Source organism: Schistocerca cancellata, chromosome 5 (assembly GCF_023864275.1).
Source record: "Schistocerca cancellata isolate TAMUIC-IGC-003103 chromosome 5, iqSchCanc2.1, whole genome shotgun sequence".
In the NCBI taxonomy this organism is placed as follows: Eukaryota; Metazoa; Arthropoda; class Insecta; order Orthoptera; family Acrididae; genus Schistocerca; species Schistocerca cancellata.
In genome coordinates, this window is record NC_064630.1 from 649,078,044 (window position 1) to 649,222,222 (window position 144,179).

At 42.9% G+C, this 144,179-nt stretch overlaps 1 protein-coding gene across 1 annotated transcript; it reads right to left on the minus strand.

The window, feature by feature from the left end:
* Positions 1-9,734: 9,734 nt before the first annotated feature.
* LOC126188740 (trypsin-7-like) lies at positions 9,735-110,124 on the minus strand. Its single transcript, XM_049930348.1, has 7 exons — positions 109,925-110,124; positions 94,474-94,666; positions 80,953-80,957; positions 78,553-78,758; positions 41,875-42,071; positions 10,020-10,077; positions 9,735-9,856 (listed from the first exon to the last, which is right to left on the minus strand). The coding sequence occupies exons 1-7, from the start codon at positions 110,122-110,124 to the stop codon at positions 9,735-9,737; spliced, it is 981 nt and encodes a 326-aa protein (XP_049786305.1).
* Between the last annotated feature and the right edge of the window lie 34,055 nt (positions 110,125-144,179).

Here is a 144,179-nt window from a genome sequence, read left to right on the forward strand (position 1 = left end):
TGAACAATATTATTCTACAGGTCTGAGGAAAAAGAACCAATGTATGAAATGGACTTAAACCATTCACTATTAATGAAAGTAGTCTTTTGAGTGCAATTAACATGTTACATGTATGAAAAAGAAAACTAGAAATGGAAGAGAGAACAAAGACTGCAGTACATGGCAAAACGACTTCCATAATAAAACTGCTACTGGAGAAAGAACAGCCCATTGTGGATGTGTAAGCGGAGCTTACACATCCTTAAAACACTGTGTATGGAAAAATCTGGATACAGGTAGGGAATACAAGATACGGGCATTTACTGTAAACAACAATGAAACATGGCCAAATGTTGGAGTACTCACAGAAATCAATGGATTTGTGGACATTTTTATAATCATCCATTCACATTTGAATTCTCTTAAAACAGATGGTTTACATTGTATCTAAATGTGGTGAACAAGAGGTGGTGCATCTAAATGTTGAGATCTCCATGAGGCTGGTCACAGATGATACAGTTGTCCATTAGAAGATAATAATGCTTTACCAAATTGCAGAGGATGATTGATTGGTACAGGGACTGTGACACAGATAAATGTAGCTATTGCACATAAATAGGCAAAAAGATCCATTGTGATGTCGGTGTAAACAATACCAGCCATATAATGCCTGGAAGTAACTGTCCTAAAGTAGCATGACTACACAATGAAATGTAATTCATCCAAGAAAGAAGAAGTGGTCTACAGAACATTGTTAGACTGATTTTTGAAGTATTGCTTGTCAGTCTGGAGCCCTTATCAGGTTGGATTAATAGAAGAAGTAGGGAAGATCCATTGTACAGTCAGTGTGAGGAGCTAAACAGACACCAGTGACAGTCACTGTAAGAAAGGCATGGTACATCACAGAGGGGTTGTACTGTTAAAAAAATCTGAACGAGTAAGTTTTGCTTGATGTACTACTTTTTCCTACACATCTTATGAAATGATTACAATGAAGACTTACTGATAATCATTCATGCCTCACAGATGAAGTAGTGATAATGGTTATATGCTGGATGTATTTCCATTACACATCATAAGGTGGCAAGCAGGTGTTATGCATCTAATTTTTAGTACAGGCACTATTAAATGATTGCCAAATTGTGATGTAACAATTACAAAAATAGAAGTGATGAAGCCAACAACAAACAAACTGAATTTCAAAATCAGGAAGATGGGAGAAGGGGATGCATATGTGGTATATCATAAAAGCAGAGCTGCTGAGTCGCAGATAGGTGTGCACGCGTGCGCGCACACATACACACATTCACACACACACGCACACACACACACACACACACACACACACACATCATTACGCAAATGCAACTCATGCCCACATGACCCATATGACCACAGCCTCTGGCAGCTGAAGCCACACTTCAGCTGCCAGAGACTGTTGTCGTGTGTGTGTGTGTGATCTATTTTTAAATTTTTAACAAAGGCCTTGTTGGCTGAAAACTTTTTCTGTGACACTCTTTTTGTTGTGCCTATCTGTGACTCAGCATCTCCGCTATATGGTGAGTACCAGCAATCCCATTCATAACGTTGTCACATTTCATCCTGGATTTTCCATTGTTTGATGTCACAAAAGCTGTAGTTTTAATGGAACATTTGTTAAAAGAAAGAATACAAGGCGAGGCCATACCATGTAACAGTACTCTAACTTAAGTTCCTATACAATCTAAAAATGACTAGAGGGTGTAGTCCTAATGCAGTGGATGATGTGTGTTATTACACATCTGACTTCATTTGCTACTTAGCTGACATGGATGGATTTGTGGTGTGAGGTGCTTGTGTCCTGCACTTTGCTCTGCAGGAGTACTGTCTGCTCCTCATGTTTTAATGTCCTTGTTAATACATATGGATTAAATGTATGTTGCACTAGACTGTCGAATGATTATGTAAAATTCCACTTTAAAATAATTTTGCCCATAATAGGAACAAATCAATGCTTTCCATTGACACTAGTCACTACATTTAAGATGTGACGAGCTGTATTTGTTTCAGCTAACGACAGCTATGAAATGCTTAAACAAAATTACTAATATGTACCAAAACACCTTAGCAAATGCATCAGATAACTGTAAGGACGGACAGTATGTATCTCTGACTGCTATGATAGTGGATCTTAAATGAAGAAAGCCATTGCCATAACTGGACTGTCAGTTCCTGCAATCAAGTGCAACTGTTTAACTAATTTAAGTGGGTCTGATGTCCAAGTTTGTCTCTGTGAAATACAGAACAAAGGAAAAAAGACCATTTCTCCTACATGAGAAGGAGAATGTGACAGTTAGTGGAATACTGGGAAGCATTTTGAGAAGATATAAAGAGCTTGTTATGCCAAAATCATCTGTATTTTCCTGTGCATTCAAAATCAAGGCAGGAGTGCTTGTTGTAATATCTAAGCTTGTGCGTCAAGTGCCTTGGACCCTACTACATTTAAAAAATGTATAGATTTCCTATTTTTGTACACAATAAAATGTGATGGTATACATGGGTTGGTGCATGGTCACCTGCGATTGGTCTGCCATCACAGAACAATGAGTTTCATATATAGTACAGTCACCACAAGAATGGTTACTGTACAGGTCTTGCTAAGGAAAAATATGTCAGGGTAATGGAATGTTAGTAATACTCATTCCTGGAAATAGTACAGTTATATAATTATTAGAGAGTGTTTAAGACTATCTACATATGGTGTCCACTGCTGTCCATGGCAGTTGCCCCTGCAGATGCTTTCACCTGTTGCCACATAGACAAGTAGAAGCCTGTCAAACAACGAATCTTGCGTCTATATGCACACAGAGGTCTGCTGCTGCCATGCATGGAAGGGGTGGGTCTTTAATTTTGTTATTTCAGGTGTGACCAATGCTGCTGAGGCATGCAAGCACCTGTTGGCCAAGGCACTGTCTTATCCTCAGAAATGAAATAGTGGTCTTCTTGAGACCACTGGAATATGGTGCAGCAGTGGCAGTGGTAGTGGCACAGTGGTTGTCAATCCTGCAGCAGCTGGCAGGAGAGGCATACACAATTCAGAGATGATGACATCTGGGACTCCTCCTCACATTTTTTGTTTGTTTTAAATAAGATGCGTACCTCTCCTGTGCATATCTCAGTGGTGGTAGTGGAGGGTGGTGGCAGCACAAGTGTCAGAAATTGTTTAAATATGACATATTAGTGGAATGAATATAATAGAGGGAAACATTCTGCATGGGAAAAAATATATCTAAAAACAAAGATGATGTGACTTATCAAACGAAAGCGCTGGCACGTCGATAGACACACAAACAAACACAAACATACACACAAAATTCTAGCTTTCGCAACCAACGGTTGCCTCATCAGGAAAGAGGGAAGGAGAGGGAAAGACGAAAGGATTTGGGTTTTAAGGGAGAGGGTAAGGAGTCATTCCAATCCCGGGAGCGGAAATACTTACCTTAGGGGGAAAAAGGACGGGTATACACTCGCACACACACACATATCCATCCACACATATACAAACACAAGTAGGCATATACAGAGGCAAAGAGTTTGCCTCTGTATATGTCTGCTTGTGTCTGTATATGTGTGGATGGATATGTGTGTGTGTGTGAGTGTATTCCCGTCCTTTTTTCCCCCTAAGGTAAGTCTTTCCACTCCCGGGATTGGAATGACTCCTTACCCTCTCCCTTAAAACCCAAATCCTTTCGTCTTTCCCTCTCCTTCCCTCTTTCCTGATGAGGCAACCGTTGGTTGCGAAAGCTAGAATTTTGTGTGTATGTTTGTGTTTGTTTGTGTGTCTATCGACATACATATTAGTGTAATTTAGAAATATGGTTTTTAATATAAATACTTGTCTGCAGAGCTGCTCCTACTTGGATTTTTTTGCTTTACCATGGTTATTCACAAGTCTACAATAATCTTATAACATCAAAAGCCTCTAAGGTAGCCAGATAGTGACACCATAGTGCATAGGCCATTATTTTTAACACACTAATAATGAAGGGACAAGTTCCTTACAGTGAAGCATTCCTATATGTGGCAAGATTGAGTTTGTTTAAATAATGCACTGTGGTAATCGTTAAAACATGAAACCATGGGAAATCCCTGTCATTTGTTCATAACAGGAGTGTATTATTTTAAATAATGCAGTATGTTAAATGTAAAACATGAAACTGTGGGATGTCAGTGTAATTTGTTTAAATGTTACACTGCAGTGATTCTTAAACATTAAAAGTCTCATATTTCTGATAATCTACATGTGTCTTTACATAACAATTGTTTCCACATAAATTGTAACAAATTGCCCAAAAACAACAAATAGCAACAAAAGGTGCTCACACACTGGGGTGACAATGTCAAAGTGCCTGGGCAGCCATGATGACATTTTTCAGCCAGAAATTATAGTAATTAAATTCAGCCAGTTGGCCTAGAGGAGTGGAGGAGTGGGAGGAGAGAGTGAAGGGGGAAGGGAGCCATTGTGGATCATAAATTATAGTAATTTGGTCATAAACTAGACTTACATAAACATAAGAGCAAAACTGTGGGGTTCATTTACAAAAGGCTAAAAGCTTCTGGCAGCCATACATATGGGCCACAGCCAAGTGAGCAGTTTGTTTACGTAAAGGTCAGTAATCATCCTGGACCCTGAAGTTGCAGACATAGACCACCTCTGGTCCACTACTAACATTTAGTGTGGAGCTAAAACACTATTTTAGACAGAACGTACTCACTTGCCTGGTGTGTTATCATGTTTGCTTTCAATCATTGCAACCTGTACTGTCAAAGATATGTTGTCTCCACCTTCAAGTGGGTGTACCTCTATTGGAATGCATTCCTTGCCATGTATCCATAAGACTTCTTTTGCTCCTTATACTCTCAAGGATTATTTCCTGTAGTTTTTACCCATTTAACAAAGTCACCCTGTATAGGATTCTGCAACTGACAAGATTAGACAAAATAACAAAAAAAGTTCTGGTTCACCAGCATATATATGATTGTGTCTGTATTTAAATTCAAGGGGAGAAATGTATGAAAGAATAAGCCTTATGAAGTTAAAAATGTAACTTTACTACAAATTAAAACAAAACATTAACCAAAATAAAGGCAGTCTGTTTGAAAGCTCACAGCTTTGCACATTTATGATATGTGTGAAAATCTGTTGCTGGATAATATTCAACACCATTTTACACCGTGTATTTTAACGTGCTCCACACAGTGTATGAGATGCTGCTGCTAAATTCCATCCTACTCTTCAACAATAGCCCACCTGCAAGGGCAGTATTTGACTATGGGTTTGAGGTTAATACTCCAGTACTATGCAGTCTTCAAATTACCCTCAATAGCAATCAGAGGCATCCACCATCTCTACAAGATACCAACCCAAAACACGACTGACCCACTTCCCTGCTGACACTGTGGGTCTGCATGCAAGAACTGTGGGTTGGTACTTAGCAATCTTCACACTCTTCTCCCTTGATTACAAGATTGGTTGCACTGATGATGCTCTGCACGTTTCAACTGATCTCTAGATCACTCAACTGAGCTCATATTATTAGGCACTGTGAGTCACTCTTATTGCATTGATTTTTGAGTCTCAGAGGATGGCATGATGTGTTTGTGCATTATTGTGTTGAAAGAGAAACACATTGTCATAACGTTGACTGCAGTGTTTGACAACGGGTTAGAGGATGATGTCCCGATACTATACAGTCCTCAAATTAATCTCAGTGCTTGAGAGGTGTCTAACAGCTGTACATGACTGCTAAACCCATCAGTCTGCACGGCTGAAATGAGGATTGGTACTTGACCAGTTCACACATCTACAATGATTATCAGATGTCACTCTTTAGAGAAGATAGTTTGACATTATTGATCCAGGTTTCACTCCAGGTGTTTACTGTCACCTTCTAGGTGAACCACACTGCTAGGGGATGAGTACTGTTTTGTAATAGTTGCTTATAAGCCAAATTGATTCTGTTGAGACAGTTATGTACTATCAAGGTTGACACAGGTCTCACAGCTGCTCCAAAAAAGGTGTGCAGTTCTTTTGCTTCTCCTTAGGTTACTTATGAGCCATGATTTGTTGATGGGAAAGGATGAGCAGTTCAAGGTGGATACTCTAAAGTTTTGTGTCTCATGACAGTGGCTGAATGTTCGAATAACACTGCAGTGATGTACATCAATTTGTTGGGCAACCATTTTGTAATAACTTCTCCTTTTGTCACATACTGATAATGTGTGACCGTCTAAGCTTGAAATAACTCTTTGAGGCTTGCTAAAAGACTGAAAAGTGCACACAAACCATCATAAATTGCATTCAGAAATGGAAACACAGTGCATTCTATTGAACTGCTTTGAGACCAAACGTTTATTTTTATCTTCATTATGATGGTGGGCAAAAGTGTGTTGAGAAAGAGGTTTCTCTTTGAGAAGCAAAAACTGTGCAATTCATGAGGCTGATGCAAAATGTTTTGTTGAGATTTTATGACTGACCTTCACTGAGGCATCAGGGAGGCTTTTCTCAGTGCAAGGCCAAATGAAAGGGGCAAAACACACCCTCCCAAAAGAGATTAGTTTGTAATAAGAAGAGTATATGGACATCAGAGGTGCAAGAATAACAATCAGAAAAAACAAGATATAGAAGAAGATCACAGAAAGTCTATATGGAATAAATTAAGAATTCCAACAACAACAAAACTGAATCACCCCAGCACATCATCAGTTTTTCTAAGGTGCCAAAGGGTCTTATACATTCTGTATGCATGCATGCCCTCCTCTCTCAAAGTGGGCAAGGAAGAACAAAAAAAGAAACTACTGTTAACTTTTGAGTCCTCCTCAACATCACCTGAATTAACTGTCACTAGTGTGATTCTGGCCTGGGGTTTCAAAGGAATTCTATTTGGACTGACCTTTGTACTGCTGGTGATGACTTAAGGATATGAGATGTCATACTACAGATATAACATCCATCAAACTGCATCATTGTGCTTATCTTCATATTATAGAAAATATTATGAGGAAAAATTAAACATGATTACAGCCATCAGTCATGTGATGCTAGTGTGCCAGTGATGTGAAAGGCAGTGGTGCAGGCTTTACAGGCCTATCATGAGAGCAGTGTTTCCTTCAAGTGACTGAATTTGAACACTACTTTGGTAGTTGGGCATAGTACACTAATATTAGTCGATATTGCTTGGTTTTATAATGAATCAGTTATACATGTAAAAAGTTTTTGAATGAACTGGTCATTCATCTGAAAGGCAGGTGCAGGGATGTACACAAGATCAGACCAAAGAATTCTAAATCCATGAAAATGACATTCTCAAATCTTTAGCTCCACCATTTCCAGAAAAGAATGATGACAACTAAGCATAGACATTATCATCAGAATAGCAACATGTAGAACTTGATTGTGGGTGGAGTAATGGCCAAGTTCCAAATTAAAGAAACAATAAGGCAAAATACTGCTTGGCTGTCCAATATTTTGAAACCAGAGGAAAATTTTAAAAAACTGATTAAACCGAGTTTTCAGTGAACAAGAGCGAGAATCTTATTGTGTACTTTTTATGTCACTGGATATTCATCTGTTGTAAGCATGGTCTCAAGATTGGTTTTTTGTGTAAATAAGATGGCCACATAAAATAAATCACAAATGGAGAACTATCCCAAATTTAAAAGTGTAACGTTTTCTGAACAACAAAAATATATCACTGTGGCTACTTTTCATCTTCATTCCTTGACTGTTAGAAACATGAAGTTTAATTGTATTAAATTTCCTTTCAGGTACATCCAGAGAAATTGTTAATCTCTGAGTTCAAATAAATTATTTTCTTCTTTGACCTAACCCTACACAAGCGTTAAGTGGCATCATGTAGTAAGCCCCTTGATGACCTGCCTCAATGAAGATCTGTTTGGGCATGTTGACTTTCTTACTGCAAGCCCATTCTGATAAGGATCATAAACTGTCCTATTCACCACAATGGTGTATGTCCTCTAGGTCTTCAGCTGTTGACTTTTTCCTCTATGACTGTTATTTCAATTTTCACTTGCCTCCTGGGTATGTGATCAAAATACAACAACTGATTTTGGTTGATAAGTGTCAAAAGTCTTGTTCTGATGCTGAGCTGCTTCAGGATCAGTTCATTAGTTTGTTGTGCTGTCCATGGGGTTCGAAGTTACCTACTATAGCATCATATTTCCAGATCATCAGTCCTGCGACAATCCACCATCTTCACAGTCCAAGTTTCTGCTGCATAGGTAATGATAGAGAAGATGAGTTTGTATGAGGATGAGCTTTGTCTTGGCAATGATGGAGGGGCCTTCCAGATGTGAGCAAGTTTTTGTGTAGAATTTCTCACAATTGAAATATGCCTCAGGATCTGAGGCTCACAATCTCCTGTATTAGTGACACCAGATCCTCAGTAACTGAAACCTAAAATCAGTCCTTAAAAAGTGGTAGGCCTTCATAACAAATTTGTGGCTGTGTTTCTGTTTTCTAAATTATTTTTAAAATGTATCATACAGTACTGTCAACAGTTGAAGTTACCAAGGCATTCAAACAGTGTAAACCAGAGGGACAATGTGGATGTGAATTGTGTTTTGCACTGTGACAATTTGCTATGTAGTGTCAAGCCTGACAATCAATGCATCTGGAAGGAATAGAGAGTGGGAAATAACCCCTATTTTTAGTGTGAAACACCCAAGTGTGTGATGACTGAATGAAGGTGAGGGCAGAAATACATATAGATGTGTGTGTGTGTGCAGACCTCCACTTCATCAGGAGTGGTTGCTTGACAGTTTGTAAATAACAGAATGAGGTAATTCACCCTTTTCTTCTCCAATATGATAGTGTCTTTGGAGCCAATTATCTTCAAATGTACAATAGTCTTCATCCCCCAACAACTCTGTTGGTGTATGGTATGCTGTAAGGTGATGGCACTACTTGGGTGTTGTGGGCAGAGTGCTTCCCGAACATGTCTGGTACCAATTAGGGAGACATAGGCCTAGTGCAAATATGCTAACACTATCAGAACTGATCCAAGGTTGGAGAGTTTTTATCTTGAGCAACGCCAAAATTGTGCCTTTTGAACACATTGTCAGTGCTGTAGAATCCTTGTTATCCAGATGTACCACAGCACTGGCACTTCACAGTGACCCTATACATTGTAATTGAAGAAAGCTGATGTGACAACACTGTCTTGTGGCATGCAGACGATAATAAGATTGCACCTAAAAGTACAGTGTCTGCCTTGCAAGGTATCCACTTTTTAACCTTTCAGTGCAAAACAGTAAGCAAAATATATGCAAACAAAATATTTTTATTTTCAAGTACAGACACTTCCCATATGCATACCATTTGTGCCACTAAATGTTTCAATTCTCTTTTCAGTTTCCTGTCATTTTAAAAATATGTTTTCCAGGATAACTATTATCACTGTAGATGCAATCCTTCATGCAACATACCCTTCCTTCCCCTCCACCCCAAAAATTCCAACAGGGTAATGTACAGAGAACGGGACTATCATGTGCAATCCATAATGGACAGATTTTCATTCAGGAACTCACGAACAGTTTTGCTACAGTGAAGGTGAGTATCATTGTCCTGAAAGAGAATGTGAATTTCAAATTCTCTATTCAAGGGTAAGTAAAATGCTTTAGCAAATTGTGATAATTCACAATGTTTCTAATTTCTTTATATTTATTATTAATTTTTGAGAAAGATAAAAAAATTACTAGTAATCTGATGGAATTTTAGAATTTTTTGCTGCACCCCAGTTGTATTTTGGTAAGTCACATACTTTGTGAACAAAATAAGTAATAGTGTTGGAGCACACATGCTGTTGGACTGTAGGTGCTGCAGCACAGAAACTCAGCTTAATACATGTTAAATCAATTAAAATGTAGACTTTTTATCGCGACAGTCTGAAACGACGTTATCACTGTTGCAACAGAAAGGTTTTACATTTACTGATGATGTAATAGGTCACACTTATATACCAGTAGTGTGTTTTACTCACCAATCTGTTCGAAGTGACCATCATTTGACGAAACTACTAATGGACCGCCACTGTCACCCTGTAATGATAGAAGATCTGCATGTAAAGATTTCATGTGCAATATTTGGTGGTTCACAGTGTAATTAAAAGCGGCGATGCCCACTTCATGGAAGATCAGACAGCTTACGCATCAGTATAATAGAGCACAATGGACAAAATATCTTTTAAGTTTTTCAGGGTAACAAATCAGAGTGGAAGGCTGCAGCTCTCCTAAACATTTCTAACTCAACTGTTTCCTATTTCATTGGGAAGTAGAAATTGTATGACAGTCTGTAAATGAACAAGCTGACTGCAAATATTTACACACTGGTTGCCAGAAAAGTCATTCTGATATATCGACAGTCTTTAGTTATCACTTTCAAAAGAGCAAATTTCAGTGTATCACATAAAAACCTACAATTTTGACTGTTCGGCTTGGCAGCTGACTATGAGCCATATGTCATACTGACAACACTAGACAGTTCATCACAACAACCAAACAGCGGCAGTAATGAAAAATAGTGGAAAGACATTCTTTTTTGGCTTATGCTATCCCTCCCCATTTTTAAAGGCAAACAGCTCAAATTATTATCTTCCTACAGCATACTCTACCCATAAATCAAACTCTGCTAGAAACAAGGTGAACAGGAACTCACTGGCTCATGTTAATCCTTTCGAATCACTGTTCATCCATCTTTTCAGCATGGTTCCTGCTGTGGTAAAGTGTATTTGGCAACTATAAGATATTTGCTACCTAGGCATGGATGTTGTTCATGATTATGATTTTAGAAATATGGTGATTGTTCTTTTCTGATATTCTTTGTATTGCATACCCTTTACATATCTTATTTATAAGCCCTTTTCACTGTTCTTCACTCTGAAAAATTGAAGAATATTATTTCCATCATTACTCTGCTACAATTATACATATTAGAGGCTTTCATAACTTCACTTTTGACACTTATTACTCACGTGCAGTCTTAGAAATTACTTTATTTTTTAATGTTCCATGTTGGATTATCAGTCTTCTGACTGGTGTGAAATGGTCAGCCATGATTTCCTGTCCTGTGCCAATCTCTTTATCTCAGAGTAGCACTTACACATGTCATCCTCAATTATATCTTGGATATTTCTCTATATTCATCTTCCCTTTTAGTTTTTGCCCTCTAGCAATATGAAAGATATTAGCTGGTGGCTTAACACATATCCCATCATCCTGTCTCTTCTTCTTGTCAGTGTTTTCCACATATTCCTTTCCTTGACAATTCTGTTGAGAAATTCCTCATTTTTTATTAGTCCACTCAATTTTCAATATCCTTCTGTAGCAGCACACTTCAAACACTTTGATTGTCATCTTTTCTTGTTTTCCCACAATCCATAGTTCACTTCCATGCAATACTATGGTCCAAATGTATATTTTCAGAAATTTCTTCCTCAATTTGTAGTCAATGTTTGATACTGACAGTCTTCTTTTGTTGAGGAATGCCCTCTTTGCCTGTGGTAGTTTGCTTTCTCTGCCATGTGTATTTTTGTTTCTAAGGTAACAGAATTCCTTAACTCTGCCCGCTTTCTGGACCCAAATTTCAATGTTAAGCTTATTGCTAATGTCATTTCTGCTGCTCCTCATTACTTTCAACTTATTTTGTTTTACTCTCAATCCGTATTCTGTAGTCATTAGATTGTTCCTTCCATGTAAAAGACCCTGTGAAAATATTATCATTGATATCTTTTCACCCTGAATTTTAATCCCACTCCAGAACATGTCTTTTATTTCTGCCATCATCCTTGTCTTACATCCACTTTAATCTGAGAACTTCATTTTTGGTCTCCCATTCACACCATTTCCTTCTGGTTCCCATACACATAGTACACTAAGGTGACAAAAGTCATTGGATAGTGATAAGCAGATATACAGATGGTGGTAGTACTGTGTACACAAGGTGTAAAAGGGCAGTGCACTGGCAGTGTCATTTGTACTCAGGTGTTTCATGTGGAAAGGTGTCTCAAGTGGTCATGGCTGCATGATCGGAACTAACAGACTTTGAATGCGGGACAGTGGTTGGAGCTCAATGCATGGGACATTCCATTTTGGAAATCGTTAGGGAATTTAATATTCCAACATCCACAGTGTCAAGAGTGTGTCAAGAATACCAAATTTCAGGTGTTACTTCTCACCACAGACAACACAGTGGCCAGTGGCCTTCACTTAAAGACTGAGAGCAGTGACATTTGTCTAGAGTTGTCAGTGCTAACAGACAAGCAACACTGCATGAAATAACCATAGAAATCAATGTGGAATGTAAGACAAGAGTATCTGTTACGGCAGTGCAGCAAAATTCGGTGTGAATGGGCTATGGCACTAGATGACTGATGCTAGTGCATTTGCTAACAGCACATCACCTGCAGTGTCTCTCCTCGGCTCATGAATATATCAATTGGACCATGCATGACTGGAAAAGCATGGCCTGGTCAGATGAGTCCCAATTTCTGTTAGTAAGAGCTGATGGTAGGGTTTGAGTGAGGTGCAGACTCCACAAAGCCCTGGACCCAAGTTGTCAACGAGGCACTGTGTGACGTGGTGGTGGTTCCATGATGTTGTGGGTTGTGTCTACATGGAATGGACTGGGTCCTCTGGTTCAACTGAACCAATCATTGACTGGAAATGGTTATGTTTGGCTATTTGGAGACCATTTTCAGCAATTCATGGACTTCATGTCCCCAAACGACGGAATTTTTATGGATATTGCTGGGCCACAATTGTTCACAACTGGTTTGAAGAACATTCTGGACAGTTCAAGCATATGATTTGGCCACTCAGATCACCTGACATGAATCCCATTGAACAATTATGGGACATTATCAAGAAGTTAGTTCATGCACAAAATCCTGCACTGGCAACATTGTAACAGTTATGGGTGGTAGAGGCAGCATGACTCAGTTTTTCTGCAGTGGACTTATAATACTTGTTGAGTCCATGCCATGTTGAGTTGCTGCGCTATGCTGGGTGGATGGAGGTCCAACATGATATCAGAAGGTATCTCATCACTTTTGTCACCCCAATGTATATTACCTGTCTTTCTTCACTGCTTTTTCATATTTTTCTCAGAATTTTGAACACCTTGCTCCATTTTACATTATCAAACAGTTTTTTCAGGTCACAAATCCTATTAACATGTCTTGATTTACTTCAGTCTTGCTTCAATTATCAACCACAGTGTTGGACTTTTATCTCTAGTGCCTTTGCCTTTCCAAAAGCCAAACTCATCGTCATATCGTCATGTAACAGAACCTCAATTTTCTTTTCCATTCTTCTGTATAATGTTCTTGACAGAACTTGGATGCATAACTTTTAAGCTGGTAGTGTGAATGATTTTGCACTAGTCTGTCCTTAGTGTCTTTGGGATTGTATGAATGATATTTTCCTAAAAGTCTAATGATATGTTTCGTCTCATAGATTCTATTTGTCATTTACATCAATTTTTTAGAAATTTCTAAGGAATATTATAGGTGCCTCACACTTTATTATATATTTTATGTGATATTTTTCTGAAAGTCTGATAGTATGTCTGCAGGCTCATAGATTCTATGGACCAAGTTGAATAATCATTTGCTTACCACTTCTCCCAGTGATTTTAGAATTTTCTAATTAATGTTACTTGTGCCTGCCATCTTATTTTCACACATGTTTGTCAAATTTCTGTTTAACTCCACTTCCAATGTAGGATCCCATATTTCATGCATATTGACTCCCATTTCTTCTTCTATCACATCATCAGACAGTTCCTTGACCTATCCTCTCTCTCCTTTTCAAATAACATTGGAATTTGTCTTGTACTGTTAATGTTGATGCTTGTGCTTCTAATTTCACTGAAGGTTACTTGGACTTTCTATATACTGAATCTATCATTTTAACTACCATTTGTTTTACAATTTTTTCACTTTTTTCCAACAGTCATTTTACTTTGGCTTTTATTGAACTAAGTTGGAAGTTATAGAAATCGTACTTTTATCTACAGAGACGAATGAACACTAAATTGCCCAACATAATGCAGTAACAAACAAAAATTACAGTGCTCATAACAGATATTGTAACGGTTCTGCCAGATGGTGTGCCAGGGAACAGACCGCACATAGCCATTCAGATGCAGAAAAGAACTTGGGCTATACAGTAGCCACTGTGTGCCTCATCCAGCAAGACTCCTTTGAAGCTAGGAATCGGGCTGAGAAAAATGTCAGAGAACCTCCAACTCTTAACTCCACCCTTCCCTGTCCCATCTGCTCACTGCCCCCTTAGGCTCCACTGTACGTAAAGACTGACATCGACAGGACTTTGGTTAATGCTGAAAAGCAATATCTTTGAATTATTATGTGAAAACTCTTAAAGATTTTTAAAGAAAACAAATTTTATTAACTTCTACATCTTTATTTTTCTCGTTTACATATTTATCAGAGTAGATACTGTAGCTTGAACACACATCTCCCAACAAGAGACCAGTTTGTCCTCGGGTGTCTGATGCTTTCCCACATCTGCCGTCGTTCCTACCCTTTAATGACACTAAAGAGGACTGGGAAACTTACTTACATCAACTGAAACAACATTTCACAACTTTTCAAGTTTCGGACGACTCCTTGCAGCAGTCGTTCTTTTTGTCTTGGGGCTCCCCAGACATGTTCTTTCTTCTCTGCAAGTTGGCACCGTTGTCTGATCCCGTGGCTCTCTCTTTCCAGGAGATATGCCTTTTGCTGACACACTATTATTCCCAACACTATCATGTGGTCACCTCTCGGCTGGAGTTCCACCAGTACCATAAACAGTCAGGTCAATCATATTGTTCCTGGGTAATGGGTTTGCAGGGTCTCAGCCGCCAATGTGATTTTATGTGCACCAATCAGCAGTGTAAGGCTTCGTATGCAGACTCCCTGATCTGGGATGTAGTGGTTCAGCTGGCTCCTGATCCTGAGGTCTGTACTGCGGCGTTGAAACTCGACAACCCCTCCTTGGGAGAGATTCTCTGCATTGCCCACTCATTTGAAATTTATCATGTGACTAACGAGCATCTTACCGCACGGCCGCAGGTGGCGGTGATTGAGGCATCATGGCGGGTTCCACTCTTGTGATGTCGACATGGTCTGGCTGACAGAGGCCAGCGCCATCAGGACTCCTCGTTGTTTGATGTCTCTATGGCATCGGCACCTCTGGTCGCCCCTCATTGCTGGTCACACAGCCCACTTCCATGTTACCCATAGCGCTTTTGATTTGTTGTAGTTGCTCGACTCGCTCCAGTTCTGCCCCTCCTGGGCCTCAAGATGCAGTCCATGCTCTGTAATTGGTCATCTCACAATATGACCTGTCAGCACAGAAGCTTTTCCTCATGCTCCGCCTTTTCACTGAGTATGTCAGTTTTCAGGTCGACACTGCGGCCACCATCTCCCTGATTAATATGGCAACATATACCCGGCTGGGCTCTCATGAGTTATCACCTCCCTCTCGCCATGTGGTTGCCTACGGAGATGGTTCATTCCCCTTTGTGGACAGTTCATCGTCCAGGCGATGTACAAGCGTGTTCCCTGGCTCCTTACCCTCTTTGTCGTCAACCATCTGTTGGCTTCGAATATTTTTGGCCTGGATTCATTTCAACTGTTTGTCTTTTCAATTTCTGATGAAGTTAAGGTCGTTTCCATGGCTGTTCCTCTTCAGGACTTGGACGATCTGTGCTCCACTTTTGCGTCGTCGTTTGCAACGGATCTTGGATGTGTTTCGGGTTTTCAGGTGCACGTCACCCTACGGTTGGATGCACAGCCTCGCTTTTTCCAGGCCTGGCCCCTTCCAGTGGTCTTACAGCTGGTAGTCAAGTAGGAACTTGATTGGTTCCAGGCCGCTGGCGTTCTGGAGCCTGTGACTTACAGTGCCTGGGTGACGCCATTGGAGGTCATACAGAAACCCAATGGGTCCCTTCGGCTGCATGGGGACTTTGGCACTACAGTCAATGCTCAGTCCCTCGTTGACACTTACCCCATTTCCCGACAGGAAGACCTTCTCACCAAGCTTGCCGGGGGAGAGTATTTTTCAAAGATCAACTTGGTTGAGGCATATCTTGGATGCTGAATCTCAGATCATCATGGTTATCAACACGCCTTTCGGATTGTGTAAGTACAAGCACCTTCCCTTTGGTATCTTTTCCAGCAGTTCCTGGAGCAGCTTACACAGTCTATCTGCGCTTGTGTGAATTATCTGGATGACATCTTGGTCACCGGGCATTCTTGCCAGGAACATTTGCAAAACCTCAGCACCTTATTTCACGCTCTGCAATCTGCTGCTGGTTTACACTGTCAGTTGGACAAGTGTTGTCTTTTTCAACCGGAAGTGGAATACTTAGGCCACTGGCTTAGCAAAGATGGCATTCGCCTTTCGGGTTGTAATGTCGCAGCAATTGAGGCCCTTCCTCGTCCCAAGGACTTATCTGAACTCCAGGTGTTTTTGGGCAAAGTTACTTATTACTTAAAGTTCTTACCCCAGGCTGCCTCCGTTACTCAACCCCTCAATCACTTGCATCGCAAAGGGGTACCTTTTGATTGAACTCCTGTCTGTGACCAGGCTTTTCTCTGTTTAAAGGCGATGCTGAAGTCTGTCCCTTGCCTTTCTCCTTTCTCTCTGGACCGCCCCTTGGTTGTGGCAGCTGATGCATCTACATATGGCTTTGGGACCACCCTCGCACAACGAGATGCCGATGGCTCCAAACAGCCCATCGCTTATGCCTCTTAAGACGTTGACCCCAGCACAATGGAACTACTCTCAGATTGAAAAGGAGACCCTGGTGATCATGTTCGCCATCCAAAAATTTCACCCATATGTCTTTGGGGCAAAGTTCATCCTCTTGACGGACCATAAACCCTTGGTTATGCTTTTCGGACCCCACTCTCACCTTCCAGAGTGGACAGCTCAACGTCTCCAGTGCTGGGCATTGTTTTTATGTAATTATGCTTACACCATCCGGTATAAGACCACCGCCCACCATGCTAATGTTGACAGTTTGTCACGTCTCCCAGCAGGCCCCAATCCTGACTTTGACCATCAGAAGGTCCTCTGCTTTCACATAGATTCCACCTGCCAGGATGCGCTGGTCGGTCTGCCTCTTATGGCTGCTCACATTGCCGCGACTACCCGCTGCGACCCTATCTTGTGGCAAGTTCTCAACTACGTGGTCCACGGGTGGCCCTCCTGTGTTACTCATCAGATGCAGTCCACTTTCAGCCCCTGGCGCCACCTGTCTCACAGGCTCTCCATGGTCGATGATGTCCTTCTGTTAGCGATGGAGTCGGATGCCCATTGGCTGGTCATCCCTCCGGATTTGCGGCCTCGGGTGCTCAGTTTGTTACACCGCGGGCACTGGGGTATGTCCGTATGAAAGTTTTGACTCACCAAAACATGTATTGGCCCGGCATCGATGGTGATTGACCACCTGGTCCATGAGTGCACTGTGTGTGCTCGTCACCAGGCAAGCCCCCCCCAGTCGTTTGCACCCTGGCCTGTGCCTCGCCGGCCCTGGGATTGCATTCATATTGATTTTGTGGGCCCGTTTTTGGGGTCCATGTGGTTACTCATCATTGATGCCTTTCCAAATACCCATATGTCATCCGCATAGTATCCACCACCACAGAGGCTACACTCATGTCCCTGGCCAACTGTATCAAACATATCCATAGCCCCCCTTTCCACCCTTCCAATGGTGTGGTGGAGAGGCTTGTCCACACTTTTAAACAACAGTTGACAAAGGCGGTCGACACATCTCTAACCAAGTCAGCCCTCACCCTGTTTTGGAGCACCTATCGCACTATGCCACAGTCCAGCAGAGCTCCTTCATTGACAACAGCTGCAGAGCCTGCTCCATTTGCTGATGCCATCCCCCTCCCACCCTCACTCCCAGCCCTCACAGCGGTATGCCCTTGGCACAGCCATGTGGGTCGATGAGTACGGACGTAAGGCGGGTTGGACGCCCGCCACGGTCGTTGCGGCACATGGGCCTCGGGCATCCCTTCCTCCCTGCCAACAGCAGTTGATGAGCCCGGCTCTTCTCCCCACTGCCACCCACCTCGGCACCTGCCGGGGTGTTTCTGCCCTTACGTGTAAGTTTCATGGGGGAGGGATCTGGTACCACGTGCCGCGGAATTTGAATCCATGTCACACTGTTTCCAACTTCTGGCTCAGTTTACATCCAAAGAATGAAACATAATGGGGTTCAATTATGATATGCAGAAACATGTCATAGTATTCCATCAGCCTCATGTATACTCTGCAAGATCATATTACTGCCCAGGATTATATGACCATTTGGGCTGATCAGGTCTATCCTATGGTGCAATGTTTGTTCGATAATGATGATGCTGTGTTCCAAGATGACAAATCTCCTCTTCACACAGATTGCATAGTCCAGGATTGATTATGTGAGCGTGAGGATGAGTATTGTCAGTCTTCCCTGGCAATCACAGTCACCAGATGTCAATATTATTGAGCCTATGTGGTCTAATTAGGATAGATAGAAGTTAGTGTGATCGCTATCCAACTCCATCATTGTTACCTGAACTTGACACTATTTTGCAGGGAGAATGTTATAAAATTTCCTTGAAGACCATGTAGGACCTTTATTTAACCACTGTGAGATGACTAGGAACTGTTTTTAATGCCAAATGCTTTCCAATATCTTATTAGGCTTGGTAATGTGTTGTGTTTTTGATGTTACCTATTTTTATCAATCCTTGTAGCTCTGATTATCCTGCGTGCCTCAGAGATATAATAATTAAACAGTTCTATATGACATTAATGTGCAATTTGACTGGAGTATATATGGCTGCATGATATTTAAAGAAGTTCCTCTGCTGAAAATACCACAAGAAAATCAAAAATGTTTTATTTGCTACAGTTAGCCACACCTTCCCGCAACTTCTCCACATCAGCTTTGATTCCATAAGGAACTGCTGTGCACGGTGATCATGGGCTGTAAGAAAGGAGATGCACACAGCACTCGCCCACAATCCCATTAGTTTTTGTTACTCCTGCACAACTAGATTTTGGCTATAAATAGCCATCTTCAGTACTAAAATACAAGGAAATTACAGAATCACGATTAACTTACTTTACATAGAATGATAAGTACATCACCATGTTATCCAATAGCAGTTATCCATTGTGGTCTACACACTACTTGAGTTACAGTCCAACAAACTTATGACAGTACATGTCACCATATGATCTTATTGGTATACAGGCAAAAGGAAAACTGAGGCAGTTGTTTACAGCAATTACAAAAGCATTAGTTTACATCATGTAGAGCAAGTAACACCTTATATGTTATGAATTAACTAACAGAGCTTCATTTCAATTCAACAGTTCAAATGCCTCTTTTTAATATGTAAAACCAACAATTATATTTTCATATCACTTTGAAATATTCAAAAAATACCAAATTACAGTGTGTTTGCTCATATCTCAGTGGTGAAGTGATCCATCAAAACCTATGCAAAGGACCATTAATAGATTCTCATATAACTGTCTTACCAAATACAAAATTGTTACATCACTTTAGAAATAAAAATTAAAAAATTAGAAAGATTTTCTTGAAGACTTGACTTGATAAAATAGTTACATGCCAATTTTAAATTTGTCAGATGCTAAACCCTAGCACAGTCACTCATATCATACTGTTGAAGTGATCCACTAAATATTTAATAGAAAAGAAATATAAAAATTCTTACAAACAATTTTTGTGAAGATGTATTAACATCATAGTAAAATAATGAATATCAACATGGCAAGACTGAGTTAACCATGTACATTTAATAATACACCCTGTCATAATCCCTGGCTGACCTCAAATTATTTAAGAGTTTTCCTTCTAATTTTACTTGGCATTTTGTGCAGGTGAGGGTCATTTGTACCTGTCTTACCTGTTTATATGGGAACTCTATCTCCATTAGGGCCTGGTACAGCTTTTTCCCTTTAACAGTATCATAGGCCTATTTGAAGTCTACAAAAAGCTGATGTACATCCACATTATATTCATAGCACATTTCCGTTATTTGTCGTATGGTGAAGATCTGGTCAGTTGTTGATCTGCTCCATTGAAACCCACGCTGGCAGTCTCCAAGTGCTTCTTCTGTAAGTGGAGCAGGTCTAATAGCAATGACTTTGGTTAATACTTCATGTATGACACTGACTAAACCAATACCGCAGTAATTTTCACAAATTGCTTTATCCTTCTTCTTATAAATTAGACAAATAATGGCCAAGCTCCACTGGTCTGGCATCACTTTCTTTCCCCATATTTCAACTATCAGTTGATGGGCATATTTTTTTCAGATGTTCACTTCCAACCTCTGTTATTTATGCTGAAATATTATCTTTAGGTGGAGCCTTATTATTCTATAGGTTTTTCATTGCCTGTCTAACTTCTGTTGGCGGTGCAGGTACAGGTATATCCTCCTGACTAACATTTTGCCATGGTTGGTTGTGCTCTGTTTGATTTTCTTTCAGTACCTGTCTCTCTGTAGTGATGTTCAACAGCTTACTGAAATATTCAGCTCACTGGTGTAAAATCTATTCTTCTCCTCTTATAAAATTTCCTTCTTTATCTCTACAGAATACTGTGTGTGGTTGAAAGACTTTCTTCAATTCCTGAGTTCTCTTGTAGAATTTCCTCACTTCTTAGTCATTATATTCTTCTTCTAGTTCCACAATCCATTTCTTCTCTAATTCTCATTTCTTTCTTCTAGTAATTCTATCTGCCTCATTCCTTTTCTTCATGAGTTCCTTTGTATTAGCTCTTGTTGAATTCTTTTTATCATTTTCTTTCTTGTCTCATTTCTCTCTGCCATCACCTTTTTACAATCTTCATCAAACCATCCTGCCCTTTCCACCCTTTCTTCTGTACCTAAAAACTACTACTGCAGTTTATTGTAGGACATGCCTGGAAATGATGGCTACAGGATGTGGAAAATGATCTGAGAAAGATGGGAGTAAGAAGATGGAGGAAATGAGCAGAATATCGTCAAGACTGGTGTGATAATCAGAGAGGCCAAGGCCCTATTAGGGGTATAGAGCCAAGCAGTAAGTACGTACATTTAACAACACTTGTGGACCCTCTATTGGTGTAAAATTTCATATGTAGAGAGTGCAACACAGTTGGCACTCCGCCATACATTTATGTATAAAATTTTACGTTTATTGAGGGCATTTGTGTGTATTATTATATATACTTGACTAAATCAGCATTGTCATGTTACTATTTTACTATTAAGTTAACAGATTTTCAAAAAAGTCATTTACAAGGACTTTTATATTAAATATTTAGTCGATCACTTAAACACTACAATATGAGTGACTGTGCTAGGCTTTAGCATTTGACAAATTTCAGATTGGTATGTAGCTATTTTATCAAGACAGTCTTCAACACAAGCTTCCTAATTCATTAATTTTTAGTTCTAAAGTGATGTCACAGTTTTGTATAAGACAGTCATATGAAACTATTAATGATTCCTTACACACTTTTTGATGGATCACTTTACCATTAAGATATGAGCAAACATGTTGTAAGTCAGCATTTCTTGAACATTTCAAAGTGATACAAAAATATGCTTGTTGATTTTAGATATTAAAGAAGGCTTTTAAACTACAGTATTGAAATGGAATCCTGTTAATTAATTCATAACATAGACATCATTATTTGCACTACATGATGTAAACCAAGGCTATTGTAATAGACATTGTGACTGATTTCTGTCTGCCTCTCCTTCCTTACTTCTCTACAGTTGCCACTCTGACTGAGACATTTGTCATAGAATTGTACCAACTTTCCAATACCCTCATCATAGCAGGCAGCCATTTGTGCTTTCCGCCAATTCTCTCCACTGATCTGCAGGTTATTGTCTGTGCCAAAATCTTGTCTTCATAGCCAGCAGTTCACGTGAGCAGAAATGAAAACCAGAGGGAGCCAAGTCCAGTCTGCACAATGGGTGATCAAACACACCCCATCAAAAACACTGCAGGAGCATCCTCATTGTTCCTGCATGAAGAAGGAAATGTATGACAGTTACATTGTGTGGGCCACATAAAATCAGGCAAAATCTCTCACAGGCTCTCATACTTAGTGGGAGACACACTTTTTTAGGCAGCTTTACATGCTCACTGTGTGCTCGGAACTGAAAAGAGCGATGTAACATGATTGACATTCGTATGCATTCTATCATACAATAACTGCAGCACTTTGCACTGTAACCACTGTCTTCCATGCATGATATTACTGGTTAACCAGCATCTCAATACACCACTTGCACTCCACTCCACATACTATATTGGATCATATAACCACTAAGATGCAGCTGTTGCCCATTAAAGAATATAGCTAGTGCTCCTCTTGACATGCATAAGCCCTCTTTCTCTGCCTCCACTGGAATTTCTGTCTGCTTACCCAGGAAGAAGCACCAACTCCTCCACCAAGTTGTTTGTGTCCACACAGTGGCCATGCCCTGCACTGGCAATTAGTGATGGCCTGTAGACAATTCTGTGGTGTACCAGCTTGGAGAAGGTTTCCCTTTCTTGGCTGTGCACCAACTGACTCCCTTGTCCACCTGTTAACCCTGCAGCTGCATCTATGGCTGCTGCAACAGGTTTGGCCAGCTACATAGCTTTGAGACCTCACGTTTACTCATGGGGTGCAGGTACTACAGCTGTAGGTGGAAGCCCATATATTGTTGCCACATCTCAGCCTCTGAGTGGTGTTAGCTGTGCCATAGGTGCTGTCAACCAAGCCCTCCTAGCCAGGACAAGTGTGATAGTAGCACTGACAAAGCCAGCTGGACGGGGGAGGGAGAAAGATGTGCCACAAATTACAAATTCATAGTACAAGCTACATATGTTTACATGGTCAGTAACAGTACAATTAATTTATGTGACAGACATGTGCATTACTCTGCATGGAACAGTACCTAAGGCACTATTTTCATTTGTAAATTTTATTTCAGTATAACCTTGTTTGCAGTAACAAGTAAGTATACAAAGTACACACTTATAAAACATATACAAGTGATGTTAGAGCATATATACAAGAGGTGGACAAAAATATGGAAACACTGCAAAAAAATGATTGCTCAAACATAAATGCAGATGCTAGCCAAGTCTGCAGGTTGCAGTGTCATATTTGACCATGAATGATACCTGTGCAATGTCCTCAATATGTTACAAGTGTCAGTCGTGAACAGATCGGTGTTCTGTGTAGTTGTGAATGCATTGTCAGAGCTCATCACATTCAAATGTGGGCACATTGTTGGTGCTCTTGTACTGGGTGCTTGCATTCAAGTGTTTGGTATTTCAACTTGCACTGTATCAAAGAATTGTACCATGTGCAGGGAAAGTGGAAAAACATTACCTGCTAAGTCACAACATGGAAGAATGTGTTTGTTGAGTGAACATCATGGACGGTCAATGCAAAGGACTGTGACAAAAAATAAGAGGATGACAGTTGCAAAAGTCACACCAGACCTGTATATTGAATTTATGAATTCTGTCAGCTCCAAATAACATGAAGGGAGCTCCAGAAGCACAGAAATTCAGTCAAGCTGAAATCCCAAAACCACTTGTCAGTGATATAAATGTCCATTACAGCGAGACACAGTGTGGAAGCCATAACACCTGGACTGTGAAGCAATGGAAGAACGACATTGTTCAGTTGAGTCTTGTTGCACACTATTTCCAACTTTTGTCTGAGTTTATGTCCCAAGACAGAAATTGTGATGATTTGGGCAGCCACAACGTGGCACTCCAAGGCTCCCACATTCATTCTGTGATGTTACATACTGCCAAATAATACATGACCATTTGGTCTGATCAGATCCATCTCATGGTGATGCAGTGGTGATGCTGAGTTCCAAGACAACAGATCCCCAGTGCACGCAGCTCATGTCATCAAGGTTCTGTGAGCACGAGGACGAAATGTCACATCTTCCCTGGCCACTACAGTCACCAGATCTATCTCAGTGTTAGTGAGCCTTTGTGATCTGCTTTGATTACTGCCATCGTCATTACCTGGACTTGTGACTATTGGTCAGGAAGAATGGTGTAAGATTCCATTGCATGTCATACGGGACCTGTATTTATCCATTCCAACACCTGTGGAAGCTATTTTTAATGCCAATGGTTTTCTGTATCATATTAGGTGTGATAAAATGATGTTTCTGTTTTTTGTCCACCCCTGTATAAAAATTGTCATGAAATATGCAACAAATTTAACTAACCAAAGATATGGCTAGTGGGAGCTAGAAAAGACAATAAGTATCACTATTTATTTGTTGTGGTCTTCAGTCATTTGATGCAGCTTTCCCAGCTAGTTTATCTCCTGTAAATTCCTTATGCCTGTAAAACTGCTGCAATCATCATACATTTCAGTCTGCTCATTGCAGTCAAGACAATTTTCAATTCCCACACCTCCTTTCACTGCAAAGCTGATGATTCCTTGAAGCCTCAGGCTACATCGTATCAACCATTTAGTCAAGTTGTGCTATAAATTCCTTTTCTCCCAAGCTTGATTCAGTGACTCTTCATTAGTTGTGCAATCTATCCATCTAATCTTTTGTATTCTTCTGTGGCACCACATTTTGCCTACACCCCAGACAAATACCTACAGAAAAAGCTTACTAACACTTGGATTTACATTAGACTAGCTGTTACCTACAGTTGTGCTCACATATCAGTAATTTTGTTTTGATAAGTGATGGTGAGTAAGTAAGCTACTGTATGTGCAACAATATCAGCTGCCCTCACGTATTTACCTGTTCAGATAAGCGTAGATTGTGATGTATGCCTAGCTCTCCACCATTGCTGCCGAGCAGTGCATGGGCAGTAGTGCACATCTAATCATCATGCTTTTGAAGTAGCTATTCATTATACAACATGTATGTTATGCAACATATAGTGTGGAAGTAAAGTTTAAACACACTGAAGATCGTATAACCATTGAGTTCACTACTTTTAATTATATCATGTTGCACATTCCACCCAATCAAAGCATTTTCACAAATATAATAAAGTTTAAAAGTGAAAGAGTAAATAGATATTTCAAAGACTAATTACTTTTCCCTCATTTGTGTAATTTTCTTCAAATCAGGAAGTATCTAGTACTACACAACTTCTAAAGTAGCCTATGTTCTTTCGCAGCATTCAGGCTATCGCCATAATGAATTTCATGGAAATTGGTTCAGCAGGTTGGCCGTGAAAAAATAACAGACACAGTTACTTTCACATTTATAATATAAGTTTGGATAAAATTTTCAGTTTCACTATCTTTGTTTTCTGTAATCTGATTTTGATGAAGTAGGGCCTATACAGTGCCCCAAGCTATGCTCAGTTATCTGCGAGAACACCATAAAAGATATTAACATGTTCTGACAGACTTCTCACTAAGCTCACATTGTACATTATTACATTTATCTTCAATATCAAATTCTAACTTGTTTGTCAAACCCTGAAGTTGATGATTTTGTCTCTGATTAAAGCCAGTGAACAGTTGATTTACGTGACTGCTTAAAGAACTAGTTAGTTCACCTTTCAAATCTGCCTTGAGATTTTCTACTTTAGTAGTTAAAGTGTCGAGTTCAGTCTTCAAATTTCCCATACCTTCACATAAATTACTAAAGTCTTTACTTTGTGAATCTACCTTAGCACTTAACAATCCTAAAGTTTCATTCTGAACATCCAATTTGTTATTTAATTGAGTATTCAGTGAATCTAACTTAAGACTTTGAATATTTAAAGCTGCATTTAGTTCCTTTCTTAAAGCCACTGAATCTGCACTTTGAGATTTGATTAAATTTACTAATTCAGATGAGTCTGTCACTTCCTTACTCACTTTCATAGCTGTAGCTGGTTCTGAAGTTTCCCCAATTCTCTGTGTGTTATCCATATTCCTGTTAGTTTTAGATCTAGTAATCATTTAACAAATTAACTCTAAGTATAATAACTACACCAATAAAAGTCACTCTATTGTTTGTATCCCTTCTCATTAAGGTACTAAATTCTATTTGGCGCTCTCCCGGCATAGAATTCTTGCAATGTAGGTAAACGGATGTGATGGCAAGTCAGCACTGATGAACAGCAATCTGGCGGCATCAGATGTTGGTGTTGATGTCGGTGTCGGTAGGCAACTGTGGAAGCAGGTCAGCACTGGTGAACTGGAACTGGTACCGGTGGCGTCAGATGTTCCCGTGTCGGCATCACCGTGATGTGTGTGAGACTTGTATACTCCCCCCACTGGATCCTCTTAGTTGAATTATTCTCCTTGTATCTCTTCTTAGTCTAATACGTCGAGGTCTTCTTCCTGTTCTTTTAATGTTGTTACTTCCTTACGTCTTCGCTTTTGTTGCATCCACAAATTTTTACATTTGATTTTCGGACTTCATCCAATTACATGAAACAGTTCTCTTGTCTTGTTATATCTCGATGCTATGGCAACACATCATACTTCTTCTTTGATTTCTTCTCAAAATTCCCATTTATTTGAATCCTTTTTTACTGGTCGCCATGCTCTAATGCTTTAGATGATAGAACGTGTGGAGTAAATATACAAACTTCATGTTTTCACCAATTAATGATGTACTGGTGTATACACAATAACATTCTCACATTTCACGTGTAAATATCTCTGTCTTCTCATATTTCACTTGTATTTCGATCTTTAGAAATGCATTAAATTAACATTCATAAGCGAAATGGTTTAAGGACCACTCGTAATTTTTGAACACGTCTTGCTTCTAACAAGTCCAACTCATGAATTACTTGAAAGTCTAACCTCATTTCGTCATTTGTCCTTAACAATCATCACAGTCACTAAAAGCACAGAATAATACACAAACACTCCTTGTTCTTCTCTGCACATACTCTGAAACTCTATGTATTGTACAGCAGGTACTTGTCGGCCACCATGTCCACATTTTGCTTGTTACTGTTTTTAGACCTCCACACACAAACATGCAATGTGCAGTAGGTCGGATTCATCTCTCTCACACTTCTATTTAAAACATCATGTGTTAGAGGCAGAAGAAGGCCAAGTGGTTCTAGAATTTATGCGGAGATTCTCAAAGCACTACAATACAATGGTTTTAGATAAAACTTTAAATCATGATATCTTTTTTTCCATGATCCAGCGTCAATGAAGTAAAGCCTACATGGTGCCCCAAGCTATGCTCAAGATACCTCCAAAGACTCTGTGTAGTAGGCTTGACGAAGTGTGTTCAGACAAACAAACAGAGAGACACTACATTTTCACAGATATTTTTTCAGAAATAATTTTCTTGCTACTGCAAATCTCCATTTAATATCATCTCCACTTCTGGCTTCTCATTTACTACTTCCCTTCCTAAACCTTCAATTCCAAAAACGGCATTCTGGTTTCTGCACAAGTTGTACATACTCTCATATCCCTTTAGTTTATCTCTGCTACCTACAGAGTTTCAAAGAGTGTATTCCAGTCAAACCTGCCAAAAAGTTTCTCTAACTCTGTAAAATCTGTAAGCATAGGTTTGCTTTTCTTCTGTCTTGAGATAAGTATTAATTCCCATTTTAGTGTACATGCACATAATTAATCAACAAATGAAACATAACGATACAAGAATAAATAAAATGAATGGTACCATGTTACAGCTTGTTTAAAGACGTGCTAGAAAATACCCTACTTGCAGCGATAGCATTTTTACTTAGCATCCTTGTATCTCATCCTTATAAAAATGATATAGGATTTGTCATACATTGCCTTACATAGAAAATATGACATGAAAAGATTTACAATTATATGTCCATAAATAAAATATTATTACATATAACATGAAACCATATGCATAACAACATTCATAATATGGTAAATTAGAATAATAGATGAATACAATTTAGTTTTCAATGGGCATTTTGGTTCATTACAATGAAGGACATAAGCTGCTGTATACTGAATGCTGGTGATTTAAGTATTCCTTGACACTATAAAAACTCTTGCTAGTTAACATTTTTTTAAGTTCTTTTTTGAACATGTGGAATTTTGGTATACTTTTAATTTCCTTTGGCACATTTTTGGTTGATAAAGAACACTTTGTTGATACATAGTTTTGTGTGACTTTCTCTATGAAAGTCATCTGTATTTCTCGTTTTGTAGTTATGAACTTGACTGTTTAATAAAGAATGTTCCTGGTGTGCCTTCATAAAACATATACTTTATATTATTTAGTTTCTTAGCAGTTATTATAACTTTTTTATATACTTTCCTGTAAATTTTCACATATGGTTTTAATGCAACAGTATTTTTTGCAGATTTGTTTAACTTTCGCAGTGTCTGCAGATTTTTTAATTCCCTGTGTAACCCATATCTTTGTTTTGGTTTTAATTTTTACTCTTTTAATAGGAAATGCGATATTATAACAATGCCAATAATTTGCTAGGACTGACTCAAATTTTTTATCTACATCACAGGTTGATTTTGTGTCCCAAGTTATATATTTTAACATTCGATTAAAAACTCTTATGCTGTCTTCATTTACAAACTGTTTCACTCTGTATTTTTCATATGCCACTGGATCCTTAATAGATATATCATATAATGTTAACATGACTGTCTTATGATCCGAGAACCCCATGTCTATTACTTCAGTGATGTGCTCACATTTATTATTATTGACAAATACTTGATCAATTATTGTTTCAGACCCATTTAAACATCTAGTGTCTTGTGTTACTGTTGTTGTCATATTATAAGAACAGATTGGTCAGTTGTTGTTGTCCACTGCAGTTAGTTTTAAAAATTAACATTAAAATCTCCAAGGGCAATTGTATTTGCTAATTGCTGTTTGAGTCGATTTAGCAGCATTTCAATGTTGTGGAGAAAAGAAGCAAAATTCCCTGATGCATATATGCACACAACAAACATTTTCAGTTCACATTTATAATTTTCTGTAGTGTGCTTCTTAGCGATCTTGGGGCGAGTTTACCCTCATTGCTATAAACGTCATTAGCACCCCCGATTATTAAACAGTTTCTTCCAGGCTCCAAAAAATGTTCACAGTTTTTTAGAATTTCACTGAAGCGCTCTTGTGGCGAGTTTACCCTAATAGCTATAAACGTCATAGTACCCCCGATTATTAAACAGTTTCTTCCAGGCTCCAAAAAATGTTCACAGTTTTTTAGAATTTCACTGAAGGGAGCGCCTGGTTTCGTTATTCCACTAACCTTAAACACAGTTTGCATGTTAAACATGATACCAGGTAAGCCCTTTCCATGATTGTCTGAGTGCATGCAAATATCTTCTTTGTTCTTCTTACTTGAGGTTGTCATGTTCTCATGATATGTATGTTCCCTGTTAATTATAATACCGGTATTTTCTTGCTTGTTATTACGAGACTTCGTACTTGACTGGTTTTTAATCTCTGCATTTGGTGAAAGTACTTCGTTTCTTTCGCTATTTTCACATCTTTTAGGCTCATCACAGGTTAAAAGTTCAAAATTATTTGCTACTGAGAATCTGAAGTTGTCGTTACAGTTAACACGATGGAACTTTTTGGGCCATATGAAGTTATCGTTTCGCCCATTTACAATGGTTTTTCACTACACTCTGAATTGACTTCTATCACTTTTTCAAGCTTCTGTACATACAGTTTGGCTAACGTAAGATCGTATTTTAATGAAGCAGTCTTCTCGATATTCCTTTTGTAAACACAATATGTCACAACTACGGTGCACATTAGCACAGTCACAAGTCATGTTTCTTTCTTCTAAAGTATTTAAACATTGTCGATGGATCCATTTTTGCGACCATGGGCATAATTTAACACCATTTCTCACCTTCTTACTACATTTTACACACACAAGATTTAAAAACTTGCAGATTTGTTGATTAGTATGTCTATACGCGGCGCCGCATGAAGATCTGTTTTCATTGTGCATTTCAGATCAATGTTACTAAAACTGATGTTTACTGCATTTTATTGTAATATATTTACAAATTCTGTAAATTAATACAGCATATCAACACACATCAATCGATACATACAAGTTAAATGTATGACTAGGTAATTCGAATGTTTCATTGCACGAGATGGGAGAGCATGAAAAGGGCTGCTGACCAAGAGATTTATTCCCAGTTGGGAACTCGCTCTGTTCCACTATCAGCCCGCATGGTGATAAGGTGAAAAGAACCACGACTCATTAGCGGGCACAGTCCAATCTGTAATAACGGGCCAGATCTGAGACATGCTGCGATGAAGTTTAGTGGAACTTAAGAGACTGAGCGCTGATCAGGTGACGCGGAGTTTGAGTTCAGTAGCTTTGAATGACACACTTCAATTTAGTTGTGTTTTGATTTCAGACTGCGCACAAATGGTGAATGTCGTGATAGTCAGTCCTAGGATATACTGATGGAGAGAAATGCAATGTTTAAATTTGATGAAATACACAATTGATAGTGAATTAGCATGTTCCAGTGCTTTACTTAAATACTACCGAACTTTTACATTTACTCACAGACAGACATCGTGGCACAGTACCTCATGTGCTCACAAGAGCCAGACAGTAATTTTCCAAGTCTATGCATCCCTCCCTGTGACGCAAAATAGTGGGGCCAAGTAACATTTTTATTAGGCGTGTCATCTCGCAAGCCAGAGGAAAGAATTAACTCATCACAAATGTCGAAAGATAACCATTATTTATGACATGTGAGGGTATTGTATCTTCACAGAAGGATGGGATACCATCAAACTTCATCACGGCTTTATTATGGGTGACATTCGAACACTGAGGTCAGTGCTGGCCTTCCATGTGCCACCAGGTCAATGGTGTACATTCAGAGCTTCGATGCAGATAAAACCACTGCCATTAGAATCAACTGTCCTGAGGAAGAACGTATTCATGACAGGAGCCGCCACCCACTATCACGGATTGTAACTGTGGATAGACTGGCCACAGTGCGTGAAATCACTTGCCAATTAATTTCTGTACAACAACAATCTTTGAGCAGCTATACTATCCAAAGACACCAACTCGCTGTGGGTACAGAAGCCACGTGTACCTCTGCTCGCTGCAGCACTTTATATCAGAGATTTTCTGTCTTATTCCATACACAGTGGAAGACTGTCTATATTCCTGAGTACACACCATAATCGCCCTTTCATTAATCTTATGATCATCAAATGAGATGTATGATGGTCACAGCAGAACTGTTGCATGGTCATCCTAGTATCCTGACTCTCTACATTTATTCAGTGGAGTTTTGCAAGGAAACTGCCACCTTTGTTTCAAAGACCCCATTTAAAATTCATAAGCATTTATGTTATTTATTTATGTAACCTGATCTGATCAATGTCTTCAAGCTCGCTCTTACAGTGACAGAACAGTGAACAGAAATAGCAGAAAAACCGTTTTAAAAATAAAATACTAAATTTGGAAGGCTTTCAAAGCAGAAGAAATAAAAAATCGGGAACAACATGGACAGAAGAAAGGAAGAGACTTCATGGAGAGAAAATGAGGGAATACTGGAAAAACAGGGACTGGGGTTTCGCACATACAGTATTTCTTTTTACATCATAGTAACCTAAGAATAACAATACTTTAAGATGACAGTAAACCAGTATCAATAGAATTAAAAATGTTTTTAATGTATCTAGAGACAATGTAAATAAATAATATGGATAAGAATTAATGCAAGCAGTAGTACTACTACTGCTGCTGCTACTGCTAATAATAATAATAATAATAATAATAATAATAATAACAGTGAACAGAAATAGCAGAAAAACCGTTTTAAAAATAAAATACTAAATTTGGAAGGCTTTCAAAGCAGAAGAAATAAAAAATCGGGAACAACATGGACAGAAGAAAGGAAGAGACTTCATGGAGAGAAAATGAGGGAATACTGGAAAAACAGGAAATAACAACAAAGGGAGAAGAGGGACTGCATTTTTTAACGTGATCCTAGTTGGTCAATACGATTGCAAGAAAAGAAAGTGAACAATGTTTAGATCTGTAAACACTTGCAATCAAAAAATAGACACTGACAGATAAAATTTTCGATGTTAAATTTATGGGAGAACCTCAGATCCATTCAAAATCAAAACTGGTGAGACAAAGAGAGCCGCTGTCTCCATTACTTCTCTAATGTGTGCTTGAGAAAGTGATACAAGAATGGAGCAAACAGAAAACATTTCTCAAAATTGAACAGCCGGTTACTTTTGGTAGACGAAAATTATCTATAAATTGCTTAGCATTTGTAGGCAATTTAGTAATATTAACGTGCGGCATTTGATCAGTCGAACATCAAACTGAACTCTTGAAAGAAATTACGGAAATGGTCCGCCTCCAGATATGTTTCGAAAAAAATGAGTACCTATTAAATGCGCAAACGAAGTTGACACTCGGCGTGCTAGCTGATGGGAGCGGCTGTATATGGGAAATGCCTTTGCAGTCGCTCTCATCAGCCACCGCGCCGAGTGTCAACTTCGTTTGTGCGTACAGTACATGAAATACTGCAAAATTGGATGAGTTCCACAATTTAAATATCTTGGTGAAACCATACAGGAAAATGGAACTGAAACAGAAGCAAACAATATTTTATGCCAAAAACTGGAAACTGCATACTACTTACCTAAAATATCTACAAGAAGGGTAATGAGTGTTGATAAGGAAAAAGTTAGACAATATTGTTGCTTCAGTAAGTATATTATTAGCTGTCTTTTGAAGCAGAAGATGTTATTCAGTTGCCTGACATAATGAGAGAGGTAATTCCAATGTCAGCTTCCTGCTACTGAAAAGGACTTCGAGAACACGCCTGATTGGTGGACTGGGACAGAGAGTATTTCGCTCTGATGCTATGTTGTTAAGACAAGAGCTTTAAAGTCGAGGAGAGATGTGAGGGAAAATGTACACTGATAAGACAATACAGGAGTCAGTGTCTTTGGAAATCTCTTAGCTTATCTGCACTTAGCCGGGATAGCTGTGCATAAGATGGTGAAATATGATGAAAGAATCGAACGTCAAGTATACATTGAATGCTGGAGTTCATTACCGGTACCAGGAGCCATGAATTTTCCTGAGAAATACCTTGCAGGTTAATACTGCTGTAATCAACAATAGGAAATATAAGCGTTTGTAGGCTATTCTTTTTTAGGTCCAAAGAGAAGGACTTTATGTATTTTTGTATGGCATGGAGAGGTGACGATGCCTTCTTGCTCACTGCAGCTGTGTGCTTAGACCACTTTAGCTTTTCATCTGTTATTACGTTGTCATTCCGCTTCTATGTAGGGTCTATTCTTAGTACCGCCTGTGCTTTTTTATTGTACAGGCACATGCTAAGCAGCGACCATTACTTCCGCAGGTATGTACCAGTTGAGGTCGAAATCTACCACGAAGTTATAAACATTACTTTTATTATTTGCGATCATAAATTGTTTTAATTGCTTTAGAAAGAATGGGGCGACGTTTGAATAGTGATCAAATTTTGGAGTTACTATTAGCTAGTGAAGACTTAATTCATCGTTCACACCTTCTTTTCAAGATGCTGCCGAGTTCAGCGACAGTGAAAGAGAAATATCTGGCCTAGAAATGACAGGAAAATACACTGAGTTGACAAAAGTCATGGGATAACTCCTAAAATTTTTCGGACATCTTTTTTTGCCCAGTGTAGTGAAGTAGCTTGATGTAGCATGGATTCCACTAGTTGATGGAAGTTTCCTGAAGAAATATTGAGCCATGCTGCTTCTACAGCCGTCCATAATTGCGAAATTGAAGGATTTTGTGCACGAACTGGCCCCTCCGTTGTGTCCCTTGTCGGCCTATCTGGATGGCCAAATCAATAGCTCGAATTGTTTAGACTGTTCTTCAAACCAGTCATGAACAATTGTGGCCCGGTGACATGGTGCATTGTCATCCACAGTAATTCCATCATTACTTAGGAACATGAAGTCCATGAATGGCTGAACATAAGCATTTCCATTCAATGACCGGTTCAATTGGACCAGAGGACCCAGTCCACCCCATGTAAACACAGCCCATGCTGTTATGGAGCCGCCACCAGCTTGCACAGAGCCTTGGGTCCATGGCTTCGTGGGGTATGCACCAACTTGAACCTGACCTTTAGCTTGTATCATCTGAATTCAGGACTCATCTGACCACACTACAGTTTTATAGCCATCTGAGGTCCAACCAATATGGTCACGAACCCAGGAAAGGCGCTGCAGTCGATGTCGTGCTTCCAACAAAGGCAGTCGCGTCGGTCGTCTGCTGCCATAGCTCACTAACGCCAAATTTCGCCGCACTGTCCTAACGGAAACATTCACCATACGTGCCACACTGATTTCTGCGGTTCTTTCATGCAGTGTTGATTGTTAACACTGACAACTCTAGGCAAACCACCGCTGCTCTCCGTCGTTAAGTGAACGCTATTGGCCTCTGCTTTCTCCTTGGCGAGTGGTAATGCCTGAAATTTAGTATACTCGGCACACTCTTGATACCATGAATTTCAGAATACTGAATTCCGCAAAGATATTGGAAATGGAATGCTGCATGCGTCAAGCTTCAGCTACCATTTCGCGTTCAAAGTCTGTTAACTCCCGTTGTGTGGCCACAATCATGTCGGCCACTGTTTTACATGAATCACCTGAGTACAAATGGCGACCCCGCCAATACACTTCCCTTTTCTACTTTGAGTGTGCGGTACTATCCCCAGCTGTATACGTGCATATCAGTATCCCATGACTTGTCACCTTAGTGTAGAGGACGATGAAGTGGCGAAGGAGAATGTCCGTGAAGAATATGAAGAACAGTAAAACAATCTGGCCATTCTTAAGGAGAAAATTGTGATTAGCGAAAGTAAGTTCTATCATTTAGAGTAGGATGCTTTTTGTTGGGTGGATACTTTTCGTTGTCTTTCTTGATCGGTTCATGTATCTATTGTCATTTTTTTAAATTGAAAGTCACTATTTATTTTCTCTTTATAGTTTTCTTAATTGGTCATTATTTCATCTCAGGACATGTTTCTAAACATTCTTATACACTCATGCTTAGAAAAAACAGAACACTTTGAACGACTGGAGATACGACGTTCATATTCACAGGGCACGTACATTAGTATGTTCTGTAGAAATTATTAGCATCTGAAAGAAGTCGGCCTGCGGTTTCAACGTCAACATCGATGTCGCGGTGGAACACCACCTCCTGGTAAAATGTGCCTATGGCTCTCACTGTCGCTGTAAACCGAAGTGTGACTTGAGCAGACGTGCAGGATGCCTCGCAGACGAATGCGCGAACTGTACTGTCAAATCAGTGAGTTTGAAACAGGACGCATTATTGGCATGAGAGGATGTCATGCAACCATCTGGGAAACTGCCACTCGTGTGGGACGAAGTGTTTCGGCAGTGCAACGGGCGTGTGCAGAATGGTTCACGGAGGGCCGCAGAACACGACGAGATGTGTCAGGATGCACCAGCCGGACTAACCCCGGAGAAGATCGACACCTCATTCGAATGGCATTGCAGGACAGATCTGCATCCTTCTCGGCTCTGGCGCAATAGTGGAACAGTGTAACACATCGGACACTATCAGGGGTGCCAGTGCGTCACTGTTTATTACGGCACTGGTTACGTGCGCGTCGTCCACTTCTCCGCCTACCTTTGACGAATGTGCAGAAACATGCTAGACGGCAATGGTGTATGGAACGACGTCATTTGGAATAGGAATAACATCAGATAGCGTCTCTCGACGAATCCAGGTTCTGTTTGTTTGAAAATGATGGCCGCCTTTTCGTTCACCGCAGACATGGGGAGTGGCATCACGGTGACTGCATTCGCACAAGATGTACAGCGCCAACTCAAGGCCTTATGGTGTGGGGTGCTATTGGGCACAACCACAAATCACAAACGGTGTGTATGCAGGGCATTGTGACCAGTGTGACCTACGTGAATGACATACTGTCAGATGTAGCCAAACCCTTTCCGCACAACACCCCAGACGCCATTTTTTACCAAAACAGTGCTACATGAACACGTAACTTCTTGGTGCCACAGGATGTCAGCCTTTTGCCTTGGCCCATCAGATCACCAGACTTGTCTCCAATCAAAAATGTGTGGGATATGATGAAATGACGGGTGCAGTGCTGTGACCCAATGCTAACCACCACAGATGAACTTTGGAACCAGGTGAATGCAGCATGAATGGCTATACCACAGGATGCCATTCGCGCGTTATGCGCGTCGATGCCATCATGCATAGAAAAAGTTATCGGGACCATGGCGGACCCTATGCCTACTAGGTAACAGGACACATGCTGAACCGAGGTGACTGAAATGCTAATAATTTCTGCAGAAAACACTATTGTATATGTCCTGTGAATATGAACATCCTACCTCTAGTCGCTCAAGGTGCTCTGTTTTTAACAACAGTTTAGAGAACCGTAGAAATAAATGAGTTTCAAGTGGCATTTGTTTTTGGAGTCGAAAACTGCCCCATGAAGTTACTGACGTTAGTCTAAACAGCGAGTGTAGTTAAGGATCAAAGGTAGTAGGGATTCCCTATATTTCGCACTAATGACCCTAGAATGACCAACCAGGACAGCTTGGGTTTTAGATGTATTGAGCTTTCGCTCTATACTCTAAGCCTAATTTGATAGTGCACACAGGTCAGAATTGAAATTCTCGATAGCTGTCTTCAGGTTTATTGGCTCTGCACTTAGATACAACTGGAGGTAATCAACAAACATGCGATGTTTACAGTAAAACGAGAATGATGACTTATCACTGACATTCAATAAATGAAGCATAGTACTTAATACCGAACCCTTGGGGACGTCTGATATTACTTGTCTCCGTTACGATTTGATGGTGCCGGACACGACGAATTGCTGGCGAGATGTCAGCTATGCACGAAACCGTTGCACTGCACTTTGAGAGAAATTCAGCCTGTTAAGTTTGGCAAGTAAAATATCGGAGTCGACAGCGCCAATGGCTTTGCTAAAGTGTAAGACGTTCATAATAGTCACCTCTTGTCTCTCCATGGGAAGCTTCAGGTCAGCTTTTACTTTTATTAAAGGAGGTATTGTGCTGTGATTTTTGCTGAAAGTCGATCGGTATTTGTCCAGTAGGCTGTTTGTAGATGAGTACGTCGATAGCTGATCGTCGACTGTATACTGTAAGGCCTCGGACAGTGCCGGAAGAGTGAGGGTAGTTCGGTTATCAGAGGATGCTGTTGCAATGCAGCATAACAGTTCTCGTTTCCAGACCTCAGGGAAAATACTTATCGTTAAGAAATGGTTCAAGGTATCTTTTATTGTGAGCAGTAGTGTGTCAATGATAAGTTCCATCATTTGGGCGGTGATGCCATTGTGTCTAGAACATTCGCTTATGACATACGGCATTATATTCTGTGGCGACCCTCTCCATTCACAAAGAGCAGTTTTGGCTCTGGAAATGGCAGTTCGAGCAATATCTGTTGTAAGTTCTTGTTGTGAATTTTGTTCAGAGAACCTAAAGAAATACACAAAAACGACAGTAACTTCAACTAGAAAGAGGCCAGCCTCAAAGTGAACAGATCCTGGATTCCCATGCTGCAGCGCAGGTAGAAAAGGGCAGAACCAACGCGGTAATGGTCATTGTAAAGCCCTCGGACATTGCCGCCAGGCACATAATTTCTGCGGTAGCGAGCTCGACTCTAGTCCGCCACCAGCAATGGAGGGTGAAGCTTTGACAGTGCCAGCCATTTGTGCTGGTGAAGCGTGTAATGGTCGCCTGGTCGTAGATATAGCTAATTGCTATAATCACACTATTTCACTCCCATTTACGGAGCTTGTTAGCACTTGATGTTAGGTTGGCGCCATTAAAATGCATTGCGTTGTAGTAATCGCTGCTACTTGCTGGATCGCTGCTGTCTCTCGATGCTGATGCTGGCTCTACATCTGGTTGTCTAGGGTTAAAAACATGAGGTCCCGTGTTTTTTATGTGCTTTTGATGATAAAGAACGAGCGAAACCAACAAATATGTAAACTTCAAATATTTATTACTCTGGTGGCCATCTTAATTCCACTGTCCACCAAAGACCATGACTCAACACAAAGTAGTACTTCCGTTACATGTTCTTTGCATTGTTGATCCACCTCAAACAATAACACACAAACACACTTTACCAAAGTGACATTCCGACTGCCTCTCGACCCTTCTTGCTGCTCGTATTTATAACATTGTCAAAGAACTACTAAAAAGAGATATAGTTTATAAGTCACATGTACATCTGTTATCATAATTTGTGCAGAAAAGTTATTAATTTGCATCGAGTGACATAATTTAACATGTTATTAAAATGACAAACAGATTTGTTGACTTGACAGAATAATTCTTTGTTACAAAAAGGCCGTTTTTAGAAGTTTGTCAATTGACTTCTCTAATTTGCATAAATAAGTAAATAACATGAATTATTAAGAATTACATTGGTTTTCGTCTAAAATAGGATTGCTTACGTGAATACTGAGTGAAAACGCTCCTAGTGAACAAATAGGTTTCACTGGGTGATTTTTATTTAAGGAGATCCAAAATACCTAAGTTGGCCACTATTTTTCGTACTTCATATTAATTATTTAAGATGAACTTAGTGTTTTTATATGATGACATTTGCTGTATCAGTGATCAAGTGATATAAACTTTTGTGTGGGTCAGTTATTCAGTATAATTTAATGGGTTGACTGTTTATGCAGACATGTTATGCAATCATTGTTAACATGCACAATAACTTTTCTATAATCATAAATACTCGTTAAACTGGTTGAATTTGGAGGGTATCGCATATTTCGGTACAGTAAAGCCTTAAATATGTTCCGTTACAAGCGTCAGAAAAATCATCAAACAAACGTGGTCTGAAGAACTCGGGACAAAAGCCAACAGGTAGTTTGTCAACATGCGCTTTTTCACAAGAATTAGCAGCCTTCACTTAATGTGGTACTACATAGAAATCCAATCTGCGTTTGGATCGCACTTCCTTGACCCCTGTGCAGAAAGGTGTGCAGTATTCTGCTATATCCAATTTCAGTAAGCTGCCACAAGAATTAAAAAATCTTGGTCGTCGTCCTTGCACTTTCAGGTCTAAACTGAAGAAGTTCCTCATGAGTCACTCCATCTGTTCTGTCAGGAAGTTCATGGAAAAAACTTAAGCAAACTACTGTGTTATATTGTTGAAAATACGTATATACTCAGCACCTTGTTGCGTACATAGCATTCGTGTGAATTATATTTAATTTGTTATTCATTTTTCTGACGTTAATTTCGTGACCATGGAGATTTGCTCTTTAATTAAGTCTTGCGGAATTAGAAGGGTAAAATAAAAAGGAATACATGATGATATGATATGTATGATGGATTTTTAACGATATTTCCAGACTCCATCAAGACAAAATTTTTTGTTTTTCCCCAAGGTGTAAACAGTAAGTGCATGATTCATTTGTAGTTCACTTCGTTTGTGAGTAATGTGAAGTACTGTTCAGTTCCTCGACTGGGACGAAGGGATCAGCTGCGGCTTTTACTTTGCGTATACCAAGACCACGTTGGTTTTCCCATAGGACAGCTGATCTGTGTCGTGTTGATTAACGAATGGGCATGCCTGAGTTTAAAATTTCTCATAGCTTGTTTGAGTCTGTTCCACTTCTGTCCGTAAGCAATATGATCTTCAGCTGTAATCCTGCTTATCGCGAGCTGTCGCCTTAACAACTATGGCTACTTGGGCATGCCTCGAGGACCGACCCAACGTCCCTATGTCCGTAATTGTCCACTTCCTGCAGTTGCTGTGAATACCTGTATGTAGGTTTGAATCTGTTCTCGAGACGTGCTTGGCTAGCTGAAGTAGTTAAAGCCGTCGACAGACGGGAAGAGTTAGCTAATGTTGACCTGGCCCTCTTCGAGTTTTGTAACGCCACTTCTTACTATGTCAAGTTGAGGGGCCATTTCGTCACGTGAATCAGAAAGAAGTTCTGCGGTATTTGGGCGAAGTGTCACGTAAGGTAGAACCAGTAGGAAGGAAGAACGTTCGTTACGTCACAAGCAGAAAGATTAAGGTCCCCAGAAAGCAAGACACCATGTTGCAGTTGTTTTCAGTAGAAGCCCGTATTCGGTGTTTTTTATGTTGTAGCTTACACCCCATGGATGTATACTGTTTTTAAGCACCAGCATATTGAATGTCTTGAGAACAAAACGTTACTGGTACGATTTGTTGTAATAAAACGATGTGAACGTCTTATTGGTGGTTAAAGAATTTTCGTATTTAGTTATTATCGCTTTATAACTCGTGTGTTAACAGAGTACTTCGCTTTAGCGCAACGGCACATTAAAGATTGATGAAAAATGTGCAGTTTTTGCTAGGAGTTGTTTTAGTTAAATGTAAATTAATACATTTCGCACATCACAGCCTATAGAAGAGTACAAGATAAAATATACAAAGCTGCTCATAACAAAGCTACAGTCTAGCGTAGTGGGTGCAGGTATAATGTTTTGGAACAGAAGTTTGTTTGGTATAAGGCTCCAGCCCTGTTGCATCCAATTTTTTTCTATCTTCGCGTTTTCGAAAAGGTTGTAGGGATTTTTCGCGTAATTAACAGAAATAATATCTGTAATCCTTGATTTTATGTAAATATAAGTGGAAGGAGTGAATTTGGTCGATTTGATGTTGTTTAGTTAGCTGTTATCCTTATTCGTTGGACTTCTTTCCTTTTTGTCTTCTTAGGTATTCAGGGATACCGAGTGTTTTATTTATGTATACCACGGTCAGAACATCAAGACTAGCATATGGACAAGGGAGGGAATGTGACTTTTAATACAGCCAATGGAATTTCACACGCATCCATCTTCGTGATCAAACTGTACTGTTTGCGAGCAAAATACAGGCGACAACCGCCACTGGAGAGGGCTGAGAGAGCAAAATTACGGTAACCAGATCGTCCTGTGTGCCAACAGCGCAGTGTCTTGTGACGTTGTTATACCATCTGCATGCATGGCAACGTTTCTGCCTCGTCCTGTTTGTTGATGGCTTAAAGCAACCACTCATGATAAGTTCGAGATCTGGCTTTGAGTCTTGGATTTGCACGTATTTTCATGTGTTGCTAGTAAATGGTACCACCAGATGTATAAATGTATACATTTCATGTATTTAATACAGCTGTAGATCGTTAGTAGTGTATGTTCCCTCAGAACTGCATGCATGTCTGAAGGACATTTGCACAAACTACAAAGGTGCTGTAGAATACAGCTAGTCAATAACTCTGATGTGATAGTGCCGCGACCTACCATCTTGCAGATGACATCACACAAGGCTTACAGCCAACTTAAAGACAATTAGAGCAAAATTGCAGATACTTTTAGAGTTTTCATAGTGGTTGAGAATGAAATACGATGCTGAAGTTTCTTCTGATGTCTAGGAAGAATGTTCACCTGCATCTACTGTCGCAAGACTGTGTCTGCGAATGAAACACACTGTATTTCAGTTGAGTCAATTTTGCTGAATTCATGACCTATACCAACGATATCAGTTACTTTGGAGACTTTAGTATCACGAAGCAGCCGTTTTTAACAGTACTTAATGACATGAAGTTTGTCTATCACTGTATCAATAGCACTAACCTACATATTTTCAAATGATAGCACAGTACTGTGAACAGTCTTATAATTTGATAACTGCAGTTGTTTTGTCCAGGAAAGAATTGCATTGCAAAGTGGAGAATTTTCTTGATGGACCTACGTACTATTAAATAGAAGGTGCTAAACTGTAGTAGGTTGCATGTTAATGTGACGGTGACAGTACCTGACAAGCGTCCTTCTTCTCGTAGTAGGTGCACAGCATGTTATCCTTGATATGATCGCCGATGGACGACTTGCGGCAGAAGTCGTTGGAGATGACGCGGACCTCGGCTGCGAGGAGGAAGCGCGACAGTGGCTTGTCTTGCCCGACACGGCCCCAGCCTGCCACGATCGCGAGCTGGTCTGCGTAGTCCGTCTCCACTGTGGGCACACATGGCGTCGAAGTGTCAGAAGAATTTGGCGGCGTCTGCTTGGACATTCTCAGCCATTGTGAACGTCCAAGTGTGTGGTCAGAACTCAAAAGTCTTTCAGTAGCCCTACGCTGAATGTGCCTGGGGAGCAGTGACAAAAGGACTTCAACAGCGTCCAATTTTGCGTCAACTCCTGAGGCTCATATGGGCTGTCGTTTATAAAACTGGTATGCGTCACACCCGAGTTTCAAGTCACAACGAACTAACTAAAAAAAGAATAGATGATAGTAACGTTGAGAAACATGTAGTTACCTGTTTATAAGAGATACTGTAAGTGGTGGCCATGGGCATCCAGGCATCGCTGATTTCGCTTGATGACGTTACCAGCCACACGCTGTAATTCAGCAAGTGTGATTTCTCTAGTAACGTTCTGCTTAAGATCGTCTATTGTGCGAAGATTGTCAGCACACACTTTGCTTTTTATTATGCCCCATTAACAAAAATCACAAAAAGTTACACTGCTGGCCACTAAAATTCCTACACCACGAATATGGCGTGCTACAGACGCGAAATTTAACCGACAGGAAGAAGATGCTGTGATACGCAGATGATTAGCTTTTCAGAGCATTCACACAAGGTTCGCGCCGGTGGCGACACCTATAACGTGCTGACATGAGGAAAATTTCCAACGGATTTCTCATACACAAACAGAAGTTGACCGGCGTTTCCTGGTGAAACGTTGTTGTGATGCCTCGTGTAAGGAGGAGAAATGCGTACCATCACGTTTCCGACTTTGATAAAGGTCGGATTGTAGCCTATCGCGATTGCGGTTTATCGTAACGCGACATTACTGCTCGCGTTGGTCGAGATCCAACGAGTGTTACCAGAATATGGAACCGATGGGTTTAGGAGGATAATACGGAACGCCGTGCTGGATCCCAACAGCCTCGTATCACTAGCAGTCGAGATGGCAGGCATCTTATCCACATGGCTGTAATGGATCGTGCAGCCACGCGTCGATCCTTGAGTCAACAGATGGGGACGTTTGCAAGACGACAACCATCTGCACGAACAGTTCGATGACGTTTGCAGCAGCATGGACTATCAGCGCGGAGACCGTGGCTGCAGTTACCCTTGACGCTGCATCACAGACAGGAGTGCCTATGATGGTGTACTCAACGACGAACCTGGGTGCACGAATGGCAAAACGTCATTTTTTCAGATGAATCCAGGTTCTGTTTACAGCATCATGATGGTCGCATCCGTGTTTGGCGACATCGCTGTGAACGCACAATGGAAGCGTGTATTCGTCGTCGCCATACTGGCGTATCACCCGGCGTGATGGTATGGGGTGCCATTGATTACACGTCTCGGTCGCCTCTTGTTCGCATTGACGGTACTTTGAACAGTGGACGTTACATTTCAGATTTGGTACTACACGTGGCTCTACCCTTCATTCGATCCCTGCGAAACCCTACATTTCAGCGGGATAATGCACGACCGCATGTTGTAGGTCCTGTACGGGCCTTTCTGGATACAGACAATGTTCGACTGCTGCCCTGGCCAGCACATTCTCCAGATCTCTCACCAATTGAAAATGTCTGGTCAATGGTGGCCGAACAACTGGCTCGTCACAATGCGCCAGTCATTACTCTTGATGAACTGTGGTATCGTGTTGAAGCTGCATGGGCAGCTGTACCTGTACACGCCATTCAAGCTTTATTTGACTCAATGCCCAGGCGTATCAAGGCCATTATTATGGCCAGAGGTGGTTGTTCTGGGTACTGATTTCTCAGGATCTATGCACCCCAACTGCGTGAAAATGTAATCACATGTCAGTTCTAGTATAATAGAATTGTCCGATGAATAGCCGTTTATCATCTGCATTCCTTCTTGGTGTAGCAATTTTAATGGCCAGTATTGTAAGTCCAGGGACGCTGGGAACCAATGCCTCTACTGGCAAGTCTGTCTTCAGGGAACATGTTGGTAATGTGCGCGCGCCGTACTTTGGTTGGAAGTTCATTGCTCCATCTTGCTGGAATAATAAGTGCAGCTTCTTTGCATCTGTTAATTATGCATACAAAGAGTCTAAGATCTTTAGATATCTGGTGCTCTTTAAAGTGTACTTGAAAAATATGGGGCCAATAATTTCATGGAGGACAACGCACACCAAACACCTATCTTCTCTGAGTGAAGAGGCTCTTGATGCAGAATATGTGAGTGGTTCTCAATTCTCAATTCTGGGCATCAGTATCTCAATTCTGGGAATTCACGTAATCTGACAGATGAAACCAAGCCTCATCTGACATGAAGTAAACCAAGGGATCCATGTAACCGTTAGCAACTGACGTTTACTACCAGTTACAATAATGAATTCTTTTCGTGAACCTCACATTTCAACCCTTGCACCACACTCACACAATAGGCTTTCAATTTCACATCTCTTAGTACCCGATGGCACGATGCACAGGCTACACCAACATGCAGCAATAACCTGCTTACCGACTTGCGAGGTCTTCTCGTAATGTCGATGCGAATTCTGTCTATAGTTTCAGGGGTCCTCACTGCTGGTCACTTATGCCTCTGCACATTCTGAACAGATCCTAATGACCTCCATTACTTGTACATATCTTGAATAGTGCTGGTCGTGGGGAGCTTCTATCAGGATACTTTGTTTGAAACATTTCTTTACATTCATTGATGGAGCCTACCTTTCACGAAACATTCCACAATATAAATTAGCTGTTCTAAAGCAAACTAACCAGTTACTTTAACAAATCAACAATATGAGCTTCTCACAACGACTGATGTACAAACACATAGCTGTGCTCTACTTACCGACGAAATACAATTTAGCTTACTTTCAAGACAGTGTTACTACTTCACGAGCAATTTGACTGAAGATGATTAACTAGTCCGAGGTGTACTGGATTTATGTGGGACAACTTGTATTTGTGAATGATATTCCGCTTCACTTTCATCAAGCAGATTGGTACTTTTTGCAGTTGATACGACTGTTATACTAAATCCCATTGGAGAAAACGTTACAGAAGAAATTACTGATGAGTATTTTCAAAGAATGATTACGTGATTTTCTGAAGAAGGGCTCTCCCTACATTTTGAGAAAGCACGCTACATTCAGCTCTGTACAACAAATAGAGTCATACCTACAAGTCATGTGGTACATACACAGGTACCAGAAAACAGGTTTAGTTTAATTGATAATCTTAGAAACAAACAAATCAACCTCGTAACATATTTTTCAATGTTTCTCCTCAATAATGTCGTATGGAATAATTTCCTGAGGTAACTCATCTCTTAGAAAGAAAGTATTGATTGCAAAAAAGCAAACAGTAAGAATAATACATGGTATTCACTCGCAATCATCTCGCAGATACCTCTACTACTAGTTAGATATTTTAAGCGTATCTTCAAAATGTAAATATTCACTAATCAAGATCGAAAAAAATCTGTCATAATTTGGAAACAATAATGATGTCAATATCTACAATAAGAGAAGAAAAAAATGATCATAAGAGTATCATGTAAAAATTCTAAGTAAATCGTTCAACTTCATCTATATAAATATCTGAAGAACATTTCGAGGTATTTGATAACAACGTTTCCCCTTTACATATTACATATAAATTTATATATTAAAAATTGATAGTCTCTGTAAGTCTGAGTGTTCATTAGAGTATTGTGTAAAAATTTGAAATGGATCAGTCAAGAACTTTTCACGATTTGTGCTAACAAAGTTTCCCTTTTATGTATAAAACACACACACACACACACACACACACACACACACACACACACACACACACATATATATATATATATATATATATATATATATATATATATATATAAGAACATCATGAAGAAAAGAAAATACATGCTTAGTTTACAAGTACATAAATTCATTCTCAAGTACTTTTGACTTACAAATGCAGGCAATTTGGTTAACATGGCGTCCAGATATCTCAGTTTACTGGTGAGTCATCGAGGCCATTGTATATATACTACCACAAAGTTAAACGTGAAATGGAATGAAAAGAGCATCAAAAACTTGTTTGATGTACCTTCATGAAAAAGCTTGCCCTGTGGAGTGCAAGATACACTGCTCAGCAGCAAGAAAAAGCCTCCTTATCAACGAGGAGCTGTTGACATTAAGCAGAACGCCGCTTTAATGTGGTTTCTTGCCAGTTTGAACATATTTTGTAAGTGAAACTAGATTTACTATATGTAGACTCGACAGTGAAGTGTGTATGTTAAGCAAAGCCGACAAAGAATTTGAATTTTGTAAACTATAACATACCAATAGAGGAGGCTGGTTTTATGCCAGGAACAAGCTGCTGTGATCAGGTCTCTCATTTACAACCTACATGGAGAGAGGATTCCAGGAACAACTCGAAACATCCGCTGTGTTTATTGATTTAAGTTCAGCCTCGGCATATAGTATGGAAGGAATTACCACTATTCAAGGTGTATCAATTTATTCTTTGAAACTTCTTTCTCCATCTACACAACGAGGTGCTCAGCAACAGATTTTTCCAAGTAACCTCAATGGAAAATCAAGTATCTTCCATAGCCTACAAAATGGCCTACCATAGGGATCTGTACTAGCTCTTCGACTAGCTTCTGCACTACCGTTTAGAGACAAGGACACTGTTTCAAGTTGTTTCCAAAAATCTCGAAAATTACTTAACCAATTCACTTCACATTTTTACGTGATATTCTGATAAACATTCCGGCGACACACTGCAGTTTTATTATTATATGTGGTACACAAAAATCTATTTAAAACCTATAATATTATACAGGCAAGCTGATGTTTAATATTGTTAGCAAAAATCTCTAAAAATTCTTCACCAATTTATTTCAGATCTTTACATGACATTCTAACAAACGTTTCATAGACATGGGTTACATATTTTTAATATATATGATATGTAAATATATGCATAATAATACACACAGAGGAAACGTTGATAACAAAAATCTCAAAAAGTTCTTTACCGATTCACCTCAAATGTTTACATGATTAACAAATGTTTGGGCAGGGTAGACCCAGGTTTTATATATATATATATATATATATATATATATAGTATGATTATAATTAAAGTTAAACTTTCAAAACGCTGTGGATATAATACTACTGGTCAGAATGATGTCAAATTGCAACGGAATATTATCGGAGAAGGGGGAAACGTATGGCAAAAGAATAAAAATAGTGCAAAAATTGATCAATAGATGGCGCTGTATGTGTCAGGATACATAAATGAAAATACCTGTCATGCGCACTGAAGTTGGTATAAACACGCCAGGTACACGGCTTTTCCTCCTTTCGCGTCTGCGACATTCGCCATGACTGTCTCAATGCAGAATCTCGCTCTGCCTGTAAAGCTGTATTACAAGATTGATGACTGTGCACACGTCGCTCTGCAGGAGTTCCGGACACTGAAGCATTTGAAAAAAGGAATTGATCCGATGACTGCCATGGTTCTGTAGAAAATGATTCCGAATTTCTAAGAGACGGGTTCTTTTATTGTGCAACCTAGTAGAGGGAGGAAACGAATTGATTCGACCACAATGAGATTTTCACTCTGCAGCTGAGTGTGCAATGGTATGAAACTTCCTGACAGATTAAACCTGTTTACCGGACCGAGACTCTAACTCGGGACCTTTGCCTTTTGCGTGCAAGTGCTCTACCATCTGAGCCACCCACGCACGATTCACAACCCGTCCTCACAGCTTCAGTTCTGCCAGTACCTCGTTTCCTACTTTCCAAACTTCACAGAACCTCTTCTGCGAACCTTGCAGAACTAGCACTCCTGGAGGAAAGGATATTGCAGAGACATGGCTTAGCCACAGCCTGGGGGATGTTTCCAGAATGAGATTTTCACTCTGCAGCGGAGTATGAAACTTCCTGGCAGATTAAAACTGTGTGTCGGACTGAGACTCGAACTCGGGACCTTTGATTTGACGTCAGTGGAAGTAGTGGCCACAGCAATGCAGGAGGAGACGAGTGGTGGTGTGCAAATGTGTAGTGCATGGAGAATTGCCCGAACACTGTACATACCCATGAGCATGGTGTGTAAAATCCTACGAAACATCCTTCTTTGCTATCTATTCAAATTTACCCATGTGCACAAGTTGTTTCCTGTTGGCCTGCCAGCAAGAGAGACCTTTGCTTTAGAATTTCTTGTTCTCATGGAAGTGGACAATGACTGGCTGTGAAAGATATTGTGGACAGACGAAGCCCACTTCCATCTGACAGGATATGTCAATGTACAGAATTGACGAATATGGGCAACGGAAAATCCGCACGCAAATCAACCAGTACCACTTCATCCTGAAAAGGTCACTGTGTAGTGCGGGTTTACGACATCATTTACCATAGGGCCAAATTTTTCTGAAGAGACATGTGCTTCCGGTCCTGTTACCTGTACCGTCACTGGTTAGCGCTACGAGTGTCTTAAGCGCGACTACGCCATTCCAGCTCTCCAACAACGTGGATGTGTGGATGGGATCATTTTTATGCAAGACAGCGCAACTCCACACATTGCAAATCCAGTTAAGCAGCTGCTAAAGCGCCGTTTCGGAAATGCTAGAATTATCAGGCGCCATTTCCCTACAGACTGGCCGTCCCGATCACCTGGTCTTAACCCGTGTGGGGCTGTCTGAAAGATGTTGTGTTTTGTGTGTTCCGACTGCAAACTTAGCTGCATTGAAGGCACGCATTGCGCAACATATTCTGAACGTGTCCCCAGAAACACTTCGATCAGTTTTGGAACATGCTGTTTCTCGATTTCAACTTGTTGCAGAAAACGGTGGACAGTATATTGAACATGTTTTGCGCCAGTGACACGGAAATTAATAATCCGATTTGATTTTGATTGAAGCTTTTTATGCTGGTTTTGGCCTCAGGACAATTAAATACCGATTTTTCCCATCTGATGTGATATGACCTTGCCGTAGTGGATGGGCTTACGTAACTAACGGTATCACACTTGTACACCCATGCACACTGACAAGGGAACCTCCCCATCGCAACCCCCTCAGATTTAGTTATAAGTTGGCACAGTGGGTAGGCCTTGAAAAACTGAACACCGATCAATCGAGAAAACAGGAAGAAGTTGTATGGAACTATGAAAAAGTAAGCAAAATATACAAACTGAGTAGTCCATGTGTAAGATAGGCAACATAAAGGACAAAAGTGAGCGTAGGAGCGCCGTGGTCCCGTGGTTAGCGTGAGCAGCTGCGGAACGCGAGGTCCTTGGTTCAAGTCTTCTCTCGAAAGAAAGGTTTAAATTTTTATTTTCAGACAATTATTATCTGTCCGTCCGTCCGAAAAATGTGAAAACGTTAAAAACATATGTTTTGACAGAGCACAGGGAAAACTGTGCGACTGTGAAACTGTTGCATTAATTTGTTGCAGTTTATGTGACACACACTTATGTTTTCATAACTTTTTTGGAAGCGATTATCACATCCACAAGAAAACCTAAATCAGGCAAGGTAGAAGAGTCTTTTTACCCATTCGTCGAGTGTACAAGTTAGGTGGGTCGACAACATATTCCTGTCATGTGACGCACATACCATCACCAGTGTCGTATAGAATATATCAGACGTGTTTTCCTGTGGAGGAATCTGTTGACCTATGACCTTGCGATCAAATGTTTTCGGTTCCCATTGGAGAGGCACGTCCTTTCGTCTACTAATCGCACGGTTTTGCGGTGCGGTCGCAATACACAGACACTAAACTTATTACAGTGAACAGAGACGTCAATGAACGTACGGACAGATCTACAGGTCATAACTTAGCGAAAATAAAGAATGTAAAATTTTTACGAGAAGGGAGACTTGAACCAAGGACCTTTTCGTTCCGCAGCTGCTCACGCTAACCACGGGACCATGGCGCTGCTGAGCTTACCCTCTCCTTGATGTTGCCTATGCGGGCATGGACTACTCAGTTTGTATATTTTGCTTATTTTTTTCATAGTTCCACACAACTTCTTCCTGTTTTATCGATTGATCTGTGTTCAGTTCTTGAAGGCCTATCCACTGTGCCAACTTATAACTAAATCTGAGGGGGGGGGGGGGGGGTGCGATGGGGAAGTGCTCTTGTGAGTAGTGCAGTTTGTTTAATGTCAAAGGTACACTTTAGGCATTTTTGTATGATTCACTTATCATTTGTAGTCGACCACTATTATATTACGATGCTTACAGCGCCATCTATTGCTACATTTTTTAGTTATTTATTTTTCTTCTGCTATACGTTTTCCCCCTTCTCCGATAATATTTCGTTGCAATTTGATGTCATTATGACCAGTGGTGTTATTTCTAGAGCGGTTTGAAAGCTTAACGTCAATTATAATCACCCTGTAAATATGTACACACACACACACACACACACACACACACACACGCACAAACATATATATCATTGTTATGAAAGATATCAGATAGTTCTTCACCGATTTGCTTCAGTTTCTTTTCAAGGGACTCAAATAAACATTTGGACATAAACAAGCTATGTATTTTTGATATACATATGGTACTTCCACTACTATATAAAGACAAGAGACTGTTTAACATAAAATTACTTGATCAATTTACTTCACATTTTTCCATTATTAAATGTTTGGACAGACCTAAGCTACTTATTTAAATATATATGGTATATAAATAACATATACTGCCTAAAAGGGGAATAGTTGTTAGTAAAAATCGAATTGTTACACAATACTGTCATAGGTTCCATTTTTTAAATATATATGATATTTGAATATAATAATTTATAAACGGAAAAGAAGTTCATAGCAAATATCTGAAAATAATGGTCCAACTTCTGCAGTAATATTTTGTGGTCAACACAGTCAATAGCCTTTGTTAAATAAAAGAAAACACCTAGCGTTCGCAACCTTTTATTTAATCCGTCCAAAACCTCACAGAGATAAGAGAATATAGCATTTTCAGTTGTTAAACCTTTTCTAAAGCCAAAGTGAACATTTGACAGCAAATTATGTGAATTTAAATGCTTCAGTAACCCTGTATATACAACCTTCTCGATAACTTTAGCAAACACCGATGGCTTAGAAATAGGTCTAAAATTGTCAACATTATCAGTGTCTCCCCTTTTATAAAGTGGCTTCACTACCGAGTACTTTAATCGGTCAGGAAACCGACCACTCCTAAAGAAAAAGTTACAGATATGGCTGAGAACTGGGCTAACATACATAGAACAATACTTCAGTATTCTGCTAGATACCCTGTCATATTCATGAGAGTTCTTGGTCTTTAGTGATTTAATTATTAACTCAATCTCCCTCTTGTCAGTATCATGGAGGAGCATTTCAGGTAACAGTCTCGGAACACTTTTTTCTAAGAGCGCTATATGATTCCCTGTTGGGACTAGGTTTCTATTTAGTTCACCTGCTATATTCAGAAAGTGATTATTAAATACTGTAGATATATGCAACTTATCAGTAACATGGACATTCCCACTACGCACTGATACTATATCCTCGACCTGTCTCTGCACACCAGCCACTTCCTTTACGACTGACCATATAGTTTTAACTTTATCGTGAGACTTAGCTATTCTATCTGCATACCACATACTTTTTGCCTTCCTAATAACATTTTTAAGCACCTTACAATACTTTTTGTTATGGACTGCTGCATTTAGATTTTGACTGTTTCTAACGTTTTGATATAATTGCCACTTTGTTCTACAATATATTTTTATCCCTCTAGTCAGCCACCCAGGCTGCCTGTTTGTGCTAGTACCCTGTTTTGAACGTTCTAACGGAAAGCTACTTTCAAAGAGCACGAGAAAAGTCGTGAGAAAAGCATTATATTTATCGTCTACTGTATCAGCGCTATAAACATCTTGCCACTCTTGTTCCTTGATAAGGTTTACAATGGTCTCTACAGCAACTGGATCAGCTTTCCTAAACAGCTGATGACTATACTTAACACGTGTTGCAGCACAAAAATCTTTTAGAGTTAAAATATATGCATCATGATCTGAAAGGCCATTCACCTTTTTGCTAACAGAATGCCCTTCTAGTTATGAGGAATGAACAAAAATGTTGTCTATGGTTGTTCTACTGTTCCCTTGCACTCTCGTTGGAAAGAATACGGTTTGCATAAGATTATATGAATTAAGGAGGTCTACCAGCATCCTCTTCCTTGCACAATCACTTATACAATTAATATTGAAGTCACCACAAATAACTAACTTTTTGTATTTCCTATAAAGTGAACCAAGAACCTCCTCTAGCTTTAGCAAAAATGTTGTGAAATCGGAGTCTGGGGATCTATAAATAACAACAGTTAGAAGTTTAGCTCCGTTAAATTTAACCACACCTGCACAACATTCAAACACCTTTTCAGTGCAGTACTTTGAAACATCAATTGACTCAAATGGGATGCCGTTTTTCACATGCATGGCTACTCCCCCACACCGCAAAGAGCACCTCGAAAAGCTGCCAGCCAACCTGTATCCTGGTAAAGGAAGCCTCTGAATTATCTCCTTATTTAAGAAGTGTTCAGATATACCAATAATTTCAGAGTCAACATCTATAAGCAGTTCACTAACTTTATCTCTAATACCTTGTATATTTTGATGAAATATACTAATTCCCTCATTACTCGCATACCTAAGCTTTGTCAAAAGTGGTTCCTTTGTTAGAGAGACTTTATTTAAGCAGGAATACCTATCAGCTAACTTCAATCTAAAAAAGGTGCAGCTCTAACGCTCACTACTGCAGGAATTTTCCCATGAGTGATCCCACCAACCCCACCTATGCTGTCACCTATAAGCTTTGCCAACCTCCCCTTCCCATACCTGTTGTGGTGCAGGCCATGTCTAGTGAAACCCGTCCTGCTGATAGACTCCACCGACACCACTGAAATGTGACCCATGCTTTCTGTCATCAGCGCACCCCCAAGTCTCATTAGAAAATTCCGATCCAGTGGCTACTATTACTGAGTGATAATGCACCTCACAGTTCTGAAGGTTGCACACTTAACAGCTCATGCATCCAAGTTCGTCACAAGAATCATACACAAAAGAATGGAAACGAAAATTGAGAATGTGGTAGATGACGACCAGTCGGATTTAGGAAAGGTAATGGCACCAGAGTGGCCGTTTTGACATTGCAGTTGATAATGGGAGCAAGACTGAAGATAAATCAGGACACGTTCATAGGATTTGTTGACCCAGAAAAAGCGTTCTACAATGTAAACTGGTGCAAGATGTTCGAAATTCTGAGAAAATAGCGATAAGCTGTAGAGAAAGGCGGGTGATATATAGTATATACAAGGACAAAGAGGGAACAATGAATGGAAGACCAAGGACGAAGTCCTCGGATTAAAAAGGGTGTAAGATAGGGATGTAGTCTTTCGTCCCTACTGGTAAAGCTATACACAGAAGAAGCAATGAAGGAAATGAAAGAGAGATTCAAGAGTAGGATTAAAATTTACATTGAAAGGATATCAATGATAAGATACGCTGATGACATTGCTGTCCTCGGTGAATGTGAAGAAGACTTACAGGATGTGCTGAATAGAATGAACGGCCTGATGAATGCAGAATATGGAATTAGAGTAAATCGAAGAAGGACAAAAGTAATGAGAAGTAGCAGAAATGAGAACAGTTAGAAACTTAGGATCAAAACTGCTGATCACGAATTAAATGAATTCAAGGAATTCTACAATCTAAGCAGAAACATAATCCATGAAGGACGGAGCAAGGGGGATATAAAAAGCAGACTAGCACAGGCAAGAAGGACATTCATGGCCAAGAGAAGTATACTAGTATTAAATATAAATCTTAATTTAAGAAAGAAATTTCTGTGGAAGTACGTTTGGAGCATAGCATTGTACGGTATTGAAAAATGGATTGTGGGAAAAGTGGAACAGAAGAGAATAGAAACATTAGAGATGTGGTGGTACGGAAGAATGTTGAAAATTAGGTGAACTGATAACATAACGAGTGAGGAGGTTCTCCGTAGAATCAACGAGGATAGTAATATATGGAAAACACTGATAAGAAGTTATGATATAGAATGACACGATAAGTGTTAAAACATTAAGGAATAACTTCCATGGTACTAGAGGGAGCTGTAGAGGCTAAAAATTCTATAAGAAGACAGAGACGCAGCAAATAATTCAGGATGTAGGTTGAAAGTGCTACTCTGAGATGAAAAGGTTGGCACAAGAGAGGAATTCGTGGCGGGCTGTATCAAACGAGCCAGAAAAAAAAAACCTCTCCCATCTAGAAGGCTGGCATCCCTCATATCACAGATGGAAAAATGTAATGCCATGTCCATCCCTTCCCATTCACGTCGATACAGATTTCCTTAAATGGCAGCAGCAGAGAATGAGGTCAGGTATCCACCTGTAAGAATCGCCTAACCAACTCAACTACTTCAAAAAATGGTTGAAATGGCTCTGAGCACTATGGGACTTAACATCTGCGGTCATCAGTCCCCTAGAACTTAGAACCACTTAAACCTAACTAACCTAAGGACATCACACACATCCATGCCCAAGGCAGGATTCGAACCTGCGACCGTAGCGGTCACGCGGTTCCAGACTGAAGCGCCTAGAACCGCACGGCCACACCGGCCGGCTCAACAACTTCAGTGTAAGTAATCACTGGACATCACTTCGGCAAGATAGGAATGTCACTGACTCCCACCTGGTGACATATCCTATTCTGAAGGTATCAAGATTCTGTCTTCCCAGAAGGCAGCGGTGCAACATCAACAGGGTTCGCAGAAAGCACGGTATCTGCAACAAGAGCCCAACTTAATGGGGAGCTTCAGAACGCCCCCAATGCTACCATTGTGGAGCTGAAAAGGAAACAGTCGCCCATCTACCCCTGGTTTGCATCGATACATCCTTCAGGGGTGCATTAAAAGACGTCCAAAGCCTCACCACCGAAATACTGGAACGCTAGGCCATAAAAAAGAGCAATGGTCGAAATAGATATCTATTCCTTTAGTTTAAGTTTGTAATAGTTACTGTAATTTTTAATTTATTTATTGCAACGCTTGTAAGTTCATTCGAATAAATAAATAAGAAGCACACGGGTTGTGTAATGTTATGACTGGTGTGGTTGCATTTAAAAGTTTTAAGACTATGACTGAAAAAAGTTGGCCAACTATTTTAAAAGAGTATTTCTACAAAATTTTATAAATCAGATACAACCACACCGATGTGTGACTAGTTTTCGACCCATTATTGTAAAGTATGAACATCAATCTGACATGCAGTTTTCAGATTTTAGTGCATTAACTCCTTTGAAATATACAAATAACTGTGTTGTCTCGTAAAATATAAATAAATATAAGACTGACTCACAACAATCAAAGATTTACTTCCTTATACCATTACACTACTATCTGAAGCCTTTTTTTCCTTCTCCATTGAACTTGCACCATATGCTCACGCTACCATTGGTTTTGTAGATAACTACGTAAGTGTTTGCTACGGCGTGCAAGGAGACGACCAATATTCTCAAGACAGAACATCTTCCGAATTTCCTGTAAAACTGCAGTTGTTAATTTAGGAATGTATAAACAAGAATATTCCTTCAACTACGTGGAAACATTTCTATCACGAAACTTTCGAGGCTGGACCTTTCGCGATAATGAGCCCCTTTTCACGTCTGCACAGTGTATAAAGTTGTCTGTCTATATACAGGCAGGCCTGAAGACAGGGGAATAAGTATGTCGCCGGTCAATGACGTCCTAAGCAAACCGGCTCAGCTTCGTTCCTTTGTTTGGTCTACAGGTCAACGAAGACGAGGCACAATGGACGAGTCCCAGCTCTGACTGAAGTGCCACACACTTTATGACTCCACTGGACATGATAAGATTGAAAATTTCTATGCGAATGACAAGGTTACTGAGAATTATTCTGGAATAACTCGAGAATAACTTTTTTTGGAGAGTAAGTATATCGTAGTGTAGGAAACTAAGAAGTTAATAAAGGGAATGAATGTTGCTAACAAATAATTCAACGAGTGTGATAAATTACCTAAGCTGGCCAAGGAAATGAAATGACCTTTCTAGGGAAAATATTCCAGAATGCGTAGAGGGAGGGCCTATATGTTGTTATTTTGAAACAATTTGCTGCTTCGCCTCGTGCGAGACACTTTAATGATTACTGGCAGGCGACTTGAAACTTAAGTGGTGAACGTGAGCGGTGACGATCACTCGATGCCAACACACTAGCCTCGCACTGCTTGGTAATGAAATGTACTAAAGGACTTGAGCAACAGTCTGTCTACCAGTGGTCCATTTGTCTTAGAGTCATTAATCGCTAACACCTAGGAAAGTGATCCTGAGACTATTATTAATGGAACAGGCATATTATTGTTTTAAATCGTAGTGTGTGACATGAAAATGACACTTCATTTGGTTGACCTTCTCAGAATAAGTTATCAAGAAAATTTGTAAGGAGTAGCTTCAATCAATTTAGATATCATCCAAAATAGCTAAGTTTTGCCGGAATAAAAGAATTATCTTGTAGAGCAACTGAACCGCTTATTATTGAGGGGATAACGCCTCAAAAATTGGAAAATGTAGAATCTGTCAGTTTCTGTTTCTTCACACATGGATGCATCGGTTGGAATTAAAGTGGGAGGCCATCGTTGCCTTGCTTCTAGTAGAGAGCGGATTGAAATCTGCAATTTTGTCTAGTACGGGACACGTCCAGGAATTATCACGCTCTATAAATGAACTTGTGGCAGGCCTGGAATCATGTTGAAGCAATCAGTGATTTCTGTTCCACGTATAACATTAATATGAGCAGCTCAGAGTTTGAAGTTCCGAGTAATGATGAAAAAAAGACGACGGTAACTTGATTATTTATTAGTATGCTATGGTTTTTTGAGACATATGACATGAAAACAGATGGAGGTACGTTTTATTGTTATATTGACGGTCAGTGTAAAAAAAGATCTAAGGAAACGCGCCCCGTCCTACGTCGTTACAGTGAGTGCTTTGTCCCAATAAGAGAATACCACCTTTTCAGCAATGCATGTGGTGGCAGCCAAAATGCAAAGAGAACAACGGGATCCCTCAAACAGAAGCAAATGACAGGAAAGTTTCCATAAACAAGAGGAAGAAAGATGAAATTAAAATGACATGAACACCCCTAGCTGCATACAGGCGTTGATATAAGTCAACGAGGACGGTTAAAAATGTGTGCCCCAACCAGGACTCGAACCCGGGATCTCCTGCTTACATGGCAGACACACTATCCACTTTTTTTTTCTTGTTCGGTATTGTTCGTTGCGTTTGGTCTGGGCGGACGTCATAAGACATGCGTTCAAGTTGATCGTTGATTCCTTTACTCAGTTCTTTTATTACAGAAGGCGAGCAGCCCTCTGACCGAACACGTTGAGCTACCGTGCCGGCTTCCATCTGAGCCACCGAGGACACAGAGCATTGTGCAACTGCACGGACTTATCTCTGGCACACCTTCCGTGGTGAGACCCACATTGTCAACTCATTGTCCCGCACAAGCTGCGACATCGTTGCGAAAAAACACAGTGACCCGTATATATAATAAGTTTTCTTTAATTTACATCTATGGTCACTATCTTTTTTGTTTAGCAGAGTACAGATTTCGGTCTTTAATGACCATCATCAGATGAGCAGCAAAAAATGGGAAAAATATAAATACACCCGCAAACTGTATACAGCTTAAGAACAATACATAGAGCATATTCAAAAATAGTACTTACAAAATTTACATTTGTACGATTTAAATATGAAGAGGCATACCTGTTTCATAAAAACAAAGTCCTAATGTACTGCAGGCATAGTGGCATCGTCAAATGTTAAATGCGGAATCAGCACCAGCATCGTCAAATTCATATAAATCACATCACATGGACGAGTCATGTTGTCAGTAAAACTACTGTTTAAAACAAGCTGCCGTACAGCAGCCACAAGATGTTTGTGTTGTAAGTTGACCAGATGTCGCTAATGTCAGCATACAGTAGGTTTCAGTTATTAATTGAAACAGCGAAAATAAAAGGGGGATACATTAGTTAAAGTCTGTAATAAGCTTATAAAGTATAAAAGGTGTTACAGTAATTTTTTTTCTTTATTGTTATTTTGAAACATGTATTACAGGCAGACCTGCAGCAGCATACGACGCCGCTCTTTGGCCGCAGAGAAACACAAATATACAAATGAAGACATTTAGAGAAAAAACATGGTGGACATATAAACGGAGACAAACAGTTTTTAAAATACAAGGTGCCGTTCACGGGCGTAGAGTCTCAGATAAAATTATTCAGACACTTGGACACAGACGAAAATTGTCACACGTGAACGTAGGTGCACAAAACAAATAACACTGAATTACTTAAGCACAAAACGACGGCACACACAGAACACGAGGCGTTGATCTCCGGCGCGCGAATGTTCACTAACCGTGTACGAGTCCGGGGACCTGTCAAGAGAGGAGGAGGGGTGGGAGAGGGAGAGGGGAGAGCAGATGCCATGGGCTGGGAAGAGAGGGGATGATGATGATGATGTTTGGTTTGTGGGGCGCTCAACTGCGTGGTTATCAGCGCCCGTACAATTATCCAATCTTTGCTCAGTCCAATTTCGCCACTTTCCTGGATGATGATGAAAATGATGAGGACAACACAAACACCCAGTCATCTCGAGGCAGGTGAAAATCCCTGACCCCGCCGGGAATCGAACCGGGGACCCCGTGCTCGGGAAGCGAGAACGCTACCGCGAGACCACGAGCGGCGGACGGGAAGAGAGGGGGAAGGGAGGAAGAGGGAGGGGAAGCGGGAAGGAGGGAGGGGATGGGGGGAAAAGGAAAGAGAAGGGAGGGAGGGTGCCTAAAGGAAAGGACACAGGAAGTGGGGGGGGGGGGAGGATCAAAGTTGATAGGAGGGGTAGATGGAGGAGAGGAGGACGTTACAGTAATAAAAAGCAATAAAAATAAGAACACGACAAACGTAATATTGTTACAAAGACGAAGAGTTAAAAAACAGTGGTTGACATATGCTCTAGTGCCAATATTCTAGACAATAACATAAACATTAAACACCATTGCTATTGCACCGGGTAATACTAAACAACATAAAACAAATCGCTAAAGGAGCCTCAAATGAAAGAAAATATAGTTCTGCACATAATCAGCGCCCCCTGTTAGCGGTAACGCCGGAATTCCGCACAGGCGGGAAGTGGTTGGAGGAACGTGACCGGCAGAGGGCCCCTCGTACCCTGCGGTACTCCGTTGCAAGAAAAGAATGATAAAATTCCGTAACAGTGGATGACCTACATTATCTGATTAATGCAGTCCATAAAATGAATAAAGAAGGAACAAGAACCTACTAGAGTCATGCGTAAAACGTATGAAAACGAAGTAGATATGTGATGCACTCGATACTAGGTGAACTTGCGAATACACTATATATAACAGACGCGTGCAGTGATTAGGCATCTCACCGTCTATGGCCGTCCTATCGCGCTCGCTCCCACCCTTAAGTACCTTGGCGTCACCCTCGACCGTCGCCTCTCCTGGACTCCCCATCTCCGGACAATCCAAGCCAAGGCACACTCCCGACTCAGTCTCCTCAAGCTCCTCTCCGGCTGTACGTGGGGTCTGGACCCCTCCACCATCCTCCACACCTATAAATCCCTCATCCGCCCTATCCTTTGTTATGCCCATCCGGCTTGGATCTCTGCCCTCCCTACCTTTTACAAATCCCTCCAAATCCTTGAACGCCATGCTCTCCGCCTCGCCTATCGCATCCGTCTCCCCTCCCCCACGCGGATCCTCTACGATCTCATCCACTTCCCCCACCTTCTCCTTTTCCTTGAAAGGATACGGATCCTGTACACCTCCCGTAAACTTGATCCTCCTCACCCGCTCGTCTCCCCGATCCTCTCCCACCCCCACCCGCTGCCGCGCCTGTCTTCCCACGTCCCACCCGGTCTCCATCTCTCCACCCTCCTTACGCTCTCCCAAGGTGGCTTCCGCCAACTCCCTCTCCCTGATGATGCCCTCCTCCTCTCCATCTACCCCTCCTATCAACTTTGACCCTGCCCCACCCCACAATTCTGGTGTCTTTTCCTTTAGGCACCCTCCCTCCCTTATCTTCCCTTCTCTTTCCTTTTCCCCCGTCCCCTCCCTCCACCCCTTTTCCCCCGGGCTTCCCTTCCCCCTTCCTCCCTCCCCCTATCTCCCCTGCCCGTGGCATTTCTGCTCTCCCCTCTCGCTCTCCCACTCCATTTCCGCCTCCTCCTCTTGGCAGGTCCCCGGACTCGCACATGCACAGTGAACATTCGCGCGCCGGAGGTCATTGCCATCAGTGTCTCGTGTGTGTGCCTTCGTTTGTGTTTAGTGTATATTCGCCGTCACGCCGCCACTGTTCATGTGTACCGTCGCCGTCATCCATGTTTTGTACATCATGTCAATTAGTGTCAGTGATGTTTTCTCGTCCAGCGTGAACGGCTCCGGGTTTTTTTTTGTTTTTTAGTGTCTACATTGTTTTGCCCGCCGTTTTGTTTGTATTCTCTGTGCCCCCTCTATGTATTACTTATTGTAACCTCAAGGCTGAAGAGCGGCGTACTCAGCTGCTGACAGCCCGCCTGGTGTAAGGTGATAAAAATCACAATAAAGAAAAAAAAAAGTGATTAGGCAACTGCTATGTGTGAATAAAGATGCCAATGTGGACAGTTGAAATGTGGTTCTGTCTAGTGGCAATTCTTGCTCCGTAGCATACTTGTGGTACACACATGCAGTGATTACTGATAAATGTAGGATTTGACAAAACTTATGTCAGAATTTAGTGGAGGAGACTAGGGCAGTACAGTGAGAGCTGGTGTTACAGGTTCCAGCCAGCCAGCCCGTTGGCGTGCAGCAGCCAGCAGCAGTCCTTGCCAGCAGCGGTCCTTGCCAGCAGCGGTCCCCGCCAGCAGCCAGCAGCCAGCAGCGGTCCTCGCCAGCAGCAGCGGGCCCCGCCAGTAGCCGGCAGCGCCCCCGCCAGCAGCACGCAGAGGTCCTCGCCTGCACCGGCCCCAGCCAGCAGCCAGAAGCCAGCATCCAGCGGCCAACAGCGGTCGCAGCCACCAGCGGTCGCAGCCAGTGGCCAGCAGTGGTCCTAGCTGCCCCCTCCATCCGCCAGCAGCAGCAGCAGCAGCAGAGGTGTCCCCACCAGCCAGCCAGCCGGGTGCCCCCCCCCCCCCCCCCAGTGGCAGCAGAGTGGGGCTTAGGCCCCAGTCTCCTTCGTCATTCTCCGTCCCTTTCTCCTCTGTGTCTCTCGTCGCCCTGCCTGTCTCTCGTTTGCTCCTTTGTCTACTACTGTGTTTTTTCCCCCTTATAATGTCAACCCCCACCACCTCTTCTACAGCCACCACCACTGCCATTATCTACACCTCCCCCTCCGCTGCTGCCACCACTATCACGTGGTGTGCCGCTTCGCTCCCCCCTCAGTCCATCCCACCACTCCTCACTCTCTCATCTCCCTCCCTATTTGTCGCCCTGTCCCCAGCTCCCCCCTCTCGCGCCTCCTCTGATCCCTTCCCACCACTCCCTCCCTCTGCTCCTTCCGTTTTGCGGCCCCCGCCAGGGTGGTCGCCCGGCGGGCAACGGCCCACGCTCCACTCTCCTCTTCACCTTCACGTCCTCGTCATCGCCTTCACCGTCGCCTTTGCCATCGCCCTCACCATCTCCGGCGCCGACTCCAGCCCCAGGACCTGCCACTCCCCGTCACATTCCAGTTGTTCCCATCCCCCACACCTCCTCCGCCGCCGTCAAGCGCCCCAGTAGCACCCCTGCCTCCTCTGCTCCCAAAAAGGCTCCGCCTCGTCCCCCTTCCCCCGCCCATGATGCCATGGATGTCTCCCCGCCCGTCCCTGCCCCCTCCTCCTCCTCCTCTACCCCCTCCTCCTACCGCTACCTCCTCTCCCGTCCTGATCCCTCCCTCCTTGAAGCCCGGAACCTCACCCTCTTCCTTCACCAGAATTGTCCTGGTGCCCCCATCTCCCTCCTCACTCCTCGCCATGATTCGGTGCTCATCTCCTCCCCCAGCCCTACCCTCCACACAGACCTCCTTTCCCGCATCCCTGTCACACGCTTTGGCCCTCATGCCTCCCTCACCCCTGCTCCTTCCCCACCTCCTTCCCGCCAACCCCAACCCCCATGTCGCCTGCCGACCCTCACCGCCGTGATCACTCGGCTCAGTCCGGCGATCATGGAGGAGGAGGTGTTGGTGGAGCTTCAGGCCCATCCCCATCTGGAGGTGTGTGCGGTTCGTCGCATCCACAACGCTGTCGGCGCCATCCGCCTTATGCGGGTTTTTTCTGAGCACGCCCCCTCAATCAACCATCTCCTGAAGGAGGGTGCCCTCCTTTTTAACCAATGTTATAAAGTTGACCCCTCCTGTTCCCCTCCTCAATCACTCCGCTGCCAAAGGTGTTTGCGGTATAATGCGCACCCAACATCTGAGTGCCGCGAGGCCCCCACCTGCCTGCACTGTAGGCAAGCCCACTTTTTACGGCAGTGCCCCAATCTCCAGTCCCCCCCCCCCCCCCGTCCTGTAATACCTGTAACCTCCCTCATCCTACCTACTCCCAGAAGTGTAAGGCCCGACCCCCTTCTACCACTCCCGAACTCACTGTTCCCGTCTGCCCTCTGCACGCCCCCACCCCTCCCGGCAACTCCCTTCGCCCACCCCCTACCGCTGAGGACATCATCAGATTCCTCACCATTGTCCTTCAGAATGTTCATCCTTTTCAGCGCCCGCACACCCTCCAACAGATCTCCCTCGCCGCCCGTTCCGGTTTCCAACTCAAAATGTATGCCACCTACTCCAACAACCAGGCCCATTTCACCTTCTCCCGTCTTGACACCCTCGTTTAAATCCCTGTCATGGCGCGACAGCACCGTATCCTTTTCAACAACATCCGCTCCCTTCTCGCCAACAAGAACCTCTTCCTGCACACCCTTGCCACCCACCACGTGGATGCCTTCCTCCTCAATGAAACCTTCCTGCAACCCCACCACACTGTCCACACTTCGCCCTACCTCCTCCACCGCTCTGATAATCCCCTCCCAATTGCGCGTGGCGGAGTTGCCATTGGGCACCACCGCCAGATCCCCGTTCGGCTCCAAACTCTCCTTCCCGACCCCACTGAACACCTGATCCTTAGTCTCTTCTTCCCCGGCCTTACCGTTACCTGCGCCACCATCTATGTCCGCCCCACCGCCCCTATTCAATTCGACTTCCTCTCCGACATTGACCGTACCTTCTCCTCCTACGTGATCGCCGCCGACCTCAACATCCATAGTCGTTCCGCTGCCCAGTTACGGCGGTGGCATCGGTTTCTCTCCTCCGTTCAAGGCGACGTCATCCCCATCCCCCAGCACACCCGTCCCGAATCCAACTCCACTCCCGATGTTATCCTCTCCTCCCCCAACCTCCTTGGCCGCATAACGGTGGATGTCCTGGAGCCTATTGGTAGCGACCATCTCCCTGTCCTCCTCACCGTTTCAGACGGTCGTCGCCCCCGCCCCGACACTCGTAATGACCCTCCCCCTAAGTACGTCCATGACTATTCCCGTGCCATCTGGAATGCCTACCGGGATACCCTCTCCACCCAGGTCGATAGTCACCCTTTCACCTACCACCACCTCGATGATGTCACCCATGCCGCCTCCTTTCTCCAGCAGACCTTGTCTGAGGCCGTGGAGGCCCCTGTCCCTACTGTCGCCATCCACCCCCACCATCCTACCTTACCCCCACAGGCTGTCCTCCTCCTCCGTGAATCCTGCCATCTCTACCATGACTTCCTCCGCATGCGTGACCCGGACACATTACGACGGCACCGGCAACTCCAGCGACACATTCGTAATTTGCTCACGGCTAAGAAACGCTGGGACTGGCGACAGACATGCACCCGTTTAAATGCTACCCTACCTATCAACTCGTCCAAGTTCTGGTCTGCCTTCCATCGCCTTACCGGAACTAAACCCTCCCCCTACTATCCTCTTCTCCATGATGATCATCCCTTCCCTGACTCCCTTAGTAAGGCTAGTCACTTTGCCTCTTACCTCTCCGATGTCTTTTCCATCCCCGATGATCCCCAGTTCGATTACTCCCTCTTCCCGGATGTCCACGATCGAACTGACACCTCTGTCCCTCCCCTCGCTCCTGGTTTCCAGTACTTGAACAACATTGCACACACGGAACTCAATGCCCCTATCACTACACAGGATCTCATTGCTACACTCCACATAAAACGGAACACCGCTCCTGGTCACGATCGTGTCACCTTCGTGAAGCTCCTGTCTCTTTCCTCTCCACCCTGGCCAGGCTCTACAATGTAGTCTTGTCCACCGGTTACTACCCCGACCTGTGGAAAACCTCCCGTATCCTCATGTTCCTTAAACCTAGCAAACCGCCGTCCGCCGTCTCCTCCTACCGTCCCATCAGCCTTACCTCGGTCTTCAGCAAGGTCCTGGAATCTATCCTCACCTGACGCATCCACCAGCATCTTCGCCAGCACCGCCTCCTTACCGTTTCCCCTGTGTGGCTTTCGGCCATTCTTGTCTTTTGACGACCTTCTCCTTCACCTCACTCATCTCCTTTCCGACCAGCTTAATTCCCGTTGCTCCGCAATCTTCCTCTCCCTGGACCTCGAACGTGGTTATGACTGTGAATGGCATTCCAGTCTCCTCTTCAAGCTCCAAACCTTCGCCCTTCCCATTAACTACGTCCGTCTGATCGGCTCCTTTCTCTCCCACCGTCCTTCCTATGTCACCATCCATAACACAGATTCCTACACCTTTTTCCCCTCCGCCAGTGTGCCCCAAGGCTCCGTCCTCTCCCCCCTTCTGTACCTTTTGTACACAGTGGCCATGCCGCCGCCGTCACCCCCCGTCCACCTTCTCCAGTTTGCCGATAACACTGCCTTCCTTGCCCTTGCCCCCACACTGCAGCGCTCCCAACACCTTCTCCAATCCTATCTTGACCGTTTTACCACTTGGTGCAACCAGTGGTTGCTCAAGGTCAATCCCTCCAAAACCCAGGCGATCATTGTAGGCAAAACCACCCCTTCCTTCCGCCTCCTTGATTTTTATCTCACCATCTATGTCCGTCCTATCGCCCTCACTCCCACCCTTAAGTACCTTGGCGTCACCCTCGACCGTCGCCTCTCCTGGACTCCCCACCTCCGGGCAATCCAAGCCAAGGCACGCTCCCGACTCAGTCTCCTCAAGCTCCTCTCTGGCTGTACGTGGGGTCTGGACCCCTCCACCATCCTCCACACCTATAAATCCCTCATCCGCCCTATCCTTTGTTATGCCCATCCGGCTTGGATCTCCGCCCCCCCTACCTTTTACAAATCCCTCCAAATCCTTGAATGCCATGCTCTCCACCTCACCTATCGCATCCGTCTCCCCTTCCCCATGCGGATCCTGTACGATCTCATCCCCTTTCCCCACCTCCTCCTTTTCCTTGAAAGGATACGGATCCTGTACACCTCCCGTAAACTCGATCCTCCTCACCTGCTAGTCTCCCCGATCCTCTCCCACCCCCGCCCACTGCCGCGCCTGTATTCCCACATCCCACCCGGTCTCCATCTCTCCACCCTCCTTACCCTCTCCCAAGGTGGCTTCCGCCAGCTCCCCCTCCCTGATGATGTCCTCCTCCCCTCCATCTACCCCTCCTATCAACTTTGATCCTCCCCCCACTTCCTGTGTCCTTTCCTTTAGGCACCCTCCCTCCCTCCCTCCCTCCCTTACCTTCCCTTCTCTTTTCTTTCCCCCCTCCCTCCTCCCCTCTTCCCCCAGGCTTCCCCTCCCCCTTCCTCCCTCCCCCTTCCTCCCTCCCCCTCTCTCCTCTGCCCATGGCATCTCTGCTATCCCCTCTCCTATTCCCCTTCCCCTTCCTCCTCCTCCTCCTCCTCCTCCTCCTCTCTTGGCAGGTCCCTGGACTCGTACACGCTCAGTGAACATTCGCGCGCTGGAGATCATCGCCGTCAGTGTTTCGTATGTGTGCCTTCGTTTGTGTGTAGTGTTGTTCGCCGTCACGCCGCCACCGTTCACGTGCCGTCGCCATCATCCATGTTATGTGCACCGATTCGCCTAGTGTTAGTGTTGTTTCTCAGCCAGCGTGAACGGCTCCATGTTTTTTTCGATTTTTAATGTCTACATTTTTTGCCCACCGTTTTTACTGTCTTCTCTGTGCCACCTTTATGTACTACTTGTTGTCAAACTCAAGGCTGAAGAGCGGCGTATTGTGCTGCTGACAGCCCGCCTTTGTATAAGGCGTTTAAAATCACAATAAAGAAAAAAAAAAAAACAAAAAAAAGCAGTGATTAGGGAACAAGATTGTCAAATAAAGCAAAGTAGACATTGGGCACAAAATCATTTTGCCAGTTAAGCAGTTTATTTGGCCTTCTCCTTTTTTGCTTTATAAGTCTCAAGCTCCTCTAACATATTAAGAACATGACCCTTTTCCGCCCTGTGAAGAATACGCATACAATTCTCAATGCTCCCTGTGGAATGACCAGTATCAGACAAATGCTGTCCTAAAGCCGTTTTGTTTCGTGGCTGTGAGTGTTCTTTAAACCTCAATTTAAAAGAGCGGCATGTTTGACCTGTATGATATTTGTCACAGTTACTGCAGTCAATCCTGTATACTCCACAGCCATCAAATTTGTCACAGTTCCCTTTCAATTTATATTTTATTCGTAGTTTTATGGTGTTATTGACCTGAAAGCCACATCTGACATCAGACTTTTTAAAACATTTTTCTATTTGCAGAGACATTTTGCGTTAAATTTCATAGGAATAGTTTTTATTCTATCTTTGCCGTTTCTCTTTTGTGAGTGGGTGTGTGTGTGTGTGTACCTGGTGTTTCTTTAGCCTATTGTAGAGGCGCGTGACGTCGTTTGTAGAGAAGCCGTTAGCTAATGTGATCTGCTTTAAAATGCTAAGTTCTTTACGTATTTCGTTTTCGTCTAAAGGTAGACGAAGGAGCCGGTGAACCATGGAATTCAAGAAAGCTTTTTTGTATCCGGGAGGATGGCATGAACTGGCATTGATGATACTGTCTGTACAAGTTGGTTTCCTAAAAATCGAGAACTTATGTTTGTTATTAACTTTCTTAATAGTAGGTCAAGGTAGTTAATGGCGCCATCTTCTTCTATTTCAGTGGTAAAAGTTATTTTAGGGTGCATGCTACCTATTGCTGGGGTGAATGTTTTGACCTCACTGGTGTCACTTTCTATCAGTAATAAAATGTCATCGACATACCGTTTGTAATAAATCGTTTTATATTTTAGTTGTGGATACTTGGTAAAAAATTTACATTCTAAATCATTGATAAAAAAGTCTGCGAAAGTGCCAGCTAGGCTATTGCCCATCCCAAGCCCGTCCTATTGATAATAAATTTTGTCATTAAATTCCTGTGCGGAATTCCGGCATTAGCGCTAACAGAGGGTGCTGATTATGTGCAGAACTATATTTTCTTTCATTTGAGGCTCCTTTAGCGATTTGGTTTATGTTGTTTAACATTACCCGGTGCAATATCAATGGTGTTTAATGTTTATGTCATTGTCTAGAATATTGGCACTAGAGCATATGTCAACCACTGTTTTTTATCTCTTCGTCTTTGTAACAATATTACGTTTGTCGTGTTCTTATTTTTATTGCTTTTTATTACTGTAACACCTTTTATACTTTATAAGCTTATTACAGACTTTAACTAATGTATCCCCCTTTTATTTTCGCTGTTTCAATTAATAACTGAAACCTACTGTATGCTGACATTAGCGACATCTGGTCAACTTACAACACAAACATCTTGTGGCTGCTGTACGGCAGCTTGTTTTAAACAGTAGTTTTACTGACAACATGACTCGTCCATGTGATGTGATTTATATGTATTTGACGATGCTGGTGCTGATTCCGCATTTAACATTTGACGATGCCACTATGCCTGCAGTACATTAGGACTTTGTTTTTATGAAACAGGTATGCCTCTTCATATTTCAATAGCACAAATGTAAATTTTGTAAGTACTACTTTTCAATATGCTCTATATATTGTTCTTGAGCTGTATACAGTTTGCGAATGTATTTATATTTTTCCAATTTTTGCTGCAGATCTGATGATGGTCATTAAAGACCGAGACCGGTACTTTGTTAAACAAAAAAGATTGTGACCATAGACGTAAATTAAAGAAACTTATTGTCCCGCACTATATTCATAGTTCCCTGCCCATTATACTCATTACTTGTGGCTTTTTGCCGATTCCCGTAAGAGTTCGGGCACTGCTTGTGCATCTGCACAGAAGAAGATGATCAAATGGCCGGTGACCCTTAACTATATATATATCAACAAAAATAATATTGAGAAACTACTGACGTGTATTACAGATCAACAGTATCGAATCTTTATAATAAGCCGAAGATGTAGCCTATACGATAAGTGGATGAATATGATTAAAAAGCGACTAGAACCAATCGTTTTTTTAACGTGTTTTATAATCATTTTTTGTATAATCTTAATATAGTTCTGTGAATAAGCGGCCAATCATAATTTGTAACATATTTTGTATTCGTTTTTGTAAACATATTCATTGCTTTATGTTCGTAAGTATTGAGAAACAGTAATTCATTTTGGTTGTCATTTAAATGTATTCATATCATGCTGATGTACGGTAAATTTCCTGTTCGACAGTACGCTCCAGACAGACTTAAATACCTTACATTACATTTATTGCACTCGAATTGCATTTATTGCAGGTAATATTAGCTTTACACACTCAAGTAAATAAACTGTTTCACACAGCAGAAAGAAATTCGCCATTAAATTGTTAAACAAGATAGTGGGATGCTTTTTCTCCTTCTCAATAATTTATCAAACGTGAGTTGTCCCTTTTTAGAAATAAATGACTCGATTACATTCCCATATCTGGAGCACCTAATACTACATTATTTCTTCTTTCATTGCGACTTTCAGTAACTAATTGCTTTACTTATAATTGACAAATACAATTAACATGCATTGGTTTCTTGAGCTAGGGAGTATATAAAATCCATTGTCATACATATTCCTTGGACAAGGTGTGTTTAGCAGAAGTCATTACACATATCAATGTGGCTTGATAAATGGTTCGTTAGTATTACGCATTTCATGAATACAGCTCACCAACAGTCAGTGATTAGATGACTTATTGGAGTCGTTTGGATCTGATTTAAGTGTTTGATTGATTTCTCAGTTACATAATAGCTGTTGTCCTACAGGGCAATAAATAAAGAGGACACATGCTATTTGATACTATTTAAATACTCTTCTCGTCAGTGACAAAGTGTTAATGCAAAGTAACACGGTACAATCTAAATGAAAATGAAGATTATGTTGCCCACAGCTAGTCACTTAGGAATCGTTAAGCGCTGTTTCTCTTTACACGACTGACTTTTACGTCGATGTACATCCAAGTTTAAAAACTGAAGCCCACAAACACAGATACATCTTTTAAAAATTTGTCTGTGACGTAGAAGGAGTTCATTTTGTCTTTAAAGATGTTCTCATGGCCTATAATTCACAAGAGGAGATCATTTGCTTCTCTGGTAACACAGTTTACTGTCTTCCATACAAGAAATAGATTATATTGTGATTTTATACAAAAAGGGATTCGGTCTAGGGGAATAGTTTGATCATTCATCGTTCCAGCAGACTTTTGGAACTTGATGTAGCATGCTATATAATATACTTACTGAATTAGGCCTTTTACTGTGGAAGCGGAAGAACTGAAGAAGGGTTCTTGAATAAACCAAAACTGATAACAGGCAAATAATTAGCACTCATTGGTCTGACGGATTAGAAGTATTCTGCCAAACAAGTTGTGATAAGTGGAGACAGTTTTTGTTCTTGGCATGGTGGAAGTGAACGTTGCTATCGATTTCAGATAGGACTGTTCGTTAACAACAACTTCAAAGGGTAAGAAATGGGCTGTGAGGTAGGTTTTAATGGTCATAGCTTCTTAAACTGTTGTCTATATGTAGTCTGGTTCGTGGATATATACCACAGCACGTTTCTCTGCATCTCTGAGTGGAATTATTCCTCATGATATTAGTGAATGGAACTATGAAGAGGAAGCTAACTTTCTGATTGTTTTAACAACAAAGTCAGCAATGACTCGCGGAACAAGTGCAGTTGAACCTGCGGAAAAGCTACAATATGTGATGTCCCGCTCAAGTTAACCTGTCCTCTTGCAACATTAATCATAAAATGCATTACCCAGACAAATGTAATCCTGAAATGTCATTACTCTACATTAATTACTTCTTAGTGTTGTGATTTTTTTCCGTCACTGTATACAGTTCCGCGCTCAGGGAACGCGTGTTGTGGGAGGACATATAGAAATTCTACTCTGCCGCTCATGACTAGGTCCTAGTGGACATGTGGTTTGCCGTTGCCTTCCCCTGACCTGTTATGCAGTGTTATTTGAGTATCTGTGTGGGTTGACAGTGATGAATGGTCGAGCAGTGTAGAGTTGGATTTGTATTGTTATGAGTGAAAGAAAGGGAGAGGATGAAACTCGGTACCGGCACGTAGCCTGCTCCCCCGCGAAAAACATCAAGGGGCGCAACGAGTTTAACATCCCCAACTGGCGGACGGATCTCCATCAACAGTGTCACATGCCTCCACTTCATGAGGCAGTGCCTTAGCGTTTATATGACAATGCGGATTTTAATAACAAAAATTACTGCGAAACACGGACTAAAATCTCTTCTAGGGTATATGTCAAATGTCATAATGGCAACTGATCAATAAGTAAGGGTTTGCAATCACGTTTCTGTCAAATTCTCGAGCTTTCGCTCGTCCCTCTATCTAGTGTTGTCTGGTGTACCATCTCCAAGACGGTACTGCAGCTATAACTTATTCTCGCGATAGGAATTACTGTCAGTCCACCACAATATAGTTAGTTTGTTAGGCATTTAATTTTTCATTAATTTTCTTCATTTTTTCATCTGAATTTCGAAATTTGAAGTAAATCGGCCGAACACTACGAAGTAAATCGGTCAAGCACTTTTCGTGCAGAAATCTGAAGTAAGTCGGCCAAGAATGATTAGAGATTTTTGGTAACAACATTCACCATTTATACATACAGGGTGTTTCCGTAAGAGCGTACAAAAATGTAACAGGACATAGAGAATGCTCCACTGAACAATTTGAGGTAGGGAACCTGGGGCCGGGGAAGTCAACTTAACGAGATATGGAAGTAAACATGTCTACCTTTTGTCTAGCATTACTGTTTTGCAGCTTATTTACAACTAACATGCGTACAAGCTTACAAGTATTGTGCTGTTTATTTAAAAGAGCATTACTGATTTCCTGCAAGGAAACGAAGAGAACAAGCCTGATTACTAGAAAGCATTTCCTGGTCACTGGGTTGGAAGGGGAGATCCCATTCAATAGCCTGCGAGGTCACCTGACATGAATCCCCTTGACTATTTCCTATGGGGATTTTTAAAGTCACTTGTGTATAAGACTCCATCGGACGGAAATGGAATTACTTGCCAGTATTGGTAGCTGCCTGTGATGTGATTCAAAACACACCGGGAATATTTGTGAGGACGCATCAGAATCTTATTCGCCGATGTCAAGCTTGCATTGTGATTCATGGCTGTCAGTTTAAACTCATTTTGTAAGATACAATGCAAATGGTATGTTCACTGCGGCAATAATGTTATTGCAGTTAACTGTAACTAATGTAAATAAAAAGTACACATCACTGTGATTTAATTCCTGTTATCTCCTTAAGCTGGTTTCTCCGACCCCAGGTTCCCGATCTCAAATTGTTTAGTTCAAAATGGTTCAAATGGCTCTGAGCACTATGTGACTTAACTTCTGAAGTCATCAGTCCCCTAGAACTTAGAACTACTTAAACCTAACTAACCTGACATCACACACATTCATGCCCGAGGCAGGATTCGAACCTGCGAAAGTAGCGGTCGCGCGGTTCCAGACTGTAGCGCCTAGAACCGCTCGGCCACCACGGCCGGCAAGTTGTTTAGTCGAGCGCGCGCGCGCGCGCACACGCACACACACACACACACACACACACACACACACACACACACACACACACATATATATATATATATATATATATATATATATATATATAATGTGTATTAAAAAGTATATAGCCTATGTCTGCCCAAATGTTCATTAGGAAATCGTGTAGAAATCTGAAGTAAATCAGCCAAGAACTTTTTAGAGATTTTTGGTAACATCCTTTCTCCAAATATGTTCAGACTGCGAAATCTTATGTAGACAGTGATCTTACTCTTGTCTCGAAGGTAAAGTGTGCATTACAAACAAGCAAACAAACCGATAGTCTTCTTTATGTATAGAAAGATATTGATTAAAGAGGAGGAAGGTTGAAAGGTCATGTCCTGAGGCATCAAGAAATAGTTAATGTGGTACTGGCGTTTAAGAACTGTAGAGGTAGACCAAGACGAGACTTCAATAAGATGGCTCAAAGTTATGTAGGTTTCAATACTCATTCAAAGAAAAAGATACGTGCATACAAACATACTAGCGTTGAAAGCCACATGAGACCAGTTTTCGGAATGAAGGACCACAACTTCCAGTGCAGGTTATAGCAGGTGTGTCATTTCTGCTTTGAGCTAAGGTGAATCAAATACAAACGGGCTTTTTGTTTCTGAGTATCAACGGCTAGTGTGACCAGATCCGCGCTTCTAGTACTGTCGGGTGGGCCGTTTAGACGTTGGGAGGGACAGGCCTTTACGTACTTCCAACAGCTTCGTCAGTAACGCTCACGGTGTGAGAGCAACGGGTGCATCCTTCCATTACGCAACTCATAAAATTACTTTGTACCTTAAGGAGTTCAAATGGTGGAACTTCTTCAGAGGTTGACTCCACAGTTCGGTGATAAAGAGTTCAAGGAAGAACGAGAACGTATAGAAAATCAGCAAGACGATCGCTGTCCTTGGACAAGCGTTAAGGACGGAAACATTCGTGTAGTGCGAGACATTCTTGAAGGCGATGGACGAGTGAAAGTATCAGAAATTGCATAATGTGATATCACGAATTGGTAAATTGGTACAATCCTACCGGCGTCTTTAAATTGATAACGGAATTGTAAGTTTCCGTCAGACGCACAGCGGACGCGCGGGATCTGGGGGAGCCAATGGTCCTTGTCTGCTAACAAGGGAACCTCCCCATCGCACCCCCCACAGATTTAGTTATAAGTTGGCACAGTGGATAGGCCTTGAAAAACTGAACACAGATCAATCGAGAAAACAGGAAGAAGTTGCGTGGAACTATGAAAAAAATAAGCAAAATATACAAACTGAGGAGTCCATGTGCAAGATAGGCAACATCAAGTATAATGTTAGGTCGGGAGCGCTGTGGTCCCGTGGTTAGCGTAAGCAGCTGCGCAACGAGGGGTCCTTGGTTCAAGCATTCCCTCGAATGAAAATTTTAATTTTTTATTTTCAGACAATTATCAAAGATCAGGCACTCACACATAATCAACTTCGCTCTCCAAAATTCCAGGACATGTTCAGATTTGCTTGGACATATGGAGGATTTGACGGTCTTCACACGGAAAAATTTGAAAACGTTAAAAACATGTTTTGACAGAGCACAGGGGAAACTGTGTGACTGTGAAACGGTTGCATTCATTTGTTGCAGGTTATGTGACAAACTCTTATGTTTTCATCACTTTTTTCGGGGTGATTATCACATCAAAAAGAACCGCTAAATCGGGTAAGGTAGAAGAATCTTTTTACCCATTCGCCAAGTGTACAAGTTAGGTGGGTCGACAACATATTCCTGTCATGTGACGCACATGCCGTCACCAGTGTCGTATAGAATACATCGGACGTGTTTTCCTGTGGAGGAATCGGTTGACCTATGACCTTGCGACCAAATGTTTTCGGTTCCCATTGTAGAGGCACGTCTTTTAGTCTACTAATCGCACGGTTTTGCGGTGCGGTCGCAAAACACAGACACTAAACTTATTACAGTGAACAGAGACGTCAATGATCGAACGGACAGATCATAAGTTTGCGAAAATAAATAAAGTAAACTTTTCAGTCGAGGGAAGACCTGAACCGAGGACCTCTCGTTCCGCAGCTGCTCACGTTAACCACGGGACCACGGCGCTCCTCAGCTCATATTATCATTGATGTTGCCTATGTTGCGCATGGACTACTCAGTTTGTATACACTCCTGGAAATTGAAATAAGAACACCGTGAATTCATTGTCCCAGGAAGGGGAAACTTTATTGACACATTCCTGGGGTCAGATACATCACATGATCACACTGACAGAACCACAGGCACACAGACACAGGCAACAGAGCATGCACAATGTCGGCACTAGTACAGTGTATATCCACCTTTCGCAGCAATGCAGGCTGCTATTCTCCCATGGAGACGATCGTAGAGATGCTGGATGTAGTCCTGTGGAACGGCTTGCCATGCCATTTCCACCTGGCGCCTCAGTTGGACCAGCGTTCGTGCTGGACGTGCAGACCGCGTGAGACGACGCTTCATCCAGTCCCAAACATGCTCAATGGGGGACAGATCCGGAGATCTTGCTGGCCTGGGTAGTTGACTTACACCTTCTAGAGCACGTTGGGTGGCACGGGATACATGCGGACGTGCATTGTCCTGTTGGAACAGCAAGTTCCCTTGCCGGTCTAGGAATGGTAGAACGATGGGTTCGATGACGGTTTGAATGTACCGTGCACTATTCAGTGTCCCCTCGACGATCACCAGTGGTGTACGGCCAGTGTAGGAGATCGCTCCCCACACCATGATGCCGGGTGTTGGCCCTGTGTGCCTCGGTCGTATGCAGTCCTGATTGTGGCGCTCACCTGCACGGCGCCAAACACGCATACGACCATCATTGGCACCAAGGCAGAAGCGACTCTCATCGCTGAAGACGACACGTCTCCATTCGTCCCTCCATTCACGCCTGTCGCGACACCACTGGAGGCGGGCTGTACGATGTTGGGGCGTGAGCGGAAGACGGCCTAACGGTGTGCGGGACCGTAGCCCAGCTTCATGGAGACGGTTGCGAATGGTCCTCGCCGATACCCCAGGAGCAACAGTGTCCCTAATTTGCTGGGAAGTGGCGGTGCGGTCCCCTACGGCACTGCGTAGGATCCTACGGTCTTGGCGTGCATCCGTGCGTCGCTGCGGTCCGGTCCCAGGTCGACGGGCACGTGCACCTTCCGCCGACCACTGGCGACAACATCGATGTACTGTGGAGACCTAACGCCCCACGTGTTGAGCAATTCGGCGGTACGTCCACCCGGCCTCCCGCATGCCCACTATACGCCCTCGCTCAAAGTCCGTCAACTGCACATACGGTTCACGTCCACGCTGTCGCGGCATGATACCAGTGTTAAAGACTGCGATGGAGCTCCGTATGCCACGGCAAACTGGCTGACACTGACGGCGGCGGTGCACAAATGCTGCGCAGCTAGCGCCATTCGACGGCCAACACCGCGGTTCCTGGTGTGCCCGCTGTGCCGTGCGTGTGATCATTGCTTGTACAGCCCTCTCGCAGTGTCCGGAGCAAGTATGGTGGGTCTGACACACCGGTGTCAATGTGTTCTTTTTTCCATTTCCAGGAGTGTATTTTGCTTATTTTTTTTTCATAGTTCCACACAACTTCTTCCTGTTTTCTCGATTGATCTGTGTTCAGTTCTTGAAGGCCTATCCACTGTGCCAACTTATAACTAAATCTGAGGGGGGGGGGGTGCGATGGGGAGGTTCCCTTGTAAGCCACGGCTCCGGCGGCTCCGTATTACGAGCGCCCTCTGCCGCAGCAATATAGGACGGCCGGCAGCAGCCACACGTTCCACTTGCACTTGGAGCCTCTTTGCTACGACACCACTGTTTATGCTTAGTACAGCAAGCGTCTTACCTATTGCTATTGTTATAACTGAACTCTGTTTCTCGCTACGTTATTTGTAATGACTCTTCCTCTGCTTCGAGAAGCACAAGTTAAGTAAATGTTCTGTTCACTGTGTTAACTTTTTCGCTAATCATTTCTGCTCCTGTCCAGATTTCCTACGACGACAGTTGCCGAAACAGTCTGTAGACCACCTCTCCTTACAAATGTGTACGAAGTCATACACAACACAGAACAGGTTGGGGTAAGTTGCAGGAGCTGTCAAGCGATCATCACAATGACTTACAATTCCGCAAAGTGTGTTCCAGAAGGGGCCCCTCACCTTTTGACCGAAAATCAGAATTTGAGATGTTTGGAGGACTGTCAGAGATAGAAAGAAGGTGATGATTTTGGAGGCTGATCATCACCTGCGACAAAACGTGGCTGCACCACTACACTCCTTAATCCAAACTAGCCATTAACGAGAGGTGGAGGAAAGGGGAGGGAGCCCCAGTGAAAGCTAAGACTCGACTGTCAGTTGGAAAGGTTCTTTCAACCATTTTCTCAGATCAGCGAGGCATTTTACTCATTGATTTTTTTGCATGAGCAACGCACAATCAATGCTGCGTTCTACTGCGAGCTGTTGAAGAAGGCGAGGGATGCATATAGCAGCGAAAGACGAGACCAACCGACTCGATAGGTAATGTTCCTCCATGACAATGCCAAGCCCCGTATAGCAGCTCTAACAGTCTCCAAACGACAGGAATCGCACTGGCCTCAACTTGATCATCCTCCTTACAGCCCGGACCTATCGCCCTGTGATTTCCATTTGTGTGGACCATTTAAAGAAGATCTGGAAGGGCACGGATTTGAAGATGACGAGGGCGTGGAGGAATTCGTGCGCCATCGACTCCTGACGCAACCAGATATACACTCCTGGAAATGGAAAAAAGAACACATTGACACCGGTGTGTCAGACCCACCATACTTGCTCCGGACACTGCGAGAGGGCTGTACAAGCAATGATCACACGCACGGCACAGCGGACACACCAGGAACCGCGGTGTTGGCGCTAGCTGCGCAGCATTTGTGCACCGCCGCCGTCAGTGTCAGCCAGTTTGCCGTGGCATACGGAGCTCCATCGCAGTCTTTAACACTGGTAGCATGCCGCGACAGCGTGGACGTGAACCGTATGTGCAGTTGACGGACTTTGAGCGAGGGCGTATAGTGGGCATGCGGGAGGCCGGGTGGACGTACCGCCGAATTGCTCAACACGTGGGGCGTGAGGTCTCCACAGTACATCGATGTTGTCGCCAGTGGTCGGCGGAAGGTGCACGTGGGACCGGACCGCAGCGACGCACGGATGCACGCCAAGACCGTAGGATCCTACGCAGTGCCGTAGGGGACCGCACCGCCACTTCCCAGCAAATTAGGGTCACTGTTGCTCCTGGGGTATCGGCGAGGACCATTCGCAACCGTCTCCATGAAGCTGGGCTACGGTCCCGCACACCGTTAGGCCGTCTTCCGCTCACGCCCCAACATCGTGCAGCCCGCCTCCAGTGGTGTCGCGACAGGCGTGAATGGAGGGACGAATGGAGACGTGTCGTCTTCAGCGATGAGAGTCGCTTCTGCCTTGGTGCCAATGATGGTCGTATGCGTGTTTGGCGCCGTGCAGGTGAGCGCCACAATCAGGACTGCATACGACCGAGGCACACAGGGCCAACACCCGGCGTCATGGTGTGGGGAGCGATCTCCTACACTGGCCGTACACCACTGGTGATCGTCGAGGGGACACTGAATAGTGCACGGTACATCCAAACCGTTATCGAACCCATCGTTCTACCATTCCTAGACCGGCAAGGGAACTTGCTGTTCCAACAGGACAATGCACGTCCGCATGTATCCCGTGCCACCCAACGTGCTCTAGAAGGTGTAAGTCAACTACCCTGGCCAGCAAGATCTCCGGATCTGTCCCCCATTGAGCATGTTTGGGACTGGATGAAGCGTCGTCTCACGCGGTCTGCACGTCCAGCACGAACGCTGGTCCAACTGAGGCGCCAGGTGGAAATGGCATGGCAAGCCGTTCCACAGGACTACATCCAGCATCTCTACGATCGTCTCCATGGGAGAATAGCAGCCTGCATTGCTGCGAAAGGTGGATATACACTGTACTAGTGCCGACATTGTGCGTGCTCTGTTGCCTGTGTCTATGTGCCTGTGGTTCTGTCAGTGTGATCATGTGATGTATCTGACCCCAGGAATGTGTCAATAAAGTTTCCCCTTCCTGGGACAATGAATTCACGGTGTTCTTATTTCAATTTCCAGGAGTGTATTTCACAGTGTTGTAATAAGGAATCATCCTTCTCGCCGGAAAAAAAGGAATTCCTATAGCGGGAAACTATGTGAAAAAATATATCGTAACAACCTTTTGCTTTTCAATAAATTAATTTAAAACAAAATAAAATCCTGTTTATATTTGATTTACCGTCGGAGAAGAGGCAGCGATCACAAAAGAGGCGTATAGCCTTACCGTTTTGCGGCAGACAGACGGGGGCCACCTGGTCGTTGAAGGGGACGGACTCCGCCAGCCTGATGAGGGCCACATCGTTGATGTCGTGCAGGAAGTCTCGGTCGAAGTCATCATGCACGATGATACGGTCGACGCGTGGCAGTACTCGTTGAAGGGACAGCAAGTCGTTGATACCCAACATCACCGAGATGTTCTTCGGACTGACCCTGCATCAGCACACATTTTTGTCAGTCTGTGGGTGTAATCCGATATTTAATGCTATCAAACTTGCAAACACTGTATTAGACGTGCACAGACCCTCACTCGGGTCTCACTGCCCCGTCTCTTCTCTTTGCCCAAAGCATCAAATTGTGATGGTGAAAAGTTACACTTTCACTCATTGTCTACTTCGCAGTTCAGAGCCGAACATTAATACTCATTTTAATCTGTGTTAAGGGGCTCCGGAAAGGCTCACAATCATGAAAAGTTCAATTTTTACTTTTTTGCGTTTTCTGAATCTGCAGACTATTACCTTTTAATAGATATATAATTTATTCAATTCCGAAGACTACAACTATTTTTAAATTTTTTTCGAAATGTGTTCTACATGGGCGTGACCCACTGTGGCGCTGTTAAACTGCTGTCAAATGGTGTTATTATTAACGTCCGTGTTCATCAGGTACATTTTAGTGATGTGAGATAAAGTATGTGTTGTGGCTAACCTGTGATGGTTCAATATATATCGCTGGTGTGATTGTCGATTGTTTCATGTTTATTTATTCTGTCGTTATCTCGAAAATATTCGTAATTAATTCTGTTTCTTGAGTCTCTGTTTTGTTGAAGTATAATAATGAGTAAAAGTGAAGTTATTGGAAATCCTCTGAAGGCTTTTAAGAAAAGGAGAAATGTTGGAAAGCCAAAGGTATTTAGAAATATGGGAATGAAGATAGGTTCTATCATGGTACGAGCGATGCTTGCTTTAGACAAGGAACGCCTTCGGGCTGCAGACAGGGCTGTAAAGAGTCTAGAAATACAAGCAAGAGTAAACAGGAGGAGGAACAAGAGGAAGCTGGAGGAGGAGTTTGCAGAGGATGAAGATAATCCATCCTATGGACCTGGAATGCACTAAAAAGTTAATCCAATCTTTGTCGCTCGATTCCCAAAACTTTTATTTTCTCATACTAATTACATGTTTTCTAAGGATCTTCCAAACATATTTGTTTCAAACTTTCAGTAAATGTTACACAGTACCTTCTGCATAATTTAACACAGCCTTTTTCCAAAAAACTGTATATTTTTGAATATATAAATAAAAAATTGCAAAAAAATGTTGTGAATTTTCATTACAATTGAAAAAAAATCATCTTTAATAACTGAACTAAAATTTTCTAAAATCCCTGTGTTAAGTTGTAGCCCATATTCCAATAAATAATCTGTAAAAAGTTCAACTTCCTACCTCAAATAATTTGTGAGGAAAGATGTAATTTATAAGCGTTATTTTAACATTGCAAGTATAGGGCGTTCCGGAGCCCCTTAACTGGATATACTGAAGCAACAAAGGATGCCTATCGACACGAAAAAAAAGCGCAGCTCATTCCCGTTTTCAAGAAGGGCCGTATGACTGACGCACTTAATTATAGGCCAATATTGCTGACGTCACTTTATTGTATTAGGATGGAGCATAAGTTCGCAGTGTTTTTCCATACGTTTACCAAACACAACCTACACACGTAACAGAGGCTTTAATTATCCTTCACTATTTACAACAGTCTGCCAACGCTGGAGTAACTTTTCGATTCCGCGACTGTAGAAATCAAGTGGTTTTCAAGCGAAGAACTCGTCGAGCCATGTTCGGAGCGCATTTTCATACGGAAGGGGAGTTCCTTGAAAGTTGTTTGATAGAGAGCGGAAGAGGTGAAAATCTGAGGAAGCAAGCACAGGTGAATGTGGTGGGTTCAGAATAACTTCCCACCCAAAAGCCCACACAATCTTTTTTGTCAGTCTAGCTGAATGCGGGCAGCCATTATCGCAGGGTAACATCACTTCACCAAGTCTTCCTGGTCATTGTTCTTGGACTGCATCTGCATGACGTCTCAGTTATTAACAATAAATGTCAGAAGTGATGGTTACACCTCGGTGAAGCAATTCGTGGTAGACCACACTGTCGCTGTCCCACCAAATGCATAACATTATGTTTTGCGATGCGCGCGGGTCTTTGTACAGGGAGATGCTGCTTTGTTAGCGCTCAGTTATTCCTCCCTTTTCCTTACATTAGCATAACGACAGTTGTTCACGAGCCAATTGATGACAATCAAGCAGAGATGCACACATGGTCACCCACTATTTTGTGTGATTTTGGCTTAGACCAACTGCATGCAAATGTCGCACGACGGTGGAACGATCGCAGTTCATCAGATTTGCCAGTTCTAGAGTACACTGAGGTGGATCTTTATGGATTAATGCGTTCAAGCGGTCTTCATCAAACACCGTAAGTTTCCTGAACGTGGGGAGTCTCTAAAGGCAAAACGATCGTCCTTAAAACGAGAAAACCATTTTCTTGCCGTGCACTGTTCATGCAATTACTCCACACACAGTGTAAATGTTTCTGGGTGCCTCAACTGTTGTCATCCATCTACTGACCTCAAACAGAAGACTAGGTCACAAATGGTCCAATTTCTCTAATTGCCACATTTTCCAGCCCCCACAGCTTCACTCAATACGTCCACAATACGTAAGGTCAAATAGTAACAGTGAACTAAAAAGAATGTAAATAGATAAATATACCCATAGAAACCGGAATAAGAACATGCAAAACAAAAGCTCTACGAACTTATGCGCCAACCTGATATACATATCAAAAAAAGTTTTGTATGGCCTCGGTTCCGAAACTTCCGGAACCTGTACAGAATATTGGAACAGAAATCAATATAAACATCATTTCCGCCATTTTTATTTCTCATGAAAACCACACATTGCATGTTGCACCACTATACATCGAGACCTTCAGAGGTGGTGGTCCAGACTGCTGTACACACCGGTACCTCTAATACCCAGTAGAACGTCCTCTTGCAATGATGCATGCCTGTATTCGTCGTGGCGTACTATCCACAAGTTTATCAAGGCACTGTTGGTCCAGATTGACCCAACGTATGGAGAACATGCTGGCCACTCGAGTCGAGAGATGTCGTTACCCTGAAGGAAGTCATTCACAAGATGTGCTCGATGGGGCGTGAATCGTCGTCCATGAAGACGAATGCCTCGCCAATTTTCCTGCGATATGGTTACACTATCGGTCGGAGGATGGCATTCACTTATCGTATTAGGTTAACTGAAAGACCAGCATTCACTTTTAATAACGTTTGTTTTATCTAAAAAGCTATCACAGCTTTCATATGAAAAATTCGGAGACATTACTCTTCAACACGCCCTCTTGGAAGTACTATATTGCGTGAACATAGGAAAAGAACGCCACTCCTGTAAACTTACATTATTCCTTCCAGACCTGAATTTTTTGTAGAGAGAGGAAATTTTTTAATGCTCTCATGTTTTTAAATCAAAATTTATTCAAATATGTGTATCTATTTTCGAAAAAAGTTTGTGCACATGGATCGTTTTCATGGACTAAAATAATTAATTTTGATGTATTCATTGTTGTAATAAAGGAACTGATCGTTCAATAAAAACCATGGAAAATAACAATAATACCATTCAATTATTCAACGGAATGTAACTAAGCAAACACTTTCGTATATTCCGCTGGTCACAGGCTGTACTGCACTGCTTAATTTGCTTGTCAATATTTTTATAGTGATGCACAATAGGTTTCAGCACCTGGGTAGGATGAAAAGATGGGCCTTCACAAACGCGTTCGTGAGGTTTCCACGAGGAAAAATAGTTGTGTTGCTCCTAAAAGACAGAAAGATTCATGTACGCAATTGTAGAGAGTGGGTCTGAACGGGCGATATGTGAGAAACTGCTGGAAACAAGTACTATCATAAAATACCTAGGAGCTTCCATCCGAAGCGTACTGAAGTGGAATGACCACATAAAACAAATAGCAGGAAAAACAGATGCCAGGCTGATATTCATGGGAGGAATTTTAAAGAAAAGTAATTAATCCACGAAAGAGGCGAGTAACAGGGTTGGATTAATTTCAAGAAATCTACAAGATCCAACAAAGAGCGGTGCATTGCGTCACGGGTTCGTTTAGTCGGGGCAAGAGCAGCGCGGAGATGCTGAACAAACTCAAGTGGCAAACTCTACAAGAGAGTTGTTGTGCGTCATGGAAACCTTTACTGATGAAATTTTAGAGAGCGTGCGTTCCGGGAAGATTCGGACAACGTACTACTTTCTCTCGTACTCCTCTCTGGAAATGACCACGGCCTTAAAATCATTCTTCCTTGCACCATTCGCTAATGGAGCAGGGAATGAGGGAACAGATTGGTACCAGATAGATTGATATAGATGGACATAGATGGACATATTGATGTAGAATGAGTTGGAATCGCTTCATTTACAGCGTAATGCAAGTCCGTGGTGTTTTGTTTTGTGGATAATAACGGAAATGAAAGAAATCGGTGTGGCACATAACCTACACCTCAGAATAATGGCAATGTAGCTGTGGAGCTTAACGTTCCCATCTGATGAGAGGATCGGTATCAATGGCGTCACTTGTTCTGATGCAACGAGACGCCGTTGACTGGTTTGAAAATTGGCCCCAGACAGCAGCACAAAATCTGGAGATCTGGAGCTGTCTGTAACCATATCTTCTTCAGCTATGATGAAAATTACTTTCACCATTCAATTTCAAATCTGAGACCTTCCAGTCCCGTGTTAGTGCACTAACACGAATTAGAGACAACGGTTGCACAAACTGATACAACAATGAGGTAAAATAAGTCATGCAATACCTCCCAATATCGTGTCGGACATCAGTTTGCACGGCATGGACTCACTAAGTCGTTGGAAGTCCGCTGCAGAAATATTGATCCATGCTGCCTCTATAGCGGTCCATAACTGCGAAGGTGTTGCCGCTGCAGAATCTCGTGCACGAACTGACCTCTCCATTATGTCCAATAAGTATTTGATGGGACTCAAGTCGGCGAACTGTCCAGAATGTTCTTCACACCAGTCGCGAAGAACTGTGGGCCAATGACGTGGCGTATTGTCATCCATAAGAATTTCTTCGTTATTTGGGAACACGAAGTCTACGAATGGCTGCAAATGGTCTCTAAGCAGCCTAAAATAATCAGGACCCCGTCCATTCTATGTAAACGCAGCCCGTACCATTATGGAGCCATACCAGCTTGCACAGTGCCGTGTAGACAACTTGGGTCCATGGCTTCATGGGGTCTGCACCACACTCGAACCCTGCCATCAGCTCTTACCAACTGAAATCCGGACTCGTCTGACTAGGCCACGGTTTTCCAGTCGTCTAGTGTCCAACCGATGACGTCATAAGCTCAGGAGAGGCGATGCAGGCGAGGTTGTGCTGTTAGCAAAGGCATTTGCGTCCGTCGCCTGCTGCTTATTAACGCCCAAATTCGCCACACTGTCCTAAGCTGATACATTCGTCGTACGTCCTACATTGATTTCTGCGGTTGTCTCATGCGGTGTTACACGTCTGTTAGCACTGACTACTCTACGCGAACTCTGCTGCTCTCGGTTGTTAAGTGAAGGCCGTCAGCCACTGCTCTGTCCGTGGTGAGAGGTAATGTCTAAAATTTTGTATTCTCGGCACACTCTTGAGACCGTAGATTTCGGAATGTTGAATTCCCTAACTAATTCCGAAATGGAATGTCCCATCCGTCTATATCCAATTACCATTTCGCGTTCGAAGTCTGTTAGTTCCTGTCGTGCGGCCATTATCACATCGAAAACCTTCTCTCTTCAACAGCTTAGCACAAATGACAGCTCCACCAGTGCACTGCCCTTTTATGCCTTGCGTACGAGATACTACCGCCGTCTGTATATGTGCATATCGCTGTCCCATGACTTCTGTCCCTCCAGTGTAATTCAGACGAACATTCAAATTGAGGCTCCACAGTCGTTTCTTATCCTTCAATGAAAAAGACACAAGAACTGAGTAAAGTAATGAAATCTGTAGTGAAGGAACGATAGGCGTTTTGAGTAACATATCATCGAGGGCCAGATCAAGGAGAGGAGTCAGGGGAGGAGACTTCTTGGGTATTCACCTTAAGTAATTTACGAAAACCACCAAAAACTTAAATAATTATGGTCCAACGGAGTTTGAATTTCAGTCCCGTACCGTAACTACTACGCTACCACGCTTCATGAAATCTACAGCCCGTCAGATCTGCTAACTTCGTTGCCATTAGTCCATACGAACCTCCTTCAGGTCAGAACAAAGATGTGCCTAAATTTCAACCTCCACTACTTTTTAAAATGATTCCCAAATTATAAAAAGACATTCGTTCTGTCTCATTTTGCGTATCTTTCAGAACTTCCTAAAGTGCGTCTCCTTTTATACTTCGTTGTCTCAGCTTCATATCCCAGGAAACTTGCTGAAGATGTTGCACAAGCTATCTTCTACTCACCAATAACAACTGATAGTGTCCACCGTGACGAACGCGGTTCAAATACGCACCCGTCTAATCCCAAAATTTATGGAAAATGCCGAGTTGGTTGACGCGGCCGATTTCTCGCCTCGCCCTTCCCCAACGCGATTTTGTGCTTCGACTCCAAGGATCTCGACATCGACGGGACACTAAACCCTGATCTTTCTTTATTTCCTCGCTTGAAAGTTTTCTCTGTCCAATGATTTATGTATCTGCAGGGATTACTTCGCATCTATTGCAATATGAGTCACTGACCTCTTGCAGGTCTTGAAACGCAGCCCAACAATTTCATTCTAGGTATTCTCATTTACAATTTTCTAATAGTCATCTCAATCATTTTCTGAAAAAAAGACTACCTTCCTTTGGCTTACCTTCTGACGAACAGTAAACAAAGTTACTGTCTGTGCATAGGTTTACTGTCATTGTTCAATGGAAAAATTAGCGTTACTCGGTGCGTATACGGCAGTACGCGGTACAAATATGTTCCAAAAAGTTGCGTGCGAAAATGCGATTTCTTTCAGTGGTCGTACCTTGAGTTCCGTCGACCACAGAGATGAGGGGTCAAGTGTTTTGGATAGCCCTTCATCTAACGACTAGTTGTGTGCCTCTCGGAAGAACAGGCATACTGTAGCTATCCTTAAGTACACGGTCAAAATGAAAAACATTATGCACTTCCTCCAGCCACGAAGAATTGAGCAAATTGGTTGAATTTTTTGAAATAGGTGTGGTCTATGGTGGACCTTAGACGGGTTATGAAAGCACCATTTGTTCATAGGCGGTTCTCGAGAAAACCCCAGGAACAGTGATTTTTGGGTACGAGAAGTACCAATTATAGGAGTGGCCACATCAATAATTTCTATTCATGACAGATCATCGAAATTTATAGTATATTCTCTTAAGATGGTGTTCTCGGGGAACTTTGAAACTTTTGTTCGATATCATTACCTGTTACTGAGATACAGATGTTCAAAGTTACCATACTTATTTACGTATTATCCGATCTGAGGTCTAAATGCAGTTTCAACTGACTTAGTGGTCACATAGCAAGAGTTCTAGGATAATCGAAAGGATTCTGAGACCACAAAACTATGCTTTTAGTCAGCATTTCTCACCAATATAACTTTATGTCTTTGTATAATGGGCTCTTTACGCATATACAGATATGCCCGAAGTACAACAGTAGTGACCAAAATGGCCTAAAAAGGGTCTTAGCATGCCTGAAAAGTAGATAACATAACTGCCGAAAATTATGTAAAACTGGAAACACTGCAATTGAGTAAAATATTTCTAATAGCCTATTTACTGTTTTAAGATGCAAATCATAAACCGGGCGTTTTCGAATTGCGATCGATGAGCAAAGTATCCAGAAAAAAATGTACAGCAAACGATTTTGCATTTGCCTTATACTATGCTAATTAAAACAATCATACAGAGCGTAAAATCAAATTACAAAAGGGAAGCATTATTCAATAAATTTGTAAAAACATTTTTTTATACATATACCAGTAGATACGATGGCAAAAGGATTCAGAAAAGAAGAACATTACGAATTATTTACGGACTGTATGGATCTAGCTATTTTTAAGAGGGTCATTTGAATGTTTTGAAGTGGATAATATAAAATATAATTAAAGCATTCAAATGAATATCTGTGACTTCTTTCAGCCATAATCTTCGGTTTGTCTTTTTTTATGTGTTTCTTTGACACTGTCAATAAGAGATAGGCGATCTAAGAATTTTTAGCATATTGCAGCCCCGTCAGCCACTACGATAGACCAATATATTGAAAAATCTGCCTGAGTTGGGCAATTTTTCTGGTCTTTACCCATGTTTCGGCTAGAATAATCTAGCCTTCTTCAGAAGCATAAATTTACTATAGCGTGCCAGAGTAAGGCAAAGTCAACATTAAAAATTAAAACCTATGGTACCGTGTTAAGTAGGCTGTTTATGTTTTCTTATTGCCAACGTTATGTAGCGCTCTGTATGAAAACCACTGGCTGTGCTGTGTGCAGTCTGTGGCTAGTTTGCATTGTTGTCTGCCATTGTAGTGTTGGGCAGCTGGATGTAAACAGCGCGTAGCGTTGCGCAGTTGGAGGTGAGCCGCCAGCAGTGGTGGATGTGGGGAGAGAAATGGCGGAGTTTTGAAATTTGTAAGACTGGATGTCATGAACTGCTATGTATATTATGATTTTTCAACACTATTAAGGTAAATACATAGTTTGTTCTCTATTAAAATCTTTCATTTGCTAACTATGCCTATCAGTAGTTAGTGCCTTCCGTAGTTTGAATCTTTTATTTAGCTGGCAGTAGTGGCGCTCGCTGTATTCACAGTAGTTCGAGTAACCAAGATTTTCATGGGGTAAGTGATTTGTGAAAGGTATAGGTTAATGTTAGTCAGGGCCATTCTTTTGTGGGGATTATTGAAAGTCAGATTGCGTTGCGCTAAAAATATTGTGTGTCCGTTTAAGGACAGTCATGTATAATTGTTCTAAGGGGATGTTTCACGTGGTACCATGTGGAATTAAAACTACTTAACTAAAGTCCAGCCCCGGCATCACTCCACCACACGGTCGGTTGATAGTTGCCAGTAATGCTAATATAAAATTAAATACTTTAGTGATTATTCATATTATTTTTGCTGTCTGAAAAGTGGCATAGTTTGACGTATCAGCCGCGCATCCGATAATAACTTATAATATGCTAGCAGGATATTCAGATCACCACTCCACTGTTAACTATGATCATAATTAGGGTTACAGTGTTAACAGCTACAATACGTGGGGGTGTGGGGGTGGGGTCGGGGGGGGGGGGAAGGGGGTGCATAAGCCGGTATACAATAAGTATCTGTTCTAAAACGGTTGTTTTCTATTTTTTCGATATTCCGATAATCAGGGCTGATAATTTAAACAACGACCAATGCAAATGGCTAATGAAACAATTCTGAAAGACAGAGAATGCTGGGCAGATTAGAGAGAAATGGAGAGAAGAATTCAATACACCTCCACCAAGTACGTTATTAGTTTACAGGTTGCGTGAGAGATTTGATTGAACTGGGTCTATCCGTAAGGCGCCAAAGAATGGTCGACCAGTGAGTGTAACTACGCATGAAAATGAAATTGTAGTTGCGCAGGTATGTATTTATCCAAGGCCCAAAGCAACCGAAAAGGAAAGCCTTGGCTGAGTCAAGCATTCACCGTAGATTCTTGGGTCGTATAATGCAACTGCTGTGATGGCGTTATTCGAAAAAATTGTTGGTCTGATGGAGCAAATTTTAAGCTGTCAGGCACTGTTAGAAGGCATAACTATGTGTAGTACGCTATAGTACGCTGTAACCGAAAACCAATTGAATCAAACTGGGTTTACAGTTTGGGCGTGCCTTTCATGTCAGAGGGTCATTGTGCCTGTTTTTCTCCATACAATTGTCAACCACTATGCCTGTCTTAACAACCTGCGGAATACTGGTATTCCGCAATTACGTCAACAGCAGCGTTATGAAGAATTCTACTGCCAGCAAATTGGAGCTCCTCACCTGTACGCTTTAACTGTGTATGGGTTTCTTGATGACGAATTGCCTAATAGATGGATAAGCTAACGAGAACCATTTGAATAGCCACTACTCTCACCGGAAATTACTCAAATGAACCTTTTCTTTTGGGGTGTTATCAAAAGTAAGGTCTTTGGAAGGAAAACAGTGCACTGTTGATAACATGTGCAATTCGCAAGAGAAACATTTCAAGACATTCACAACAATAAAGAATGCTGTTCCAAAGTGTGCATGAGTGTACAGATCAGGCTACAAGAATATGTAAATGCTGAATGCCGGTAATATGAGCATAAACGACAATGAGCACCTAAGATATTGCAATTACTGTAAGTTCATAAACCTATTTTCTGTGACGTTTTCAACTTTAGTAATTCTGTCTTACTTATTGCAAACAATATTACTATGTTACTAATTTTTATTTTGGGACCTCTAATTACAACCGAATAAAACACATTTTTTGTGCCATGTGCCTTTATTCTTTGCAAGGCATCGTCGATTGTCTGGAATATGAATAAATTTTTATTTACACTATTTAGTTTACATTTGGAACGTTGTATATGTAGGTTATTGATAGTTCTGGCACTTTTTGTTTTTCTGTGATGCAGTAATAATCTGAAGTTCTGTTTACAGATTTCATGGATATTGGTCTAGATGTTGTGGTTTTGTATCTTTGTTACGCTATTCTGCTTCTAATAAACGCCATTTGAAAGTTTGTTTTCAGATGTCACAGCACTAGGAACTGAACACTCGTTCTGATGTTTTGTTTCAGTTGATATTGCCAACTATCGAATGTAATTGTCAATCACTGAATGTGTTTTTGTGATGTGTGCGACCTATTTGTGTGCGCGTACGTGTGTGTGTTTGTATTTGTTTGTGCAATGATATCTGTTTTCGTATAATGGGCGATAATTTTTATTGGTGTCTGTGTGTATTAGGGAAAAAAGAAAAAAAGCTCCACGCCTAATCACTAACACCTAATCATACCAAAACAAATACCATTTCACACACACACACACACACACACACACGCGCGCGCGCGCGCGCGCGCGAAGGGATCGCAGGTATCACGCAAACACGTCCAATAGTTGGCAATAACATTCGATATTTTGTAACACCAACAAAAGCAAAACATCAAAAAGTGTATTCAGTTCCTAGTGCTGTGAAGTGTAAAAAAACGAAATTTCCAATGACGATTATCAGAAGAAGAGCAGCTGTGACAAAGGAACAATAACACAACACACAAATCAACATCTGCGAAATATGTGACTAGAACTTTGAATTATTATTACGTCACAAAAATACAAAAAGTACCTGTACGGTTTCTTTGTTACATATATATTCAACGTCCTAAACGTAAACCAAACAGAAGAAACAGAAATGTGTATATATTCCAGGCCAATGAAGACGCCTTGCAAAGAATAAAGGCGAAACGCGTATGGCACAAAAATTGTGTTTCATTCATTTGTAATTAGACGGACCCAAAAAAAAACTATCAACATAATTTGTACTATTTTCTGTAATTTTCTATAACAAATTTTGCATTCTGATTTCATTACCAACCTATTTTCTACAATACATAATAATAATAACAATAATAGTATAATGCCTCCTATATACCCGGCTAACCCTCTGTATAATTACAGTGGTATGATATGCTGTCAAAATTTTCGAGTCTGATATAAAAACTCGAAGTTCTACCGACATTCCTTCAGACTACAACAGATATTATAGTAGAGAGTATCACCGAAAAGTAGCATATAGCCCAGTATGTCCAATATAAGCGCACCAGACAGACTATTGCCCCACCCCTTCCACTAAAACGAGCAGACTGGTCTCTTCGATGCGCTTTAGACGGTGAGCAAATGGTACTAGGCGGTCATATGACTTCCACTGTTGACACTGACATTCAAGAGTGGACATGTCAAATGAAAGCATGTGTTCATACAATAACTTATTACGTCAAGATCGCCTAACTGCAACTAATATTCATATTGCCGTCATCATGATTTTGCCGTCTCCATTATTACCCTATCGGATAGCCGAGCGTTAACACGCCGCTCCTGGGACGGGGAGGTGCGCTGGTCCCGGATCGAATCCACGCGGTGGAATAACGACGAACGAAGGTCGGTGTGCCGGCCAACCTGGATGTGGTTCTTAGGCGGTTTCTCACATCCCAATGGGTGAATACCGGACTGTTACCCATGTCCCGCCTCAAATTCACGGTTCGCAAACATTTAGAAAACTTTCGACCACTTTCACGTGAATGATACTGCACTCCGACAATCTGGATACACGTATTACGTCCCTGAGGGGTTACAGTTAGCGACAGGTAGGACACTGGCCTGCTCTTTAAATTAAACCTGCCAAATCCGTTAACAACGATGCCGACCCTGCGGCGATGCGGAACAAAGGCGCAAGGAAGAGAAGAAAAAGATTGTTCTATAACATTTCGGGAGAACTACCGGAACTCTGTATTTTGCTGGTACGATATTTCGGCGCAGCATCTTCTGGCCGTCTTGGATACTGACGAGCAATACAATAAAGATTGTTTAAAGATCCCGCCAGCACATGCGTAGTGTCCTTGTTGGCTGTGCGCATGCGTTGCTTGAGCGCATGCGCCTCTGCTGTTAAGTCCGTGAGCTGCTCTGCGCGCCCTACATCTCACAGTTCGCCTTGTACGACAAATCACTCAATCTTAATCTCACAGCAAATATCTGGCGCCATTTGGGACAACGAGTGAAACACAGCAGTCATCATATCCAAAATTTGATAGCTAGCTGTATGGGATCTAAGAGCCAGTGAGCAACTTGGCTCGACACAGCATGCCTGAAGATACTTTCGGACTCTCTTGTACACTGAGGGCCTCTAAGAGGGGGAGGTCCTATGTGATGACGTTTTAGAAGAGGAAACAAGTGTCGATAGGGAACGGGTAGGAGATCCAGTATCAGAGTCAGAGTTTAAAAGAGATTTAGGAGATTTAAAATCAAATACGGCAGGAGGGATAGATAACATTCCAGCAGAATTTCTAAAATCACTGGAGGAAGTGGCAGCAAAACAATTATTCACGTCGGTGTTTAGAATGTATGAGACTGGCGATATAACATCATCCACGCAATTTCCAAGATTGCAAGAGCCGACAAATACGAGAATTACCGCACAGTCTGCTTAACATTCCATGTATCCAAGTTTCACAAAAGAATAATATACAGAAGAATGGAAGAAAAAACTGAAGATCATTTACATGGCGACCAATTTGGCTTTAGGGCAGGTAAAGGCACCAGAGAGGCAATTCTGACGTTGCGGTTTGTGATGGAAGTAGGACTGAAGAAAAGTCAAGACGAGTGCAGAAGATTTGTCGAATTGGAAAAAGCGTTCGACCACGTAAAATGGGTCAAGATGTTCGAAATTACGTGACAAATAGCTATAGGGAAAGGCAGGAAATATAAAATATGCACGAGAACAAAGAGGGACCAATGAGAGTGGAAGACCAAAAACCAAGTGCTTCGATTAAAAAGGGTGTGAGAGAGGGATGTAGCCTTTCGCTCCTATTGTTCAATCAATACGTAGAAGAAGAAATGACGGAAATCAAAGAAAGGTTCAAGAGTGGGTTTGAAAGTGAAGTTCAAAGGATAGCAATTTTAAGATTCGCTGTTGACGTTACTATCCTCAGTGAAAGTGAAGATGAGTTACAGGATCTGCTGAATGGAATGATCAGTCTAATGAGTACGGAATATGGATTGAAAGTAAATCGAATAAAGACGAGAGTAATGAAAAGTAGCAGAAATGAGAAAAGCGATTTGTGATCACGAAGAAAATGAAGTTAAGAAATTATGTTACCTAGATAGCAAAATAACCCATGACGGACGGAGCAAGGCGGGCGCAAGAAGAGATTAGCACTGACGAAAAGTGCATTCCTGGCCAAGAGAAGCCTACTAATGTCAAACATAGGTCTTAATTTGAGGAATACATTTCTGGGAATGTGCGTTTGGAGTACAGCATTGTATGGTAGTGATACATGGACTGTGGGAAAACCGGAAATGAAGAGAGTCGAAGCATTTGAGATGTGGTGTTACAGAAGAGTGTTGAAAATTAGGTGGACTGATAAAGTAAGGAATGAGGAGGTTCTTCTCAGGATCGGCGGGGAAACGAATATGTGGAAAAACACTGACAAGAAGAAGGGACAGGATGGTAGGACATTTGTTAAGGCATGACAGAGTAACTTCTTTGGTACTAGAGGGAGTCGTGACGGATAAAAATCGTAGAGGAAGACAGAGATTGGAATACATGAAGCAAAAAATTGAGGATGTGGGTTGTAATTGCTGCTCCGAGATGAAGAAGTTGGCACGGGACAGCAGTTCGTGGCGGGTAGCATCAAACCAGTCACAAGACTGACGACTCGGAAAGAAAAATGTGAAAAAAGATGTGAGATTGTTGTTAAATACTTTCAGTCAAAGGAAATGGCTGCCAATATGTTAACTAAACCATCTGCTCGAGAGCAACACATGTATCGTGCTCATAAGATGAAGTTGTCGTTAGCTTAAGTAGTAGTGTTGTTTTGTTGGTAATCTGACTCCGTGTTTCTTCTTTCTCCTTGGTTTCTACGAAATGTGGACTATCTTCGAGAAGTAGTTCCTGTTTATGTGTGTACCATATAAGACATTGTCTGTGAATACAAATATTAAGAACAATGTAGTCATTATTTATGTTCGTTATCACCCACCTCGTTCGGCTAACAGAAAGGGCAGTGCAAGATGCTTTCAATGAAAGGCAGCGAAACGTTTCTGAGAATGTACGTTTGGAACGCAGCATTTTATGGCAGTGAAACATGGACTGTGGGAAAATCAGAACAGAAGAGAAGAAAAGAGAAGCATTTGCAATGTGATGTTGAAAATTAGGTGGACTGATAGGGTAAGGAATGAGGAGGTTCTCAGAAGAATCGGTGAGGAAAGGAATATATGGAAAAAGGCAGTGCTTTCTTTCTAAAAAAAAAAGTTTGAGGGTACTCCGACATGGGATATAATGCATCGAAAATTATTTATAACCGAAGCATGGGATACCACTCGTCTGCTTTTAGCCACGACGTCATCAACATGTCGAACTAAAAAAAAAAAAAGTATCGGACTCTTCAGTTGACATGTGATCAAATGAAGCTGGCGATACCGAGGAACACCCAAACATACAAGAGAATGTGGTATCGAACACTTGCAACGAAAGACAGGACACACTGTAAAACTTCGCACCAACCGACAAGAACGGAACAACAAACGCAAACGAATAAAGAACAACAAAACAAAGATGGCGATGAATCGCGAAGGTTCATGGTAGCGGGACCGTAGAGACATCTACCGGTAGCTCGGCGTTTGAGTGTACACATATCCGTTTAGCACTATCCACTATTAGCGGGCGAGGGCACTACATGCTTGTCGAACTGGCTGACAGCGATTCAGTGGTCGAGAACGGTTGCCGCAGCTTCGAAATGCTTGAAACAGTCAATGACATCGCTTTTCCCACCAAAAACTGCACTGGTATCGTTCGTATTGCAATTACCAACACGAAAAAATGAAATAAATATCTACATCCGTGAAATAAATCTTTGGCACTTTTCCAAGTTCTCAACATCGTAAAAAAATTACTTTGTCGACGAAAAAGTTTAGGGCTACGCATCCCCCAGCGTTCCCCCAGAAAAACAGCACTGGAAAACAGTGAGTAGACGAAGGGCCAGGATCATAGAACACGTGTTCGTGGCGGCCCACACCAAATCAGTGGAAAGACTGATGACCTACAGAAAAAAAGAGGAAAGGTCGTTGTGACGTACCCCACTAGGCAGTGGCCGGCGGTGAGCACGTATCTGTCGTTGATGAGGGAGCCGCCGCAGTTCATGAAGCCGTTGTACAGGATGGCCACCATCCAGGGGAAGATGTGCGGTGGCGCCTGATAGCCGCCGACGATGCGCGTGTCGATCACGTCCGACCCCGTGATGCCACACTCTGGCGCAAATACAAACCATTTGCAGCTAAAGTTTCACAAATAAAATGTAAAATTCTGATATTTATACAACATAAAAAACTGGTTTAGTAAGATAAACACGTGTGATAACAGCGAGGAAACAATGTCGTGTTGCGAGATGTACACTACTTGCCATTAACATTGCTACACCAAGAAGAAATGCAGATGATAAACGGGTATCCATTGGAAAATATATTATACTACAACTGACATGTGATTACATTTTCACGCAATTTGGGTGCATAGATCCTGAGAAATCAGTACCCAGAACAACCACCTCTGGCGGTAATAACGGCCTTGATACGCCTGGGCATTGTGTCAAACAGAGCTTGGATGGCGTGTACAGGTACAGCTCCCATGCAGTTTCAACACGATACCACAGTTCATCAAGAGTAGTGACTGGCGTATTGTGACGAGCCAGTTGCTCGGCCACCATTGACCAGGCGTTTTCAGTTGGTGAGAGATCTGGAGAATGTGCTGGCCATGGCAGCAGTCGAACATTTTATCTATCCAGAAAGGCCCGTACAGGACCTGCAACGTGCGGTCGTGCGTTATCCTGCTGAAATGTTGGGTTTTGAAGGGGTCGAATGAAGGGTAGAGCAACGGGTCGTAACACTTCTGAAATGTTACGTCCACTGTTCAAAGTGCCGTCAATGCGCACAAGAGGTGGCCGAAACGTGTACCCAATGGCACCCCATACCATCACGCCGGGTGATACGCCAGTATGGCGATGACGAATACATGCTTCCAATGTGCGTTCACCGCGATGTCACCAAACACGGATGTGACCATCATGATGATGTAAACAGAACCTGGATTCACCCGAAAAAATGACGTTTTGCCATTCGTGCACCCAGGTTCGTCGTTGAGTACACCATCGCAGGCGCTCCTGTCTGTGATGCAGCGTCAAGGGTAACCGCAGCCACGGTCTCCGGGCTGATAGTCCATGCTGCTGCAAACGTCGTCGAACTGTTCGTGCAGATGGTTGTTGTCTTGCAAACGTCCCCATCTGTTGACTCAGGGATCGAGACGTGGCTGCACGATCCGTTACAGCCATGCGAATAAGGTGCCTGTCATCTCGACTGCTAGTGATATGAGGCCGTTGGGATCCAGCACGGCGTTCCGTATTACCCTCCTGAGCTCACCGATTCCATATTCTGCTAACAGTCATTGGATCTCGACCAACGCGAGCAGCAATGTCGCGATACGATAAACCGCAATCGCGATAGGCTACAATCCGACCTTTATCAAAGTCGGAAACGTGATGGTACGCATTTCTACTCCTTACACGAGGCATCACAACAACGTTTCACCAGGCAACGCCGGTTTACTGCTGTTTGTGTATGAGAAATCTGTTGGAAACTTTCCTCATGTCAGCACATTGTAGGTGTCGCCTCCGGCGCCAACCTTGTGTGAATGCTCTGAAAAGCTAATCATTTGCATATCACAGCATCTTCTTCCTGTTGGTTAAATTTCGCGTCTGTAGCACGTCATCTTCGTGGGGTAGCCAGTGGCCTTTCTTCAACGCATCAATAACCAGCCGGCCGCTGTGCCCAAGCGGTTCTAGGCGCAGTCTGCAACCACGCGGCTGCTACTGTCGCAGGTTCGAATCCTGCCTCGGGCATGGATGTGTGTGATGTCCTTAGGTTTACGTAGTTCTAAGTCTAGGGCGCTGATGACCTCAGATATCAAGTCCCATAGCGCTTAGGGCCGCTACAATAACAATATGGCGGGAGATCACTGTTGTTAATTTTACACAGGTTTACAACAGATAATTCTGCAGAGGAAAAAATTATGTTAGATGTTTTAAGGAGAAGAGAGAACGGCAATATAAGGTTTCGTAATGAAAAGGTGGAAAAATTTGGAAGTTAGTGGTAAGGGCTATCGGATCAAAGTGCTGAGGTCATCGGTCCCTAGGCTTACGCACTACTTAATTTAACTTAACCTAACTTATGCTAAGGACAACATACACACCCATGCCCGAGGTAGGACTCGAACCTCCGACGGGGGCAGCCGCGCGAACCGTGACGAGGTACCTCACACCGTACGGCTACCCCGCGTGGCAGGAAAAGGTGTTTCGGGTAATATATTTCAATAAGTTCTTTAGTTCGTACTGAAAAATTACGTTCATATTTTTTGTTAATTTTCCTGTTTATAACGATGTCATGGTTCAAATGGCTCTGAGCACTATGGGACTCTACATCTTAGGTCATAAGTCCCCTAGAACTTAGAACTATTTAAACCTAACTAACCTAAGGACATCACACACACCCATGCCCGAGGCAGGATTCGAACCTGCGTCCGTAGCAGTCCCGCGGTTCCGGACTGCAGCGCCAGAACCGCTAGACCACCGCGGCCGGCTGATGTCATATTGGGAGGAAACTACATGATAGAAGAAAAACATTTGTGGATTAAGCCTTGTCTAAGAAAAAGTGATAAAAATATTTGAATATTGATCTGTGTTATGAATGAAAGGACCAGCAGATATCGTAGCGATGTTTAGGGTGAGAACGACTTTCGCCAGTGTTTTGTGTCTTGTTTACAAAACAGAACTCTAAAAAGTTAGTCGGTGCTAGGAAGGGATGAAATATTGATGGGTGGGTGTATGTGTGTGGCGGGGGGAGGGGGTGTTAATCATGGACAAGAAACTTTTACCTCTAGATACATGTAATAAAATGGACACAGCCTTCAGTGAGAAAGTTTCATTGGCGTTACACGGGGTGTGTGCAAGAAAAGTGTCACATCTTACTACTTGAGGTAGTATTGGTCAAAACTAGAAGAAAATTCCCGTAATTGTTCGGAAACCAATAACTGTTGAGATATGGATCGTTTTAGCTGTGCTATGTAATGTGCAGCATTCGTTGGTATAGGCCGTCTTAATGTTGCAGTTAGTTTCACGTGTCTGAATGGTTATAATTTTCAGGACACTCATGGTAGCGCCGGTACCAACCATAGCGAAGCGATGGTTTTGGGATTACAGTTGTACACCTTGTCTTTTATATAGCCTCACAAAAAGGAGTCGCATGTGTTCAGATCCGGAGAATATGGCGGCCAGTCGAGGCCCATGCCAGTGGCCTCTGGGTACCTCAGAGCCAGAATGCAGTCCCCAGAGTGCTGCCCATACGCTACATCAGGAGAACAACATTAGTGATTCCGTGCAGTGTGAAAACTCAGTACTATAAAAAATGCAATGGAGACCTTCTACTCCACGAGGGAAATGACAGACATTGTATTCAGTTATGGATTATGACGAACTACGCCATTCCATCCAAAATTGTGTTCGGAAGGCTATTCCAGCGACTTGAAGACTGGACCATTCGCAGCAATGGCAACTGACGGATGGATAATTCGCGTATTTCCCACGACGGAGGTGGAGACGTAGATATTAGATATGTAGAGGACGACCCTGAAACATAGGTGCGAAGAGCTGGATTTGTTGTAGATATCACCATACTCTTGCGTGGCAGTTCGCTGCCTACTTTTATGAAGCAAAATTTACATGAGATGTCGTAGTAAAATACCAAAATACACACTTGTGGGCAATGCAAAACCTCGAGCAATCTTGTGGGTGACGCGTTAGGATCGCTTCGTTATCAGTATGGGCAGGAATTGTCGGTGATAGACTCATAGGGTCATACACTTTACCAACCACATCGACAAGTGATGTGTATCACCAATTTCTTTGTAAAGAATTACTGTCGCTGTTGGAGGACGTTACCTTTGCAGGAAAACAACGACTGTAGTTCGTACGACGGCACTCCAGACCATTTTCTACGTATCATGCGACAGTACCTTACCGCAGTGTTCCGTGGGAGATGAATTGGTCGAACACGTTCAGTAAGAAGGCTTCTCAGTTCACCGGACATGAATTCGTTTGATCTATGGCTCTGGGGACGTTTAAAGGCGTTGGTGTCTGTCCAATCCATCGACAATGTGCAGATGTCGGAAGAGCGTGTGACGAATGCAAGTGGCGTAATGACAAAAGAGCAAGGTGTATCTTAAAGAACGTGCGAGTCACCGTGAAGGAAAGAAAGGAAGCAAGATTATACAATTGCGTAGGCTTCCGCGGCCAGAGTCAGTCGACATAAATGTTTTCTGGGTATGGTGCCGCGTCATATTGTATAAAACTACTGCAGGTGAAAAGCGGCCACGGCTGCAGCGGCTGGTGCGTTCTGAATATATAGTCCCTTATATTTTTGTATTACTGACCACTGCCCATGCCATTAGGTCATAATTTTGAAAACGTAGTTCATTTTATTGGTCACTTAAGGAGGAAGGAGAGGGAACTCTGTTTTCATAGGTTACTGCGGTAGAGGGAGAGCGTAACCTATGTTGTCTGTTGGCTCTTGTGTTACGTGCCATGACTGGTGGTCACTGGCGAATGAAAAGTTGGCTCCTGTTTACCAAGTGCTGGACGTCTGCCGCGCGGCGGCAGTTACTCGCCGGTAGTGCTCGCGCCTCGTGATGACGAAGTTGTGTGGATTGACTGATGGCTGCAGCAATTGGCTAGAAACGTTGTGCGTAGCCATTGAAGCCCAGGTGTTATCTTTTGAGTATCACTTAGGAGCTACGCACAGATTGCCAAAGAACGGATGACCGAGTTCTTCTGTGCTGGGTGGTGGCACGATTGAGCATGCAGATACCTGTCTGTACGTGTAGGCTTGCGATATACTCTGTGCCCCAGTGTGCCCTCCGTTGTCCTGTATACTTCGAAGTCTAGAAACGGAATTGCACCATTCTTTGCGTGAACTGTATCTACCTGTGCATGTTGTACAAATATTCATGAAACTTGTGTAACTCCGCTTAACCATGAGGTCATATAACGAACGTGTCGTTCACGTATCTGAACCAGCAACGTGGACGAAAAGGAGCTGAACCAAGGGCTGTTGCTTCAAAGACTTCCATGAGTATGTCGGCTGCCAGCGGAGGTAGGGAAGACTCCTTTGCTACGCCGTCTGTCTGCTCGCAGTATTTTCCTTGCCGTTTGAAGTGCGTTGAAGTCAGGCACAGTTCAACCAGGTCGCGTACGTCTGGCAGGACATGCTCTTGAAGAATGCGGATAGTTTCGTTTACTGGCACGTTAGTAAATAGTGACTTCACGTCAAAGCTGACCGTCAAAGGAACCGTGACCGAAACGTTGGTTTTCTCCAGCAGTAGTTTTATACAATACGACGCGGTACATACCCAGAAAACTTTCATGTCGAAACAAGATTAGTATTTAACGTCCCATCGAGGACGACGTCATTGGAGACGCAGCACACGCTCAGATTAGTGAAGTCTAGGGAAGAAAATCGGTCGTGCCCTTTCAAAGGAACCATCCAGCATTTGCCTTAATCGAATTAGGAAAACAGTGCGAAACGTAAATGTGGATCGTCATCGTAAAGTGCTGTGCCTCATACTGTGCAACAGTGTTATATTAAGAAACTTTCCTTACTTCTTCTTCAATAAATTATAATATTGAGTTATGCTTATTTTTATCTCAGTTTTGTTTCTTGCTATTTACGTTGCGTAAATTTTAACAAGCATCCTTTCCATAACAGAAACGGAAATTTCCACCAACTCAAGGCGCTCGAAAGCAAACAAAGTAATATGTACTTGCGTAGTACGTTTGAAGATTGAACGACCACACGACTTTACGCCTATGTCGAGAGTTAAAGTCCAAATTTCTGCGTAGTGAGTCACGCAGTGAGGCATGAGTCAAGTGTTGATTGTGATGCATTCGCCGGATGAGTACGTTAAGCTCGGCGGTCCCCTCGGTGCTACTCGAGACTAGTAGTTTTTGTACAGGCACCAGCTTTCACACGTCCCACAATTTCCGTAACTTACGGGCCTGTGGTTTGTGACAGGGATCGCGGTTATGACGGAAACAAGCGGTTTTCGGGTATATCGGTTTCTTTCATCTCCAGTTTATCGTTACTGTCAAGAACGCTCAAAATAACCGGTTCCTGAAACAACCGATTTTCGGTTTTTTATGCCAGCAATAAACGTACACATTGAAGAAAGATTGAAAAATTCTAATTTTCTTCAGATTTTTATACTATACTTTTCAAGATACGTAGACTCAAAGTATCGAGCGAAATAGGTAACTTGAAAGATAGCTGAGTCGCTCCACCAACCACTGCTTTTCTCGAAAAGTTTTTTTTTGGGGGGGGGGGGTTGAATAGTACCAGTTTTCTCCTGCAGGTTCTAAATTTTAAATCTCTGCTCAGAGATCATACTATAATCGAGGAGCATATCAATATTTTTATTTGTATTGGAACTTACACTGGTTTACCCACATGGATATATGTTTTATTTTTTCTGTCTATTTTCATCCATTCATTCGCGTAAGTAGTTTACGGCAAAGATCAAAACGCGGTATGCCCGCAGCAATCAAGCCTGCGGAGCTAGCAAAAAAGAAGAAGAGCATAAACTTTCTTACGTTTGTAAAAACTCCTATCGGTTCTTTCGTTGATCTTGTACTGTCTGTCTTTTCCCCTCCGTGATAGAAAGAGGACGAGGATTACTGTTTAGTTCACAAATAATGTGAACTACATTAATTCTTATAGTACGAAGTCAACTCCATGTACTAGATCCTTGTTTCACCTGATCTTTCTGCGTTACCGATATCTGTAAGATTCGGAGAAGCAAAAAATTCAATCAGAGAAAGTTGGACGCCGTAACATTCTCACAAAGGAGAACTGGAGATAAAGAACTTCAAGGCGCGAAGAACTACCATCTAATAATCCAATGTTATATGTCACAGATTTGTCGTGCAAACGAAAAATTATAAGCCTGACTGCCCGGAGTGAGCTTCGACGGGCGTAAATTATTAGCCGAGACACGTTCCCGAGTGGACTCACTATTGTCGCGCCTCTTGTGCGCCGCCAGCAAATTTCCATCGCAATAATTATTCTTCAAATTATTAATTAACCAGTAGAACTGGTTACTGTTTCTAGGACGGGGCCAGATATATTAGACAGATGCGATAATTAAATGGTATAAAACATGTTGTGTAACCGGTGTGTACATTCTATTGTATTTGTTTGATTGGAATAACATTATAGAGAGAAGATCATGGGCCAACAACGCATGGTATGCATAAATCTGAAATGGTTAACTGGAGGATGTACCAACAACATTTAAGAAGATCCTCTAATAAGGTAGGAAAGAACTCCAACTTACAGCTCGCATAATTGCGCTTGGTAATGCCTAGATCGAAAGAAGTATCAGTACCTTAACCTATCCAGTCATAAATTTGAACCATTCTTTTAAAAGCAATAGAGATTAGGGTTGATATTATTTTGATTTTTTTGAAATGTGGATACAAATCAATAACAGCAACAATAAGCCACAGTAATTTGCGCAGAATACTGAATACATCATGTACTGATCGGGAAAATTCTCGCAACCAATTTCAAGATTAAAATTCAGTTTCATTTCACATTTGTGTTGTTGTTGTGGTCTTCAGTCCAGAGACTTGTTTGATGCAGCCCTCCATGCTATTCTATCCTGCGCAAGCTTTTTCATCTCCAAGTAACTACTGCAACTTACATCCTTCTGAATCTGCTTAGTGTATTCATCTCTTGGTCTCCCTCTATGGTTTTTACCCTCCACGCTGCCCTCCAGTACTAAATTGGTGATCTCTTGATGCCTCAGAACATGTCCTACCAACCACATTCACATTTATAACTTCAAAAAATTTACAAAATGGAACGAATTAAGAAGGTTGTGCCGACTAAGGAAAATAGTGTAGAAATACAAAATGTCACCGCAATGAGTGCGACGACAAATGATAGTCACACCGAAAATGTCGATCATATCGACGACAGCCGGGAATACTACACAAATTGAGTTTATACTGATGACAAAAAATGTCTTACGTCATGACGTACAACGCTCACGGTAGACGAGACTAATTCTCAAATCTCACCGAGAAGCATTTACTCCCATGAAGCGAGTGAAAGACGCGCTAGTGCGGAATCAGTAAATTATAGTTTCTCCATGTGACATGGACTTGTTTCAAATGTGAAGGAACAAGATACAGTAGGTACACAGGACGCCAATGCAAGGTCGACGCATTCAATGCAGGGTATGTATAAAGGCCTCACTGACCTAATGGAGAATTCGTTTCATAATTTTTCTAAGCAACACCCCGTAAAACTTGACGACAATTTCGTGATTTTAAAACTGAACAAAAGCAAACACTTGATGGTTTTAAGAATGACCTATCAGAGAGATTAGATAATGTAACCCAAAATCTACGCACTGAACTTTGTAATGATTTGACATAAAACTTGCGGATATGGGGAAGAAACTAAAGGTGGAATTATTCACTGATTTGTTTCAGGAGATAAACAACTCAGATCAAAGAAGTGTCATCTATAGACGAGGCACAAGAGGAAATGTTAGGTAAGTAAAGGTCATGGGTGACGTGCAGACATGACGCAAGAGGCTCAGTCGGAAATCTCAAAAAAATTTGGAATTATGACAGGTACTGTTAGTGAGTTGCAGTCTCTATGTAAAGATTTGCGGGAAGAAGTACAAGAGCTCTCGGTAAAGCGGAATAATTTAGATTTAGATACTACGTGCATAAAGAAAACACAAGCAAAAATCGAAAAGGAGGTGAAGAATTTAAATGACAGAAGCTCGTACGAGAGTGTAAGACCTAGAAATATTATTAATGTTGTGGAAGTCACAAGAGAGACGCCAACAGCAATCAATCAGGTGCAGTCGGGGAGGATGGACAGCGATAATACTTAACAATCATTCTTATGCTTACTCGACTCGATTGATCTAATATACGAGTATAAAAAGGGGCCATCGCAGCCACAGAATATTAACACGCAGTGTGCGTCTCCGCAAAATAGTCAACAGCAGAATGTCAACGGTGGCAATAACCAACACGGTTGGCACCCGTATGTCCGTGCAACAACAAAAATACGAGAAGTAATTATGGTAACGGGGGAAACCAAAAGTACAAGAGAACTTTAGAAGAAAATCACAAACAGAGTTACAATAGACCGGCTTATACCGAACAGATGGTCTATGACCAACAAGCTCACAACGCACCCACAGCAGGTGACAATAACCTATCCAGTAACTGGCAGGAACCGACCGCAAATAGACACCTCGGCAGTCTTCCATCAGAATAACAACTGTGTATCCAGTGAGGGGCAAGGTCAAGGAGAATTTAATTCCGGGGCAATATAGGACACGAACTGGCGAGGTCAAACCCACAACGTGCAGATAACTAAGGTTACTCACAACGAAGAGGCTAACACCCCGACAAATCAGGAAAACTCGAATAGGTCGCGATAAGGCCCCATTCGCAGACCAATAAAAGGGATGTGGGCATGCCGTTAATTCCAAATTAATTTCTCAGATATGACCAAGAACTGTGTCGGAAGACGTAAGCGATTTAGATAAGGATAAAGAGGAGTCAGTGCAAGCTGTAACATTTTTTTATCAGTCTTCTGACTGGTGTGATGCGGCCCGCCACCAATTTCTCTCCTGTGACAAACTCTTCATCTCAGAGTAGCACTTGCAACCTACTTCCTCAATTATCTGCTGGATGTAATCCAATCTCTGTCTTACTCTACAGTTTTTTCCCTCTACAGCTCTCTCTAGTACCACGAGAGTCATTCCCTGATGTCTTAACAGGTGTCCTATCATCCTGTCCCTTCTCCTTGTCAATGTTTTCCACATATTTATTTCCTCGTTCCTTACTAGCAGTCCGCCTAATTTTCAACTTTCGTCTGTAGCACCACACCTCAAGTGCTTCGATTCTCTTCTGTTCCGGTTTTCCCACAGTCCATGTTTCACTATCGTACAATGCTGTGTTCCAAACGTAAATACTCAGAAATTTCTGCCTCATATTGCGTACTGTTTGATACTAATAACCTTCTCTTGGCCAGAAATGCCCTGCTTGCCAGTGCTAGTCTGCTTTTGATGTCCTCCTTGCTCCGTCCGTCATTGGTTATTTAGCTGCCTAGGTAGCAGAATTCCTTAAGTTCATCTACTTCGTGACCATCAATCCTGATAAGTTTTTCGCTGTTCTCATTTCTGCTACTTCTCATTACTTTCGTATTTCTCCGATTTACTCTCAGTCCATATTCTGTACTCATTAGACTGTCCATTCCACTCAGTAGATCATGCAGTTCTTCTTCACTTTCACTCAGGATAGCAATATCATCAACGAATCGTATCACTGATACCCCCTCACATTGTATTTTAATTCCACTCTTGAACCTTTCTTTTATTTTCATCATTGATTCTTCGATGTAAAGATTGAACGATAAAGGGGAAAGATTACATCCCTGTTTTATACCGTTTTTAATCTGAGCTTTTCCTTCTTGGTCGTTCAGTCTTATTATTCCCTCTTTGTTCTTGTACCTATTGTGTATTACCCGTCTCTCCCTATAGCTTACCCCTATTTTTCTCAGACGTTCGAACATCTTGCACCATTTTACATTATCGAACGCTTTTCTAGGTCGTCAGATCCTATGAACGTGTCTTCATTTTTCTTTAGTCTTGCTCCCATTATCAATCGCAACGTCAGAACTACCTCTCTGGTGCCTTTACCTTTCCTAAAGCCAAACTGATGGTCCTCTAACACATCCTCAATTTTCTTTTCCATTCTTCTGTATATTATTCTTGTCAGCGACATGGATGCTTGGCCTATTAAGCTGATTTTCCGATAATTCTCGCACTTGTCAGCTCCTGTAATCTTCAGTATTGTGTGGATGATGCTTTTCCGAAAGTCAGACGGTATATTGTCAGACTTATACATTCTGCACACTAACGTGAATAACCGTTTTGGTGCCGCTTCCACTAATGACTTTAGAAATTCTGATGGAACGTTATCGATCCGTTCTACCTTGTTTGAAGTCCTCCAAAGTTCTCTTAAATTCTGATTCTGATACTGGACTCACAATCTCTTCTAAATCGTCTCCTGTTTTTTCTTCCATCACCTCAGACAAATCTTCCCCCTCATAGAGGCCTTCGATATACTCTTTCCACATATCCGCTCTCTCTTCTGCGATTTGCAGTGGAATTCCCGTTGCACTCGTAATGTTGCCACCATTGTTTTTAATTTCACCGAAGGTTGTTTTGACTTTCCTATACGTTGAGTCAGTCCTTCTGACAATCATTTCTTTTTCGACTTCTTCACATTTTTCATGCAGCCTTCCTTCTACTATCAATTTATTTAATTCCTTGGCGACTTGTGTTTCTGTATTCCTGAATTTTCCTTGACGTTTTTGTACTTCCTTCTTTCATTGATCAACTGAATTATTTGTTCTGTTATCTTAGTTTCTTCGTAGTTACCTTCTTTGAACCTCTGTTTTCTTTTCCAGCTTCTGTGATTGCTCTTTTTATAAATGTTCATTTCTCTTCAACTGTACTGCCTACTGGACTACTCCTTATTGCTGTATCTACCGCCTTAGAGAACTTCAAGCATATCTCGTCATTCCTTAGTACTTCCGTATCCCACTTTTTTGAGTATTTATTGTTCCTGATTAATCTCTTAAATTTCAGCGTACTCTTCATCACACGTACGTTGTGATCTGACACAGAATCCATTACATCGGCTCTCAGCAGCGCTCGCGCGAGGTGCCATTTTACGGGGAGCGTGCATTGTGGTGACAAAAGTCATGTGATAGCGATATGGACATATGCAGAGGGTGGTAGTATCGCGTTCACAAGGTACTAATGGGCTGTGCGTTAGCGGAGCTGTCATTCGAACTCTGGTGACCGACGGGAATTGACAGAGTCTGAACGCGGAGTGGTAGCTGGTTGGTTGGTTGGTTGGTTTGGGAAGGAGACCAGACAGCGTGGTCATCGGTCTCATCGGATTAGGGAAGGATTGGGAAGGAAGTCGGCCGTGCCCTTTCAGAGGAACCATCCCGGCATTTGCTTGGAGTGATTTAGGGAAATCACGGAAAACCTAAATCAGGATGGCCGGACGCGGGATTGAACCGTCGTCCTCCCGAATGCGAGTCCAGTATCTAACCACTGCGCCACCCCGCTCGGTTGTGGTAGCTGGAGCTAGACGCATGGGACATTCAGTTTTTGAAATCGTTAGAGAAATCAACATTAAGAGACCCACAGTGTCAAGAGAATACCAAATTTTAGGCATTACCGGTCACCTCGGACAACCCAGTGGCCGACAACTTTTGCTTAACGAGCGAGGGCAGCGGCATTGGCATAGATTTGTCAGTGCTTACGGGCAAGCAACACTGCGTGAAATAACCACAGAAATGAATGTGGGACGTACGATGAAGGTATCCGTTAGGTCAGTGCGGCAAAATGTGGCGTTAATGGGCTACGGCAGCAGATGACCAACGAGAATGCCTTTGCTAACAGCGTGACATCGCATGCAGCCTCTCTCCTCGGCTTGTGACTATATCGGTTGGACCCTAGACGACTGGAAAACCGTGCCCTGGTCAGAAGAGTCCCGATTTCAGTTGGTAAGAGTTGATGGTAGGGTTCGAGTGTGGCGCAGATCCGTCGAAGCCGTGGACCGATGTTGTCAATAAGGCACTGGTGGTGGCTTCGTAATGACGTGGGTTTTGAAGGGACTGGGTCCTCTGGTCCAACTGAACCGATCATTGACTGGAAATATTTATGTTCGGCTACCTGGAGACCATTTGTAGCCATTCACAGACTTCATGTTCCCAAACAACGGTGTCATGTCATATCCGACATTGGATATAATGCAGCGAAAATTACTTATAACTCAAGCCTGGAATACTACCCGTCTGCTTTCAGCCATGACATCTTCAACATCATCATGGTAGCGGGACCGTAGAGATATCTATCGGTAGCTCGATGTTTGAGCGTACGCATATCCGTTTAGCACTACCATCGCCCACTTTTAGCGAGCGAGGGCACTGCATGCTTGTCGAACTTGCTGCCAGCGATTCAGTTGTCGAGAACGGTTGCTGCAGCTTCGACATGCTTGAAACAGTCAATGACATCGCTTTTACCACCAAAAACTGCTCTGGTATCGTTCGTACTGCAATTAACAACACGTAAAAATGAAATAAAAAATTTACGTCAGTGAAATAAATATTTCGCACACTTCCAAGTTCTCAACATCGTAAAAAAATTACTTTGTCGACGAGAAAGTTTAGGGGTACGCAACCCCCAGCGTTACCCCAGAAAAACAGCACTGCATGTCATTGCCCTTCAATTCGCGATTGATTTGAAGAACACTCTGGACAATTCTAGCGACTGATTTGGTCATCCAGACCGGCCGATATGAATCCCATCGAACATTTATGGGACGTAATCAAGAGATCAGTTTGTGCACAAAACCCTGCACCGATAACACTTTCGCAATTATGGACGGCTAAAGAGGCAGCAGAGTTCAATATTTCTTTAGGGGACTTCTAACGACTGGTTGAGGTTATGCTGCACTTCTCCGGGCAAAAGGAGGTCCGACCCGATATTAGGAGGTGTCCTACGACTTTTGTGACGTCAGTGTAACGTGAATTGTGAAGAGTGGTTTATGTGCTCTGTAGCTTGGCATTTCGCTCAGGTTGTGCTATAGTTCAATTCTTATATCTTGGCGGCTCGCCCATGCCCGCCCAGACGCGGGGGATTGCTGCGTTGCCAGTTTGCAAACGACGCGCGCGCCAAGAGAAGCAGCGCCATAGTATAGTATAGTTCGCAAACTTACGTTTGGGGGGGGGGGGGGGGCGCGCAGTTTATGAAGTAAAGCCACCACGGCCGCATTAACCCTTACGCTGCTACAGAGACGTGCTCCCCACATTCCGTGCTGTGCGTGATTTTGTCATCGCTGTACTGCTCGCCTGTGCAGACACATGGTGTTCCGACTGATTTGACACACTTATCATTCGATTTCACAAAAAACTATTTGGCCCAAAAATTTGATTTTTACACATCTTATTGACTGATACCTTCCCCCCAAAAATGACTTAATTTTGTTTCGATGTTCAACGCAGTTATTGTACGGCATTAAATGTAGTAAACCATTGCACGAAATTCTGAAGAGTTTGCAGAGGTAAAAGTCAATAGTGTATACTTTCCGTATGGTCGATTTTTAGTTGCCACAATGTTGAGAATGAGATGTGGACAAGATACCTAAATTTCATATAAAATTTACTATATAACAATATCTCATTTAATTTAAATACCAGGTAGGTGTCGTATGCAATATTGAGAAATATTCCGTCTTTCGCGACTGTAATAAAAGTTTTATTTACACTGGGTGTGTTTGGCTTTATTTTAAAGCAATTCAGTCAATCAAAAGGAAGTAGACAAAATACATTAAACAAAACTGTGGACATACAAAAATATTAGGAGTTGAATATACTGTGTATCAGTGAAGTGCACTGAGCTATGTCAAATATAATTTTTGTTTGTGGCACACACAAAAAGCATTTATTTGCTAAAACACTGATCAGCCGACACAAACGTTGAATATTGTGTTACCGCAGCACAAAACTACGAAAGGTGACATGGTAATGGAGGAGACAAAATACTGTCTACTGAAGATTATATTGAAGAGACAAAACACTAGAAATTTCAAAAAATTACATTCAAACAAATAAATTCATAGAGTAAGACACTTCGATATTGTTTTTAAATATAGAAAATCTAATGCATTGAACAAGCTTTGAGCTCAGAACTTTTCTCTTGGCAGCCAAACACCTTAACCAGTACGCTAAGGCAGCTCGTAATTGAACAGTGCTCCTGGAGGACTTTAAAATATTACGCAAAATACCGACAAACACTATTGTTATGGTTATGAATTACTCACGTTCATCGAAGTACAATAGGAAATAAACCATTACCGCTGTTCTTTATTGCGAAAAAGCGGTTTGTGAGAATGATACAAACACCTTTCCTTGCTATCGCCTGAATTAGGAGGCTTATTGCTTATTTGGTTTAATTAATTAATAGGATATGAAGCAATTGGTATAAAGAATACTTTTTCCAAACATTCTATAAAAGAAAGTCTGCTATCAAGACATTGCTTTTATTCAATCACTTTATTTATGACTGCAAGTTTCTAAAACTGAAGACACTCGACCGTGCTCTGCACTGCAGTCGAGCTCTGGCAGCGTCGTTCTCTGTTCATTGCCTGACTGTGTTTTGTGACGTCAGGTGCGCAGAACCAACCTAAACTCGGCCGCCATCGTAAATGACGCGCACTATAGAAGTGGAGGAACAGGCAGAATCCGTTTCCCAGCAGCACCCGCGCAAAGCGCCAAGATACAGTGCGTGATTAGTGTGCTGTTACGTTTGGTGGACTTACGGCACGGTTGGCGTTGCCAGTCGCTCGGCTTCCCGGCGCCGAGGGGCGGCAGGAGCATCTTCTGGGTGCGCCTGGGTGCCGGCACCGCCGCAGCCACGCCCTCCAGACCCGCCCTCGCCAGGACGCCCGAGTGCTGCACAGTGGCAGGTGGCCGTCGCTGTTACATGCTCTGTGTTCCATTCAATATCAGGCTGGTGCATGAGTTCAAAACGTTTTTCCATAAGACTATAAACACAACAGATGCACATGACACAGACCTTAGTCATCAGTAATACGGGGCTATTCAAAAATAAGGAACAGATTTTAATCATTTATTGCTTCCAAACTACAAAACACATAAAAATTCTTCCAATCCATCTGTAGCATGAATCAGCAAACCAGTGTTTAATAGTATTAGTTGAAAGCAGTCTTCGTTGCCATTTTAGTTCTTTTATCTATCAACTACGCGTTTCATCTTATTTAGGCATCTTCAGGCTGATCTTAATTTGGTATTTCCTAGGACGATCCTTTAGACAGTGTAGCTACTGGGCATTGGCTCTGAGCACTATGGGACTCAACATCTCAGGTCATAAGTCCCCTAGAACTTAGAACTACTTAAACCTAACTAACCTAAGGACATCACACACACCCATGCCCGAGGCAGGATTCGAACCTGCGACCGTAGCAGTCCCGCGGTTCCGGACTGCAGCGCCAGAACCGCTAGACCACCGCGGCCGGCTACTGGGCATTCTCGAGTACATCAGGCCATGGCCGAGCGGTTCTAAGCGCTTCAGTCTGGAACCGCGCGACCGCTACGGTCGCAGGTTCGAATCCTGCCTCGGCCATGGATGTGCGTGATGTCCTTAGGTTAGTTAGGTTTAAGTAGTTCTAAGTTCTAGGGGACTGATGACCACAGCAGTTAAGTCCCATAGTGCTCAGAGCCCTTTGAATTTGAACATCAGGCCAACATCGCCTTCGTTAACCTCGGTAAATACTTTTCTAGATGGACGTGAGTGACTCCAAGACCTGCATAAAGCATACACGTTCACAGGAGCATATGGGGCTTAAGTAGTTAGTGATTTTAGCGAAGGCGATGTTGGCCTGATGTACTCGACGACGCCAATTAGCTACAATGTCTAAAGGATCGTCCTAAGAAATACCAAATTAAGATCAGCTTGAAGATGCCTAAATAAGGTGAAACGCGTCGTTGATAAATAAAAAAAACGAAAATTGCAACCAAGACTGTTTTCAACTAATACTAAAACACGTGAACTCAATTCCAACGTTCCTGGAAAGAGAAAAGTTCATATTTTTATACATTCAATGGTGAGCACCATGTGTTATACGACAAATATCAAAATGGTGGCTCATTTCCTGCCACATAAGAAACAGCTGGTCTCTCGTTATCGAATTCACAGCTTCAACAATGCGATGTCGCAAACGTTTTAAGTGTGTCACGCAGAGGAGGAATATGAAAGCGATCTTTTACGCAATATCATGAACAAAAGTCCCAAGGTGTGAGGTATGGAGACCTGAGAGGCCATCGGCAGTGAAGTTCATCTTCTGTTCCTCCTCCTCCACTCCAACGTCCTGGAATGGTGTCATTCATGTAACGTCGGACGTGCTTAGAGAAATAAGGCGGGGCACCATTTTGCATGAAAATAAAGTCATCTGAATCATCTACAAGTTAATGAAATAACCAATTTTGAAGCACTTCTATATAGGTTCAAATGATTCTGAGCACTATGGGACTTTACATCTGAGGTCATCAGTCCCCTAGAACTGAGAAGTACTTAAACCTAACTAAACTAAGGACATCACACACATCCATGCCCGAGGCAGGATTCGAACCTGCGACCGTAGCGGTCGCGCTGTTCCAGATTGTAGCGCCTAGAACCGCTCGGCCAACCCGACCGGCTCTAGATAGGTCATGTCACAGTTTGCCCCATGAATCTTTAAAATCTCTTCCTTCTTTTTGAATAGCCCTGTATTGTCTCCTTCACTATTTAGAACGGTCTGTCAACGTTGGGTAACTTCTCGGTTCCGCGACTGTGGAAGCCACGTGGTTTTGGGGCGAAGAACTCCTCGAGCCATTTTCTGAGCGCAATTTCACCCGAGAAAAAAGTTCGTTCAAAGTTGTTCGATAGAGAGCGGTACGAGCGAGTAAGGTGGGTGCGGAATGACTTCCCAACACAACTCCTGTATAGTGTTTTTTGTCGGTCTAGCAGAATGCGGGCGAACGTTATCGAAGAGTAGCATTACTTCGCGCAGCCGTCATGGCCGTTGTTCTTGGATAGCGTCTGCAAGAAGTCTCAGTTGTAGAGAATAAATGTCAACAGTGATGGTTACGGTTCGGGGAAGCAATTCGTAGTGCACCACACCGTCGCTGTTCCACCAGATGCATAACATTATCTTTTGTGAATGCGCAATGGTCTTTGTACGGAGAGCTGCTGCTTTGTTTGGGCTCAATCATTCCTTTGTTTTCCTTTCGTTAGCGTAAAGACAACGTTTCCCGTCACCAGTAATACTACAGGATAGGAATGGTCGATGATGTTCACGAGTCATTTGATGACAAGCAAGCAGAGATGCACATATCTACATCTACATTTATACTCCGCAAGCCACCAAACGGTGTATGGCGGAGGGCAATTTACGTGCCACGGTCATTACCTCCCTTTCCTGTTCCAGTCGCGTATGGTTCGCGGGAAGAACGACTGCCGGAAAGCTTACGTGCGCGCTCCAATCTCTCTAAGTTTACATTCGTGATCTCCTCGGGAGGTATAAGTAGGGGGAAGCAATATATTCGATACCTCATCCAGAAACGCACCCTCTCGAAACCTGGCGAGCAAGCTACACCGCGATGCAGAGCGCCTCTCTTGCAGAGTCTGCCACTTGAGTTTGCTAAACATCTCCGTAACGCTATCACGCCTACCAAATAACCCTGTGACGAAACGCGCCGCTCTTCTTTGGATCTTCTCTATGTCCTCTGTCAACCCGACCTGGTACGGATCCCACACTGATGAGCAATACTCAAGTATAGGTCGAACGAGTGTTTTGTAAGCCATCTCCTTTGTTGATGTGCTACATTTTCTAAGGACTGTCCCAATGAATCTCAACCTGGCACCCGCCTTACAAACAATTAATTTTATATGATCATTCCACTTCAGATCATTCCGTACGCATACTCCCAGATATTCTACAGAAGTAACTGCTACCAGTTTTTTTCCGCTATGGTATAATCATACAATAAAGGATCCTTCTTTCTATGTATTAGCAATGCATTTGTCTATGTTAAGTGTCAGTTGGCACTCCCTGCACCAAGTGCCTATCCGCTGCAGATCTTCCTGCATTTCGCTGCAATTTTCTAATGCTGCAACTTCTCTGTATACTACAGCATCATCCGCGAAAAGCCGCATGGAACTTCCGACACTATCTACTAGGTCATTTATATACAGGGTGAAAAGTATTTAAACCGACAAACTCTGGGAGGTTGTAGGGGACATCAAAACAAATATTTTTTCCTAATGTTATTTTTTCCTATGAGGAATATTTAAACCGGCAGAGGAAGATTTCTCTCGTCGCAAATTAATTAAACCAACAAACACTTTTCCATTTTTTTATGACCAAGAGACAAAACATTAACACAACCCAATTTAAATCACAGTAGATTTTCAAAAATGCCTCCATTGACACGTAAACAAAGGTTACACCGGCGGTTCATGTTCTGTCTGACACGGGCAAAAACCCAAGGGGTATCCTGAATTGTTCCTACTGCTGCTACTAACCAGACAACCAGATCCTCTTCTGATGCAACAGGAGTTGCGTAAACAGGGTTGCGCATCTAGCCCCACACAAAAGTCCAGAGGGGACATATCTGGGGATCGAGCAGGCCATGGTACAGGACCACCTCTGCCAATCCACGTTTCTGGGAACCGTCGGTCCAGGAATCGATGCACACGACGACCGAAATGTGCCGGCGCCCCGTCATGTTGGAACCACATGCGTTGTCTTGTACGAAGAGGGACGTCTTCCAGCAATTCTGGTAAAGCTCTGGCGAGAAAATTGTAATAGTGCCTGCCATTTAATCGCCTAGGTAACAGATAAGGCCCAATTAAACAGTCCCCAACAACAATGACCCACAAATTAACGAAGAACCGCAATGATTGAAGGATCCCGCTCCACATGCTGCAAGACAGCTTCCTGAAATTGCAGCGTTCTTACCGTGCGACGGCGTCCCTGTCCAGGTAATCTGCTAAATGACCTGGTCTCACGCAGACGTTGGTACACAGCAGCAAAGGTCGTATGCTGTGGGATACGGCGATTAGAATATTGTTGTTGATAAACCCGCTGTTCAGCTCGTCCGTTGTGATGCGCTACGTAGTAAGCACCAACCATGTCAGTGTACTCACTCCAGGTGTATCGCTCCATTTGTAAACAGAGACAATGCACTACTACGCTGGTGGACAGCAGTTGCCTACAACTGAAGAGCGTAATACGCCCTCTAACAACTGAAGATCGTAATACAGCCTCTAACAAATGACGGACGTAGTACGGCCTCCACCGGTTTAAATAATCCTCATAGGAAAAAATGACACTAGTGAAAAATATTTGTTTTGATGTCCCTCACAACCTCCCAGAGTTTGTCGGTTTAAATACTTTTCACCCTGTATATTGTGAAAAGCAATGGTCCCATAACACTCCCCTGTGGGACGCCAGAGATTACTTTAACGTCAGTAGACGTCTCTCCATTGAGAACAACATGCTGTGTTCTGTTTGCTAAAAACTCTTCAATCCAGCCACACAGCTGGTATGATATTCCGTAGGCTCTTACTTTGTTTATCAGGCGACGGTGCGGAACTGTATCGAACGCCTTCCGGAAGTCAAGGAAAATGGCATCTACCTGGGAGCCCGTATCTAATATTTTCTGGGTCTCATGAACAAATAAAGCGAGTTGGGTCTCACACGATCGCTGTTTCCGGAATCCATGGCCACCCACTGATTTTTGTGATTTGGTTTAGAGCATGCGGTACACATACACCTTAATTTTGAACTTTCCTCATTGCATGCAGATGTCGTACGATGGTGGGGTGATCACAGTTCATCACATTTGCCAGTTCTTGAGTACAATGACGTGGATCATTGTGGATCAATGCGTTCAAAGGATCTTCGTCAAACCCCGAAAGTCTTCCTGAACGTGGAGAGACACTAATGTCAAAATGATCCTCCTTGAACATCACACTTTCCAGTTCTTGAGCACAATGACGTGGATCATTGTGGATCAATGCTTTCAAAGGAGCTTCGTAAAACCCCGAAAGTCTTCCTGAACGTGGAGAGTCGCTTACGTTGAAATGATCCTCCTTGAAACGAGAAAACCTTTTTCTTGTCGTGCTCTGTCCAATGGCATTATCCCCATACACGGCGAAAATGTTTCTGCTGGCTCCGCTAATGCCACCCGTCTATTGGAGAATATGTTGGAAGTGTTTCGATTTCTCGACTTGGCACTCCATTTTATAGCGTCCACAGCTCGACTCGATATCTCCAGATGACAAAATGACTATGCGCAAACTCAAATAGCAACAGTGAATTACAAAAACAAATTGACAATCGATAAATAAAGCCATAGCGACAGGAATACCAACAAGCAAAACAAAAACGAAGCAAAATTATGCACCAACTTAAGTGCGTGCAAATTTTTGCAAACTGTAGCACCAGGAGGAATATTTGAGACTGAAAGTAATTCAGAACCACAGATTAGGTACATAAAACCAAACACCGTCCGAACAAACCTGAAGACCCAGCGGTGCCGACCGGCCACCGTGTCATCCTCAGCATTTAGGCGTCATAGGATGCGGGTACGATGGGGCATGTGATCAGCACACACCTCACTCTCAGCCGTTGTCAGTTTTCGTGAGATTGGGTACATAACAAAACATACACTCCTGGAAATTGAAATAAGAACACCGTGAATTCATTGTCCCAGGAACGGGAAACTTTATTGACACATTCCTGGGGTCAGATACATCACATGATCACACTGACAGAACCACAGGCACATAGACACAGGCAACAGAGCATGCACAATGTCGGCACTAGTACAGTGTATATCCACCTTTCGCAGCAATGCAGGCTGCTATTCTCCCATGGAGACGATCGTAGAGATGCTGGATGTAGTCCTGTGGAACGGCTTGCCATGCCATTTCCACCTGGCGCCTCAGCTGGACTAGCGTTCGTGCTGGACGTGCAGACCGCGTGAGACGACGCTTCATCCAGTCCCAAACATGCTCAATGGGGGACAGATCCGGAGATCTTGCTGGCCAGGGTAGTTGACTTACACCTTCTAGAGCACGTTGGGTGGCACGGGATACATGCGGAGGTGCATTATCCTTTTGGAACAGCAAGTTCCCTTGCCGGTCTAGGAATGGTAGAACGATGGGTTCGATGACGGTTTGGATGTACCGTGCACTATTCAGTGTCCCCTCGACGATCACCAGTGGTGTACGGCCAGTGTAGGAGATCGCTCCCCACACCATGATGCCGGGTGTTGGCCCTGTGTGCCTCGGTCGTATGCAGTCCTGATTGTGGCGCTCACCTGCACGGCGCCAAACACGCATACGACCATCATTGGCACCAAGGCAGAAGCGACTCTCATCGCTGAAGACGACACGTCTCCATTCGTCCCTCCATTCACGCCTAATTTGCTGGGAAGTGGCAGTGCGGTCCCCTACGGCACTGCGTAGGATCCTACGGTCATGGCGTGCATCCGTGCGTCGCTGCGGTCCGGTCCCAGGTCGACGGGCACGTGCACCTTCCGCCGACCACTGGCGACAACATCGATGTACTGTGGAGACCTCACGCCCCACGTGTTGAGCAATTCGGCGGTACGTCCACCCGGCCTCCCGCATGCCCACTATACGCCCTCGCTCAAAGTCCGGCAACTGCACATACGGTTCACGTCCACGCTGTCGCGGCATGCTACCAGTGTTAAAGACTGCGATGGAGCTCCGTATGCCACGGCAAACTGGCTGACACTGACGGCGGCGGTGCACAAATGCTGCGCAGCTAGCGCCATTCGACGGCCAACACCGCGGTTCCTGGTGTGTCCGCTGTGCCGTGCGTGTGATCATTGCTTGTACAGCCCTCTCGCAGTGTCCGGAGCAAGTATGGTGGGTCTGACACACCGGTGTCAATGTGTTCTTTTTTCCATTTCCAGGAGTGTACATTGCTCACAACACATTTGCACCCTCTCCAGATCACGTCCTCATGAGATTCGTGTTGAATCGCTAGCAAAATCTTTCTCAATATCCTTGTGACAGCAGAAGATCGCTAGGTACAGGCAATAAAAACCATGCGATTTAAAAAAAAAAGACCTAAATAAATTTACGAACATTTAATTAACGTACAAAATGTGTAGTTAGGCTCACAGGCAACCATTTACTGTCACACGAGTTTATTTTATTAGTACTGTATTTTAACTTTTCTTTCCAAATAAGAAACACTATTAAATATCACTTACAATAAAAAGCTTTAACTTTATGTAGATAGTAATGACTATAAAAGAATATTTAGTTTAAACGCAGGAACTCATAAATCTTCACTAATTTCTCGGGTCTTATCTCTCCTAAATTGTTTCTTAATTTTCTACAAACAAGCCCGAGAAAATTCTCTCTGCGGATGCATTGTTGGCAGGGAAGAAATGAGACACTAATAAAACAGCTTTAATAATGAATTAGTGTTTTGATAAATTAATAATAGGAATTTGAATTCAACTATTAAATCGTCAATACGAAAAACGTAGCAAAAAACTAAACCCATAAAAACCCAATTTTACCCACTGTATTGTGGTTTTTAAAAATAGCCTGTTTTTCTCAATGCTACCTGTAGGTGCCTGTAAAATTTTTATCTTCAGACAACGAAAGATCTGAATAACTATGCATCGGATTAATAAACAGAAAAATACGTGTTCATCATTAAAAAAAAGGCATCCGGCATTACCAATGTTGATCCGATTGCCTCACTCCCAGGGGTGAGGCGGGGAGCAATTTTGAAATCTTAAATGGTAATGTGGGTTGTTTTGAAAATCCGGCTTATGCAACCACTTTTGTTTCTTTTTATTCACCCACACATGTTTAGACACCTATGTATCATCTTCAATGTGTCAAATTTTATTTCTGTAAAGTGTAATGTAAAGTATATAATCATTTATCCATTGTACGCCTAAAAATTATAACACGTGCATTTTGTTTGGTTTGTTTTAATTCTCACCTGTAATTTACATTGCTAGTGAAACAGCCTTATTACAGATGGGTTTCTGTCTCATTTTTTTGTCGTTTTTGATAGAATGTTATCTGCAAAGTAGCTATCAAGGAAGTTTTTGAGCATTTCTGAAGTAGTATTTCGTAGTTAGTTTTGTCGTTTTTCATAGAATGTTGTCAGCAGTCATGAATGAAATCCTTTGAGCATTTCTGAAATACACTCCTGGAAATTGAAATAAGAACACCGTGAATTCATTGTCCCAGGAAGGGGAAACTTTATTGACACATTCCTGGGGTCAGATACATCACATGATCACACTGACAGTACCACAGGCACATAGACACAGGCAACAGAGCATGCACAATGTCGGCACTAGTACAGTGTATATCCACCTTTCGCAGCAATGCAGGCTGCTATTCTCCCATGGAGACGATCGTAGAGATGCTGGATGTAGTCCTGTGGAACGGCTTGCCATGCCATTTCCACCTGGCACCTCAGCTGGACCAGCGTTCGTGCTGGACGTGCAGACCGCGTGAGACGACGCTTCATCCAGTCCCAAACATGCTCAATGGGGGACAGATCCGGAGATCTTGCTGGCCAGGGTAGTTGACTTACACCTTCTAGAGCACGTTGGGTGGCACGGGATACATGCGGACGTGCATTGTCCTGTTGGAACAGCAAGTTCCCTTGCCGGTCTAGGAATGGTAGAACGATGGGTTCGATGACGGTTTGGATGTACCGTGCACTATTCAGTGTCCCCTCGACGATCACCAGTGGTGTACGGCCAGTGTAGGAGATCGCTCCCCACACCATGATGCCGGGTGTTGGCCCTGTGTGCCTCGGTCGTATGCAGTCCTGATTGTGGCGCTCACCTGCACGGCGCCAAACACGCATACGACCATCATTGGCACCAAGGCAGAAGCGACTCTCATCGCTGAAGACGACACGTCTCCATTCGTCCCTCCATTCACGCCTGTCGCGACACCACTGGAGGCGGGCTGCACGATGTTGGGGCGTGAGCGGAAGACGGCCTAACGGTGTGCGGGACCGTAGCCCAGCTTCATGGAGACAGTTGCGAATGGTCCTCGCCGATACCCCAGGAGCAACAGTGTCCCTAATTTGCTGGGAAGTGGCGGTGCGGTCCCCTACGGCACTGCGTAGGATCCTACGGTCGTGGCGTGCATCCGTGCGTCGCTGCGGTCCGGTCCCAGGTCGACGGGCACGTGCACCTTCCGCCGACCACTGGCGACAACATCGATGTACTGTGGAGACCTCACGCCCCACGTGTTGAGCAATTCGGCGGTACGTCCACCCGGCCTCCCGCATGCCCACTATACGCCCTCGCTCAAAGTCCGTCAACTGCACATACGGTTCACGTCCACGCTGTCGCGGCATGCTACCAGTGTTAAAGACTGCGATGGAGTTCCGTATGCCACGGCAAACTGGCTGACACTGACGGCGGCGGTGCACAAATGCTGCGCAGCTAGCGCCATTCGACGGCCTACACCGCGGTTCCTGGTGTGTCCGCTGTGCCGTGCGTGTGATCATTGCTTGTACAGCCCTCTCGCAGTGTCCGGAGCAAGTATGGTTGGTCTGACACACCGGTGTCAATGTGTTCTTTTTTCCATTTCCAGGAGTGTAGTATTTCGTAGTTAGTGGTTATGTATGATAGTATACTTATGTTTCCGTCCTATTTCGTATCTCTAGTGGATATCTTTTTCTACTGCTATTGAGTACACTGTTTTCACACTGCTGTTTATAAAATTTCGCTCACAACATTAGTTCAAACGTATTGTCCACAAAAGGTGAGAAAACGTGATTTGAGCAGACACTTCCGTGTCCTTACTCGTTGAGAGATACTGTGTTGTTATCGCTGCTCACTTGTTAGTCGTTTGCCTTATGTTTAATGTGGCGCTAATTCTGTATGTTACGTGTGGACTAATGTGGCATGTATGCTGGGGAGGGGGGGGGGTATGTGGTTTGTGTGTGTGTGTTTGTCGTGCTTGAAATGAGAGAGAGAGAGAGGGAGATAGAGCTGGAAAGAGGAGGTGAGGGTACTGGGAAAAGAAATGATTTTAAAAACCGGTATTTGAGAATGTTTGATGTGATGATAATGTTTGATTTGTGGGGCGCTCAACTGCGTGGTTATCAGCGCCCGTACAATTACCCAGTCTTTGCTCAGTCCAATTTCGCCATTTTCCTGGATGATGATGAAATGATGAGGACAACACAAACACCCAGTCATCTCGAGGCAGGTGGAGAATGTTTGAGTATTATGTTTTATGTGGGGAGATAACTTTCTATAGTTCACTGAATGTTCGAAAGAGTGTTTTGTTGCACAGCGTAGTATTTTCATTTGAGCCTTTCTTTTCTTGCATCGTCGATTTTAAATCGCAAACACGGAAAAATCTCAAGAGGAGCTTCAAATCTTAGTAAGATAAATCTTTTAAATAGGAACATCGCATTTTTGTTGTAGATTCGGATTCTTTGGGAATACAATAGATGGCGCTGTAATCGATGAATGAACCACTGGAGTTCTCGAGAAAAATGCGTTGGATCAAAAAAGAAGAACAGACGTGTTCAGTAGTTTCAAAAAAAGTTGTTTGAGTTGTGTCCTCTCATCTCTCACGAACGGTGTGCTTGTATGTCAGAGTTATTTCATAGTAAGTCCTCAAAAGTGTCGTCGCCCACTTTGATGGACTTATTTATCAGCAAATGGAATGATTCGATACAACTGAGAAGTATTTCCTATGTAATCTGCTGACATGCATTGGGGACATTCCGATGCACGTTATCGCGCGTTGTTGGCACTTATTATTATCTTCACTCTTCAAGTGAAGTATAGCCGAGACATTTGAGGTCTGACGATCTCGCAGGCCAAGACAATGGACCGCTTCTTCCGATCCAACGACGATTGTACACGTGGCCTAATATTTCCCGGGCTGCTACAGATTAATGTGCTGGACGTCCACCATGTTGAAATCACACTGTTTGTCGCAAGTCCAAGGGAAGATCTGCAAGCAATACTGGAAGACTGTCCTCCAGGCATCTTCGGTATTTATCGCCGTTTAAGGTGCCACCGATAAAGAGTGGATCATGTCTTCGTCACCAATTAGACCACACCAAACTTTCACATTCGACGGGCGCGGATGCTGAAGTTGATGTAACTAATATGAGTTTTCCACATTTCAATAAGGCCTGTTGTGTCGCTTAATTGTACCGCGGTTCGTGAAGGTGGACTCGTCTGAGGACAGTACTCGAGGAAAGAAATTGGAGTCTTTCCGTATCTGCTGAAGAGACCACTGGAAAAAAATGTTATTCGGTTCTGGAAATCATTACCGTGAAGCTCCTGATGAAGGGAAATATTAAACGGATGAAATTTTCTACACTTCGAAAGTTGGTAAACAGTAGTCTTACTAATTGCCGATTCACGACTTAATTGTCAAGTGCTAATGTAGGGGTTATGATTCATGGCAGCTAAAATCGCAGTTTCATTATTCTCTCCAGCAACTGATCTTCGATGGTAGCTGAACAGATCTCTCGGTGGAGGAGTGTCGAATAAACCGACAAAAAGAAACATGTGATCGCAATCTACGAGGTGCATTCAAATTCTAAGGCCTCCTATTTTTTTTTCTCCGGACTGGAAAGAGATAGAAACATGCGCATTGTTTTAAAATGAGGTCGCGATCATTGTCAATACGTCCCAGAGATGGCAGCACCGTACGGCAGATGGAATTTTACCGCCAGCGGCGAGAATGAGAACTGTTTTAAATACTTAAAATGGCGACGTTTTCCTTACTTGAACAGCGTGCAATCATTCGTTTTCTGAATTTGCGTGGTGTGAAACCAATTGAAATTCATCGACAGTTGAAGGAGACATGTGGTGATGGAGTTATGGATGTGTCGAAAGTGCGTTCATGGGTGCGACAGTTTAATGAAGGCAGAACATCGTGTGACAACAAACCGAAACAACCTCGAGCTCGCACAAGCCGATCTGACGACATGATCGAGAAAGTGGAGAGAATTGTTTTGGGGGATCACCGAATGACTGTTGAACAGATCGCCTCCAGAGTTAGCATTTCTGTGGGTTCTGTGCACACAATCCTGCATGACGACCTGAAAATGCGAAAAGTGTTATCCAGGTGGGTGCAACGAATGCTGACGGACGACCACATGGCTGCCCGTGTGGCATATTGCCAAGCAATGTTGATGCGCAACGACAGCATGAATGGGACTTTCTTTTCGTCGGTTATGACAATGGATGAGACGTGGATGCCATTTTTCAATCCAGAAACAAGGCGCCAGTCAGCTCAATGGAAGCACACAGATTCACCGCCACCAAAAAAATTTAGGGTAACCGCCAGTGCTGAAAAAATGATGGTGTCCATGTTCTGGGACAGCGAGGGCGTAATCCTTACCCATTGCGTTCCAAATGGCACTACGGTAACAGGTGCATCCTACGAAAACGTTTTAAAGAACAAATTCCTTCCTGCACTGCAACAAAAACGTCCGGAAAGGGCTGCGCGTGTGCTGTTTCACCAACACAACACACCCGCACATCGAGCTAACGTTACGCAACAGTTTCTTCGTGATAACAACTTTGAAGTGGTTCCTCATGCTCCCTACTCACCTGACCTGGCTCCTAGTGACTTTTGGCTTTTTCCAACAATGAAAGACACCCTCCGTGGCCGCACATTCACCAGCCGTGCTGCTTTTGCCTCAGCGATTTTCCAGTGGTCAAAACAGACTCCTAAAGAAGCCTTCACCGCTGCCATGGAATCATGGCGTCAGCGTTGTGAAAAATGTGTACGTCTGCAGGGCGATTACGTCGAGAAGTAACGCCAGTTTCATCGATTTCGGGTGAGTAGTTAATTAGAAAAAAAATCGGAGGCCTTAGAACTTGAATGCACCTCGTATTTAGAAAACGTTGTCGACATTCCAATCATTTTCTCTGTAAATGTAAACCATTCAGATTTTCTCCTCTATCGTCATTGCCTGTATTCTAACTAATGACGCAATCAGGTTATGAAGGAAAGTATTTTAGACATGAGGGACGATTTGCACTCGATAAGCTCAAGTCAAATAATGAATGAATGACTGTTACAGAACATCAACATGGAGAAAACTGCAAAACAGAGCCATTTGCCGCACACGCCTATTTTTACGTTATTGATTTTTCTCGAGATAATGCAGTTTGGAACTCAATCGTCTTCTTTGCCGATTTCAGCTCCAACTATCGCGCAGTGACAAAAGTATTACATACAAAAGCTGCGTTTTTTCTCCCCTAGAACTCGAAACACCAATAAAGTGGGATGTTTTTATTCAATATTTCAAAGTTGTCCCCGTCTCACTCTCTGGAGGTGGGACAAGGGGTCAGCATTAGTGTCATTGGACAACAAAATGGTTCAAATGCTCTGAGCACTATGGGACTTAACATCGGAGGTCATCAGTCCCCTAGAACTTAGAACTACTTAAATCTAACTAACCTAAATACATCACACACATCCATACCCGAGACAGGATTCGAACCTGCGACCGTAGCGGTCGCTCGGTTCCAGACTGAAGCGCCTCGAACCGCTCGGCCACTGCGGCCGGCATCGGACAACATTTTTAAAGACAATGAAAATGTAGCTTCCCGGTTTTTAATCCGAAGCATACTTTTTGAGATTTTCGTTGTCTGAAGATATGAAACTCGCCATGTGTAGTGGAGGTAAAAGTTAACATCCATTAAGTTCCACTTCTCCCTCCTCACAGTTTCTACACCATCCGTAAACTCAAAGCTAATAGTCTTTTAGTTTACCCTCTACTTTCCACTCCTCGTATGCTCCGCACCTCTACCAACAGAATCCATCAGTCCAATCCTACACCTACACATCCTCCCAAAGAAAATTCAACCGTCACTCCTTCCAGATTACGAACTCCATCCCGACATTTACCTGTCGTATCAACTTTAAAACCACAATACCTATTCTACCTCATCACGGCTTCCTCTCCCTTCCCTCTCCATATTTTCTTAACTCCTTTCTCCTCCTCCTCTTTTCCCTTACTTTCCCTTCTCCGCTTTTTTCCTTCAAATTTTAGCCTCACCAGTACACTTATCTAATACCCCTTCTTGTTTCACAATAGTAACTCCTACCCCATCGATACAGAACAGTCCTTCTTCTTAAAATCAGCACTCTCATACAATACTCCACAGCAACCTCCCCCTCCCCCCTGCCCCCCCCCCCCTCAAAATACAGACCGGCAATCTCAGCGTAGGTCCTTCCAGTTTCAGTGTCAGTGAAGTGCTTCTTTTTACAGATCAGTGCTTTTCAAATGATTTAACTGTATACTTTTTGTTTTTCGTTTTACCTTTTTATTTTTCTCTTTTAATTTGAAAATAAAGAATGCCACGTTTCTTATACATCTACACTGACGTAATAAATCACAGCACCAAAAAATAATTAAGGTAGAGTAATGAAATTTCGGAAATACATTTAACTACGCAGCGTATTTAAGTGATTAACATTGCAAGGTTACAGGTCAATGTAAGCGCGAGATAAGCCATTGCAAATATGAAGTACTGGTACATAAACAACCGGTGTAACCGCCGGATTGTTGAAAGGAAACATACAAATGGACATGCATTGTGTTGTACAGGTGACGTGCTTCAGTGTGTGGGATAGAGTGCCATGCCTGCTGCAGTTGATCGGTCAATACAGGGACGGTTATGATGGTTGTGGATGACGCTGGAATTGTCTTCTGATGATGTCCCGTATGTGCTCGATTGGAGACAGACCTGATGATCGAGCGGCCAAGGCAACATGTCGGCATTCTGTAGAGCATGTTGGGTTACAACAGCGGTATGTGGACGAGAGTTATCCTTTTGGAAATAACCCATTCACGAATGGCAGCACCAAAGGTCGAATCACCAAACTGAATTTGCAGTCAGGGCGCGTGGGATAACCACGAGAATGCTCATGCTGTCAACATGAAATCGTACCCATAACTTCAGGTATAGGTCCAGTGTGCAGCGCACCTACAGGCTGGTTGCAGACCCTCAACTGGGCTCCTCCAACCAACACACAACCGTCGCTGGCACCGAGGTAGAACTACCTTCCATCAGGAAACACAACAGACCTTCATCCTCCTCTCCAGACAGCTCTCGCTTGATATCACTGAAGTCGCAGATGGCGATGGTTTTTCGGTCAGTGGAATGCATGCTACATTGCCTCTGGCTTAGGGCTGTCCTTGATGGAACCGATTTGTAACAGCTCGTCATGTCACGGTGGTGCCAACAGCTGCTCAAATTGCTGCCGCAGATGCAGTACGATGCGACAGAGTCATTTGGCAAACACGATGTCTTCCCTCTCAATATTGCCATGTGGCCGTCCGGAGCCCTGTCTTCTTGCGACCGTACATTCTCGTGACCACCTCTGTCAGCAATCATGTACAGCGGCTACATTCCTGCCAAGTATTTCTGCAATGTTGCTTGCGATAGCCCTATTACACGACCTCATTCAGAAGTGAGGTATTGACAATGGCGTCCTTATCGCCTTAAAGGTATTGGTGACTGACATCAATTCACCACTTCCCAACTCAAAGGCAGCTAATACTCACGACCGTTACAGCGTGTATTTAAATCAAAGCTGATTTGCATCATCATAGCGCCACTGTTAAGCGACATGCATGAAATTTAAATAATCTTTCAATGTAGAAACATGTCTACTGTAATGGTTCTTTATTTACGTGACCATTACGGCATTATCGATACCAGTAATATCGTACTACTTTTCTGCGAAGTAACAGACATATTTTTGTGACAATATTCGCATTTGGTTTTATTAATGCATGTTGTTGTTGTTCTTGTTGTGGTCTTCAGTCCTGAGACTGGCTTGATGAAGCTCTCCATGCTACTCTATCGTGTGCAAGCTTCTTCATCTCCCAGTACATACTGCAGCCTACATCTTTCTGAATCTGCTTAGTGTATTCATCTCTTGGCCTCCCTCTACGATTTATACCCTCCACGCTGCCCTCCAATATTAAACTGGTGGTCCCTCGATGCCTCAGAAAATGTCCTACCAACCGATCCCTTCTTCTGATGAAGTTGTGCCACAAGCTCCTCTTCTCCCCAATTCTATTCAATACTTCATCATTACTTATGTGATCTACCCATCTAATCTTCAGCATTCTTCTGTAGCACCACATTTCGAAAGCTTCTATTCTCTTCTTGTCTAAACTATTTATCGTCCACGTTTCACATCCATACAAGGCTACACTCCGTACAAATACTTTCAGAAACGACTTCCTGACATTTAAATCTATACCCGATGTTAACAAATTTTTCTTCTTCAGAAACGCTTTCCTTGCCATTGCCAGTCTACATTTTATATCCTCTCTACTTCGGCCATCATCAGTTATTTTGCTCCCCAAAAACTACTTTACTACTTTACGTGTCTCATTTCCTAATCTAATTCCCTCAGCGTCACCCGACTTAATTCGACATCATTCCATTATCCTCGTTTTGCTTTTTTTGATGTTCATCTTATACCCTCCTTTCAAGACACTGTCCATTCCGTTCAACTGCTCTTCCAAGTCCTTTGCTGTCTCTGACAGAATTACAATGTCCGAACTTTTCTTTTGTTTCCTTTACTGCTTGCTCAATATACAGATTGAATAATATCGGGGAGAGGCTACAACCCTGTCTTACTCCCTTCCCAACCACTGCTTCCCTTTCATACCCCTCGACTCTTATAACTGCCATCTGCTTTCTGTACAAATTGTAAATAGCCTTTCGCTCCCTGTATTTTACCCCTGCCACCTACAGAATTTGAAAGAGAGTATTCCAATCAACATTGTGAAAAGCTTTCTCTAAGTCTACAAATGCTAGAAACGTAGGTTTGCCTTTCCTTAATCTTTCTTCTAAGATAAGACGTAGGGTCAGTATTGCCTCACGTGTTCCAACATTTCTACGGAAATCAAACTGACCTTCCCCGAGGTCGGCTTCTAACAGTTTTTCCATTCGTCTGTAAAGAATTCGCTGTAGTATTTTGCAGCTGTGACTTATTAAACTGATAGCTCGGTAAGTTTCACACCTGTCAACACCCGCTTTCTTTGGGATTGGAATTATTATATTCTACTTGAAGTCTGAGGGTATTACGCCTGTCTCATACATCTTGCTTACCAGACGGTAGAGTTTTGTCAGGACTGGCTCTCCCAAGGCTGTCAGCAGTTCTAATGGAATGTTGTCTACTCCGGGGGCCTTGTTTCGACTTAGATATTTCAGTGCTCTGTCAAACTCTTCACGCAGTATCATATCTCCCATTTCATCTTCATCTACATTCTCTACAATTTCCATAATATTGCCCTCAAGTACATCGCCCTTGTATAGACCCTCTATATACTCCTTCCACCTTTCTGCTTTTCCTTTTTTTATTAGAACTGGGTTTCCATCTGAGCTCTTGATATTCATACAAGTGGTTCTCTTTCCTCCAAAGGTCTGTTTAATTTTCCTGTAGGCAGTATCTATCTTACCCCTAGTGAGATAAACCTCTACATCCTTACATTTGTCCTCTAGCCATCCCTGCTGAGCCATTTTGCACTTCCTGTCTATCTCATTTTTGAGACGTTTGTATTCCTTTTTGCCTGCTTCATTTACTGCAGTTTTATATTTTCTCCTTTCATCAATTAAATTCAATATCTCTTCTGTTATCCAAGGGTTTCTACTAGCCCTCGTCTTTTTACCTGTTTGATCCTCTGCTGCCTTCACTATTTCATCCCTCAAAGCTACCCATTCTTCTTCTACTGTATTTCTTTCCCCCATTCCTGTCAGTTGTTCCCTTATGCTCTCCCTGAAATCCTGTACAACCTCTGGTTCTTTCAGTTTATCCAGGTCCCATCTCCTTGAATTCCCACCTTTTTGCAGTTTTAATCTACAGTTCATAACCATTAGATTGTGGTCAGAGTCCACATCTGCCCTTGGAAATGTCTTACAATTTAAAACCTGGTTCTAAATCTCTGTCTTACCATTATATAATCTATCTGATATCTTATGGTATCTTCAGGGTTCTTCGATGTATACAACCTTCTTTCATGATTCGCGAACCAAGTGTTAGCTATGATTTTGTTATGCTCTGCGCAAAATTCTACCAGGCGGCTTCCTCTTTCATTTCTTAGCCCCAATCCATATTCACCTACTATGTTTCCGTCTCTCCCTTTTCCTACTCTTGAATTCCAGTCACACATGAGTACTAAATTTTCGTCTCCCTTACTACCTGAATAATTTCTTTTATCTCATCATACATTTTATCAATGTCTTCGTCATCTGCAGAGCTAGTTGGCATATAAACTTGTATTACTGTAGTAGGCGTGGGCTTCGTGTCTGTCTTATATTAACGTATAGGTACCCCGATGTATCGATATATTACAGTAATATGGTTCTTGTGTGTATTCATTTCTGTGAGACTGTCATAATCTTTGACTTACTTGTAACCGTTTTGCACACATAGGTCATTCTTTGTTTCACTTTGCAGAAGTTAAGTTGTTATTTCGCTTTATAAAAGAACAGTCAAGTCTTGTGTTTGGTTACAGTGGAAATTAAATATATGAAGATTGATACAAAACTGTTTTCTTGATGACGTGACAATTAAGAAGAAGTATATGTGAATTTACAAGAAGTTTAATAAAAATGTGGATCGTGAACACCAAGTTAAAAATTGTTTCTACCATACCATTGTTCTCATCTGGGATTCTTTGATCATTAAGAATTTCCTGAAAAACGCATTTGTTAGGTCTTCAAATATTGTTAAAATACAGATCCGGACCTTCTAGCAGTCAAAGTGGAGTCACCCTAGAATCAACAAGATGAGCCATAACTTAGACGAAATCTACGTGGGAATTCATTCAAGATAAGTTCCAAAATTAACGACTTTTTTACAGTGACTTCATTATTTCCATTTTGACGGTACCATCCACAGTCAATAACTTTGTTGTTGCCCGATAAAGCGAACATATGCTGCGTGAGCAACATTATTAATCTGATTTCTAACCTACTTTGCAAGTGGTGGTTCGGTCTATGTTGCACAACTGCTCTTCGTGCTGCGATTTTGTTCCATCAGTGTAAGTGCAAATGGTTCAAATGGCTCTCAGCATCTGAGGTCATCAGTCCCCTAGACTTAGAACTACTTAAACCCAACTAACCTAAGAACATCACACACATCAATGCCCGAGGCAGGATTCGAACCTGCGACCGTTGCAGCAACGCGGTTCCACACTGAAGCATCTAGAACCGCTCGGCCACACTGCCCGGCCATCAGTGTAAGTATTTTCCATTATATTTACCCATAAGTTCTTTTAAAAATCTCTTGTAAATATGTCGCGTTATATCAGTGTTTTTTCGTCTCACTTAGTTTTACTTGTCGATTGGCTGTCTCTACCGCTGACAGCCTAGATCCCCCTGCCCTCCCTCCTCCCTTCTGCCGGCCACATGGGGCGACGGGGGATGAAACAATAATAAAGAAAAAAAGGTAAGAGTTAAACTGAATTTACAGTGCTGTTTGATAGAGAGTGACAGTGCATCTTGAGTACGCTGTTCAATTCCGTTTGTCAAACATATATCCTTACAGGACAACGAGGAGACGGCGCAAATTGATTCTCATAGTCTTGGCGCGACGATCGCCGACTGGCAGGTGTCGACGCTTGCACGCCAGGGATAGGTACGATGGATGTCTCAGGCGGGAACTCAGAAATAAGTGACCAGCACCACCTAGGCATGGCCGTCTAAAAAAAGCGGGACGAACATAGATACAATGCGCATGTCGAGGAAGTCTGCGTCTTCACACCCTACAGTCATGAAAATATACTTTCACCAACTACCACTATTTGAAATTTTTGCCTGAAACATGTTTTTCCAGAAATGAATCAAAAATAGTCTCAATTCGCCGATTCTGACCAAGGTTTTCACTAGTTTTTTTTTGTGTAGCACATGTCAGAGCTGGATATCCCTTCCCAAATATTTCACTTTGTGACCCACTGTGCACAAACAATTCGCCTGGGATCTGGATGAAAGTCCATGACTATACAGAAAATGTTTACTGGAACAGCACGCTCCACCTAAGGAGTGAAAAGTACAAAACAATTATGCTACCCTAGACCAGCGCTGTATTTACTCTAGACTCCCGCACGTTGTCTAGTTTATTACGCTCGTCAGTACATCCTTATCTGACCCCGGTTTCTGTGTGGATTGCTCTGTGAATTGTGATATGCTGGTTTTTGATGTTTTGCTGTAGATACGGACGTTTGGGATGTTTTGTATAAATGTATTTTTTTGTATATGTGTATTCATTCCCTAACAGCCTCCTTACTATAATAAAGTAGAGCAAATGCTCCGAAGGTTCTTCTCAAACAGACGTTACGGCGAGAAAATTTATCAACACGGGAAGTTGCCCACCGATTTGTCGTACAATACAGTGACGAACTTCGAACCTTAAACAGCTACAGTGAGACAATATTGAAGATCTGCCGCATAGAGGTTGCCTAAAAATTTGAATGTGACTAGTAAGTCCGTGTCGACTCAGACATTAAACACTCGACCTCACACGATTCATTTGCCTTACCACTCACCGCGGCTGCTTTCCCACGGCATAGTGGTGTATGAAGAAGGTGGGCAAGGGAACACATGGCTGGAATATGGGTGAGTGGCTTCAGGTAATCTTTATCGACGATTGCAGGAATTTCATGACGCTTTATGATTGGTGTACATGAGTGTGGATCGGACATCTCCACGGCTGAGGTATGTAGTCAAACAGGTTCCGCAAAGAAGTGTGTCATTTATGTTTTGGACTGTTATTATGTACGTATATTGGCGTTTCTCACCGCTGTCGAGAGTAATTTGAGGGCTATACGGTATCGAAATATATCCTTGTCTATTGTCTATTCCTTCAGTCCAAATATCTGCGATGAGTTCGCCTCGCAGTAAGATAAATCAATAAATCGCAAATGGTATGGATTCAGAGAATTGTTAGATATGTTATTGGGGACTTTGTCACAACCCAGTGTATGTGTGATTCAAAAAGCATCGACATTGGTTTCTGTAATACTTTGACGGCCAGAAGTGGGAAGCAAACGTTCAGACCAGGGATGCAGTGGCAAACATGTTCTTTGAAGGGGGCAGGTATATCTGTGGCAAAAAAATGATCGGGCACTTGCCTGCTGTAATACGGCGCGGGTTACTTCCCGAAGGTGAGACAATCCATTAGACTCCAAGACCTCCCAGGTAAAACAGTTTTTTCTTGGGTTTTTGTCAATATACTGGAGTGGAGGTAGCAATTGCGCACAAACGCTCATGCTTGTCGCTTGTCTGGTATACAGGGTGTTACAAAAAGGTACGGCCAAACTTTCAGGAAACATTCCTCACACACAAAGAAAGAAAATATGTTATGTGGACATGTGTCCGGAAACGCTTAATTTCCATGTTAGAGCTCATTTTATTACTTCTCTTCAAATCACATTAATCATGGAATGGAAACACACAGCAACAGAACGTACCAGCGTGACTTCAAACACTTTGTTACAGGAAATGTTCAACATGTCTTCCGTTAGCGAGGATACATGCATCCACCCTCCGTCGCATGGAATCCCTAATGCGCTGATGCAGCCCTGGAGAATGGCGTATTGTATCACAGCCGTCTACAATACGAGCACGAAGAGTCTCTACATTTGGTACCGGGGTTGCGTAGATAAGAGCTTTCAAATGCCCCATAAATGAAAGTCAAGAGGGTTGCGGTCAGGAGAGCGTGGAGGCCATGGAATTGGTCCGCCTCTACCAATCCATCGATCACCGAAACTGTTGTTGAGAAGCGTACGAACACTTCGACTGAAATGTGCAGGAGCTCCATCGTAAATGAACCACATGTTGTGTCGTACTTGTAAAGGCACATGTTGTAGCAGCACAGGTAGAGTATCCCGTATGAAATCATGATAACGTGCTCCATTGAGCGTAGGTGGAAGAACATGGGGCCCAATCAAGACATCAGCAACAATGCCTGCCCAAACGTTCAAAGAAAATCTGTGTTGATGACGTGATTGCACAATTGCGTGCGGATTCTCGTCAGCCCGCACATGCTGACTGTGAAAATTTACAATTTGATCACGTTGGAATTAAGCCTCATCCGTAAAGAGAACATTTGCACTGAAATGAGGATTGACACATTGTTGGATGAACCATTCGCAGAAGTGTACCCGTGGAGGCCAATCAGCTGCTGATAGTGCCTGCACACGCTGTACATGGTACGGAAACAACTGGTTCTCCCGTAGCACTCTCCATACAGTGACGTGGTCAACGTTACCTTGTACAGCAGCAACTTCTCTGACGCTGACATTAGGGTTATCGTCAACTGCACGAAGAATTGCCTCTTCCATTGCAGGTGTCCTCGTCGTTCTAGGTCTTCCCCAATCGCGAGTCATAGGCTGGAATGTTCCGTGCTCCCTAAGACGCCGATCAATTGCTTCGAACGTCTTCCTGTCGGGACACCTTCGTTCTGGAAATCTGTCTCGATACAAACGTACCGCGCCACGGCTATTGCCCCGTGCTAATCCATACATCAAATGGGCATCTGCCAACTCCGCATTTGTAAACATTGCACTGACTGCAAAACCACGTTCGTGATGAACACTAACCTGTTGATTCTACGTACTGATGTGCTTTATGCTAGTACTGTAGAGCAATGAGTCCCATGTCAACACAAGCACCGAAGTCAACATTACCTTCCTTTCAATTGGGCCAACTGGCGGTGAATCGAGGAAGTACAGTACATACTGACGGAACTAAAATGAGCTCTAACATGGAAATTAAGCATTTCCGGACACATGCCCACATAACATCTTTTCTTTATTTGTGTGTGAGGAATGTTTCCTGAAAGTTTGGCCGTACCTTTTTGTAACACCCTGTATACTAGAAGTTCAACAGACGAGGCTGCCAGTCCGTGGTCGCCATGTTAGCGTCTAATAATTAAGGATTGTTGTCGGTCATGGAGCGGTTTTCCTGCGTGTGGAGGTTTTGCGCTGTTTCATCCTACGTCTCCGATTACAGGATGTGCAGGTACTTCGAGTAGACGGACCCGAGTATATGGAGTGAACGGATTGCCTTCTGTCAGAAGTTTTGGACACATTTTCATACACAAATTCATGGCGTTCAGAAAAGGACTCAGTACTGCTATGTTAGTGACAATTTGTGAACAGTGACCAGGAGGGGCACGGAAATGGAGGCACCGCAGCGCATCACTACGAGACTGCCACGCCAGAAGAGAAAAGTGAGTGACCATTACAAAACATTTTCGTGGAAACATCAGTCCAGCTTCCAAAGTGACAGCACCTCTTACTGGTTATTCTTCTTCCACAGGACCGTCAATGGGAGGCAGAGATGGGCCGAACCGTTGCGCGATTTTGCGGCATTCCCCTCAGAAGAACATCAGCATATTACGCAGCTATCCCATGCTCACACTACAAAAAATTTCATGGAGCTACTTCGTCTAAACGCAGCACGCTAGGCACAAAAATGCCCGTAAAATTTCAGTAATGAGCCAAGCGAAACTGGCTCATAACTTTGGAATCACCGTCCCGCCTCCGGACTTGGCTGATAGCGATGCTTGGTGAATGTCATCGAGCTAATGAAGCGTATTTTTCCTTCTGCTTACCCGCTATGTATTGTCAAGCACGAACAAAGAACTTACTGTGCAGATGTTAGTTACGAAATCTCACGATTGTCTGTTCCGGCCACACGCAGTTAATCACCGATTCCGAGCGACCGAAAGTAAAGGTGTGGGCCACATTCACCCCTATCTGATCTGGTAAAACTTCTCGTTGGCTAGTGAACTTTTTAGTGGCTGTCAGGCAGCAGCAGAAATTCTGAGAAACAGATAGCGGGACGATGAACTTCCCACGAAAGTGCGCATAATGCACGTCAGGAAAAACGAAGCTAAATCACCGTGAAAGTGGTCAAAAACTAGCACGGCTGGGTATCTCACTACTTTCTGTGTCAACTAAGGCCAAAAAATGTTATACATGGACGATGTATACAACTGGCGCTTTGATTTACAACACCATAATTAGAGAACGATTTCTTTGTTTTGCTAATTCCACATACAGTCCTGGGACTGAGAAGAAATTTTTTCGCCGTGAACTACAAGGCTGTAGTTATATCAAATACGTACACTAATTTATTTCAATTCAGTATTCTTTATTCTGAATTTAAAAAAAATCAGCTAACATGCGTTAACTCATAAGCTATTGTAGCCGAAAATTAGTGGCCCTTTACTAAAATATTACACAGAAGTTAGTTGCTAGGCGGCAGTTTCAACCAGCTTTGTTAAGAAGTTATTAGACCATTTCTTGATTGGGTACAGGTACGAAAAGCACATGCACTGTCGGAAACATTAAAAATCATTGTTACTGAAATATAATTATTATTAGTAAATCACAAGAGGCGTTCAATAAATAATACAACACTTTCTTTCTGAAAGCATGTTAGTTTTATTCAGGATTCCAATACACTATGTTATTCCCCACCCATCTAGCTACAAAACACAATTTTTCAGCATAATCTCCGTTCGATGCGACGGTCTTACTTCACATTACTGGTAGGTCTGTATGCCTCCAGGGTACCACTCCACTGGTCGACTTCAGAGTCAACATACTGCTGCATCAAAAGGCTCCCCATCACCCACGTACATCCTTCATGCGGAGTGCATACTTCTTTGGTCCAAACAGATGGATGTCGGAAGGTGCGAGATTCGGGATGTAGGGGCGGATGAGAAAGAACAGTCCAATGAAGTGCAGACTTGTGTGAGCTCTTGTGTAGTCATGAAGACGGAAAAGTTCGTTTGCATCTTTGTGGCGAGTAACACGCTAAATTCGTTTTATAAATTTCCTGAGGGTGGTACAGTACACTTCAAAGGTGATCGTTGCACTATGAGGGAGGACATAAAACTGAATAATCCTTTGAGAGCCCTAGAAGAACGTCGCCATCACTTAATCGGCTTCCTTCGGAAGAGAGATTGTGTAGCGCCACTTCATACACTCCTGGAAATGGAAAAAAGAACACATTGACACCGGTGTGTCAGACCCACCATACTTGCTCCGGACACTGCGAGAGGGCTGTACAAGCAATGATCACACGCACGGCACAGCGGACACACCAGGAACCGCGGTGTTGGACGTCGAATGGCGCTAGCTGCGCAGCATTTGTGCACCGCCGCCGTCAGTGTCAGCCAGTTTGCCGTGGCATACGGAGCTCCATCGCAGTCTTTAACACTGGTAGCATGCCGCGACAGCGTGGACGTGAACCGTATGTGCAGTTGACGGACTTTGAGCGAGGGCATATAGCGGGCATGCGGGAGGCCGGGTGGACGTACCGCCGAATTGCTCAACACGTGGGGCGTGAGGTCTCCACAGTACATCGATGTTGTCGCCAGTGGTCGGCGGAAGGTGCACGTGCCCGTCGACCTGGGACCGGACCGCAGCGACGCACGGATGCACGCCAAGACCGTAGGATCCTACGCAGTGCCGTAGGGGACGGCACCGCCACTTCCCAGCAAATTAGGGACACTGTTGCTCCTGGGGTATCGGCGAGGACCATTCGCAACCGTCTCCATGAAGCTGGGCTACGGTCCCGCACACCGTTAGGCCGTCTTCCGCTCACGCCTCAACATCGTGCAGTCCGCCTCCAGTGGTGTCGCGACAGGCGTGAATGGAGGGACGAATGGAGACGTGTCGTCTTCAGCGATGAGAGTCGCTTCTGCCTTGGTGCCAATGATGGTCGTATGCGTGTTTGGTGCCGTGCAGGTGAGCGCCACAATCAGGACTGCATACGACCGAGGCACACAGGGCCAACACCCGGCATCATGGTGTGGGGAGCGATCTCCTACACTGGCCGTACACCACTGGTGATCGTCGAGGGGACATTGAAAAGTGCACGGTACATCCAAACCGTCATTGAACCCATCGTTCTACCATTCCTAGACCGGCAAGGGAACTTGCTGTTCCAACAGGACAATGCACGTCCGCATGTATCCCGTGCCACCCAACGTGCTCTAGAAGGTGTAAGTCAACTACCCTGGCCAGCAAGATCTCCGGATCTGTCTCCCATTGAGCATGTTTGGGACTGGATGAAGCGTCGTCTCACGCGGTCTGCACGTCCAGCACGAACGCTGGTCCAACTGAGGCGCCAGGTGGAAATGGCATGGCAAGCCGTTCCACAGGACTGCATCCAACATCTCTACGATCGTCTCCATGGGAGAATAGCAGCCTGCATTGCTGCGAAAGGTGGATATACACTGTACTAGTGCCGACATTGTGCATGCTCTGTTGCCTGTGTCTATGTGCCTGTGGTTCTGTCAGTGTGATCATGTGATGTATCTGACCCCAGGAATGTGTCAATATAGTTTCCCCTTCCTGGGACAATGAATTCACGGTGTTCTTATTTGAATTTCCAGGAGTGTATATTGCCATTTTGTTACTGGTTCGAAGTGATGAATCCATTGTTTAATCGCCTGTGACGACAAAAAACTGCTACGATCAGCCTCGTAACGCGCAAGCAGCTCTGCACAGATGGTCCTTCGGCGCACTTTATGGTCTTCTGTTAGGCGGTGAGGAATACGGCGACCACTCACCTTTGAGTACCCCAATTGGTGGACGAGTGTATCAGCACTACCAACAGAGACGTCCGGTTGTGCAGTGACGTGTTTGATTGTGATCCGTTTATCACCTTGAGTGAGGGTGTCCACACGTTCCAACATTGCAGGAGTCATAGCTGTGTGCGGCCGTCCGGCATGCGGGACATCTCCGTTCAGCAGCCATTTTGAAGGCTACGTAAGGCACCGCGACCTATCCGAACCTCATGAAATTTTGAGGACTGAAGCGGGAATATTCCACGATGTACCACAAGAAATTACACATTTTTAACAGAAATTGGCCAAAAAAATGTTTCATGAGTTATTGAACGACCATCACATTACTTTGATCCACACATGATTAATTTGCCTTTGGAGTGATAAGTGGTACGGATGAAATCTATTTGTGTTAGCAATGTTAGCAACCTGGATTGACTTGATCCAGAGGAGTTTAAAAACCTCTCTTAAAGTGGCATGTGTAACTGCCTTTTTTCTTCCATGTTATTTCATTCCTTGCCGGCCTTCTAGCCGAGCGGTTCTAGGCGCTTCAGTCCGGAACCGCGCTGCTACTACGGTCGCAGGCTCGAATCCTGCCTCGGGCAGGGATGTGTGTGACGTCCTTAGGTTAGTTAGGTTTAAGTAGTTCTAAGTTCTAGGGGACTGATGACCTCAGATGTTAAGTCCCATAGTGCTTACAGCCATTTGAACCAACTTTTATTTCATTCCTTATTGGGGGTGGGGGGTGGGGGGGGGGGGTGGGACTGACAGGACTGACAGCAACTAAACGTCTGCTCTCAAGTTGTGCTGCTGTTGAGTCCAATAAAGCTGAATATAAAGATACAAAGGATGATAAAAAAGGTACTACGTTCACCAACTGAATCTGGCTCTGAACACTATGGGACTTAACATCGTAGGGCATCAGTCCCCTAGACTTAGAACTACTTAAACCTAACTAACCTAAGGACATCACACACATCCATGCCCAAGGCAGGATTCGAACCTGCGGCCGTAGCAGCAGCGCGGTTCCGGTCTCAAGCGCCTAGAACCGATCGGTCACAACGGCAGGCTCACCAACTGAATCTAGTATTTTTGATGTGGCGATGAATCTCTGTGTTAGTGATAAAGTTGGCGATGTAGGCCCAGTGCTGCTGTAGTTAGGCTAAAGGTCTTCAAAGGTTCGATTTTCAGCTACCGTTAAAAAATATAGGATGGGAGGGCGGAAAAAGGAGGGCCAAGAGTGGGGGAGCTGCGATGACAGTATGGGTTGGGGAAACGAATTTTTGCGTTATGTATTTGGTGGGTTGTGGCAATTGAATAGGATCTGGCTATGCATGTGGCGGAGATTGAGAGCAGGAAGAGAGGGATGCTGAGACTTGGACCAGACAAGGATATCTAGAAGAGAGAAAATGAACTGGAAGTGATTTTGAGCGTGTGTGGCTGTCATGGTAAGGTGAAACACAGAAAGGGCAGCTAGTGTAATGTGATGGAGGATGCTGAGTTGCTCAAATGGATGGATTTTGTATAGCTGTTCCCCTCTACTAGAACACATAATACCTGCACATGAACCGAGTTTCTTTGACAAGCTAACAAATTTTCCTGTCTTCAAAATGGAGATTTGTATTGGTTGCCAATTGATTCTATTTGGAAGTGTTTTAAATGTGCAACTTGCTCTTGATAATACTTCTTCTTAATTTGATCTCATTTACTGATTCTTGGTATACAGTGTAGTAGTAATGTAAAACGTAAACTACTAACTGCACTTTCAGGAGATTGTCTCAGTTGCAACATTTTTAAATTTGAAAAGAGTGTTTGTTCCTGGGTATATGACCGTGTTGCACCTCTGAACAGTTTGTCGCATTTGGAATAACATTACTTTTCCGTGTTAATTTTTCTAATTTCTTGAAAAAACTGCAGCAGAGGAAAAGTGAATCCTATCATTTCAAAACGGAAAAAAGAAAACATATTAAACTTATATTAAAGAGTCTAGAGGTGAGTCTGAAAAGTGTTCCAAACTACTAAATTCTTCCCCACATCGAAATATTTTTCATAGAACACATTGAATTGGGGCTCTACTTTTGCAGGAGTCACTGGATAGATTTTGCATAAAAAATATGTAAAACCGCATTTCTTTCTAGATAAAGCACATACTTATAATTACAACTAACTAAGATGATTAAATCGAAGATGTAATTCTTGTGTGGACGTAATGGAATGATTGAATATCAAGCAGTATACAGATACGTGCAGTGTAATTAACAAAAATCAAAGTTATATGGTAGCTAGTCTCATACTTTGGATCCTCCATTGCGGGATGGGACGTGGGTGTGCGTTTGATACTGTTGCAGACCGGTTTGCCACCCAGTTTATGACCCACACCGTTATTCCTAACTGCAACATCTTATCAACTTATCAGTCGTTAACGACTGGCTCTTAACGAGACATTAAAAAGAGCAAGCTGCTCAAAGCCCTGTGAGAAGCGCTTGTCGTCCACAACTTACCTTGGAGGCCCTGAGTGGGTGCGTACGAGTAGAAGACACATAACAAAAGGCATATGGTTTAGCATCACCTACCATACATGAAATGTTTGGTTATTATCATAAGTATGCGTATACAGTTTTTTCTGTAATAAGAACAACAACCAACTACATTTATCTAGACCAGTAGCTGCGTGTGGCCCGATTCACATATTCGTGCAGGCCGCGGTTCACAGCCGTATTTTATAACATGCATATAGCAACTAACAGACCATTCCAAAAATGTCAACTATCGTTAAAACCTTCTTGAAAGTGATGTTTTCTTGCTCAGTAACAAATAAAAACACTTACATAGACAGAACATTTTTAAGATGCCCTCAGTTGTAACTGATTTTGGTGAATTCGGTCGTGAGCAGAGTAAATCTGGCTGTTTACGTCAGGAGCAGAGAGCGGTAAGTAGCAAAAATGTTCAAATGTGTGTGAAATCTTATGGGACTTAACTGCTAAGGACATCAGTCCCTAAGCTTACACACAACCTAAGTTATCGTAAGGACAAACACACACACCCATGCCCGAGGGAGGACTCGATCCTCCGCCGGGACCAGCCGCACAGTCCATGACTGCAGCGTCTGAGACCGCTCGGCTAATACCGCGCGGCGGTAAGTGGCGCCTGCACCATGGCGTTAGAGAAAGTGAGTGGGGGGATTGTTTTATTGTTTGTCTTTGAGTAATGATGACTCAGTAATTAAGACTCACTGACATACACGACTCGTACCGAACAGCTGCTGTGGTACAAATCTTGACACAGAAGTAACATCGATTCGAGAATCCCTATTACACAGGCGATCGCCTTCAAATGTGGCACTTATTTGTTACAAGGAACATTAAATTAAGGCTGTTGTAATACAATGTAATGACTAGAAGAAAAATGATATGCAAAACATTTAGTACACATTAGCGCTGGTGTCTTGCATTTCGTAATGCACTTAAATACAAGTCCAATTACTGTTATTGATCAGTTGATCATCTGTCACACAGGCAACACAACACCACTTCGTGAGCAACTACAGTGCCACAACCCCAGTGAGTGTGTCACCAACATGAAACAGAGAACAGTCGACACGATGTGTTCCGAATAGTGCCGATTTAAACGTTCAGGTCGTGGAGGGCGAGTGGACACAGAAAGGTTTGACGCCCACTGATCTAGACTATAATTCATTCTTCTCCCATCAAGAAGCAATATTTACTGTTCGACACAGTTTCAATTTCAATGGAGAATATTTTAAGTTCGCCATCACTGAACTTCGCTTGTACAGCGACAGTATCGGCTTTTGTAGTAATTTGTCTTTTCTGTTACGTTGAAGTGCTCATGTGTTATTGGATACCCAAGTTTCTTTTTCTATTTCATTTAGTGCCTCTCGTAACTAACTTAGAAAATCTCTTTTCTACAGCCTGGATTCTCCTTTTTCCCTTCTCTTTTGTTACCAATGGCGCGTCAATAGCTCTTTGCAGCTTTTGATTTACGAAATTTCGTTGCTACATTTCTCCTAGTTCCTTGCAAAATGCTGTTCTAAGAGTATCACACGTATAGTAAAAATTTTACAGCTTGCAGTCAATATTTACTTTTTAAGATTATATGGTAGTCAACAATTCAGTAACAATAATTGGTTAACTTGCTTAGTGATACTAGCTCCATACACATAGTGAATTATGATTAAGTCACTTAGCAACTGCAGGTAAGTGTCCTATAAAGGACGTTTCTTTGCGTTTAGGTATAGAGAGTTTGGCATTACACGTTTGTGAAGCCTTACGCAATTCGTACAGTCGTCGCTGTAATATACACTACTGGCCATTAAAATTGCTACACCACGAAGATGACGTGCTACAGACGCGAAATTTAAACGGCAGGAAGAAGATGCTGTGATATGCAAATGATTAGATTTTCAGAGCATTCACACAAGGTTGGCGCCGGTGGCGACACCTACAACGTGCTGACATGAGGAAAGTTTAAAACCGACATTTCATACACAAACAGAAGTTGACCGGCGTTTCCTGGTGAAACGTTGTTGTGATGCCTCGTGTAAGGAGGAGAAACGCGTACCATCACGTTTCCGACTTTGATAAAGGTCGGATTGTAGCCTATTGCGATTGCGGTTTATCGTATCGCGACATTGCTGCTCGCGTTGATCGAGACCCAATGACTGTTAGCAGAATATGGGATCGGTGGGTTCAGGAGGGTAATACGGAACGCCGTGCTGGATCCCAACGGCCTCGTATCACTAGCAGTCGAGATGATAGGCATCTTATCCGCATGGCTGTAACGGATCGTGCAGCCACGTCTCGATCCCTGAGTCAACAGATGGGGACGTTTGCAAGACAACAACCATCTGCACGAACAGTTCGACGACGTTTGCAGTAGCATGGACTATCAGCTCGGAGACCATGGCTGCGGTTACCCTTGACGCTGCATCACAGACAGGAGCGCCTGTGATGGTGTGCTCAATGACGAACCTGGGTGCACTTATGGCATAACGTAATTTTTTCGGATGAATCCAGGTTCTGTTTACAGCATCATGATGGTCGCATCCGTGTCAGGTGATATCGCGGTGAACGACCATTGGCAGCGTGTATTCGTCATCGCCATACTGGCGTATCACCCGGCGTGATGGTATGGGGTGCCATTGGTTACACGTCTCGGTCACGTCTTGTTCGCATTGACGGCACTTTGAACAGTGGACGCTACATTTCAGATGTGTTACGACCCGTGGCTCTACCTTTCATTCGATCACTGCGAAACCCAACATTTCAGCAGGATAATGCAAGACTGCATGTTGCAGGTCCTGTATGGGCCTTTCTCGATACAGAAAATGTTCGACTGCTGCCATGGCCACCACATTCTCCAGATGTCTCACCAATTGAAAACGTCTGGTCAATGGTGGCCGAGCAACTGGCTCGTCACAATACGCCAGTCACTACTCTGTGGTATCGTGTTGAAACTGCATGGGCAGCTGTACCTGTACACGCCATCCATGCTGTGTTTGACTCAATGCCCAGGCGTATCAAGGCCGTTATTATGGCCAGAGGTGGTTGTTCTGGGTACTGATTTCTCAGGATCTATGCACCCAAATTGCGTGAAAATGTAATCACATGTCAGTTCTAGTATAATATATTTGTCCAGTAAATACCCGTTTATCATCTGCATTTCTTGTTGGTGTAGCAATTTTAAGGGCCAGTAGTGTAGTTTCCTCGTCTATATAATCATCTTGAAAAGAAATAGACTCCACAGATGAAAATTTGAAATTCTGGTAACCGACTGATTAGCAGCAAAGTCTCAGGCTTTAAAGTAGTCCTGAAAAGCAGTGGAGCTCAGATACACAAAGCTGGTTAAAATCCGAAACTGATAGTAGTGTTATTTTTTGGGTAAATCTATGTGCATATCGAAAGTATCGACTAACGGGAAATGTAAGTGGCGTGTTTGTCGTAGTATACAAGAAACTGAAATCCACCGAAATAGAAACTGTAGCTGCATTCGAAATCGACACTCAGTATCAGCTTCCATCGACTACCAGGCTCAATCACAGATCCAACCCACAACTTTAGAAAGGACCTCAGTTAGCTGGTATGTATATTCCCCAATCATACAGTCACTGCAGAAGACTTCACTCATCCTACTGTCGAATGGGATCATTACAGTTTTATAATTGGTGGGTGTGTCAAGACATCCTGCGCAACATACCTTCTCTAAAGACTACCTAGAACAGATGGTTCCATAGCCCATTCATGTTGGACATGTAGTAGACTTAGTACCAACTTGACCTCTTTCAGCATGCCAAAACCGGAACCAATGTAAGTGAACTTAAGACAGCTGTAGCAACAATGATGACTAAAGTACAATTGGCAGCTAAAACAAGTAGGAAGGGCACATGTTCGGTAGGCTGAATAAAGAGTCGGTCGTGCCATTTCTGAAGGTGAACTTGGAACATTTAGCTCTGGGCAGAAGCCTTAGAAGAACTGTTCCCCAAGTTTAAAGAAATGGTAGAGCATGCATCTGATATATAGCTACCTAGTAGAACAGTGTATAAAAGAAAACTTCATCCATTACATGCTGTACTCTAAACGTCCTTTATTTAATCGTGCAGTTAGCTAGTTTCGACCGTACGTCATTTTGAAACAGGTTCATGATGTCACATACAGGGGATAGGCAAAATAATGTGAACACATGTACTTCCTTGGGTATGGTTTATTAATACAGGGATTCGACAACCGTTTGCCCGTAATACAGCTGTGTTTCTTCTTGGAATACTGGCATGTAATGATTGTATAGTCTCCATTGGAATGTTTTGCCACTCTTCGATGAGGACCTCGTCTAACTCCTATAGTACTGAGGGAGGCGGAAATCTGCTCGTAGTCTGCACTCAAGTTCCGCCCATGAGGGTTCAATGGGTTCAAATGGTTTTAAGCACTATAGGACTTAACATCTGAGGTCATCAGTCCCCTAGACACAGAACTACTTAAACCTAACTAACCTAAGGACATCACACACATCCATGCCCGAGGCAGGATTCGAACCTGCCACCGTAACAGCAGTGCGGTTCCAGACTGAAGCGCCTAGAATCGCTCGGTCTCAGCGGCCGGCCCGCCCACTTGGGTAGGATAATGTCACAGTCCGGGGACTGTGCTTGCAGTTCAGTTGCATGCTCCTCATACCACGATTGTACTGTCCTGGCTGTGTGAATGGGTGCATTATTTTCCTGAAATACGGCATTATTGTTGGGGAACAATATTTGAATCAGGGGTGCACGTGATCACCTAAAATCTTCACATAATACCGGCCTTTGAGAGTAATGATGGGACCAGCAGAATATCATAATATGGGTACCCACACCATCACACTTCCACCTCCAT

Excerpts from the sequence above, each read along its gene's own strand:
- LOC126188740 (XM_049930348.1), bottom strand. The coding sequence starts at position 110,124 with ATGCACCAGCCTGATATTGAATGGAACACAGAGCATGTAACAGCGACG. Across the intron at positions 10,078-41,874 it reads AGAAGAAGGACGCTTGTCAG|GGTGACAGTGGCGGTCCATT; the intron begins GTACTGTCACCG and ends CTATCATTACAG. Across the intron at positions 9,857-10,019 it reads TGGTCACTTCGAACAGATTG|CACCTACAGTCCAACAGCAT; the intron begins GTGAGTAAAACA and ends TCTGTGCTGCAG.